General features: G+C 53.3%; 2 protein-coding genes and 1 pseudogene across 9 annotated transcripts in view; 1 reads left to right on the forward strand and 2 right to left on the reverse strand.

Moving 5' to 3' along the window:
- The window catches only part of KIAA1217 (KIAA1217 ortholog), a 240,016-nt gene extending 228,861 nt beyond the window's left edge, over positions 1-11,155 (reverse strand). For 5 of the 8 annotated variants that reach the window (XM_062211186.1, XM_062211184.1, XM_062211182.1 and 2 more), the window contains exon 1: positions 10,876-11,155. In XM_062211186.1, coding sequence (XP_062067170.1) covers positions 10,876-10,989 — 114 coding nt within the window. In that variant the 5' untranslated portion in view covers positions 10,990-11,155. The remainder of the gene's footprint in view (positions 1-10,875) is intronic. The other 3 variants (XM_062211179.1, XM_062211189.1, XM_062211188.1) reach the window with 1 other exon arrangement.
- Positions 11,156-18,908: 7,753 nt separating this feature from the next.
- On the forward strand, positions 18,909-113,624 carry LOC133773519 (microtubule-associated protein 6-like). The gene is made up of 2 exons (XM_062210826.1): positions 18,909-19,665; positions 112,984-113,624. The coding sequence occupies exons 1-2, from the start codon at positions 18,909-18,911 to the stop codon at positions 113,622-113,624; spliced, it is 1,398 nt and encodes a 465-aa protein (XP_062066810.1).
- A 15,787-nt stretch (positions 113,625-129,411) lies between these two features.
- Positions 129,412-143,490, reverse strand: part of LOC133773521 (nucleoplasmin-2-like) — an 18,181-nt pseudogene continuing 4,102 nt past the window's right edge.

Consider the following 143,490-nt stretch of genomic DNA (forward strand, 5'->3'; position numbering starts at 1 on the left):
CTGGAGCCCCAAACACCGCGTGCCTCACTGCCCACTGGGTACTCATGGGTCAGCTACAGTGGCTGTCCTTGGCGGTACCAGAATCACTCGACTGCACCATGCTGGAAGGGTTCACAGAGCAGACTAGCCTACCAGCCCAGCATTCAAAGGCTGGCGAAGAGGGAAGTGCAGGCCTTCTCAGGTTCTTTCTAGATACCCCGGGAGACTGGTGGGGCGGAGCACGACACGCTGTGTGAGGGTCTATAAGGACATTCATCTTGTCCGTCAAGAGCCTGTTACGGGGCGGACGAGAGACGTGGCAGGCAAGAACGCCCCTGGGGATGCCTGCATTCCCTAGCCCAGAGCCTGGGCTCCCGGCCTGCCCAGGCACACCCTGGGAGGCAGCGGGTGACAGTTCCAGCGCCTGGGTTCCTGCCATGCACGTAACAACACCCACATGGCGTTCTGGGCTCCCAGCCCTGGCCACTGTGCATTTGGGGAGTGAGCCAACAGATGGGAGCGCTCTCCTGCATTTCCCAAACTAATCAATCGATCAATCAATCAATCATCCTTTGAAAAGAACTAATCAGAAGTATCGCCAAAACAAGAATGGCCCGCGGATTTCGGAGTGGACGAAGGCACCCATCAGCGGTAACTCTCTCTACGAGAAACTGTTCTTTCTCATTTTGTCCGTGGTTGCTGTGTGAGGGTGCTGGCTGGGGTCCCACGTCCACCTGGCTGGGTCAGGCGCCCAGGTGTCTGGTCATACACCGGCACAGACGTCTCCGTGAGTTCACTTCTGTGGACTTGCAGCAAAGACCCCCTCCCGCCCCCCAGAGAGGAGAACTTGGCTGGGTGAGGACAGCCCCCACGGCACTGCGTATCCGTGACCTGGGTCCGAGTCCTTGCCACCTCCAAGGTCTAATGGCCACTCAGGACCTAACCGACACGGCTGGTATTTACAGATCACGAGTTGTATTGGACTGCACAGGTGCGTTTGCGGCCAGACTCAGATGGAGAAGGACTGTCGTACCCACGAGCCGTTGCCCTCCAGGTGAAGGGGCTGAAGGCTCTCGGGAAAAGGCACACCCACGGCCTGGGCTGGAACAGCAAACCCCGTTCCCTGCAGCATCAATAAACAGGCACATTGGTGGGGCTGGCGCTGTGGCGCAATGGGTTAACGCCCTGGCCTGAAATGCCAACATCCCTCAGGGGTGCCGGTTCGAGACCCAGCTGCTCCTCTTCCAATCCAGCTCCCTGCTATGGCCTGGGGAAGTGGTAGAAGATGGTCCAAGTCCTTGGGCCCCTGCACCCACGGGGGAGACCTGGAAGAAGCTCCTGGCTCCGCACTTCAGATCGGCATAGCTCCGGCCATTGCAGCCATCTGGGGAGTGAACCAGCGGATGGAAGACCTGTCTCTCTGTCTCTACCTCTCTCTGTAACTCTGTCTTTCAAATAAATAAAATAAATCTTAAAAAAATTAAGTATTTCATTATCTTCCAAAATGTTTTTAAACAAATTCTTAAGCGAAATTTAAAGGTAGCAAAATGGCAGATGAAAAACGACAACCTCAACTATTGGAAATAAAAGTGAGAAATCAGAGCCAGCGCCGTGGCTCACTAGGCTAATCCTCCACCTTGTGGCGCCGGCACACCGGGTTCTAGTCCCGGTCGGGGCACCGATCCTGTCCTGGTTGCCCCTCTTCCAGGCCAGCTCTCTGCTGTGGCCTGGGAGTGCAGTGGAGGATGGCCCAAGTGCTTGGGCCCTGCACCCCATGGGAGAGCAGGAGAAGCACCTGGCTCCTGGCTTCGGATCAGCGCGGCGCGCCTACCACGGCGGCCATTGGAGGGTGAACCAACGGCAAAAGGAAGACCTTTCTCTCTGTCTCTCTCTCACTGTCCACTCTGCCTGTCAAAAATAAAAAAAAAATAAAAGTGAGAAATCAGAACCCCCTTGCAAGCCATAAAACAGAAAATATTCCCTACGAAACGGTAGGACACCGGCCAGGCAGGTCAGGAAACACCTGCTTAGAGACCCTCCCTTCTGTGCTAAAGGAGAAACACAGGAGTCTTTCAGACGCTCACAGGAAATGCGTTTTATTAAAGAGATACGCACAGGTTCTGAACATTCTTCCTCACCAAAACAAACTTATCTTTTAATTCCAGGTTTTTCCACAAACTTTTTGAAGCGCTCTTGTCCTTAAATGAACCTGCACTCATCAAAGACAACAAAGATCCTTTTTTTAAAGAGTAGGAAAAGGAAATTAATGAACAGTTGAAAAGAGTGACGCAGCTGACAATAACCTGGGAAGAAACACACAAAGCTGGTTCTTTGGGGGAAAAAATGAATAAGCAGATACAGCTGCGATGGATGCCACGCTCTAAGGGCTTCTCTCGAGAGCTCCTATGGGCAGCAGAGTCTTAGTTAAAGAGAACAGGTGTGGCGTGGAACACCTGGACAAGGCACCGCGCAGGTGGGAGAAGTCCAAGCTAGGACCTGGTGCAGCGGTTCTTTGGCATTTTATGGTCAGCACGCCTTCGTACAGGAAAATGCTTTGGGCGGCTGCCACGTTTAGACACAATGAGGAAAGAAGGAAGAGACGATGAAGTGGAAGAGGAAGGGCAGCGGGAGGATGAAGGAGCCCAAAGTTGGAGTGAGCCAGCCGCCAGCACCGTGCACACCTCCCCCACGCAACCCCGATCCACGACTGACGGTCTCAGGTACAACGTCCTCGTAAACCAAACTCGTGGCACACACACGCAAAAGCGCTGTGTGGTGTGCGTGACACAAGGCCAAGCTCCTTAGTTCTCACGGCAGCAAACTGCCATCTCCTCGCCCCGTGTCACAGGACCAAGCACCACCTGCAAGCCCCACGCCACGAAACGCCATTCACAACTCACGTTTGCACCTGAGCGCGGCTGGCTGGCATCCCACACCCTGAAAGCTAAGGGCTGGGACAAAAGACGGGCCACGGGAGTCCCTGCAGATCTGGAAGCGACAGGACAGTTTTTTTCTGTTAGAGCCACTGAGCTGCAGACCAGGTCCTGTGGTCCAGATTCCACCCCGGTCAGCAGATCTCAAGAGTTAACATGACAGCGGCTGTGTCCACACCCGTGGTTATTACCAACGGTGCTGCACAGTCTCCTTCTCACTGTCTCCACGCATCGTAGGCAGGTGGCACAGACACCCTAGGGCTTGCTCACGGCCCCGGCACAGGCGGAAGGCAGGGTGAGGCCAGAACCCAGGTGTCAGAGTGCCCTGTAGGCTACACCTGTCCCAGTCCTCGCCACACCTCAGCCTGCCCAGTCAGTCATCAAATCACTTCCACTGGTTGCAAAATACCTGGGGTGCCCTGTTGTAATTGGCAATGCTGGCTGTGCCTCTTCCACAACCCCCAGACCCTGCGCCTGGGCATGGCAGCCAGACATGCTTCAGCACCAGGCTTTTCTTGCCACCCCTCCTCCATCACGCTGACCGTGCCACACCCTTGACTGTTACCCCACTTCCCAACTCGGCGACCACGGTGCCCTGCATCTGCTGGTGCCACACCACCTGGCTTCCTCTGCTCACTCACCCTGACTTCCTGCTTATCCCAGGCCAGCGTGGGTCTCAGATGGGTGCTCCTGCCCCTGGTGCTGCACCTGCTGTGGTACCACAAGGGAAGCGTAGCCATGCACTGTCCCGCCCCGCTCCTCCCTGACCAAGATGCAGCCTGCTATGCACTGGGCATTGGGGAAATACAGACAACAGGACACAGACCCGCCTCAGTCATTCCAGGAGCCTCTGTCCACATCTCCCCCTCCGGTGAGACAGCCCCCTGCACTGCTCTGAACTCCAGCAAGTTTCTGGGGTCCACACCGTTTCCCATTGCACTCCCCATAGACAGGAGTCCAGCCCAGACAATCGTGGGGATCCAAGGGGCTTGGGAACCAATGCCTCTTTCAATCCTCACTCAGCAGCCCTCCAAAACCCTCACAACGCCTATTAGCACACTCAGAGATCTGACCAGCCCCGCACCGGAGAAACTCAATTCGTCTGGGTTAACCAAGCATTTTCTCCCTGACCGGAAACGCTCTACCCAGTCCCCAGACTGCCATCAGAACATATTTGCAGGCAATGCTGGGCTGGATGAGCCCTCGCTGTCTCAGGATGTGTGGGTGACACAACAGCCCGCCCCACAACTTCAAAAATCTACAGCGACGATGGATTGCCACATAGAGCTGCCTCAGGCCACGCTTAAGGAGAGCCTCGGAGAAACAGACCAGCTCCCCTCCCGTCATGCAGCTAAGAGGGGTCCACAAATACAAACCTCGGTTCCATCAGACCGCCCAAAGCCCGTCAAGTTCCTACCCTCCACTCAAGCGAAACCACCTTGGCCAGGCAGGCTCGTGGGATTGGTGCTTTTTCCGTAATGCCAGAAGCCCAGCCAAGAGCGTTAAGGACATGATCAATAACCACTTGACGGGATTAACCCTGGAGCGCAGTTGGAGGAGGAAGGGGAGCCCACAGCCAAGAAGCCAGCTTGTCTAACACGAGCAGGGTGAGTTCTGCAGCTGTGTGCCGGACTGACCCACAGCCATCAGACGCCTCGACACTGAGCACCCACGTTGGCTTTGTGGGCCACCTGCCAGGTATCAGCTTTTGCTCATGGCCACCTGCCAGGTATCAGCTGCCCCTGGACAGGTCTGCTCCCGTTCCTGCCTTCCCCAGGCACTCTTTAAACAAGTTTCCTGGTAGAATCTCATGGAGTTGGTTTTTTTTTTGTTTTTTTTTTTTTTTTTTTTTTTTTTTTTTGAGTTCATCTTAATATAGCGCTGTTCTGAAGATGTGTTCTCTTGCTTTTCTGTAACACTAATTAAAATGAAAACTAACGGCGAGGTTGGTGATGCCCAATTAAGTGCGGATCAAAAGGCATGTGTTATCCTTGGATCCACGTCGGATTCTTCTTCTCTGTCGGCACCCTCTATGATTAATGTCAACACAGTTCTGCAAGTGAGCTGCAACCCCTCACATTAGACTTTGCGAACCCCAAGTCTCCATCGCAAGGTGTACTGCGATGGAATGTTCTAGATCTTCTGGACTCACCAAAGCAGTAGTCCTTGGCGTGCAGCTCTCCCAGCCTAGTCCCTCTGTTTCTTGCTAGCATGAGACCGCTCCCCCTGCTGAAGGGTTTACTGATCATTGACCCCACGCTCACTCCCGAGACAAGATTTTCTAGAGCCTCTGAACAGGAAATGTGTCCACACCGATCTTTCAATTCCATCCCATCCTCTACTCACAGGCCTCTAGTACTTTTTTTTTTAAGAGATTTATTTATTTATTTGAAAGTCAGAGTTACAGAGAAGGAGAGGCAGAGAGAGAGAGAGAGAGAGAGAGAGAGAGAGAGAGAGAATCTTCCATCCAGTGGTTCACTCCCCAAATGGCAGCAAAGGTCAGGCCTGGGCCAGGCCAAAGCCAGGAACCAGGAGCTCCATCTGGGTCTCCCATGTGGGTGGTAGGGGCCCGAGGACTTAGGCCGTCTTCTGCTGTTTTCCCAGGTGCATTAGAACTAAGGAGCTGGGCAGAAGAGGAGCAGCCAGGACTTGAACTGGCATCCATATGGGATGCCAGCACTGCAGGCAGCAGCTTTACCCTCTGTGCCACAGCGCCGGCCCCAGGCCTCTGGTATTTCGTAAGCACAAAGTCACACACACACCACTGACTCCGTGGTGACACGGTGCACCTTGCGTTGCAGGCAATGCTCTCATAAAGGCTGCATCTTTAACCTGGAACTTGCCCGGCTACTCGCTACCACTCACGCTGCTGCTCCCCTTGAACCCAGCTTTTTTCTCCTCTAACCACCTTAGCCATGTCAAGGTCACCACCAACCCTACCGGTGCTGACACTGCACAGATTGGGCCCCGGGCCAGGCCTTACTCGCTTCCCCTTGAAGTCTGGTGGACAACAGAGGGACGGCGTGATCTGAGGGTTCAGTGCACAGCCCCCATATCCCGTCCTGGGTGTGCCTGGGTTCCGGTCCCAATTCCAGCTTCCTGCTAATACAGACACTGGGAGGTAGCAGGTGTCTTGGTTCAAACACTTGGATCCCTGCTACCCACATGGGACTCCTGGACCGAGTTCTTTAAGCATGGCCCAGCCTTGGCCACTGTGAGTGGACATTTGGAGAGGGAGCCAACAGATGGGAGATCTCTCTTTATTTCTCTCTCTTGCTCATTCTCTCTTGCTCTCTCTCTCGCTCTGTCTCTGCCTTTCAAACCAGAACACAAAAACCCTAGCACTGCCACTGATCCGCTATGTGACCTTGGACAAGAGCAAAGGGCTCTGTCCCTACAAGTCAACAGCCATGTCCCCTCTGGGGCTGTCGGGAGGGTGTGGACAGGGCAATGGTGCCCGATTTCAGCACAGCGTGGCTGTCTTTCCCACCTCTCCGTCACGACAGTCGGCAGCAGGAGGCAGGCCGAAAGAAGTGCCGAGCGTGGAACTAGAGGTCTCGTCCTCTTGGCAGCATGGATCGGGTGTTTTCCCCTCTTCCCACCGTGGTTTGTCATCTCTGTGTGCCCCGCACATGTTAAGTTCGATTCCTGAACCGCCAAGCTCCTTGCTTGCCCTTGGAGATTTCGGTAAGCAGTGGACGTCCAAACCCACACTCGGTCACGGGTTCAAATGTTTCAGGGCTGTCGGCCGCTACACGTGGCTCTTGTCATCGTCTCCCCTGTGTTAGATGAATAGCCCCAGAGAGGAAACTCTTATCTGGCTCTGTTTCCTTTGCTGTAAGGGTGAACTTTTCACGTGTCTATTTATTTAGGGGAGCACGTGTCCGGGGACAGGTATTTGGCCTGAAACTGCCGTAGACACTTCCTTTCCCGATCGAAGTGCCTGCGTCTGAGCCTCAGCTCTGCTCCCGCCTCCTGCTGGTGAGCACCCCAGGGGGCGGCAGGTGATGGCTCAAGGACTCGGGTCCGTGCCACCCACGTGAAGACCCAGATGGTGTTCTTGGATGTTCTGGGAATTTGGGGAGTAAACCAGAAGGTGGAAAAACCTCTCGTCTGCCTCTCAAACAGGAATAAGTAAATAAGAGCCTCTCTGGAGAGCTGCCCAGGTAGCCACAGAGGGCGTGTGTGTACAAAGAGCTCCACGTTTTCATGTCAGACCACAAACAGAGCACAGGTGTGTTGCACGGTGTAATCGAGACATCAGGTGCTGGCGATGGTGTGTGTATGGCTTCCGTCTCCTACCAGCTCCTTACTTCTTGTAGCTGCTTACTGCACAGGGCTGGGTGCTGTGGCCCAGCAGGCTCAACCACAGGCCAGGATCCCTGGATCCCATACCAGAGTACCTAGGATCGAGTCCCACCTCCACTTCCAATCCAGCTCCCTGCTAATGCACCTGGGAGACAGCAGACGATGGCCCAAGTGCTTGGGCCCCTGCCGCCCACATGGGAGACCTGGATGGAGCTCCTGGATCCTGGCTTCAGCCTGGCCCCGCCCTGGCTGTTGTGGGCATTCTGGGAGTGAACCAGTGGCGGGAAGAGCTCCCATTCACTCCCTGTCTGCCTCTGTTTCTGTCTCTCTGCCTTTCAAATAAACAAATAAATCTTAGGCTAACTTTTAAAAGTGTTTACGGGGCATAGTGGGTAAAGCTGCTGCCTGCAACACCAGCATCCCTTATGGGCACCGGCTGAAGTCCCGGCTGCTCCACTGATGCAACTCCTGATGACGGCCTGGGAAAGCAGCAGCAGATGGCCAAGTTCTTGGGCCCCTGCACCCATGTGGGAGACCTGGGGGAAGCTCCTGGCTCCTGGATTTGGCCTGGCCCAGCTCCAGCTGTTGCAGCCATCTGGGGAGTGAACCAGCAGATGGAAGATCTCTCTTTCTCCTTCTGTCTGACTTTCAAATAAATATTAAAAAAAAAAAAAGAGTGTTTTGAGACCCACATGGACAGTTGGTTTCTGCTTTGTTAGTGAGGACCTGAGAGAGAGCGTTTCCAGACTGAACAGGGACCCGGTGACCACGCCTGGGAGGCACTGGGCACCGCACACCTCTCTGACCTCAGAGCTACTCGAAAGAAACAAGTCCCCTGCGCTGTAAGACACACACACGGGAATATTCCCAACGATGCTTCCTGCGCCCTGGGACTGGCTAAGGTGAGCGGAAGTCACGCTTCCGCCTCTGCTCTTGATCCACTGGGACCTGCACCTGCCGGTGCCAGATGTCAGAAAGCTCGACGAGACAAGAACAAGGTCGGCCTTGCCCGGGAAGGCCACAGACGCTGGGATTTGTGGCCTTGGCCGAGAACTGGGCAAAGCGACGTCGCCTCCCCTCTTTGTCAGCCGCGGTCTCGGCAGCTGCTCCCACGGCAGTGACTCACCCCCGTCTCTGACTGCCCACCGCCTATCTCGTTCCAGTTCAGACAGCGGATCAGCCCCTCACCGACACATACCACGATCTGCGGAGGTTGAGACAAGAGGTCTGCCCTCTGAGAGCCTACTCCAGGAAGCTGACGTCACATACAGTGACCTGGAAGAGCAGCTGCCTCAGGGGCCGGCGTGGCGGCACCGTGGACTAAGCCGCAGCCTGTGATGCCGGTGCACCAACCCACATGGCCAGTTCTCTCCCCAGCTGCTCGGCTGCTGATCCGGCTCCCTGCTGGTACACCTGGGAGAACAGCAGCAGATGGCCCCGTCCTCAGGCTCCTGGCACCCATATGGGAGACCCAGACGGAGTTTCTGGCTCCCAGCTATGGACTGGCCACGGGTGCCATCTGGGAAGTGAACCAGTGGAGGGAAGAGCTTTCTGTCACTCTGGCTTCCAAAGACATCAACAGATCTTAGCAGCAACAAGATTAGATGCGACACAAGAATTACAAGGCCATGAGCCGCTCAGCAGGCCACGTCTGGGCTGTGCCTCCCCAGATTCTTGTACAAAGAGTACAGAATCCTAAATGCTTCCACTGGCATCGCTGGCATCCCTCACGACGCCTGTCCCCACCCAGGCAGGTACCAACCAGATACGTACGGGAAAGAGAGAGGAATCGAATTCGATCCCACACCAGAGGATCAGGGCTCGAGCCCCTGCTCTGCTTCTGATCCAGCTTCCTAACAAGGCACACCTGGCAGGCAACAGGTGTCGGTTCACGGAGCTGGGTCCCTGTCCTCCACCTGGGAGACCTGGACAGAGATCTGGGCTCCTGGCTGTAGCCTGGTCCAGCTCGGGCAGTTGTAGGCTATTTGGGGAGTGAACCAGTGGATGGAAGGTGTGTGTGTGAGTGTGTGTGCATCTATGTGTGTGTGCATGTGTTTATGTGTGTCTTGCTCTGCCTTTCACATAAATAAAAATAAATAAACATTTAAAAAGTAGCTAGACAAAAACTCTTGAATGACGTATTTTTAAAGACTTGTGTGTGAGGAGCCGGCGCTGTGGCACAGCAGGTTAACACCCTGGCCCGAAGCACTGGCGTCCCGTATGGACGCTGGTTTGAGTCCTGCCTGTTCCTCTTCTGATCCAGCTCTCTGCTGTGGCCTGGGATAGCAGTAGAAGATGGCCCAAGTCCTTGGGCCCCTGCAGCCATGTGGAAGACTGGAAGAAGCTCCTGGCTCCTGGCTTTGGATCGGCGCAGCCATCTGGGAAGTGAACCAGTGGATGGAAGATCTCTCTCTCTCTCTCTGGCTCCCACCTTTCTCTGTTAACTCTGCCTTTCTAGTAAAATAAAGAAATCTTAAAAAAACAGAGAGAGACAGAATATGGCATCTATTCATGTCACACCACCCAGAGAAGGGACAGCAGGCAGGGAGGGTGAAACAACCAAGGATGCTACATTCAGACAATCCAGGTTCAAATCCCCACTTGTCCATAGCAGACTGTGTCGGCTGTAACTTCTCCAACTGAACAGCTTTGGACAAAACATGATGCGGCAGACACCTGCCTGAAGTGCACAGCGATCCTACCACCGCAGAAAAACAGGGTATCTTCTACCCACACTTGCAAAGACAAGAAAGCGACCCTTTATTAATTACCAAAGAATGAATCCTCAGCCCACATTCCCATCACCCATGATCCCTGGTTCTCTCCTCCTCCATTGGGTCCAACCACCTGCTGTCCGTGTGAACAAAAAGCAAGCATCAACTCCATGAAACACATATTTCCCATGTTTGCTATGGTAAAGAGAAGGCCGCATTTAAGGGAGGAGAGATGAGCCTGAGGACCAAGGATAGATTCATACTACGGAGGCCGGTGCCAGTCTCCACTTCCATGGCGTCCCCCACGCTGCATTATTTAGACAGAAAACAGAGCTCGGAGGAAGAGCACTGGGCTGGCGCGGCCTCGCTCCCTCCCTCCCCGGCATTTGCACAGCAAAATGCTGGCTGCTGCTTCCCCTGCCTTCCGCGTCCTCAGAGGTCTATCTGATAACAGGAGGATGAGGACCTCAGAGCAGGCCTCCCGTCTCCCGTGACCCTGTGCCACCAAGAAACAAAAACATCCTGGCCGCCCGGGGCTGTTATCAGCAGACAAAGACAGCAGAAGGCAGGGCACCGGGAAGAACGCCTGTGTGATGGAAAGGGAGAGGAAGAGAAGAGCAGAAGGGCCCTCTGTGGTCAGCTCTGTGGCCCTCTGTGGCCCACCGGGGTCTACCTCTGCACACGCCCTGATGCATCTGTCAATCGGCAGGTGCATCCCCTCGGAAAACGCTCTATTGAAGACCCCTGCCCGCCTTGAACCCTCCTTGGTGGTCCAGCCTCCTGATCTTTTGCCATACTGTTTTGTTTCATTTTTTTTTTAAAGCTCCAACCTTTGGGGTCGAACATTTCCACCAGCTAAGCCGAGAGACCTGGAAGAACCACAAGGCAGGCACGGTGCCCCCAGCCACGGTCGGGCGCCGGGCTCGCTCTCCCGCCCCTACCTGGTCTCGCAGCCTCTCCTGGTGGCCCATGATGGCCGTGGCATGGTGTGGGTACTTCTGCTTCAGATGCTCCAGGAAGGCCTCCCTCTTCCGGTCCATCTCCGAGGTTTGCATCCCCAGGATTTCCCTGGAACTCCGGGCCCCGCCTAGCGTGTGCCTCCTGGGGACGTTGCGGGAACACTTGGACGCGGACTGCCGGCTGCTCCCGTTAGACAGACGCTCCTTGGTTCGGCGGCATTCCGCATCTTCCGCCGCCGTCACGTGCAGGCCGCTGCTCTTTCCTGGCTCTGAAAGAGGCAGAGCAAACGCACTCAGGACTGGGAATCGCGCCCCGGACGTCGCGCCTGCAGATGGCCAGGACGACCTGTGGGGGGCGCTACCGCGGCGTGGAACCTGCCAAACATTGTGCCTTTCTTCTCTTTTTGGAGAACATCCCTGATCCAAACAAATGGGGAAAATTATTCTTTCATAATGAAGATGGAGCAGCAAAAACTCTGACTGGGACCGGCAGGGTGGCACAGCTGGTTAAGCTGCCGCCTGCAATGCCAGAAGCCAGTATTGGAGCAGGAGTTCGAGTCCTGGTTGCTCCACTTCTTTCTTTTCTTTCTTTCTTCCTTCCCCCTCCCCTCCTCCCCCCCCCCCCGCCCTCCCCTTTTTCCCTCCTCCCTCCCTTCCTATTTCTCTTTGAAAGCCTGAGTTATAACCTGCTAGTTCACTCCCCAGACCAAAGCTAGGAGCAGGGAGCTTCATCCAGGTCTCCCATGTACACGTCAAGGACTCAAACACTTGGGCCACCTTCCCCTGCTTTTCCCAGGCCACAAGCAGGGAACTGGATCGGAAGTGGAACAGCCGGGAATCATACGGGTTGCCGGCACTGCAGGCGGCAACTTAACCCGTTGTGCTGCAGTACCGGCCCAGTCCTGGCTGCTGCGCTTCTGATCCGGCCTCCTGATAACGCCCTTGGAAATGCAGAGGGAGCTGTCCCAAGTCCTTGGGCGCCTGCCTCCCATGTGGGAGCCCCAGATGGCGCTCTAGGCTCCTGGTTGCACCCTGGCTCAGCCCTGGCTTTTGTAGCCATCTGGGGAGTGACCCAGAGGGTGGAAGAGTTCTCTGTTTTTCTTTCTCTCTGTAGCTCTGCCTTTCAAATAAATAAATGAATAAATCTTAAAAACAAAAACAACTCTGTAACTTCTGACACCTACCCCGAGGTTATTCAAAACAAGAGCACTTGGCCAGACTGGTTTTGGGCAAGAAATGGGGTTACTCTTTACGCTCACCTATAATTACAACAACATTAACTCGAGTGATTCTGATTGTGTCTATACTTTTAATTACAGTTTCATTCCAGTAACCAGATTTTAATGTTCCTATCACCCGAAACAAGTGTCTCATCATCAAGAAGTATCAGCAGCCGTCATCCTGCGCGGACGGCAGCTCACTGGCAGGTGAACACCCAGCAAGGCGGGTGCCCTGGGGGGGCAGAAGCCAGGCAAACACACCAACAACAGCAGCGCTCACGGGCAGGGTCATGGGTCCAAGGCAGAGACACCCCTCACCCACGGTGGACTCCACCCGGGCAGCACGGTGAAGCCGAGAGCTGTGTGGGGGTTGGACAGCCTTGACCCAGAGCAACTGCCTCTGAGCAGCCTTGCAGAGCCGAGAACGGATCAGTGAAGGTGCACGGTGTCAGTGTCCAGAGTGCATAGCGTGCTTCCGGGATCCCGGACCCGTGGGAGGGCTACACCTCAAGGAGAAATGACAGCCACATGCCTAAAAGGCCGAATTGGCTAAGGAGAGCGTTTGGTGTGACGGTCAGGCTGCACCCACATCAGAACGCCCAGGTTCAAGTCCTGGCTCTGCCCCTGACTCCAGCTCCCTGCTCATGCACACCCTGGGGGGCAGCAGGTGATGGTTCGAGTACTTGGGTCCCTGACCCCATTGTGGGAGACCTGGATGGAGTTCCAGGCTCCCGGCTTTGGACTAGCCCAGCCCCGGCTCTTTGGGGACATTTGGGGAGTGAACCAGTAGATGGACAACAACTCTCTCTCTTTCTCTCTCTCTCTCTCTCTCTTTCTCTCTCTCTCTGTTGCAGCCTTGCCCACTGGATTCCCCAGAAAAAGCACGCAGCCAGGCCGAGGGACTCCTACCTCAATTCTAGCCTCAGAACACACAGGTTGTGTCTCTCGGCCTCATTTTCTTCACAAAGAGATCGAGGGCGGCTGGAACCGCATCAGAGATACAAACAGCCTTCTATCTCTAAATCATTTCACTGGATTCTAACATTTTTTAATGACGGTATATTTGCCAATTATTTATCTTTAGACATGCAGAGAGGAGTGAGTGTTTGGCTTGGTGGATAAGAGGCCTCCTGGGATGCTCCCGCCCTATGGCAGAGTGCACGGGTTCAAGGCCTGGCTCTGCCCCTGATCCTGCTTCTTGCTCATGTGCACCCGGGGAGGCAGCAGCAATGGGGCACATCTTTGGGTCGCTGACCCCTACAGGGGAGACCAGACCTGGGCTGGCCCTGGCCATGGAGAGCCTTTCAGAATGGGAGACCTCTTTGTCCCTCTGTCACTCTGCATCTCACATTTTTAAAATGTATGCAGAAAAATACGATTCAAGGTTTGCCAGTTCTGCTCATTTGCAGCCAGATAAACACAGAAGCAAACGTCTATCTCCCAACATAAAACAACAGGTGTCCAGAGCTCCGCTAAGAGCCCGGTCCCTGAAAGCAATGCCCCCAGGCAGTTTCCCACTCCTTTGCCTAGAAGCCTCTGAGTCCAGAACTCCAGGCACAGACACCCCGGACAGCGCAGGCACAGGAAATGGTTTCTCCAACCCTGGATCAGTGATTTGGGAATAATTCCTGCTTACCCTTCACTTCTCATTAGGCTGCTAATTCTAGCATCTCCATCAGGCCCCAAAGAGCAAAAACATCGCCGACTCGGTCAATTCTACTTTTCGGGAGCTTCCGCAATTCATTTAGAAGGGGAAGAAGGCAGAAATATCGGCTAAAGCAATGCTGGGGACTGACTGTAGCTTCTCCATCGACACGGCCTTTCTAATACACAGGCTGTCTTTTTCCAGGGTCTCTGCCTTAGTCACACGGAAGTAACAGGATCTGTGGACCAAAGCTAGAAGCAGAAAATACCACACCCCAGGCAGATATAATGCAATCTAAAGAGGCTTACCTTCATCCTCAGAAAGAGTTGTGCATGCATTTCATAGAAGCCCAAACTGTTGTATATTGGATTTCACACTGCTAATTAAGTGGCATTTTTTAAGATGACTTTTAACACCCATAATATTTTTTTTCATTGCCCTGGCCAGGCCGGCATTGGGGCGCAGAGGTTTAAGCTGCTACCTGCAGCGCCAGCATCCCACGTGAGTGCCGGTTCAATTCCTGGCTGCTCCACTTTTGATCCAGCTCCCTGCTGATGTGCCTGGGAAAGCAGGGGAAGAAGGCCCCAGTGCCTGGGCCCCTGTCACTCATGCAGAAGACCCAGATGGAACTCCAGGCTCTGGTTTGGGCCATTGCAGCTATTTGAGATGTAAACCACAGTGGGGGAGGGTGACCCCACGCATGGCCCCCCTGCGCCCTGTCCTGCCTGCCTCCAGTCCCAGCCCCAGGAGGTCCGGCGCCCCTTGCACAAGACCTCCTCACAGGCAGCCTGGTCACCTGAGCCTTCTCCCCAGTGAGGGTCAGCTCCTCCCATGGCCCAGGCACAAGTGACAACTCCCTGGTACCCTGGTCTTCCAGCAGGACAGCCAAGGACAACCAAGCAGGGGCACAGTGGAGACCAGAGCGAGGGCCGGCGGAAGATGCCAAGGCAGAATCCCACAGGAGTGGAGCCCCGGAGCCCAGGCCCGCCGGCCCCTCCCTAAGCACACCAACAGCGGCACGATGACCCGGGGTGCAGGAGCCCCGCCACATGCAGACACACACAAGCCTGCTCCTTGTTTGTAACGCGCTTTGGGGCTAGGACTCCATCCTGGGTGTGTGCACTGCTGGCTATTATGGGAGCCCTTGGAGGCTGGAGCACCAAGGCCAGGCTCCTGCCACACCGACCGGGGAAGGGGGGCCCTGTTTCCTCTTCCTGCCCCTCCCAGCCGCTGCACGGGCTGGGCTGCAGGGCAAAGAGCAAACAGGAGCTCAAAGCTAGGAACAGAGCTTCAAACATCCCCCCGGGGAAGATGCCTGGGGCTGGCCGAGGCAGGAAGGCCAGGGACACGTCTCTCTGTCCCAGAGGGCTCCCCCGCTGGAGGGCAAAAGTAGGAGACAGACAGGTGGGGCACCCTGCCGGCCCGGGAGCTGCCAGGGCCAGCTTCTACGCCTGGCCCTGGCGACTCTGCCTGGGTAAGCTGAGCCCTGGCATCCCACGCTGCTGGCCGCCGAGGCCCGGCCATGGTGCTGACCTCAGGTGCCTTGACATTTCATTCCTAGGTCAAGAGTCCCTGGGCATAGACTCTCAGGGAAGGCAGCCTCACTTTGTTCCTTTTTTTAGGATTTATTTATTTATCTGAAAGGCAGAGTGACAGAGAGAGGGAGAGACAGAAAGAAGACAGAGAGATCTTCCATCCGAGGGGTCACTCCTCCAAATGGCCCGGGCTGGGCCAGGCCTAAACCAGGAGCCTAAACACGCCCCCCCTATACTAGGACCCCCAGTGTGGTGCTGGAGCCCAAGCACTTGGGCCACCGTCACCTGTTTTCCTAGGCACAGCTGCTGGATCGGAACTGGGGCAGCCAGGACTCAAACCAGCACCCATAGGGGAAGCCGGCGACACAGGCGGTGGTTCAGCCCACCAGGCCTTACTCTCGATGGTGCTCCTGGGGAGCTGCTCGGAGACCCAGCCCGGGTCGTCCGACCTCTCTGGACCTTCCACGGCAGAACCTGTCTGTGTGTTTGAACCAGAACTCCCTGTGGCGGCACACACGAACAAGGTGCGTGCTCCAGCCCCCTCCATCTATCTGGGCATCTATCTGGTCATTGCAGCCAGCGCAAGGCCGGCAGAAACCACAGGGGTCACCTTCACTCCTGGCCGCTGGACTTCCCAAATGACCTCCCATGCTCTCTGTCTTCTCTCTGTCCGGGATGAACACAAAGGACCCAGGAGAAGCCTGTGGCATGCTGGGCACAGCACAGCGACTGGATGGGGAGCCCCAGTGAGCCCCCCAGGGGACACAGCTGGCCCAAAACCTCCCCTTGCTCTCCAGGAAAGGTTAACCTTGATGAAGCAAGGCACCGAGGTTAGGGGATTGTCACAGTGATGAACCTGACTATATACATGTTCTGTTGGGGGTCTTCCATTGATATCATAAAATCACCATGGTGTGCAAATTGGCACAGAAATTACTGCTGACCCAAGGTCATTACATTCCTTACGGAATTCAAATGCCGGTGTTGTAGCACAGTGGGTTAAGCCACCACCTTTGAGGCCAGTATCCTGTGCCATCGCTGGTTCTTCGAGTCCTGGCTGCTCTACTTTTTCTTTTTCTTTCTTTTTTTTTTAATGTTTATTTGACAGGTAGAGTTACAGACAGTAAGAGAGAGAGAGACAGAGAGAAAGGTCTTCCCTCCACTGGTTCACCCCCCAAACAGCCACTACGGCTGGCATGCTGCACCGATTCGAAGCCAGGAGCCAGGTGCTTCTCCTGGTCTCCCATGCGGGGGCAGGCCCCAAGCACTTGGGCCATCCTCCACTGCCTTCCCGGGCCATAGCAGAGAGCTGGCCTGGAAGAGGGGCAACCGGAACAGAATCCGGCACCCCAACCAGGACTAGAACCTGGGGTGCTGGCACCGCAAGGCGGAGGATTAGCCTAGCGAGCCGCGGCACCGGCCTCACATGCATTTTCAATGAACTTTCTTCCTACACTACAAATGTCACCTAGTGGTAAGCACGCTGATGGACAAACACAGCAAGGAGATGGATACCAACAGGGCTATTTTAATTTATTTTTACACTTTTATTATTTATTCAAAAGGCAGGATGAGACAGAAGGAGAGACAGAGAGAGAGCTTCCATGTGCAGGTTCACTTCGCAAATGCCCACCACAGTGAGGCTGGGCCAGGCTGAAGCCAGGGGGCCTGGAACTCCAGCTGAGTCTCCCTCTTGGGTGACAGGGACCCAAGCGCTTAGGCCATCTTCCACTGCCTCCCAGGCGCTTCAGCAGAGAGCTAGGGCAGAAGTGGAGCAGGCGGGACCCGCACCAGGCACTCCAACATGGGATGTGTGCGTCCCGGGTAGCGCTTCACCTACAGGGCTATCTTAGGGCAGATTTCCAGCACAGCCCTGTGCGTCTGCGATTCCCCAGGGGTGGGGAGGCAGACAGGTGGGTGGACACCGGTCACCCGTATAGAGTTCAGAGGTAAGGCAGACCTCCGGGGGCGCCTGTGGGCAGACACATCCATCCCAGGGACACAGGCACAGCCTACGCTCCAGGACTATGCTGAGTGGCTCCCGCCCACTAGGGGCACGGGACACAGGTTCAAATTCCACTGACAGGTAAGAGACCCACCGTGCAAGGTGCACTACGTGGCCGCGCTCTTCCGCACGCGTTTACTGCTGGCCTGGCTCTGCGGCCCTGGAGCCCCACTCCAAACCACCAGCGCCCTCTCGTCGACCCCTTTTTATTTGAAAGGCTGAGTGGCGGGGGACAGTTCTGTGGCACAGCAGGTTAAGCCAGCTGCCGGCATCCCATATGGGTGCCACTTCTTATCCCAGCTGCTCCAACTTCCAATCCAGCTCCCTGCTAATGCACCTGGGAAAGCAGCAGAAGATGAGCCAGGTGCTTGGGCCCCTGTACCCACGTGGGAGACCCAGAAGAAGCTCCTGGCTCCAGGCTTTGGACTGACCCAGCTCCGGCCATTATGGCCATCTGGGGAGTGAACCAGCAGATGGAAGACCTCTACCCTGGTTCTCCCTTAGTCTCTGTAACTTTTTCAAAAATAAACAAATACTAATAAGTAATCCAAGTTCATGAAGCCTCATATCTTTGGTTCAGTGCGCTCAGGGCAGCTACCAGTGAGGACCCCACACAGATGCTCCCCATTCCTGGAAGGGAGCAGCGAGCCCAGGCTGGCCCCTCCCGGCCTCACCTGGGAACCCCTCGGAGCCAGGCTGGCCCCTCTGGGCCTCACCTGTGATCAGCTGTGACTGTCTACAAGCTGTTTCCCAGGCTGGCCTCATCCCAGCTGGCCCCTCTGGGCCTCACCTGTGACCCCTGGGAGCCAGGCTGGCCCCTCCCGGCCTCACCTGGGAACCCCTGGGAGCCCAGGCTGGCCTCGACCCAGCTGGCCCCTCTGGGTTGCGACTTGCCAGGCAGACCAGACCTGGAGTCCCTGCAGCAGGACCCTGGCCTGACCTAGGGGGATGGAGTCTTATCTCTCCCAGGTCCTCTCTGGACCCCAGCCCCCCGCCGCCCCACCTCCTACCCGGAGTGCCCTGCTCTGGACACACAGGCTGACCCCTCCCTCGCTGGCGCGGGTGTGTCTGGCTTCTGTCTGCATTTGCAGTGTGGGTGACTCACGGCTCACTTCCCTTCCCATCTTACACACACACACACACACACACACCCCTCTCTTCCCCTGTGCACAGCCCCTGCTCCCACGCACAGCCCAGCACCCGAGCACGCACCCCCACCGCCTTTTGTTCCCCGCTGTCCCCTGGATGAACCTGGGGTGGTTTCTGATGCTGCTGACTCAGGGCGGGGGCGGGGGCCGCATCATGGACCCTGGAGGAGTCCCGCGCCCGCCCTGGGAGCCCCACTGGCTAAATGTCCTGGGCACAACACAAAGCTGTTGGAAATCCCCCCGGGAAGCCCAGACGACCAATAATAACGCAGAGGAAAGGAGAAACCACCTACCAGAAGTGGCCCCAAACAACTCCCAACTTTTCAAAGACAGCCCCAAGTCACGGGCAGGGTTCTGTCCATCACACAGAGGACCCACAGATAGCACAAAACCCGCCCTGGACGCGGCGACCTCGCCTGGTGGCAAAGCTCCCTGCTCCCCAGGGCTGGGGCTCGCGAGAACATGGTGCCACGCCTGCTGCCCGATGGATGTGGAGTCGTCTGGGGGCAGAGATACAGGTCCTCACCGACCACTTCCCCAGGCGCCAACCGCGCCACCCCCGCCGCTGGCGCCGGAGGAAAAGTCAAGCCCCGGAGACCCCCGGCGCTCCGCCCGCTCCGCGGAACGCACAGCCGCCGCCAAGCCCCGGCCCGGGAGGCGCGGGAGGCGCGGGCGCCCCGGCGGCACGGCACAGCCACAGCCAGGGCGCTGCGCCCCGGAACGCGCCGGCCACTCACCCTGCGGCGCAGGCGGCGCGCGGTGCGCCCAGCGAGGAGGGCGCGGCTCGCCGCCCCGGCTCTCGGGCTCTGCCATTGTCCCTGGCCCGCGCGCGGCGGCGCAGGATCCGCGCGCCTCCTTGCAACCCGAGCGGCGCAGTCCCGAATGCTCCCGGAAAGCGCTGGAAGCCGGCCCGGGCTGGGGGAGGAGGGGACGGGGCGAAACCCCACCCCGAACAGGCTCCCGCGCCCAGGGAAGCTGCATTCCAGGCCTGACGCCGCGGCGGCGGCTGCTGCTGCTGCGCCGGGTGCCCCGGGGCCGTCCCCGCCCCTGCGCACAGGCCCCCGGGGACCTAGCTCCGGAGGCGGAGGCGGCGCCCGCTGCGCGCCCACGGGCGGGGACGGCCCGGCAGGTGAGGCCCGGCCCGGCCCCGCGCCCCTCTCCAGTGCCTGCGCAGGCCAGGCGCGGGGCTCCCCGGCGGCCCGCCGCGAACCCTCCGGAGGTGAGCCAGCACAGCCGAAGTTTGGGCGCATGGTCTGCGGGGAGGTGGCGCGAAGTGCCCGGCCCGGGAAGCCGCGATTCCAAGTTTTCCCTGCTCGCCTGCGCCTTCGCTACTCCCCTTCCCCCAGTACAGGGACGCACGCACACCGTGCGCACCACACACTCGTGCACACACGGACCCCCACGCGCGCACTTACGCACACACCGCACACACACACACACAAACATGCCCCCTAGCCCCGGATCTGAAACGCGAAGCAGTCAATCCACCGCCGCATGGCTCTGGTTAACGACTTCAAAAAGTTCTCAAAGGCGGTTAAAATGCCGTCCCCTGAATGGCCGGCGACCCGTGCCTCACTCTCTCCTTCTAAACCACCTACAAATATTTATCCTGCTCTCTACCCTGGCCTTGACCAACAGGCGAATTTCCCAGAAAGTGAAATGAGGAGGCGCGACTTCCACAAAAGAAGTGGATAATAAATAAATAAATAAATAAATAAATAAATAACATGAGCTCTGTTGCAGATAGAAAAGAACTCCGGACACAACGAGTAACACGCGTGTGGCTTTTAAAAAAGATTTATTTATTGGAATGGCAGAGCGAGTGAGTGAGAGAGAGAGAGATCTTCTGTTGGTTCACTCACCAAAAGCCTGTCAAATGTGGACCAGGCTGGTCTCCAGACACCTGAGCCATCACCCGCTGCCTGCCCAGGTGTGGATCCTTAGCAGAGACGTGGGATTGAGACTGGGCACTCTGATGGAGGAGGCAGGTTCACCTGCTACTCCCCAAGCAGTGGCCCCATTATTTAAGGGAAGAAAGGCCGGTTGTGAGCTTGCCGACCACGCCCTGACCAGCTGGCCGGCCACTCGGGCAAGGGAGCTGCCAGGTTATGACCACAAGTCCCCTGAGTGTTTGGGCCACGGCCAATTAAGACACACACATGCAGGAGCGCCTACAGGACAGAGCCTACAGACCCAAAGCAAAGCAGTCTCGTCCAGGGGGTGAGCTACAGTCCTCGACTGACCAGACTGTCTTGAAAGCCAAGCAGGTTGGTGGAGAATCTTCCAGAAGATTGCGGCAGGGCACCACAGGGAGCTGGGGATCCAGGGGCAGAGGGCTCAAGGTCTCTGTGACTTTGGAACACTGTCAGCTGGTAATCTCGCTTACAGAAGGAAGTAAACTTGCACAGCTTTGGTGCCGGGCGCCTGCAGGCAAACACAGCAGGAGCCTCAGCCATACGGAAGGTTCCAGAAGATTCCAGAAGGAACTGTCAGCGGTGTCCAGGCCCTCGGGTGTGTTCGGAGGATCCTGAGTCAGATTTTTGTACAGCTGTTGTGTGGTTGTCTACACAGGCAGAGGGGGAGGGGCTGGAAGGGGAAGAGAAAGAGGGGGATTGCAGGTCCTGAGCCTACAGCAGCTCCTGTCACCTAACAGGGTATAGAGCAAACTCTTCTCCCAGCATGAAGCAGTGAAGGAGCCGGCAAAGGCCGGGCAGGGCGATGGCAGCAGCACCCTGCTTGGGGCCCTCCCGGCTGGCTCAAGGCAGGCAGAAGAGCCCACCCTTGGTGCAAAGACAGGCTGCATTCCCAGAGCTGTTTGGAAAGTGTCAGAGAAGAGCCTCAAGCCTCTCTCGCCCAGGTCTGGGACTCCCAGTGTCCAGACAGCCCAAGCTCCTCGGCTGACCCCGGGCCCAAGCTTCCGGGATGCTCACCTCCCGCTGGGGCCATGCAGCCTAGAATGCTCCAACCATGGTACACATGTTGTCTGAAAAGCTCCAACTTTTGGGCCATTCTGCAGGGAGACACTCCTAGGAACCTGGTTCCCAGGGCCCAGGAGCTGAAAACAGTTGGAGGCTCCCATGGTGGCAATGGTCCCTCCCCCAAGAGAGCCCTTCCTAGCAACCTCGGGTCAATCACCAGTTCCTTGGAAAACTGTAGCTGTCTCTGCCATCCACGTGAACCGAGGGATCCAGAGCGCTGTGAATACGACTTTTGCCGGTGCTGTCACCGTGCAAACACTATTGGAACTCGAAGGACATGGTGGTTTGGGGTGTACTTTAATTTCTGGCTTTACAAATTACTATGACGACTCCATCTGCCTTCAATGCCACCCTCTGCGAGTTGCTGTGGAAGGCACAAGGACAGCAGGAGGAACTTGGACTTTGATTTGCTTCCCATCACATGAAGAGCTGCAGTAGTGACACCAGGGAGCTGCAGGGCCAACTGGCTTCTGTTAGCTGAGACAGGTGCAGGGCTATTTCCTGGTCAGTGGTCCCGCAGGTTACAACTCAAGGTTTAAATTGAGCTCACACCCAAAGAATGTGTCATCGAAAAGGAAATAAGGAATGAGAAAAACAAGTGCTAGAAGGCAAAGGTGATGTTTCCCTCACGGGCAACCTATTACACTGCTGGGGTATTTCAAGATGCATTTGAAAGGAAGTTACAGAAAAAATGGGGAGGGAGAGAGAGAGGGAGTAAGATTTCATTCTACCAACTGGTTCACTCCCAAAAATGATTGCAACAACCAGGGCTGGTCCATGCTGAAGCCAGAAGCCAGGAACTCCATCCTGGTCTCCCAGTTGGGTGGCAGGGGTCCAGGCACTTGGTCCATCCTCTGCTGCCTTTCCCAGGTACATCAGCAGGGAGCTGGACCAGAAGTGGAGCAGCCGGGACTCAAGTCAGAGCTCAAATAGGATGCTGGTGGCATCACAGGCAGTGGCTTACCCCCACCCCACCACAACACCAGCCCCCGTCCTTGGTTTTGGTAACGCAACTTAAGTGATCTCACCGTGACACCCGAGAGTCATAAACAACTGGCGATGACGCTTTAATTACAGGGCTGTGGGACACATGCCCCCTCCTTTGTGCGAGTCTGTGCAGAGAGGAGACGTCGCTAGAAGCCAGCCAAGTGAAAATAACAGGACGCAGGTCTCACGTGTCCTTTCAAGCCTTACATTCTGTCGAGAACAAGATGGCTTCCAACGGGTCACCATTAGGGCACACACACACATGCTTCACGTTTGCCGAAATGCTCAACATGCACACTGCTCAAAACCAAACCAAAACGGAGGGGAAACCCAACAAGTCCACCCAGCGGGGCCTCGGGCTGGCTGGGCGCCTCACCCCTGTTTCTGAGGTGGTGGCTGCCACACGTCCGTCACAGAGGACGGACTCCCAGCAGATGGGAGGCGTTTTCTCCAAGGTTGCTGCTGACGGCGACGCGTCAGGTGGCGGGGTGACATGATCCTTAAAAATAAACCAGGCCGCTTGGCAGGGAGAAAGGGGACACTATTAATAATTACAGCTGGGCGACACGGAACCAGGACTGTCCCCGGGAAGGCAGCCCAGATGGCCACTTCTGTGCAATCCCAGATATGCAGCCCCCACCCCCCATCTGCCCCGCCATACTCCTCGGGTTTCCAAGTGCACAGAGAACATCCACACTGAGCGTCCCCGGCAAAGATCCCGTAAGAACTTCAAGCATTAATGAACACCAAGCTGTGAGGCTCACCACAGCCGGGCTGCGAGTCCACCAACAATTGCACATCAAAGCAAGAAGTCTGGACTACAAGTGTGATGCACTTCGGGACGGTTCATCCATCAGAAACAGAACTGTCCCGGCCATGCTAGGATGCCGGGTCTCCCCACCAGATAGCCATGAGCGGCTCTGCCACTCCCTCCCTCCAATTGCCCCTTCCCTGGCTCCTCTGGCTTGGTGGTTAAGACACCATCGCCGGCACAGGAGAACTTGAGCTTCATCTCTGGCTCCAGCTCTTGAGCACAGCTTCCTACTGATATGACGCTGGAAGGCGGCGGTGACGGCTCAAGTAACTGGGTCCCTGTTACCATGTGGGAGACCCAGGTTGAGCTCTAAGCTTTGGTCTCTCAGCCAGAGGTCACTGCAGGCGTATAGGGGAGTGAACCAGCACATGGGCGAGGTCTCGCTCTAAGTAAAAATAATAATAATAATGATAATAATCCCAGTGGCTCCAAGCAGAGCCTGCCGATCCAGAAGTGAGGTGGCCAAGGGCCAGTCACGTGTCCCCACTCGGAGATCTGGGGAGCCCCCCGCACCCTGCCCTGTGGATGCAGACATAAAGCGGCCCTCAGATCCAGCGTGTGAGCACTGTAGGCACATTTGCCTGCCTGTCAAGGCGGCCCATTGATGCGCTGGGCGCTGCTTTGATTTCCCAGCTGTGGGAAGACACGGTGCTGGCGCTGCCGAGGGAGCCGCCATCTGTCCCGGCACACCGCCTGGGCAGCCGCCTTCCGCTCAGCTCCCTGCTCGCCACAGACCCGGGCTGGCTTCCGGGGGGCGGCTTGAAGCCCGCCCTCTCGTCCCAGACCCAGTGAAGGCACGGCTTGTTCCACAGAGGTGCTTGGAGCCCGGTGGGACCCCCACGAGGGTGGGGACTCCTGCAGGTGCTACCTTTCTCACGGGACCCACTGGTGCCATTGCCAACCCTTTCAGGGCAGGGTGGCTGGGGGTGGGCGTCTGGTGCATTGGTTAAGACACTGTGTGGTGTGGGGCTGGCCTCGTGGTGCAGCGCCAGTTCATACCCAGCAGCTCCACTTCCAATCCAGCTCCCTGCTTGTGGCCTGGGAAAGCCGTTGAAGATGGCCCAGCTGTTGGTCCCTGGACACCCACATGGGTGAACTGGATGGAACTGTGGAGAAGGGAGGGATTAAGGAGAACCAATCACACTGCCAGAACACAGGTGCCCTTGTATTTCATGTCCCCCTAGCGCCTCCCTTGCCCCATTTTTCAGATAAACAAACTGAGTCCCAGAGAGCTGATGAGTCAGGCTCCCTCCTGCCTCTGGGCTCCTCCCCATCCTTCCCTGCCATATGGGTGCTGTAGACATTAGGATCCTTTAGCCTTCTGCCCACCATGGAAGTCAGGCCCTGCTGTGCTAGGTCACCCCTCAGTTCTTCCTGTGTCACAATCAGGGGTGGGAGGGGCTAGGTTCTGAAAGCCCCGCCCCCACAACAGTAGAACCAGAGCTGCTGGTGGGTGGGTGGCGCTGGCAGCTCAGCCACAGGTGTCTCCCAGGAGCCCTGGAGGAGACTGGGGCTGGGTGCAGGCTGAGCACAGCCCGGGTCTCCTGGAGAAGGTGGAGGTCACCTTGTAGGACTTCTCCCTTCCCTGAGGCCTGGGAAATGCCACATCTCTGGTCTCCTCCACCAAGGCTGGGCAACTGGGCTGGTCACTCGCTCCCCTCCCCCACCTAAAAACACCAAACACGCCGGTGAAAGAGTGGACTGCAGGTACATGTACCTGGTGCAGGCATTTCTGACGTCTGTGCTTCCAAAAGAGGCCTTCAGGAAGGTCGCCCAGGGGCTGGTGCTGGGGGGAAGCCTCCGCCCCCAGTGCCGGCACACACATGGGCACCCGGCCGCATCACCTCCCATCCAGCTCTCTGCTATGGCCTGGGAAAGCAGTAGAAGATGGCCCAAGTCCTTGGGCCCCTGCACCCACGTGGGAGACTCGGAAGAAGCTCCTGGCTCCTGGCTTGGGATCAGCACAGCTCTGGCCGTTGCAGCCATTTGGGGATGCACCAGTGGATGGAAGACCTCTCTCTCTGCCTCTCCCTCTCTCTGTGACTCTGCCTCTCAAATAAATAAATAAATAATAAATAAATCGGTCACACCGGATGCATCTGATGCAAAGACTATGCATGGATGTCACGGTGTTTGTTTTTCCAGCAAAACAGACTGGTGTTTTGATTCCGTTTTCCCACCAACGTTTTGCAGATCCCTGGCCCTGAGACGCACAGGCCCAGCCTTGGTGGCAGGTGGACAGTTTTGTGTGGGAGCCCTGGTCCCAGCTCCCTACCTCACGCCCTTTCTTTAGTTCTCGGCAGCAGGGGACAGACAGGTGCACGTGCAGAGCGGACGACGCAGCTGCAGAGACCAGAGCGCTGGGGTCGCTGGGGGGCCGCAGTGCCTTTAGGGGGTCAGAGAGCTCAGGGTCCCTGGAGTCCCCGGGGGCTTGGGGATTGGGCAGGGTGGGGCTGGGGGCTCTGCAGCGCTGCGCCTCCTGGGTCCACACCCTCAGCTTCCTCCAAGCCCTACACCCTCAGGTTTCCTGAAACTCTTGACCACCAATCACAAGTTCGGTATCTTTACCAGATTCTGTCTCCCTATGCACATCCACTGAATTTAAGGCGGGGAGGAAGCAGGCTAGGGGAACGGGGACACGTTTCCATAATGGACTAATTTCTGGAACCAAGTAGAGCCCCGGGCACTGCCCCCGGGGAGGTAGAAGGCCCTGCAGTGTTCACAGAGGGCCCTGTGGCTGGCCCCTCCACATGCGTGTTGTCCGCACACGTGTGACGTGATTTGGTGAAAAGGCTGAGGGGCGGGTGCTGTGGCTCAGAAGGCTAAGCTGCAGCTTAGGAAACCCACATCCTAGATCAGAGTGCCTGGATTCGAGTCCTGCCAGTGGATGGAAGAGCACTCGTGTTCTCTCTCTCTCTTTCTCTCTTTCTCTGCCTTTCAAACACATAAAAATAAACAAATTAAAAAGTCATTTCTACCTGCCGCTGCCACCCGCTACACACTCCCACCCATCCCTATCACCACGTGGTCTCAGCTGACAAGAGTGTGGTCAAGTGGCCCAGAGAGGGACCAGTGATGTTCCCAGGTTGCTCTGGTCACGGCCCCTCCTTGGAAGATAGCTGGGGACACTTCTGGCCAGCACTGTCACAATGACCTGGGTCTGTCCACAGGGCTCTGCTCCGGGAGGTCTTGGTGGGAGAGCCGGAAGGCTCTAGATGTTCCCACGATGCAGGACGATGGGTGCTGAGGTCGCCACAGTTCCAGCAACGTCAGGTTGGGCTGGCCACCACAGAGGTCGCCAGGATGGCCCAACAGGGACAGCGAGCAAAAGGCACGGCCACGGAAGCCCGAGGGACAGAGGCAAAGAAGAGAGCTCACAGCAGCAGCAGGTGCAGCAATGCCAGGACCCGGGGGCTCAGTCAGGGCCAGGCCCCACTCCCACGGTTTCCCACCAGGGCCCTGTCCACTTGAGCTACCGCTGCACCAGGCCAGAAGCCCTGGGAAGGCCATTTCCTCCTCTTGGCTACCTCTGCGGACAACAGCAACCCAGCCCACCAGAAGGTTTGCTCCGGTCACGCGAACCTGTGACAGTCAGAAACTCCCCTGGGGAAACGCACAGAATCGCAGCCAAAATAAGTAACGAATCTGTGTCGGTCATCTTCAGAACACAGACTCACACATACACACACTCACATACACATTCACACTCTCACACACTTGCACACTCACACACGTACACACTCAAATATACACACTAACACATTCATACACACTCATACACACACATTCTCACACACACTCATACACACTCATATATACACACTAATACACACTCACACACATTCACACTTTCACACACTCATCCACACTCATATATACACACTCACATGCACTCATACACACACGTGTACTCAACACATTCACACTCTCACAGTCACACTCACTCATACACACTCATATAAACACAGTAACACACATTCATACACACACATTCTCACACACCCTTACTCATACACTCACACACTCAGTCACTCACAGTCATATACACACTAACACACACATACACTCACACACAATTTCACTCTCACACACAATTTCACACTCACACACTCACACATTTACATACACACTCACACACACTCATACATTTTCACCCACACATATTCATATACACATACTCATACACACACTGACACACTTCCACACACTTTCACACACACTCACACACTCTCACACATACATTCACTCTCTCACATACCCATTCACACTCACACACACTCATACATTCACACGCTCACATACACATACTCACACACTCACATACACATTCACTCTCTCACATACACATTCACACTCACACACACTCACACACATTTATACACACATGCACACTCATATTTTCACACTCACACACACTCACACACACCGACACACTTCCACACACTCTCACACACACTCACAAGGCTCCTTGTCCCACCTTTGCCAAGATGTCAGCTTCACAGCTCAGAACTGTCTTCGGGTGCTGATTTCTACAGGTGATTTCTGACGAGTCGCCCCACACTGCGAAGGTGAACCCGTGTCGGGGAACTCTGGGAAAGGATGGACCGCCTGGCCCAGGGCGCCGCTCCCCACCTGCCCACGGTCCGTCTTCTCTCGCCACACCGTCACCATTTCCACGCACACCCACCCACGGGAAAGCGCGGGTCTGTCCTGGTTAGGGTGCTGCTAAGCATGGCTTTATGTCGCAGTCACCCTTCTCCCACGTCCAGTGTGGTCAGCGCACAGCTACTAGCAGAGTGGAGCGGGGTGAGCGTGAGGCACCGGGGTTCCGTGCCACGTGGGCCCTGCATCCCGTCTGAGTGCCTGGTGGCCCTGACCTGCCCGAGTCCAGCTTCCTGCTCACGCACACCCTGGGAGGCCACAGCTGACGGCACAGGAGCTCGGGTCCCCGCCACCCATGGTGGAGACCTGGGTTGAGCTCCTGACTCCTGGCCTTGGCCTGGGCCGGCCCCGGCTGTTGTGGGCATTTGGGGAGTGACCCCGCAGGCGTGAGCTTTGTCTGAATGCCTCTGCAGGCCGGCGCCGCCGCTCAATAGGCTAATCCTCCGCCTTGCAGCGCCGGCCCACCAGGTTCTAGTCCCGGTAGGGGCGCCGGATTCTGTCCCGGTTGCCCCTCTTCCAGGCCAGCTCTCTGCTGTGGCCGGGAATGCAGTGGAGGATGGCCCAAGTGCTTGGGCCCTGCACCCCATGGGAGACCAGGAGAAGCACCTGGCTCCTGACATCGGATCAGCGCGGTGCGCCGGTCTCAGTGCGCTGGCCGCGGCGGCCATTGGAGGGTGAACCAACGGCAAAAAGGAAGACTTTCTCTCTGTCTCTCACTGTCCACTCTGCCTGTAAAAAAAAAAAAAGAAGAAGAAGAAGAAAAGAAAAAAAATGCCTCTGCCTTTCAAATCAATGAAGATACAGAAGTAAGTAATTTCAAAACGGGATGAGGAGCAAGGTAGTGTGGTCGAAGGAAAAGGAGCTGTGGAAACAAGCGGAAAGTTGTTCGTTCGCAGAAGCTTCTACGGCCTCCTAGGACACTGGCGTTTGGGGAGCCCTGGGTGGAAAGGAGGGTGGCCATGTCGTCTCCCCATGCTCTCGCACCTCCACGCACCCATCCGCTCACACATGACCGGGCACTCCTTGGCCATGGTGGATACCCGGATGCTGCAGTTGATGAAGGGAGCCATAGACGGGGCAACTCCAGTTCCTACACCGCCTGGAATGCGTCTGCCTGTGTGTGCGCCTCTCCCCCGAGGCCGCGTGGTTTCTCGGGAAGAGCAACAGCGTCCATTCGTCAGCTCTTGGCACACACAGCTGCTGAGTCAGTGCTCGGCAGAGACGGGGTTAATGCAGGAATACCGACACAGAGACCAAGAGACCAGGATCAGGACAGCAAGGGAAGGTGGCGTGCTCAGAGAGAATGCGCAGAATTTCGCAAGGCCAATCACATGGAAACCAGCCCGTGCGTTGTGTGGGCGGTGCGAGGCCTGGGGAGCAGTGGCAAAGGTGGCAGCAGGGGAGAGATGGCAGAGATGGAGAGCGGGTGGCAGCGACAGGGCACGCACGTAAGAGCCACCGTGGAAGGGTCTTGTGCTTCCCATGGGCAGGATGCACGGACCAACTAGTGCTTGGACAAGTGGCTCTGCACACGGGAGGCCGTGTTGGGAGTGGTGAGTCGGGGCCAGCACTGTGGGCCAAGCCGCTGCCTGGGAGGCCAGCATCCCAGGTGAGTGCCGGTTCGAGTCCCGGCTGCTCCACTTCTAATCCAGTCCATCGCTAATGGACTGGGAAAGCAGTGGAAGATGGCCCAAGTGCTTGGGCTCCTGCACGCATGTGGGAGACCTGAATGGAGTTCTTGGATCCTGGCTTCAGCCTGGCACAGCCTGGTCATTACCGTCAATTGGAGAGTGAGCTAGTAGATGGAAGATCTCTCTCTCTCTCTCTCTCTCTAACTCTACTTTAAATAAATAAATAAGTCATAAAGTGATGAGGTGGGGAGCAGGGACCTTGGGAGCTTTGGTAAAAGTTACCCATTCCACACGTGTGCGTCCAGTGGGAGTCACGGACGAGGTCCCACTGGGCCCCCTCCCCCTCCCCCTCTCCATGCATTTGTGGGACTGGCCGGGGGAGACCCGGGCAGCCAGAGGCAGCGAATGCTACTCATCAACCAAGCGCTGTTTCCTCAAGTCCTTGGTCAGGCACAGGCTGTCTCTGCAGCACGAGGCCAGGCGGGGGTCTGGGAGTCGTCACTTAACCCAGTGCTGAGCCCTGGGGGTTCTCCCCTGTCCCCTGCGGGCTGTGGGCTGGGCGAGAGAGCCCAGGTGCCTGTCAGTGGGGATGCTGAACTGCAGTTCTCCTCCTGCGGCTTTTCCGGAGCAGGGCAGTTCCCATCAGGAAGACCAGCCAGCTTCCCGGCCCTGCTTCCACGGCGTCCACAGCGAACCAAGACTCCTGATGGAGCCACGGTGTGACAAAAGCTGTTGATGAGTCAGGGTGGAAATGGCATCGCCAGACGTCACGGCAAGATCGCTTAGGCCTCGCAAGCTCGTTCCGCCACGGCGAGACGGGCAGCTGCTCCCTCCCGCCCCTCAGGGAACTCACACAGGTGCACGGCCCCGATACCCACAGTGCTCGAAGGAACACAAGACGCAGGAGCTCAGATCTGCACACCTTTCTTAATGTAGAAAGGATTTTTAAACATTTATTTATTTGAAAGAGTTAGAGAAGAGAGAGAGAGAGAAAGAGAGAGAGAGAGATCTTCTATCTGCTGGTTCACTCCCCCAAATGGCTACAATAGTCAGGGTTGGGCAAGGCTCAAGCCAGGAGCTTCTTCTGGGTCTCCCACATGGGTGCAGGGGCCCAAGCACCTGGCCCATCTTCTGCTGGTTCTCCTAGGCCAGCAGCAGGGAGCTGGATCTGAAGCGGAGCAGCCTGGGTACACACAAGTACAGGGCCCGAGTTCAACTCTGGGCTCCCGCTCCTGACCGCAGCTGTGACGGCCCAAGAGGGTGGGTTCCTGCCGCCCACACCTGGACTGAGTGCCCAGCCCCAGCCACTGGAGGCATTTAGGGAGTGAACCAACAGATGGAGCTCGCTCGCTCTCTTTCTTGCTCTCTCTCTCCCTCCTTCTCTCTCTCCCTCTTTTCAAATAAAAACAAAGAAAATTTTCAGAAATAGCTTAGGAGCCGGGGTCACAAACAAACATGAGGGTCTGAAGGAAGGGGGCAGACAGGCTAAGAAGAGCACAGAGCTCTGAGAAAAAGCTGGGAAGGGTAACTAGCAGGGCATGGAGCTAACGGCCGGGGGCAGGGAGCCATGGGAAGGGGACCCACATGGACATGCAGGCTCAGGGCACAGTCAACATCCCACTGCGCCTCCACACAGGCCCCTTGGCCAGCATGCCCACAAACAGACCCCACTATTTCCCCGCCGACCTCATTGCTCTGCAGAGCTCCCAAGGGCTGCAAATCAGCACCGTGTGTTCCAACTGTTGCCCGGGACCCTCCCTTTCCCCAAGTTGGGAATGGCCCTACGCACACCCCATGGCCTAGCTCTGTACTGTATGCAATTTTGACTGATGACTGCAAGTCAAATCATAAGTACTTGTCAAGAAATCTAATAGGCCGGTGCTGTGGCTCACTAGGCTAATCCTCCGCCTGCGGCGCCGGTACCCTGGGTTCTAGTCCCGGTTGCTCCTCTTCCAGTCCAGCTCTCTTCTGTGGCCTGGGAAGGCAGTGGAGGATGGCCCAAGTGCTTGGGCCCTACACCCCATGGGAGACCGGGAAGAAGTACCCGGCTCCTGGCTTCAGATCGGTGCAGTGCCGGCTGTAGCGGCCATTAGGGGAGTGAACCAAGGGAAGGAAGACCTCTCTCTCTGTCTCTCACTGTCTATAATTCTCTCTCTGTCTCTCTCTCTCTCACTGTCAAACTCTGCCTGGCCAAAAAAAAAAGTCTAATGGCCATTTATGAAGACGACGCTGAAACCCAGTGCGGATGAGTTACAAAGCAAGCCCGTGCCTGGGAACTGACAGCTACCTAAACAGGCATCGCTTACGTAGATCCCTTCACAAATCTCAAATCCATGCCCACGCAAGGCCCTGTGTGCTACCCGTCCTGCGTGCAATGCGTCAGGTGTTACACCCAGCACCGGCACGGTGCCTGGCAGGTAGCAGGAATGTGTCTGGGTAAGTGGACCAAGATCAAGCAACCAGCTGCCGGCGGATGCAGTCCCAGGGCTGGAGGAGGCTGCAAGGGAGCAGCCCCCCACTCTGCTCTCACCCCGGGGGTCTGTAGCTTCCTCTGCTTTCCTAGGAGCAGGAGCCAGGCAGGAGTCCGGGCAGGGGAAGAACTGGAGGGGGAACTCCGGCCCCTGTTTGGGCGCTGACCACTAGAGGGCGAGCGAGTCCAGCCTGCCCCCAGCCCTCCCCGGGGAGCTACCACCCTCCCAGGCAGCACCCTCAGATTTGGGCTCACAAAGTCTCCGCTGCATGGGGTGACAGGAATCAGGGGTCACAGCGCGAGCGCACCCCGGGGCAGCCTCAGATCCCCCCCTTTGCCAATGCTCTCCCTTCTATTGTTCCCTGATAACCATTTCATGCTGAAATCACAAAACATTCCCAAGAGTGGCTGGGCCGGGGGTGGCCTCCTGAGCCACGGTGCAGAGGTTGGGTGACCGGCTCCATGCCTCAGTTAGGGCTGCCAGGGAAGATCCAGGGGCCAGGCAGTCCCCCAGTTTCAGGTAAGCAGGAGCACTGGGACTTGGGGGACGATGGCTCGCCCTGGCAGCCCCAATGTGTGGACCTTGGCTGTTTGCAGTGTGCCCGGTGCTCTGGCTCCCTGGCTTGGCATGCACCATCCCCGCCCCTGTACCTACCTGGACCTTACTCCCCAGTCCAGGTCAGGTCCAAGTGCCACCTCCCTGTTGGCTCTTCTGTGCCCCCAGGGTGACACACATACAGCCCGTCACAGGCAGCCTGGCGTTCCGGGGACGTGCCTATGTGCTGAGAGAATGGCGATTCCTAGCAGGGCCAAGAGGAAGAGGCCCAGGACGGGCAGCTGGCAGGAGCGACCGTCCGATACGTCTACAGCTTGGGGACCCCTGCATGGATCCTGCGCCCCTGGAGGGCCCTGGCACTCACCCTGTGTGCTCTCTGCCCTGCACAGACACCTGCTCCTGGTAGACACTCAACAGATATCTTCTTATAAACAGAATGGAACCAGCCCAGCCCTAGCCCTTTGTAAGCACAAATAAACAGAAAAAAATAAAATAAAATAAACACCTCCCCTTTGTTCCCTTCCTGAGCCATCTGATCTCAGAGCCTGGCCCCTCTCCACCGCCCCTAGGGACAGAGGAAAACACAACATTGGATGACGCTGCCTTCGTCAGATCTCAGGACTTTCCCACGTCATGGGAGCGTGTGCACGCATGCCTCTGTGCCCTCTGACCCCAGCCCCTGGGTTTCTGGAAACAGAACTGCCCACGCCCCATCCCCTAATAGTGAGGACCCTGGGGGCACGTCCATGGCCACCTCCCCCACAGCAGCCCTGTGCCCCGGGGGCTTGGATGGAGCAGGCAGCGTCCGAGCTGTCACTGCAGGCTTGTGTGGTCAGTGCTAGGGGTGGGGACAGCCACGAGGGCCGGTACTGTGGTACGGTGGTTAAGCCATGGCTGGTAACATCGGCATTCCTTGTCGGGGGGCTGGTCCAGATCACAGCTGCTCTGCTTCTGACGTATCGTCCAGCTAATGCATCCTGAGGGGCAGCAGGTGGTGGGTGCTGCCACCCCTGCGGGAGACCCGGATGGAGTTCCAGGCTTCTGGCTTCAGCCTGGTCCAGTCCAAGATGTTGTGAGTATTTGGGGAGTGAACCAGCAGATCTCTCTCGTTCTTTTTTTCTCTATCATTCTCCCTTTCAAATACATAAATCTAAAAGAAAATCTAAAAAAGTAAGAAGGAGTGGAGGAGGACAAGGAAGAAGAGGGAAAGGGAGAAGAAGGGGGAGGAGGGGAGAGGGAGGAGGTGTAGGGGGAGGGGGGAGGAGGAAGGAGGAGGAGGACAAAGCATCAGCAGCAGAGGCCAGTGCTGTGGCATAGTGGCTAAAGCTGCCGCCTGCAGTGCCAGCATCCCATATGGGCACCGGTTCGAGTCCCGGCTGCTCCTTTTTCGATCCAGCTCTCTGCTGTGGCCTGGGAAAGCAGTGGAAGATGGCCCAAGTCCTTGGGCCCCTGCACCTGTGTGGGAGACCTGGAAGAAGCTCCTGGCTCCTGGCTTCGTACCGGCACAGCTCCGGCCATTGCGACCAATTGGGGAGTGAACCAGTGGATGGAAGACTTCTCTCTCTGTCTCTACCTCTCTTCCTCTCCTTTTCTCTCTGTGTGACTCTGACTTTCAGATAAATAAATAAATATTTTTTTAAAAAAGCAGCAGAAGACAGGGCACCTGAGGCTGGCCCTAGGGGAAACTGAGGGAGGGGACTGCAGGATTTTCCCGGGGGTGCACGGGGTTCAGAACGTGCTACAGGGGTGCTGGTGCAGTGCAGGTGCAGGGGGCCCATCTTTCTCAGGGCCTGAATGAGCTGAGAACGCATCTTCCCCACTTAGGGCGCCCCAGGAGGCTGCCTGGGGCAGGAAGCTGCCGGCCCCCTTCTCCTCTTGGCCTCCTGGTTGGACCCCATGAAACAGGGAAGTCCCGCACTGGGGAGGAGCGACATCCCAGAAGCCCTTGGATCAACACCCACTTCCGCTCTGAGATGCACCCCTGGCTCCCCTGTGCCTTCCCGGGTGGGAGATGTCACAGAACCTGGGAGGGCACGTGAGGCCCATCCAGCATGGGCTGTCATGGCCGGGGGCTTGGGATCCACGTGGCGAGAAGGAGTTGAGCCGACCAGAAAGAGAAGCGCATAGCAAGGACCCGGGTTTGGGAGCCCAGCTGAGTGTGGGCAGAAAGGGCCGAGCGGCCGGGGCAGACTTCGTAGGAGGCTCCATGAGTTAGTTACGGTCCCCTCTGCGTGACAAGCGTCAAGACACTGATGGCGCCTCCAGGCAGCCCGCGCACCAGGTCCGAGACACACCATGGGGGTTCAGCACGAGAGGCCCACAGCTTAGTAACTGCCACACCCATCGATCCCCAGGCCAGCGACACACGGCTCACACCTCGAGTCTCAAGAAGGAAGAACCTTTCTCCCAACCCTGTGGCCTTTATCCTGGGGATCGGGGCAGGGCCAGCCCACCTCCTCTCTCTGTCATCCTGCTCCCCCCAGCCCACACTGGGGGCCTGCGGTGGGTCAGCTGGATCTGGGGTTAAGCCTGATTCTGGGGTGTAGTCCACTGTTGCCCTCAACTATTTCTTTTTAGCACCAGCGCTATCAGTAGCCACGCTGGTATTTCAGTTCCTTTCTCAATGTTTCTTTTGTGTTTCCCTCTTATGTGTTCAGACCTTGGGTAGGGAACGTGGTATTACAGATGGGCCCTTCTCGCCTTTCTTTTTAAAAAATATTTATTTATTTATTTGAAAGAGTTACAAAGCCAGGAGCCAGGAGCTTCTTCCAGGTCTCCCACATGGGTGCAAGGGCCCAGGGACTTGGCCCATCTTCTACTGCTTTCCCAGGCCATAGCAGAGAGCTGGACAGGAAGTGGAGCAGCCGGGACTTGAACTGGTGGCCATATGGGATGCCAGCATCACAGAGAGCAGATTAACTTGCTGCACAACACCGGCCTCTATTTTAAATTATTTTTCAATCAACACACCGAAGCCCATGAGTGTGACGATTCTTTTTTATGAAGAAGCTGAAGAGGGAGAAACAGCCAAGCAACACGACACCCTGGAGAGCTGAGGTCTGCTCTCCCAGACGTGATGCGGAGACCGAGCGCGTGGCTCATCCATGGTGACACAGACAGGGCTACGTGGGTTAGCAGCCAGCAGGCCACTTAGTTCCTCAGGGAGAAACAATTCAAGCTATTGCTCTCGTTCAGGTTAAAGAGCGACAATTTAGAGAATTCCTAGGGCTGGCATTGTGGCCTAGCAGGTAAAGCTGCCACCAGGACGCCAGCATCCCACATGGGCGCTGGTTCGAGTCCTGGCTGCTCCACTTCCCATCCAGCTCCCTGCTAATGCACCTGGGAAAGCAGCAGAAGACGGCCCCAGTGCTTGGTTCCCTGCACCCGTGTGGGAGACCCAGAAGGAGCTCCTGGCTCCTGGCTTCCAATTGGCCATTTGAAGAGTGAACCAATGGATTTAAGATCTCTCTCTCCTCTCTCCTCTCTCTCCTCTCTCTCCTCTCTCTCCTCTCTCTCCTCTCTCCTCTCTCTCCTCTCTCTCCTCTCTCTCCTCTCTCTCCTCTCTCCCCTCTCTCTCCTCTCTCCTCTCTCTCCTCTCTCTCCTCTCTCTCCTCTCTCCTCTCTCTCCTCTCTCTCCTCTCTCTCCTCTCTCTCCTCTCTCTCCTCTCTCCTCTCTCTCCTCTCCAAAAGCTACGCCATTGGTACAGGAAGATAAGCATGATGGGACCTGGTCACGAGGAAGACGGTGTGTGTAACACGGCTGGACAGACGGCCCCTATTATCCACACAGACGGCAGCATGCACTCTTGCACCAAACATCTGCTTCTTCCCAGCAAACCTCTGCAGAGAAGTCCCCAGACTGAGCAAACCAGAGCTGCAAGCTCTGTTCAAGTTGAGTCAAAAGCTCCCCGAGGGGCTCAGCAAAACTTCTCAGTTAAATCAAGCAAGCAGCATCCCAACCACGGAAAACACCACCTGTGGCAGCAGCGAGGGAGGAAGGAATTGGGCGCTGTGTGTTTCTCCAGGCCGCTGGGAGTCTTGCATGTGCTGGTCCTGGGGTCACTCAGGAGACAGAGCCCTCACCCGGCCTTGTGTCCTCGGCTCCACACGACCCTCCCCAGGAAGCCCGGGGCATGAGCAGGTGGGATGTGAGGTGTTGACTTCACGGGGACTGTGTTGGGAAAGTCACAGCCATGGACATGATGGAGTTCAGGACGCACTCCCCCCAAACGCGAACCTGTGTCATCTGTGACAATGGCAGAAGCAGAGGTCACTTCCCTCCCCACTGGTCACAGGTCCTGCATCTGAGGGAGGAAGCTGTCACCGCTGGAGACACAGGGGCCAGAGGTCAGTGGGAATCACGGGTATTGCTAAGTCCCCAGCTCAGTAGCTGGGGATCCCAGCCTCTGTGCCCCCATTAGGCTCCGATGGCTGTGCACTCTTCAGGACATCCAAGAACCCACAGCTCCCCTACCTCTCCGGGTCTTCATTTCTGAGGGCTCTCATGTCATGTGACACGTTAAATACATGTTTTTAAAGATTTTTATTTGCTTGAAAGGCAGAGAGAGTGAGAAAAAAAAAAAAAGAGAGGGAGGGGGGGTATGAATGAGATCTTCCATTCACTGGTTCACTCCCCAGATGGTTCTAACAGCCTGGGTTGTGCCAGGCCAAAGCCAGGAGCTCCATCTGGGGCCCCCACATGGGTGCGGGGGCCCACGCACATGGGCCATCCTCTGCTGCTTTCCTAGGCGCATTAGGGAGCTGGATCAGAAGCGGAGCAGCCGGGAGTGGAACCAGTGCAAGCCAGGAGGTGACTTAACCGCACTGCACACGCAAGCCCTCACCGGTGCATCTGCATGACTTCTGTTAGTCCGTCTCTGGTTACCGACGCCTCGGCCAAGAGCCCAAGTCCAGTGGGAAAAGAAGCCTTCCCTCCCCATAGCCTCACGGCCTCCGTCCTTGACCTTCGCCGGGGTTTCCTCTGCGGGGATTTCTGCACCGTCAATAGCTCTCACACACGGGCAATTTCCCCGTTCTTCCCACAAAAGGTTTCCTGTAGTTATGCTTTGTTTCCCTGACCAGATTAGTAGGGGGAAATCCAGGTCTTTAAATCCCATTACGTGACTACACTGTGTTGGAAAGACAGCAGACTCTGATGCACAAGGTGCCTGGTCATGGGAGCAAACCAGAGGCCTCCTGGTCCCCTCTCCCCACTGACGCACCTGCTCACCAGAGCACGCCACTGATTCAGGCTCTAGATGTGTCTCCTTCCAGAGTCTACCATTGGGGAATTCTGACAGGCAGTTCTTGGGGTAGGAAGGTATGAAGAACATATCCCCTGAGCAGCCTGTCTGCTCCAACACGAGCTCTTCAGTGGCTCGTTCTATTTCTGGAATATTCCTAGATAGCAGTGGGCTCTCCCAGGACAGATGGGGGAATCTGTGGGTGGCAGAAATTTCTGGACTCCTCGTGCCTGGTAACCAGGGCAGTCCTGCTACGAGAAAGCCCGACGCTAACTTCTAAAGCCTGGTGGAGTCCAGGGCTGCTTACTGTTTTACCATGAGGCAGCTCCGGGCTTCAGGAGGTCCGGGGTTAGCTCTCCACGCACACCAAGGGCAGGCTTCAGCCGTGAGGAGAAGTGGCTGCCACAGGGACCTGCAGACAAAGCTTCCCCTGCTCGCCCTTTTACTCTGAGTATCAAGACTTCGAGCTTACTACCCCAAATCTGTCACCATACAGGCTGCTCTCTGTCTCCTCTCTTTTATTTTAAATTTTATTTATTTATTTGAAAGGCCAGGTGAGAGACAGGGAGAGAAAGAGGGAGGGAGCATGATCTTCTATCTACTGGTTCACCCCCCAGGTCGCTGCAACAGATGGGGTTGGCCAGGAGCCTGGAACTCCATCCAGGTCCCCCATGTGGGTGGCAGGGCCCCAAGCACTTGAGCCATCCCTGCTGCTTCCCAGGCACGTCAGCAGGGAGCTGGCTTGGAAGGAGAGCAGCCATGACCTGAACCAGTGTGCCCACGTGGGATGCAGGTGTTGAAAGTGGTGGCTCAACCCGCAGTGCCACAACGCTGGCCCCAGGATGGAGATTTGGTCTAATTATGCAGCCAGTAGGAGGTCTTGGGAGTCCCAAGAAGCGGCCCTGGGAAGGCAGTTCTCATAAAGACTTGCTTATTAGGGCTGGCGCTGTGGCAGAGCGGGTAAAGCCGCTGCCTGCAACACCAGCATCCCATATGGGTGCAGCTGCTCTGCTTCCAATCCAGCTCCCTGCTCATGCACCTGGGAAAGCAGGGGAAGATGACCCAAGTGTCTGGGCCCCTGCACTCAGGGGGAGACACAGATGAAGCTCCTGGCTTTGGCCTGGCCCAGCCCCAGCCATTTGGGCAGTGAACCAGCAGATGGAAGACCCCTCCTCTCTCTGCCTCTCCCTCCCTCCACACTTTCCCTCCTTCCCCATCTCTCTCTCTGTTTGTCACTTGGCCTTTCAAATGCCTAAGTCTGAAAACAGCTAAGCTGAGCTCAACTCAGATTCTCTGCTCACTAGGAGACCCTGCCCCTGCACCCCTCACCGGACGCCTGTGTAACAGCTGCCTTGGGCATCAGCGTCACCCAGCAATGCTGTGCTCCACAGAAGGGACTTGAGCCCGAGGGCTTTGCTCTGCACAGGACAACTGCCCTCGAGGCTGTGAGGTCCAACTCAGCACCAAGGACAACTCCATCCTAGTTAGCATAGCACCAAGAACCAAGGGAAACATTGTAGCCAAGGAGAAAGTTCGCCCCTTTGATTCCTACCAGTTCTCCAAAGGGCAGCGTGCACCTGCTCTGTGCTGGTGGCCAGAGTCAAAGAAGCAAGGGAGCGGCGCTCCTAACACACAGCTTGTTCACCGCTGTGATCCTCAGACCTCCGAGGACCCCTGAATGCAACCCCTTTACTCAACCCCCCGCCCAGGGCCCCTGACAGCACCCTAGAAAGTACTGGAGACCTTGCTCTTACGCTGGCTTCTCTCTTGGTGGCTTCAAAGGTTAGAGGAGCGTTAGGGCAATGAATTACTGGCTACGTATTTTAAAGCACCTCACACACATTCGAAACGCACACAGATATTCTGAAGTCGAATAAAAATATTGCCTTATCGTTTAAGCTAAAAATGTTCACAGACTTTGTGTGCATAAGGTCGCCCGCTCCGGACAGCACTGTTGAACTGTCAAGGCTACTCTTTCCTCCACGGACACCTTGTGAGGGCCCACAATCAGGTGGAGATGGTTTGGAAGCATAGAACATACTAAGCGATTCTCAACAATGAATTTATTTTCATTTATCTGAGAGGAAGAGAGACAGAGACAAGCAGAGACGATCCATTGGCTGGCTTACCCCTCTAAATGCCCCCAATAGCCGGGGCTGTGGTAGGCAGAAGCCAGGAGCCTGGAACTCCATCCAGGTCTCCTGTGTGGGTGGCAGGACCCAAGCACCTGAGGCATTGCCTGCTGTCTTGCAGGATGTGTGCTAGCAGGAAGCTGGAATCAGCAGAGACAGAACTCAAACCCAGGCACTGAGGCCTGGGATATGGATGTCCCAACCACTGCCCCTAACGCCACGCCCACCCCTAGAATGCATTAATGAGTAGGGGGAGATGGAGAGGTACAGGCCAGAGCACTCTGGGAGCTGAGCAGGAAGCAGACAGCCTGTGCTGTGGTGTGGACATTAGAGGGGGTGTCCCCCAAGGCCACGTGTCAAAGGCATGGTCCCCAGGGCGGCACTATCGGCAGAGAGCAACCCAACCGTGGTATCCAGGAAGGGGCTGTTGGGAGGTCACCGAGTCGCTGGGGGCATGTACTCGGAAGGCAATTCTTGCAGAAGCATGGGCGGTAACAGCTGGCCTGGGTTGGTGCTCCTCTCTGGCTCGCCACGGGTTCAGTGCCCCCTGTGGCTCGCCGCGTGGCACTTCCTCCAATCTCATTTCCTATCAGATGCCCACCGATAGGAGGCACGCTCTCCCATCTCTGTGTCTGCTGGCATGGGCCAGCCTCCACCAGCAGGGCTCCTCCTGGCACCAGGAAATTGGCTCTGCTGGACGCCTGGGCCTGCCACAGTCCATGTGCTCAGCCAGAGCGCGATGGGATCTGGGACTCCTGCGCCACACAGCCGGACAGTGTTTGCAGCCAAGACACCTTTGGGATGGCTGAGAGTGAGCACCTGTGCCTGGGCGTGGCTGGATTTCCTCTGTGTCCCTCCACTCCATGACACAGCATCCCCATTAACAGACTCCAGTGCGGCTGCCCATCTGGCTGCCCGTGAATTCCTCTGGTTTCTTTATGGGGTCCCCATCTGCATTCTTGCAGGTTCTCCATTCTCCCAGGAGCAAAGGGAAACCAGGGCTGCCCAAGCTTGGACCACGAGCTTCTAAAACCACGAGCCTAGATAAACCTTCGTCATTCGTCAGTAGCTACTCTCAAACCTGCTCTAGGGACCCAAGGCTGACGAACACAACCCAGGAGGCAGGAAAGGGGAGAAATTGCAGGGAGCTTATCTCCTGTAGCTCAGTCAGCTGCAAAGCTCGGGTGAGCAAATACAAAAGAGAAAGAACGGGGTTGGCACGGTGGTGCAGCGGGTTAAGCCACCGGCTAGTGTCGGCATCCCACGTGGGTGCAGGCTGCTCCACTTCCGATCCAGCTCCCTGCTAATGCACTGGGGAGGCGGTAGCAGAGGAGCCAAGTACCTGGAGTCCCTGCCACCCACGTGGGAGACAGGGAGGAAGCTCCTGGCTCCTGGCTTCAGATCGGCACAGCTCCAGCTGTTGTAGCCAATTGGGGAGTGAACCAGCAGATGGAAGACCTCTCTCTCTGTCTCTTTCTGCCTCTCCTCTCTCTGTCACTCTGACCTTCAAATAAATAAATAAATCTTAAAAAAAAAGATAAGTACATTTTGATGCAAAAAAGGTTGAGATTCACGCACAGTTTCTTCATAAGGTGTACTGTCCATGAACTGGTAGAAAATGACTCATCCTACTGCCCCCAGCCCCACCCTGCTGACCAGTGATCCCCGCACCTTAGCTGCCTCTGTGCCACAGACCAGGAGTCAGTGCACTGGCAACTCCTGGAGGGGAGGACGGGCTTTGGCTTGAAGAGGAATCGTCCGTAACCCGAAACTGAGACCCGTGTCCTTGGCAGGTGCTAGTGCGGGTGACAGCCTGCGGGTGGTGGGCAGGTGGTCGCTCATTTGCATTAGAGGAAAGTTCTGGGCTTTCAAAACCTCTCGCCACGGGAAGGATTTTGCCAGGTGTGCTAAAAAAGACAACAAATGGCCCCCTCTAAAACCTCCTTCTGTTCCCACAGCTAGCTCCAGAGAGCAGACGCGGGGACGCTTGTCACGTTGCAAGTAAGAGAGGGAAGATTCTTCCCTTTTTAATTTGATGCCATCAGCCTCTCTCTGCCCCGCCATGTATTTCCTGGTCATCCCACTGGGGATCAGCGTGTTTCATGTCCTGCCGATGGAAAACCCACTCCTGTAGAAACCAGCCCTAAACATCCCACCTCCCGAGAGCGTCTCAGAGCCTCGGAAATGACTCTTCCCCAGGCATTTAAGTGTTTGCCATAAAAAACAAACACGAGGGCAGTGGGCGTGTGGCTGTGTGCCCAATGGCTAAGTCACACATGGGGCAACACATCGCATCACCAGAGCGCCTGGCTCGAGCCCCTGCTCCAATTCGGCTCCAGCTGCCTGCTAACATGCACCCTGGGAGGCACCAGTGATGGCTCAAGTCCTTGGGTCCCTGACGCCCATGTGAGGGACCCAGATGGAGTCCTGGCCCTGCCCTGCCCTGGCTGTTGTGGGCTTTTAGGGAGCAACCCAGTGGATGGAAAGTTTCCTTTTCTTTTTTCTCCCGGTTTTTTCTTTTTCTTTTGCTCTCCATCTTGCTCCCTGCCTTTCAGATACATTGAAAATCGACCAACAAAAATTAACGCAACCCAGGAGGACAGCCAAGAGGCAGTGGTCCTGCTGTACGTGGTGCTGGTCAGAGCGGCGTCCCTCAGAGAGGAGGGAGAGCCACAGGGAGTGACGGGTGCTGAGACCACCGACTCTCAGGGAAGCACTCAGTCTGCAGAGAAGGCTCGGAGGACCACGGCTGTCTGCACGCGCCTGGGAGGCTGCCACGCAGAGCGCGGAGCCCATTCCTGCTGTCGTGCTGTGAGGGGCAGACGCCGCGCTGGTGCCCCGGCTCCCTGCTGTGCTCAGGGTGCCGTCCCTCTGCCGGGCACTGGGACAACCCAAGGATCGGCTGCCGCTCCCTGGTGACTCCTGGCTCGCCGAGAACTGACTGGTGGGATTCTGTGTTCACTACAGACCGCAGCCCAGCCACTGCCTTTTTATTCGTGTTTCTCTTTCCTGAAGACAAATCAGACACAGATGCTGAGCGGAAGGCGAGAGCAAGGGGGCTCAGGGGGAGTTGCGGTGATCCGTTATCCTCTCCCTCTCTCTCAGATCAGCCTGCGTCTGAGCCGTTCTCTGAAGTGCCCTCACCTGCGTAGCCAGAGTCCCCTTTCATCCAAAACCAAGTGATCGCCGCAGATCCCTGCCAGACGTGGCCGCTCAGCAGCAGCAGTACGATTTTACTACAAAGCATGTAATTCTCGCATCTACTCGCTCTCCTCCCACAACTTCCCCCCAACTTCAGCTCTGTCTGAGCTCATCTGTAACCCACCCACACACGACACAGAGAACACACAAGTTGGGCTGACAGATTACAGGATACACACCTACCCTTGGGATACCCTCCCAAAGGAACTATCAAAAATTCACGCTAAGAACTCTGAGCCCACCCCTTCCCAAACAAGACCCAAGTACTGGGGTCCCTGCCACCCAGGTGGGAGACCAGGGAGGAGTTCCTGGCTCCTGGTTTCAGCCTGGCCCAGTCCTGGCTATTGCAGGCATCTGGGGAGCGAGCCAGTAGGTTGCAAATCTCTCTCTCTCTGGCTCACCACTTAGAGAGCAAAACTCCAGGATCCAGAGAGCAGCGAGGAGGCAGAATTGAAGTTGAAGTGACAGCAGGGAGCCACAGGGGAGAAGTTGGACAAAGGGTTCAGAAAGTGCCTCCCAGAGGACAACCCCCAAACCCCCCACCCCCGCAGGAAGGTGACCTTGAGCTGACAGCCATGGAGAAGCAGCAGGTGCAAGGGGAGATAGCTCTCTGGCCTCCCGTTTCTCCCTGGGGGAGGGGGGACCCCCACGTTGCCCCCACACCAGGAAGGCGCCCGATTCTCGCCCCTGGAGGCGGCAGATGGAGCCTCACCCAGAGCTCTGTCTTCTGTGGGTTTGCTCCGTGTCACTGTTACCTGCCCACCCCTGTGCTGTCCTGCCGCTTTGTTAAAACGCGGCTCCCTGGAGGGCTTTCCCTTCCTTTCTGCCTCCTTCCCTTCCTTTCTCCTGTTACTGTTGTCCCTTGCAGGTTTAATTCCTGGGACCCTGGCACCGAACCTAAGGGGGCAGAGGAAGTTTTTTGTTTCATTTTTCCCTTTCTAAGTGAAGCAAAGGATGACGGGAAGAAACAGAAGTGACACTGACCCAGGATTGAAATAAAGCGATGACATGGTGCCGATTTACCAGAAAAGACTGCATTATTATTATTAATTATTATTATTATTAGGCCATAAGCTCCATTACCTTGAATCAGGAAAAGAGTTTGTACATAACAGCCTGCCGGGTGTTGTAAAAATAGAGAACACAAAATCCAGGCTAAGGCAGGTGACCGCAAGTCATATCGATGAGTGCTGAGAAATTTCAAAGCCCACGGAGCTGAAACGCACGTCTGTCTTTGAGCTCAGTGAAGGCAAGGGGAGCCCCCTCTTCCCTCCCGCTCATTTCCTGTCTGCTCTGATGAGCCCTGGAAAGGGGTCTTCTCGCCAAAGTTGAACACCACAGTCCACTAGGGGGCGTCTGGCAGTGAGCAGGGTGGGCTGCCGGTGGGGGTGTCCAAAGACACCAAGGAAAGTTCTGGAACCCCACCCTGAGTGGATCCCATCACAGCTCCTGAACGTCCCCAGATGGGATCTGCAGGGGGCGCTCAGAAGACAAGGAGTTATTTTTAATTTTTATTTTACTTGAAAAGCCAAGAGACAGAAATGTCCCAATTGCTGGTTCATTCCCCAAATAATACCAACAATAGCCGGGGCGGGGCCAGACTGCAGCCAGAAGCCCAGGTCTCCCACGTGAGTGGCAGGGACCCAAGCACCTGAGCCCATTCCTGCTGCCTCCGGGGTGCATATGAGCAGGAAGCCAGGCTATGAACCCAGGCACTCATTATGGGATGCAGGTGTCCCGACTGTGGCTTAACTCTCACAGGGGACCTGGCTGTAGGTCCCGGCCCCAGCTCCACCACGGTCAAGTTGTCTGGAGTTACCTTGGCTCAGTGGCAGACGCTTCCTCAGTGGGGAGGGACCAGGAGACCCTGCCAGCCTCACGAGGTTGGGAGCCGGGAACGTGAAAGCATTCATAAACTGTCAGTTGCTTTATCAATATCGGGCACTATTCAGTTCCATCACAGATCAGGTGATAAACATCTCTAGAAGGGATTTCTCGATTGCTGTACAGGTGACATTCAGCAGGAGTGGCGGGAGACGGGGCCAGGTCATCTGTGTGAGCCTGCGAAGGCAGGGCACCGCTGGACTCTACCTCTGACATTGAGGACAAGTGCCGATCCTGGTGATGTCTGCCCACACGTTAGCCGGGACTCTGCCAACAGATGATCCTTCCCATAATCAGCCAAGAACATCTAATACCCTGACAACTTGCTAATCAGCCAACATACGGCATCGCTTTCCTAAACATAACCCTCGGATTTTTGCTTTCTGCGGAGTATTCTCTGAGCGATGGGATGGTCCTGGCTCATCAACACTATTCACTGGAAATCAAGGGAAGCCAGCCTCTCCCACCACCTTAGAGTTAATTGCTTGGGAGGAAGACATAAAATAAAATATAGGCGCTGATTTGGATTTTGTACACATTTCTCTCCTGAGTGAGGCTTTTCAAATGCATCTTGTAGACTCTTGGAGAAGCTGTGGAGCATAGTTGTAGATTACAGACATCACAGGTCAAAAAGTGTACAGTTCCCTGCACTGCTGGAAGAGAGCACCAGACACCGGGCAACTCAAAATAAGTGAGGTTGTTCTCTCCCAGTTCGAGAAGCTTCAAGTCTGGAACCAGGTCGCCAGCCGTGCCATGCTCCCCGTGAAGGCTCCGGGGAAGTTCCCATCTCTTCTCTTCTGTTTCCAGCCATTCCTGACCTGCGGCATCAAAACTCCAATTGCGGGCTGGGTGTTGTGGCCCGGTGGACTGAGCTGCCACTCGGGGTTCCTGCAGAGCGCCTGCTGCCTGGAGTCCTGAATACTTTGTGCTTCCAGTCCAGCTCCCTGCTGACGTGCCCTGGGAAGCAGCAGGTGACGGCTCAAGTGCTGTGGTCTCTGCACCCACACGGGAGACCCAGATGGAGTCCTAGGCTCCTGGCTTTGGCTTGGTCCAGCCCTGGCTCTTGGGGGCATTTGGGAACTGAACTAGTGGACAGAAGGGCTCTCTCTCTCTCTCTCTCCTCTCTCTCTGCCTTTCAAACAGATGAGAATAAACGAACATTTAAAAACCCTCCCATCTGTACCACATCTCCACACGGCCACGCTCCCTCTGTGTCTCCATGTGTCCAGAGGTTCTCACCCTAAGAACCCCAGTCTGTGCTGCCTGCTGGAAGAACCCACCGCACCCCTGTGTGAGCCCCACTCCATCTACAAAGACGCCCTTTCCAAACAGGGTCACGTTCAAAGGCACTGGGGATGGGGGTGTCACGGTCAACTCTAACGCACCTGACCCTAGGAGTAGGGACACCAGGCCCAGCTGGAGCAGAGCTTCGCTGGGAATGGGGATGGGCATTTCTGGGTGCTCCGTACCCCCCAAGACAGCACCGCAGTTCCAAGCAGCCCAGGTTGCACGGGGTGATCTGTAAAGCGTGCATGAGCTCCCCCTCCCTGCTCCGTGCAGGTGGCTGCTCTCGGGGCCCCTAAGCAGGCTGTGGACAGGACTCTGCAGCTCCTCCATCACAGCTCTCCCTGTCTCAGAAACCCCCTCTCACCATCTCCCATGCTGCCCTGCCTCCTCTGATCTGGTCTCTCCTGGGCCACCTTCGGGCTTCACATTTGCGTCCTTGATCCTAAACTCTGCGTTCTACCCCGAATATGTCTTTATGTTCATCCTCTGGCTCTAGTGGCCGGGCAGCAGATCAGCTGTGCAGTCAGTTCTCAGATCAGGGACCCCCAGGGCCACCCTCAGTGCACCACGCCACACCGGCCCCTCTAAGCAACGCAAAAACTCAGCTCCTTCCTAGGCAAAGTGAACCAGTCAGCCCTACCCAAGGGAGGGAGCAGAGCGAGGAGACCCTTTGTGGGGGCTTCCCCCACCAGCTGACACCCCAGTGGTTGTGCACAGTGGGGCATGAGGTAACAGCCAACCTCAGACTCTTACTCTCAACTCCAGCCACAAGGTGCACACCCACTCTTTCAATCCCACAGTTGGTGTAGCGTAGTGGTAGAGACGGCCTCCACCAGCAGCTGTTCACACGGTATGCCTGCAAAGTCCCTAAGGTTGGGGGGGAGGGGGACTCTGCATCTGAGCCCTCAGAGGAAACCCCGCTGAGCAGGAGGCGGGAGCCCCCTCTGAGCCACTGTCTGAGGTCCCTCCTTGGACTTTCATCTCTGCGTCCCCCTCTATCACAACCCCTCCTTGTCATGGTGGGAGTGACCTCACCTGGGGATGCCAGGGGTTGGCAGTCAGTGCGGATCCCACCCGGGGCCCCTGGTTCTGGCTTCAGCCCCTGCTCCGCTGGGCTGTGGAGCAGTGCCCTGTGCTGCTCGCACTTGGCGGGAGCCCTCCCCCCACCTCCTCTGCTTGGTGCCCCTGCACATCTGCCTCCCCGGGGACCCAGCTGGTCCCTCAGACGGAACAAGCAAAGAACGAAACTCACATTCACCCCTCCCAGCCTTGCGCTTCCTCCAGGGAGCGCCCCCTGGTCCACAGCTCCCCACCTCATGAGGCAGCTCGGGCCAGGCAGGGTTCTGCTCTGTCTGCCCCACATCCGATTTACAGTGAGATCTTTAGACCAGATCTAAAGAGAGAGGAGGGAGGGAGGGAGGGAGGGAGGGAGGGAAGAAGCTGAGGATCATTATCACTAACTCTGTCCTCTTTGTATTAATTAAAATGTAAATAAAATGGGAAAACATATACAAGTGACAGAAAGGCTTCTTAGAGACCAGAACTTAACCTTGAGACAGCAACTGGGCTTTGGACTTGCAGCCATGTGAGCAAGAGAAGGGACCAATGGGCTCCAAGGGCACACACAGCGCTGGGCCAACTTCCCACAAAGAGGGGCAGCTGGAGCTCTGTGATGGGCAGGTGCAAAGGGCGGGATGAGGGTTTTGTAGCCACAGGCTTGGGACGCAGGGCGTCGAGGCTGCACAGTCTCCTCCCAGGGAACCCGAGAACTCTAGAAGTCCAGTGTTCAGATTCTGTGACTTTCATGGGATCATTCAGTTAGCCTTGGTAGCTTATAAGACATCTTTTGAGATTTGAAAAATTCCAGTCATTCAGAATAGAATTGGATGATGCCAACGAACATCTCTTGTTCCATGAGGGGCAGGGTGATGGTGCTGGGGTGGGAGTCTGGTGTAGCTGTTACGCCACTGCTTGGGACACCCACCTCCCACATCAGGGTGCCTGGGTTCAAGTCCCAACTCTGCTTCAGATCCGGCTTCCTGCTAAAGCACACCTTGGGAGGCAGCAGGTGATGGCTCAAGTACTTGGGTCCCTCCCTCCCACCCCTACAGGAGACCCGGCTTGAAGAATTCCTGGCTTCTGACTTCTGTCTGAGCCAGCCCCAGCTATTGTAGGCATTTGAGGATTGACCCAGCTGACTAGAGTTCTCTCTCTCTCTCTGCGCTTCAAATACATAAAATAAGTGTGATAAAAAGCAATGCATCTCCGGGCCTTTGTCCTCTGTGTCACGAACCTGATCTGGCACCCTGGGCTCAGTCCCCAGGCTGCCGTAGCAGGCAGGTTGCCACTGAAGACGCCTCTCCTGGGAATTATCCTTCAAAACCCACTGACTGCACACCCCACAGCCAGGAACACGCGGGGGCCGCCCCACGAGGCACCTGCCGCAGACAGAGAGGATAGTGTCTCTGTTTCCTACACAAACTGTGCTGGAAAAGTCTCGTTCATATACACACAGGCCAGTTTCCCCCACCCTCCCCTCCTCGCCTCCGGCCCAGTCTTTTTATTTCCTGGCTTGGAGGCCCCGAGTTGTCACCAGGCAAGGAGCAGCAAGTGCTTCGAAAATACTGGACGCCAGATAGAGTCTTCTCTGCACTCAGGCTGGAAGCAGCCCTGCACGGGATTAATTCCTAATGAAAGCAGGGATGGGTGTGGATAATCACCAGTAGTCTCTGAACCAGCATAGACTGAGCATTCTTCATGGCTAGAGAGACACGCTTGCAGGACACGGACAAGCACCGCCATTCAACACAGTCTGGGCTTGAAGGGAAAAAAACGCCTTCAAGTTTGGGGAGTATTAATAAGTTATCTTCCTAAACAGCAATTTGGGGATCTTGGTGGTTTTTTTTTTTTTTTTTTGACAGGCAGAGTGGATAGTGAGAGAGAGAAACAGAGAGAAAGGTCTTCCTTTTTTCCGTTGGTTCACGCCCCAATGGCCGCTGCGGCCGGCGCACCACACTGATCCAAAGCCAGGAGCCAGGTGCTTCTCCTGGTCTCCCATGCAGGTGCAGGGCCCAAGCACTTGGGCCATCCTCCACTGCCTTCCCAGGCCATAGCAGAGAGCTGGCCTGGAAGAGGGGCAACCGGGACAGAATCCGGCGCCCCGACCGGGACTAGAACCCGGTGTGCCGGCGCCGCAGGCGGAGGATTAGCCTAGTGAGCCGTGGCGCCGGCCTGGGATCTTGGTGTTTTTTACATCATCATTTCTCTGAATGATTCGCGAGTGTCAGGTGCGCTCTCCCCATCCGTTGCTCAGGTCAGAGGTGCCTTGTCCTGGCTGCCGTGGAAGCGAGATGGTGACTGAGACAGGAAGAGGCGCATCCCCGTCTCTCGAAGGGAAGCTTCCTTGCCCTCAGAACGCAGCAGAGTGACCTCAAGACGGGTCAGCACCGGAAAAAGTCCAGCGGGCTTGCTGAGCGCACGGCCCCGCCTTGCCCAGGTTGATCGTTCATGCATTCGTTGGACATGATGGCTGTGGTCTTGGTGGATCCTCAAAGGCTCACACACTGGAGGCGGCCGGAGGCAACTTTCTATATGAGGTCAGGAGGGCAGGGTCCCCACAGTGCCTTTCGGCTGGAGCTCACTGCCCCAGCACCATGTGCTGCCCGAGCCACGTGTCCCATGGCAGGATGTGTGCGGACGCCCCCGGTTCCAGACTTGGGAGCTCAATATGCCTCTGCTGTTTACAGATCACCCAGTCTCAGGAGTGTTGTAATAGCAGCAGGAAACAGGTGAAGGGGGCTGGCATCAAGGCACTGCAGGGTTAAGCTGCCACCTGTGATGTCGGCATCCCATAGGAGCGCTGGTTCAAGTCCCAGCTGCTCCACTTCTGATCCAGCTCCCTCCTAATGGCCTGGGAAAGTGGCAGAAGATGGCCCAAGTCCTTGGGCCCTTGCCACCCACGTAGGAGACCCAGATGGAGCACCAGGCTCCTGGTTTTGGCCTGGCCCAGCCTTGGCCACTGTGGCCATTTGGGGAGTGAACCAGTGGATGGAAGATTCTCTTTCTCTGTGTGTGTGTGTCTGTCTCTCTTTTTCTTTCTCTGTAACTCTTTCATGTAAATAAATGTTTACAAAATTGTGACAATGGGCAGCTAATAGATTTGTCATTGTCCATGCCGGGAAAAGGTGAGAAAGCCTTGTCTTCAGTAGTGAGAGGGCCTGGGTCTGGCGCTTTATGAGAGAATTCCCCCAGCCTGCTGGTGAGGGCCGGGGCTCTGCCGTCCTGGGTTAGGGCCAACACAGGTTGCAAAGAATGGCAGGATAATGAAGACATGGGGAAGGCGAGGGGCTGGAGTTTAGCCTAGTGGTGAAAACGCTGCATCCCACACTGGAGGGCCTGGGTTTGCACCTGCTGGTGCCGACCCTGGGAGGCAGTGGTCATGGGGCTCCTGCCACCCACATGGAGGGAGACACAGGCTGAGTTCCAGTGCCCTGGCCGGCATCTGGGGAATGAACCAATGGACAGAAGAGCTCTGTACCAGTCTGTCTCTCTGCCTCTCAAAGAAACTAAGAGGAAAAATGAAAAGAAAGGCTAAAATCCCAGTGATTTTTTTTTTTTTTTTTTTTTAGATTTTAAAAAAAATTAGCACCCTGAGCGTAGGCTGGGAACCAGCAAATGACTTCACAAACGTTGTGACAAAGGTTTTGGATTCCACAAAATGAAAGGACCAATGCAGGGCACTGGAGTGCTCCATCCAAAGGCAGACGCACGCTCGCACGGTGTGCGGCTGCTATCCAGAGCTTTTTACCAACAGGACGGAAGGATGTGCGGGAGCAACTCGCCTCAAAGACGACGGACAGAACGCTGCCCACTGACTGGCATCATGTTATCTACAGAGGGTCTGTTTTCCAGTTTTTTTCTCTGCCGTTCAAGAAATGCATTTTATTTATTTTTTAAGGATGTGTTTATTTATTTGAAAGGCAGAGTGACAAAGACAGGGAAAGACAGAGAGAGATTTTGCATCCCCTGGTTCAGTCCCCAAATGGCTGTCTCAACCAGGAGCCAAGCACTGGGGCCATCCTCTGCTGCCTCCCCAGGGGCATTAGCAGGGAGCTGGATTGGAGGTGGAGCAGCCGGGACTCCAGTCAGTGCTCCAATATGGGATACTGGCACTGCAGGCGGTGGCTCAATCCACTGAGCTACAACGCCCACCCATATTTTTTTCTTTTAACATTGGATTATGTGAAACCCACAGCTATATGCCTAACTTCTAACATAATGAAACTACTGAAACTATCATTTCTTTCCAAAAAAGGTTTCCTCCTTAGCCATCAGTGTGCACAAGGGGGTCCTGGTCAGTAGAAGTCAGCTCTTCCCTTATCCCAGCTTTCCAGAGCCACAGCAGACGACTCCCCGACTCCCTGACTCCCCGGGGGTGTTCACCTGCTCAGGGTCAACTCTCAGGTACCTGTGGCGACCTTGTTATCCAGGGGGCAGGAGAAGCAGGTGATATTTTCTTTCAATCTAGCCACTCACTCGATTGTAGTCAAAAGTGTCTTTGAAAATTTTTTTGAAAGATTTATTTGAAAGTCAGAGTCAGAGAGAGAGAGAGAGAGAGAGAAGGCGAGAGAAAAGGAGAGAAAAGAAGAGAAAAGGAGAGGGGAGAGGAAGGGGAGGGAGCCAGCAGCTTCTTCCAGGTCTCCCATTCAGATACAGGCATCCAAGGACCTGGGCCATCTTCTGCTGCTTTCCCAGGTGCATGAGCAGGGAGCTGGATTGGAAGTGGAGCAGCCGAGAAAGGAACTGGAACCCATATGGGAAGCCCATGTTGCATGGATTGGCTTTACTTGCTACGCCACAAAGCCAGCCTGAAATTTTTACAATGATTTGCCCAAAGGACTAAAAACTCCCACAGAAAAAAATGATTTTTGGGGCTGGCACTGTGGCGCAGTGGGTTAATGCCCTGGCCTGAAGCGCCGGCATCCCATATGGTCACTGGTTTGAGACCCGGCTACTCCACTTCCGATCCAGCTCTCTGCTGTGGCCTGGGGAAGCAGTAGAAGATGGCCCAGGTCCTTGGGCCCCTGCACCCACATGGAAGACCCGGAAGAAGCTCCTGTCTCCTGGCTTCAGATTGGCGCAACTCCGGTCGTTGCAGCCATCTGGGGAGTGAACCATCGAATGGAAGATCTCTCTCTCTCTCTTTCTCTCTCTCTCTCTCTCCTCTGTGTAACTCTGGCTTTCAAATAAATAAATAAATCTTTAAAAAATGAGTTTCACAAAATCAGTTGTTAGACTTTTCCTCTCGACACAGGAACTAAAGGAGGACTTGGGCTGGGAGCAGAGCAAGGGAGGAATCCACAATGCTAACGTGTCTTGAATCTTCCAGTTCTTAAGAAATTCACTTATTGCCCGGCGTCGCGGCTCACTAGGCTAATCCTCCGCCTTGCGGCGCCGGCACACCAGGTTTTAGTCCCGGTCGGGGCGCCGGATTCTGTCCCAGTTGCCCCTCTTCCAGGCCAGTTCTTTGCTATGCCCCGGAAGTGCAGTGGAGGATGGCCCAAGTGCTTGGGCCCTGCACCCCATGGGAGACCAGGAGAAGCACCTGGCTCCTGGCTTCGGATCAGCGCGGTGTGCCGGCCGCAGTGCGCTACCGCAGTGGCCATTGGAGGGTGAACCAACGGCAAAAGGAAGACCTTTCTCTCTGTTTCTCTCTCACTTTACACTCTGCCTGTCAAAAAAAAAGAAAAAAAAAAAAAGAAAGAAATTCACTTACTGACTTGGAAGGCAGAGAGAGAGAGAGTCTCCCACCCCTCAGCTGCTTTACGCCTCAAATGCCAGTAACAGCCAGGAGCTCGACGGAGTCTCCCACACAGGAGCCAGGGCCCCCTCGAGCCATCACGGCTGCCTCCCAGGGTGTGCATCAGCCGGGATCAGGAGCAGGAAGCGGAGCCAGGACTTGAACCGGGGCACTCTGCCCAGCAGCCCAGGTGGCATCCTGACCACGGACCCAAACGCCTGCTCTGAATCTTGGGTTTTCTAAATTCTCGTCACCTTGTCCTCTGACACAAACCAGCAACAATTTACCCGAAGACAAATCAAATTCCCTGAAAAACTCAGGAAAATTCCACCACACTGCCCTTTTCCTGCTGTAACTGCGTGACCAGGTAGTGTGAACTCACTGTCAGAAACATGAAGTTTATGGGGCCGGTGCTGTGGCACACTGGATTAAGCTTTGCCTGCAGCACCTCCATGCCATGTGGGCACCAGTTTGAGTCTCGGCTGCTCCATTTCTGACCCAGCTCTCTGCTGTGGCCTGGGAAAGCAGTGGAGGATGGCCCAAGTCCTCAGGCCCCTGCACCCGCATGGGAGACCTGGGAGAAGCTCCTGGCTCTTGGCTTTGCTTGACCCAGCTCTGGCCGTTGGCAGCCATGTGAGGTTTGAACCAGTGAATGGAAGACTTCTTTCTCTCTCTCTCTCTCTCTCTTGCTATAACTCTGCCTTTCAAATAATTAACATAAATCTTTATGAAACACATGCAGTTTTTGTTTACTTATATTTCTAGTCAATGCCTTCAACCACACTCCACCAATCACTTTTCCTCTGTCCATTAATGATGTTTGTAATGCAGCCTGCAAACTTACGGTAACTTTCAACTATAAAAACATAGACTGAATGGGGTGAGCACGTGGCCCAGTGCCCGGCTTTGATACCCAGCTCCCACAGCTCCCTGCCAAGGCAGACCTGAGGGGCAGCAGTGATGGCTCAAGTACTGGGGTCCCGGCCACCCATGTAGGAGACCTGGATGGAGCTCCTGGCTCCTGGCTTCCACCTGTCCCGGTTCTGACCTACACAGACACTGGGGAGTGACCCAGAGGATGGGGACTCTATATTCATGTCTCTGTTTCTTGCCTCTGAAGTCAGGAAGAATGTAAATAAAGATAAAGCAATGTTTGAAAAAAGCTCAGGTTTAAAAGCCCAACCTCATATTGGATTTAAATCCAGTCTCCTTCCTTCCCCAGCTCGGACAAGTGTGGTTCAGGGGCTCCCGTGGGACAGGGCGTGGTCGGGCTGTGGAACCCCCTCCCTCACTCCTGTCCCAGGTCTCTCTCCTCTACCGACCTGGGACAGCGAGGAAGGAGCAGGTGAATCCTCTCTGGGTGGTTTTCTCTGCTTCTTGGGTTGGTACTGGTGGGTTCTGGGCACCTGCTGGGTACAGGAATGCAAGGGCGGCTCCGGGCTGCCCGGCTCCAGAGGCTACGCAGTTCCCGGATGCTGTGGTTTGAACGTGTGCCCCTAAACCACATGTGCCGGAAGCTTCATCCCGGGATTTGCATGCTGATGGGCTTTGGAGGCGGGGCCTTTGAGAGGCAGTTAGGGCTGGATGAAGTCATGGGGGCAGCACCCTCCTCTTCAACAACATTTCCTCTGTCCCTAGGAGGCGTTCACATGAGCAAGGCGTGTGTGCAATGGTCCCAAACTCTCCGGGAATGCCCCCTCTCTCCCTCTCTTCCCTTTCTGGGGTCCCCTGTTGGCTCAGTGCCTAGAATCCTGCTCCCAGCCACTGGGGGAAGGTCTGGGAGACACAGGCGTTCTCTGCTCTCTGATGTATCTGTATGCTCTCTGATGGATCTGCCGATTCCAAGGGAACAGAAAATAGGTCCACTTAGTGTTTTTGAGGCTCCCATCTAAATGTCCCCCAAAACTCACTTCCACCAGACCGCAGCCGTTCCAGACTGACCACTTCCCACGTCCTATCTGAGCGTTCACTCTGCACCAGCAACTCTTGCAGGGCCCAGGGGCCCGGGCACCGCGGCAGGGAGGGCTCCCTCGCCCACAGAGCTGACCCTGCACTGCAGGTGAGCACTCTGAACAGGTGCACTGTGAGGCCACTGGAGATGGAGCTAAGTGCTGCTCGGCGGTCAGAGGAGCGGTGGGGACAGAGCGGCTCCGGGGGAGGGGCCAGCCACGATCCGTGGCCGCCTGACGCTCACCTAGGGAGCAGCTGTAGAACTGGACCCCACTACTTTCATGCTGAGCAGACACAAAGGTCCTGAGGTAGGAGCCTGCTCGGCACGTTCAAGGAATTGAGCGAGAGGCAACGCAGCGGTTTCCCCACTGTTATATTAGAAGTGAAACTTCCAAGGGGGTTCTGCCCTGTCCTTGGCTCGCTCATGGCGAGCCCATGAGATGAAAGAGCGCCATGGTTCCTGCCATGGAGAGGCCACCCTGTGTGTGCACTGCCCCAAGCCCGGCACCTCTGCACTGCCACTGAGTCACGTGGCCAGAGCTGGACCAATCCAAAGCCAGGAGCCAGGAGCTTCCTCTGGGTCTCCCACGTGGGTGCAGGACCCAAGCACTTGGGCCATCTTTTTCTGCTTTCCCAGGCCATAGCAGAGCATTGGATCGGAAGAGGAGCAGCCGGGACTAGAACCGGCGCCCATATGGGATGCCAGTGCTGCAGGCCAGGGCTTTAACCCACTGCGCCACAGCGCCAGCCCCAACATACTTTCAATTTACTTGCTAGTCACGCGCTTAGCCCTCCACTAAGCAAGAAGTCCATGAGGAGTAAGCAGAACCAGCACTGCTCCTCTATGGCCATCAGCAAGAATCAGATCTGAAAGTGCCCGCTGGGCTCATCCACATGTTCGTACCTGTATGTCAGGTACCACACACCAGGGGAGACGCAGGTGTCTGTCTTTATGGGACTGGCTTATTCCACTAAGCTCAATGACCTCCAGTGGCATCCGTGTTGTTGGGGAAGGCAGGATTTCTTTCTTGTTTGTGTGGCTGGGGAGTAGACATGGAACTCCTCTTGGGTTGTGCTGCACACCCTCAGCAACACAAATCCACAACTCTCCGTCGCGCACTTCGGAGCGCAGACAATCTTGTGTGTGTGACATATGTCACGAGGCAGGGGCCTTCCTTCGCATGGACGGGGCAAAAGTTGGACCAGGGCTTCCAAAGGGCACAGCGGAGGTCAGGATTGGAGGGGACAAGGAAGGCTCTTTTCCCTCGTACATGGCTGGAAATCCCATGGTCTTTTGAAAGGCAAATCGTCTTAGAAGTGTTAAGGGACTCACTGTTTTAAGATATTTTATGCCCAGGGAGTTTGCCAGGATTGTATGGAGCAGCGTGAGATCTGCCCCAGCTGATTTAGAGCAAGGAGGGGTGGGGACACTCGGCGCATCCACTCCTCACTGTTCCAGGTGAGCTCACGCACAGGGTGCTCAGAAGGTGCACATAGGCCAGCTGCATTTTCAGATAAGAGCTGAGGGGCTTGGCAATCAAATCCGCCACCTTTGGGGAATGCTACTTTGGTATTTCAGTGGTGGCCACAGCAAAGTCAGGAGGTGCAAATGTTGGCGTGTGCATGGCAGGGGCCACTCAGCCTGTCACACACTCCTGATGGAGTCCTCAGCAGCGCCAGGCATTTCTGGACCTGACGCACACAGCGTGCTGGGCCGCTCTGGCTAAAGAGAAAAGAGGCACGGTGATGCCTCACGGGCGCATGGCTGCGCTTCCACCTCCTTGCAGGACTCTCGGTGTTGAGGTTGGAAAGCTGGGAGGAAAATCCATTTGCAGACCTCTGGGGAAAAAGAGAGAGGCCAAAACAGAACAGCAAAACCCTGCACTACCTCTCTCTATGGGAACCCAGCACTCGTGGTTAAATACCCACTTTCCAACTGGAAATCGAAATTAGGAGAAGAATACCACTTGCATGAACATCAACATTTGGAAATACTGGGTGCAGGCACCCGCCCTAGTGGTTAGGACAGTCACGTTCCACATCCGAGGAACCAGGTTTGATTCCTGGCTCCGGCTCCTGACTCCAGCTTCCTGCTAATGCTAACCCCCAAGGCAGCCGGCAAAGGCTCAAAGCACTTAGGTTCCTGCCACTCACGTGGGAGACTGGGCTCCAGGCTTGCCCAGTGCTGGCTCTTGTAGCACTTGGGGAGTAAACCAGCAGATGGGGTTACTATAATTAATAGTAACAATAAATTAGTTTTTTAAAAATCAGCAAGTTTTGGGCCAAGGCTGTGGTGTAGTAGGCTAAGCCTTTGCCTTCAATGCCAGCAGCACAGTGGGCACCGTTTTCAGTCCCAGCTGCTCCACTTCCGATCCAGCTCCCTGCTAATGCGCCTGGGAAAGCAGTGGAAGACGGCCCAAGTGCTTGGGCCCTGCATCCAGTGGGCAACCTGGGTGAAGCTCCTGGCTCCTGGCTTCAGCCTGGCCCAGCCCTGGCCATTGTGGCCATTTGGGGAGTGAACCAGCGAATGGAAGTCCTCTCCATTTCTCTCTCTCTCTGTCTGTGACTCTGCCTCTCAAATAAAAACATCTTTTAAAAAATCAGCAAAACTGAAAAAAATTGAGAAGTTTTAAAATACTTAAGAATAAATTTCACAAATGATGTGCAGTAGATACACTCTGAAAACTATAAAACACTACTTAAGGAAGTTAAATATCTAAATAAATGGAATGATCTAGACCACGTTCTGAAGTTGGAAGAGTTAATATTGTTAAGATCTCAGCTGTATGAGGGTACTTTAAAAAGATTGTGGAAAATGGAATGCAAAGCTATGCTTGCTTTGGGGCAAAATATTTGTAACTCTTTGCACAGAACCTTCAAAAAGTTCATGGAAAAACATATATTGTGAATATACATGGTTCTCAACTTTTCTTAAAATAAAGTTTTATTTATTTATTTGAAAGATGGAATGACAGAGAGAAGGAGAGACACTGAGACAGATTGTCTACCTGTTGATTGTCCACAACAAATAGAGCAGGGCCAGGCTGAAGCCACAGAGCCAGGAACTCCATCCAGGCCTCCCTTGTAGGTGGCAGGGACCCAGGTACTTGGGTCATCATCGCTGCCTCCCAGTGCATTAACAGGAACCTGATCAGAAACTGAGTAGCTTGGGGCTGGCGCCATGGCTCACTAGGCTAATCCTCTGCCTGCGGCGCTGGCATCCCATATGGGTTCTGGTCCCGGTTGCCCCTCTTCCAGTCCAGCTCTCTGCTATGGCCCGGGAAGGCAGTGGAGGATGGCCCAAGTCCTTGGGCCCTGCACCTGCATGGGAGACCAGGAGGAAGCACCTGGCTCCTGGCTCTAGATTGGTGTAGCTCTGGCCATTGCTGCCACTTGGGGGGTGAACCATCAGATGGAAGAACTTTCTCTCTGTCTCTGTCTGTAACTCTACCTGTCAAAAAAAAAAAAAAAACCTGAGTAGCTGGGACTTGAACCAGAGCTCAAGGTGGGGTTGTGCGTCCCCAGGTGCAGTTTAACGCACTGAACCACAGCATCCACCCTGACCTCAAAGTGCCTTGTCCCAAAACAGGCATCTGTTAGTTCCAATTGCCAACAAGGAAAGTTGCCTTTATTCTACCAACCCTCCACAACGTGTCATCGTAGAAACAGACAAGATGATTTTAAAAGACTTGCTAAATGGAAAAGACCTAGAATAGCAACTTTGACAAAAAACACACACACACAAAACAGAAGACTGATTCCCTGACCTCCTGGAACTAGCAGAAAGATAGATCGATGGATCAATCAACAACCTCCTGGAACTAGCAGAAAGATATCAAGAGATCAATAACCAGAACAGAGAGTCTAATGGACTCACACTGACTTACAACAAGGCACAAAGGCAATTCTCCGGGAAGCACTGGAGTTTTCAACAAGTGGTTGTGGACCAGATATCCATAGGCAAAAAAAAAAAAAGCAAATAAACAAACTTCAGCTGGAATCCTGTACTGGATTAGGGACGCTAACAGGGTTGGTGTGGGGCATTGGGGAAAGCCACCACGTGTGCTGCCCGCATCCCACATCAGAGTGCTGGTTCACGGCCCAGCTGCTCTGCCTCTGATCCAGCCGCGAATGTGCCTGGGAAAGCAGCAGATGACGGCCAAGTACACGGGACCCTGGCACCCACCGGGGAGCCCTGGATGGAGCTCCAGCCTGGCACAGAGCTGGCTACTGTGGGCATTTGGGGAACAGACCAGTAGAGGGGAGAAAGCTCTGTCTCTCTACATTGCTCAGCTTTTGAAAGAGAGAGAGAGAGAGAGAGAGAGAGAGAGAGGAGAGGAGAGGAGAGGAGAGGAGAGGAGAGGAGAGGAGAGGAGAGGAGAGGAAAGGAGAGGAGAGAGAGGAGAGGAGAGGGAGGGAGGGAGGGAGGGAGGGAGAGAGAGAGAGAGAGAGAGAGAAATCAACATAATAAAAACACTAATCTATATGTACCATCATCCCAATGTAAAATCTAGAACTATAGAACTTCTAGAAGGACAGACAAAGGGAAACCTTTCTGCTTTGGGGTCACACAAAGCTTTCTCAGAACCAAAACCGAAACCAAAATGCATAAGGGCCTCGTTGCTGGTCTCCATGCTATTGCTTATGGGACCATGACAAGGGGAAAATGTTTAGTACTCATGCAATTTTCCTCTGTCATCAGATAACAATGCGTTTCACGAAAAGCTGGTGATCCGGCCCGGAGACGGCAGAATTCCAATGTGCAGTGCTTCCTTCCGCTCCCAGCGTTGTTGGGAATAAAATCAGCCCTGGGAACCAGAGTGGCTCAGGCGCCATGTGGCCATCGTGGCTCAGGCGCCATGTCACCGTCGTGGCTCAGGCGCCATGTGACCACAGTGGCTCAGGCGCCATGTCGCCATCGTGGCTCAGGCGCCATGTGGCCACCGTGGCTCAGGCGCCATGTGCCCATCATGGCTCAGGTGCCATGTGCCCATCGTGGCTCAGGTGCCATGTCACCGTCGTGGCTCAGGTGCCATGTGGCCATCGTGGCTCAGGTGCCATGTGACCACTGTGGCTCAGGCGCCATGTGGCCATTGTAGCTCAGGCGCCATATCACCATCGTGGCTCAGGCACCATGTCACCATCGTGGCTCAGGCGCCATGCGGCCATTGTGGCTCAGGTGCCATGTGACCACCGTGGCTCAGGTGCCATGTGACCACTGTGGCTCAGGCACCATGTGGCCATCGTGGCTCAGGCGCCATGTGGCCATCGTGGCTCAGGCGCCATGTGACCACCGTGGCTCAGGCACCATGTCACCATCGTGGCTCAGGCGCCATGTGACCACCGTGGCTCAGGTGCCAGGTGACCACTGTGGCTCAGGCGCCATGTCACCATCGTGGCTCAGGCGCCATGTCACCGTCGTGGCTCAGGCGCCATGTCACCATCGTGGCTCAGGCGCCACGTGGCCATCGTGGCTCAGGTGCCATGTCACCGTCGTGGCTCAGGCGCCATGTGACCACCATGGCTCAGGCACCATGTGCCCACCGTGGCTCAGGTGCCATGTCACCATCGTGGCTCAGCTCTGTAAACCAGCTATGCACACGCCGTGTGCATTATTTTGTCCCTAAGTCCAGGGTGAGATAAAAACGAGCTCGCGGAGTTAGATGACACGCATCCGGCGCCAAGCAGCCCGTGTCACCGCAGACGTTTTTACGACTTTCTGGGGCGAGAGTCACAGAGCTCCGGAAAGCCCAGGCCGAGACTCCACACAGACACAACCACAGACGACGTTCTTCCGTCCGGGAGCGCGACCCCACCCTCCGCCGGCTCTGGCTCTCCTGCTGCGGGACCCTGGGAGCAGGCACGTACAGCCCCACTGCTCCAGGAAGGGAGGCTTCTCAGAGCAGCTGTAGCCCATCAGCCCCAGAGCGCCCAGACAGCCCCACGGCCAGAGCGCCCGTGTGGGAGGAGGGATGGAGCTGAGCACGGCTCACCGATCGGAATCTGACAGCTGCTCCTAGGGCCCGGGGTCTGTGGTTACTGCCCCCAGAAGGCACCATTCTGGATAACTCAGAAACAGCCCGTAGCTGTCCAAGGATTTTTTTTTTTTTTTTAATACGAAACTGGACTTGGGTTTGTTAAGACCAGAATGAGGGACTCTGGTACCTTCCTATAGCAGTCACTGGAGACTTCCTTGCTCATTACTGAGAGTTTTGCGAGCATGCACAGTTTCTAAAAACAGGTTGTTTTGAGTGAAAAAAAAAAATCCAAACTTCTTGTTGAAAGATTGAGCACTGCTTTGAAAACCAATCCCTCCAACGTCTCTTTTCAAAGAGAACCGTTTTCAAAAGAGAGAATAGAACGTTCCAGATAGTGGAATGTATTTGAGCGCTAGACAATAGATGGAGAAGGGCACGGAGTGTTCTGCCTCACTTTGTCCAGAGAGAGAACCGCACACTGGATGGAGACGGAGCTTTAGGAATCTCACAGAAGTCACAGACACCTGCTTTGTAAAGACGGGCATCGCACGGAAGCCACGGCTCCCTTAGGCGCGCTTCAGGCATAAACAGACAGAAAATGCTGTTTCCCCAAAGAAAAGTTTCATAACATTTTGTAATTCATTAACCCTCAGGGCACTTAACATTGGGACAGGCAGGGAGAGGTTTCGAAAAGGCAGGTGCACCTGCAGTGACTGGGGAGGAGTGGGTGCAGTGGTGGGGAGGGGTGCTGGGTCCCCATCTGGGGATGCTTGCTACCCTGTGACAGCAGGTACCGGGCAGCTGGACCAGGCATAAAGACATCGCCCCACCTCAGCAAGGAATCGCTCGCGCCTCGCTTGATACACGAAACGCAGAGAGGGACACGGGGTGGGGAAGCCCAGCACTATTGAGACGGCTCCAGCCTTGGGGCCACGCTTGGCCTAGGGCCACCAAACTCAGCCACGCGTGGTTGGCGGCAAGGAACTTCTGTCTGGGTATTTGAAGATGAAACTTCTACGGTGACAGTAAGGGGCTCTGAGGGCCAGGGCTGCCACGGAGCAGGGGTGTGACCCCGAGTGAGCTGCGCTGGAACCCCGCACGTGCTCAGATGTGCAGTCCTTCCTGTGCGTCTGTGCGCACCTGCCACGCCCTGACTTTGCTCAGGCCACGCGGAGCACCTGCCCTGTGTCTGGTCAGGGTCTCGACACCGCACTGGCAAAGCTCAGGGAGGACCCCATGCGGGCGGGAGGCTGCCATGAGCACTCTCTCCCGACCGGGCCTCGGCTCTTGCAGGGTGCACAGAACAGCCCCCGAAGCCCATGGCTCCCTCCAGCTCTGTGTGCCTCCCTCTCTCCCTGCCTCCCTCCTGCATCCGTGCGAGGTCCTTGACCCACGCTGGTGCATGCTGGGGGCCCCATGAAGGGACTCCGGGCAGACCTCTCCTCCGGCCAGATCTGAGCCACCTGAGGCCGGCTTCTCTCAGATACTCAAGTCTCCGTAACCTGCACACGGCACTGACGGCTGCCAACGCCAAGCTTTACCCAACGACACTGGAATGTGCAGCGCTCAGCCCGAACGGCCCAGGCTGCCCCGCGGTCAAGGCCAGGGTGTGACGGCTGCCTCTCTACAACCAGAAAGGAAACGGATGACAGCTACGAGAACGGGCCACGCCTGTAGGTTTTCCCAGCTGTGGCTCCCTCCTTCTGACCTGAAAGTCAGAGAGAGAGAGAGAGACAGGGAGATAGAGAGAGAGAGAAAGAGAGAGAGAGAGAGAGAGGAGAGAGAAACAGAGAGAGAGAGAGAAGCGAGACAGAGAGAGAGGAGAGAGTGAGAGCTAGAGAGACAGACAGAGAGAGGAGAGAGAGTGAGAGAGACAGAGAGAGAGCAAGAGAGAGAAACACAGAGAGGGAGAGAGAGCTCGAGAGAGATAGAGACAGAGAGAGCGAGAGACAGGGACAGAGAGAGGAGAGAGCAAGAGAGAGAGAGCTAGAGAGACAGACAGAGAGAGGAGGGGGGAGAGAGAGCAGAGAGAGTGAGACAGAGACAGAGAGAGGAGAGAGCGAGAGAGAGAGAGCTAGAGAGACAGACGGGGGGGAGAGAGAGACAGAGAGAGAGACAGAGAGAGCTAGAGAGACATAGAGAGGAGAGAGTGAGAGCTAGAGAGACAGACAGAGAGAGAGAGGAGGGGGGAGAGAGAGAGACAGACAGAGAGACAGAGACAGAGAGGTTCTGACCTTCCAACCACCCCTGCTGGGCCCTGGCGCACCGTGGCCAGGCCGTGGAGAACTGGAACCTGCCCTCAGCTTCCGTAACCTGCCCGCGGGCCGCGCCCAGGCTCACCTCGCTCCTGGCCACTTTGGAGCACAAGCCTCCACGTCTCAGGTGTGCACCACCTCCGTGTACCCCCAGGAGAAGGGAGGCCCCTCTCCCTCTTCACGTCCTGAGACCCCGTGGGGAGGCAGGCCCTCTGATGGGCGCCGGCTCTGCCAGATCACTGAGCTCCTGGGAAGGAAGCGAGGAGACGCGTGCAGGGTCGAGGGGCGGAGCCTGGCGGGGAGACTCCTGGTGAGGGCTCCAGGGACCCTGGATGCAGCCTTGCCTGATGCCAACATCTCCACGGCTGTTTTATGGCCTTCCTAACCGCTGATCTCTAACCCCCTCTCCCAAACGGACTTGTTTTGGTTTCTGGCCTGGCCAGAGGGAGCCCCTGCAGCTGACCTCCAAGTGGACAAGAAGTGGAAGGGTTGAAGGAGGGCCGGAGGCAGTGACAGGCTGGGAGCCAGCAGGGCCTCTGCGATGGTCCCCAAGCCCTTGTCCCCCCACGAATCAGAGACATGAAGACAGGGCCCGACCATTCCTTTAAGCAAACTCTCCAGGCCGACGCTCTTAAACAGACACGTGGATTCACGAGATCTTACAGCCTTCTAAAAACTGAGTGTTCTGGACTGAAGAGCCCCTGTGGCTTCAGACAGGAACGCGCCCTGAGCTCTCTTCTTATCTGAACAACCTCAGGTGCACGCACACAAACCCACGATCTGTTTGCAAACAAGAGCCTCGATCTTCTTGCAGGAAAAAGACAACGGTGTTGCCCAGGAGGAAGAAAGGATGGCAACCATACCCCTTTGTGAACCGAAATTGATCCCAAACCGTCCAGACTGGATTTCTGCAAAATCAGGGAAACAAAGGACGATTCCTGGAGGGAGCGCGATGCCAGGCCAAGAGCAGGCAGCCAGCAGAGCCCCGGGACGCTCCCTTCGGCTCAGAGCGAGGTTCTCTGTCATCAACAGAAACAGCAAACTCACAAAACCCCGAATTCTTTTAAGAGACACAAAACGGATGAAGTCGGAGGGTCAGGAGAGAACATTTTTATAGAAACAAAAATGCATTTCAGATTAAAAAAAAGTATACATTTCTTCCCAAAATGATGAAATATAAGTAAATGGGAAAAAAAACCCTAAGTTTAATTTTAGTCTTTTTTCTTTAGACATTGTGTCTATTTGCAGGTAGGAAAATCGCATCAGAAGAAGCAATTGTGCGTAACACCACACAAACAGCTATATATAAAACAGCTCAAATCTGTGCGAGAAAAATGTTAACTCTATTCATAGTCATGAATGCCGTCGTTAAGAATGCAAAACAGTTCTAGTGATTTAAAGCCAAGAAGGGGAAAAAAAACCCGCACTAGGGGCAAATATTCCATATATGGTTTTTATTCAAAAGCAGCATAAATTTAGCAAACAGAAGGAAAAAAACTTGGAGGGCTTTTGGGCTTTCAAAAGTGATTATTTACATTTAAAACAATGTGAAACCCTGTATTTTAAAAATGTCCGGGTGACGTGTGTATTCATTTGAGCAGGTTTGTTTTGTATTTCCTAAAAGACACCAGGGAACACGTAAGTCCACAGAGTGGGACGTTCACTCCCGAATGACCAGGCAGGGGCAGGTGATCGGTGTGTGGCCGCACACGGCGAGGGAGGCTACAACCCGGGTCAGGGAGCCTGGTTCGACGCCCGGCTCTGGCTCTGATTCCAGACTCCAGCCAACGTGCATGGCTCCGGTGCCTGGCTCCCTGCTCCCCACAGGGAGGGTCCAGCCCTGGCCGCTGTGGGCCTTTGGGGAGTGACTCAGGGATGGGAGGGAGCTCTCTCTTTGTCCCTCTGCCTTTCAAATAAAAAAAAAATTTAAAATTTAAGTACCTAAATGGTTTTACTCCACACACATCTCTGACATCATGGCTAGTTTACAGCCGTTTGGCACATCTGTTGGACAACCTGCTCCCTCCAGTGCACAGACATTAAATGAACCTCTCCCGGAAGTCCCCGTGGGCTGCTGAGAACAGACAGAATGGACGAGTTTAAAGAGTTTTCCTTTTCCTACAAGACAAAGTACACTCAGGGAGCGTGGACGTGACCATGACTCAGCATGTGCCTGGCCATGACTCAGCATGCACCTGACCATGACTCAGCATGTAACTGACCAGGACTCAGCATGTACCTGACCAGGACTCAGGGAGTGTGGACGTGATCATGACTCAGCATGTACCTGACCATGACTCAGGGAGTGTGGACGTGATCATGACTCAGCATGTACCTGACCATGACTCAGGGAGTGTGCACCTGACCAGGACTCAGCATGTAACTGACTATGACTCAGCATGCACCTGACCATGACTCAGGGAGCGTGGACGTGACCATGACTCAGCATGTACCTGGCCATGACTCAGCATGCACCTGACCATGACTCAGGGAGTATGTACCTGACCATGACTCAGCATGTACCTGGCCAGGACTCAGGGAGCGTGGACGTGACCATGACTCAGCATGTACCTGACCATGATTCAGCATGTATTTGACCATGACTCAGCATGTACCTGACCATGACTCAGGGAGTATGTATCTGACCATGACTCAGCATGTACCTGACCATGACTCAGGGAGCCTGGACGTGACCATGACTCAGCATGTACTTGACCATGACTCATCATGTACCTGACCATGACTCAGGGAGCGTGGACGTGACCATGACTCAGGGAGCCTGGACGTGACCATGACTCAGCATGTACCTGGCCATGACTCAGCATGCACCTGACCATGACTCAGCATGTACCTGGCCATGACTCAGCATGCACCTGACCATGACTCAGCATGTACCTGGCCATGACTCAGCATGCACCTGACCATGACTCAGCATGTACCTGGCCATGACTCAGCATGTAACTGACCAGGACTCAGCATGTACCTGACCAGGACTCAGGGAGCGTGGACGTGACCATGACTCAGGGAGCCTGGACGTGACCATGACTCAGCATGTACCTGGCCATGACTCAGCATGCACCTGACCATGACTCAGCATGTACCTGGCCATGACTCAGCATGTACCTGACCATGACTCAGCATGCACCTGACCATGACTCAGCATGTAACTGACCAGGACTCAGCATGTACCTGACCAGGACTCAGGGAGTGTGGACGTGATCATGACTCAGCATGTACCTGACCATGACTCAGGGAGTGTGCACCTGACCAGGACTCAGCATGTAACTGACTATGACTCAGCATGCACCTGACCATGACTCAGGGAGCGTGGACGTGACCATGACTCAGCATGTACCTGGCCATGACTCAGCATGCACCTGACCATGACTCAGGGAGCGTGGGCGTGACCATGACTCAGCATGTACCTGGCCAGGACTCAGGGAGCGTGGACGTGACCATGACTCAGCATGTACCTGACCATGATTCAGCATGTATCTGACCATGACTCAGCATGTACCTGACCATGACTCAGGGAGTATGTATCTGACCATGACTCAGCATGTACCTGACCATGACTCAGGGAGCCTGGACGTGACCATGACTCAGCATGTACTTGACCATGACTCATCATGTACCTGACCATGACTCAGGGAGCGTGGACGTGACCATGACTCAGGGAGCCTGGACGTGACCATGACTCAGCATGTACCTGGCCATGACTCAGCATGCACCTGACCATGACTCAGCATGTACCTGGCCATGACTCAGCATGCACCTGACCATGACTCAGCATGTACCTGGCCATGACTCAGCATGCACCTGACCATGACTCAGGGAATGTGCACCTGACCATGACTCAGCATGTAACTGACCATGACTCAGGGAGCCTGGACGTGACCATGACTCAGCATGTACCTGGCCATGACTCAGCATGTACCTGACCATGACTCAGGGAGCGTGGACGTGACCATGACTCAGCATGTACCTGGCCATGACTCAGCATGCACCTGACCATGACTCAGGGAGTGTGCAGCTGACCAGGACTCAGCATGTACCTGACCAGGACTCAGGGAGTGTGCACCTGACCATGACTCAGCATGTAACTGACTATGACTCAGCATGTACCTGACCATGACTCAGGGAGCCTGGATGTGACCATGACTCAGCATGTACCTGACCATGACTCAGCATGTAACTGACCAGGACTCAGCATGTACCTGACCATGACTCAGGGAGTATGTATCTGACCATGACTCAGCATGTACCTGACCATGACTCAGGGAGCCTGGACGTGACCATGACTCAGCATGTACTTGACCATGACTCATCATGTACCTGACCATGACTCAGGGAGCGTGGACGTGACCATGACTCAGGGAATGTGCACCTGACCATGACTCAGCATGTACCTGACCATGACTCAGGGAGTGTGCACCTGACCATGACTCAGCATGTACCTGACCATGACTCAGGGAGTATGTACCTGACCATGACTCAGCATGTACCTGACCATGACTCAGGGAGCCTGGACGTGACCATGACTCAGCATGTACCTGACCATGACTCAGGGAGTGTGCACCTGACCAGGACTCAGCATGTACCTGACCATGACTCAGGGAGTATGTACCTGACCATGACTCAGCATGTACCTGACCATGACTCAGGGAGCCTGGATGTGACCATGACTCAGCATGTACCTGACCATGACTCAGCATGTAACTGACCAGGACTCAGCATGTACCTGACCATGACTCAGGGAGTATGTATCTGACCATGACTCAGCATGTACCTGACCATGACTTAGGGAGCCTGGACGTGACCATGACTCAGCATGTACTTGACCATGACTCATCATGTACCTGACCATGACTCAGGGAGCGTGGACGTGACCATGACTCAGGGAGCCTGGACGTGACCATGACTCAGCATGTACCTGACCATGACTCAGGGAGTGTGCACCTGACCATGACTCAGCATGTACCTGGCCATGACTCAGGGAGCATGGACGTGACCATGACTCAGCATGTCTCTGACCAGGACTCAGCATGTACCTGACCAGGACTCAGGGAGTGTGCACCTGACCATGACTCAGCATGCACCTGACCATGACTCAGGGAGTGTGCACCTGACCATGACTCAGCATGTACCTGACCATGACTCAGGGTCATACCCACTGGATTCAAAACACAAAATATATCAGATTTCAGTCTGTCAGAAGAAAACAGTGTGTTTGATCCGAGACAGAAAACCCTGGTGGATAAAGAGAAGGGACTGGGCGCTGTCCAGGCCGGGCCAGAACAACAGGGAAGCAGTGGTTAGAGCCGCAAATCCGGCAGCCTTGCCCGGTCATGCGCGTCTTGAACTGGGACCAGGGTCTCTGGGTTCTTTTCTTTTTTAAAAAAGATTTATTTTATTTATTTGAAAGACAGAGTTACAGAGAGAGATAGAGACAGAGAGAGAGAGAGAGAGAGAGAGAGAGAGAGAGAGAGAGAGAGAGAGGTCTTCCATCAGCTGGTTCACTCCCCAGTGGCCGCAACAGCTGAAGCTGCATCGATCCAAAGCCAGGAGCCAGGAGCTTCTTCCAGGTCTCCCACGTGGGCGCAGGGACCCAAGCACTTGGGCCATCTTCTACTGCTTTCCCAGGCCACAGCAGAGAGCTGGATTGGATGAGGAGCAGCCAGGACTAGAACCGGCACCTATATGGGATGCCAGCACTTCAGGCCAGGGTGTTAACCTGCTGCGCCACAGCACCGGCCCACTGGGATGTTGTCAGACACGCTCCCTGAGTCATGGTCAGGTGCATGCTGAGTCATGGTCAGGTCCATGCTCCCTGAGTCATGGTCAGGTCCACGCTCCCTGAGTGACGGTCAGGTTCATACTCCCTGAGTGATGGTCAGGTCCATATTCCCTGAGTCATGGTCAGATACATGCTGAATCATGGTCAGGTACATGCTGAGTCATGGTCACGTCCACGCTCCCTGAGTCATGGTCAGGTACATGCTGAGTCATGGTCACGTCCACGCTCCCTGAGTCATGGTCAGGTGCATGCTGAGTCATGGTCAGGTCCATGCTCCCTGAGTCATGGTCAGGTCCACGCTCCCTGAGTGACGGTCAGGTTCATACTCCCTGAGTGATGGTCAGGTCCATGCTCCCTGAGTGACGGTCAGGTCCATATTCCCTGAGTCATGGTCAGATACATGCTGAATCATGCTCAGGTACATGCTGAGTCATGGTCATGTCCACGCTCCCTGAGTCATGGTCAGGTGCATGCTGAGTCATGGTCAGGTCCACGCTCCCTGAGTGACGGTCAGGTTCATACTCCCTGAGTGATGGTCAGGTCCATACTCCCTGAGTCATGGTCAGGTACATGCTGAATCATGGTCAGGTACATGCTGAGTCATGGTCATGTGCACGCCCCCTGAGTCATGGTCAGGTCCACAGAGTGGCAAGCACCAGCACACAACACTGAAGATAGCGACAGCCCTCGGCCCCTTCTAGAAACACCCACGATTTTCCCGGCAGCTCTCTCTTGGACGCTTTTCTGTCTTGGAACTTCTTGCCCCTTCCACTTTTGGGAAAGAATTCTCCAAAGACAGAATGCCTTCATCTACCTCGTAAAATTTAATAAGAATCTTAAAAAATCATTTCTGTTTGCTTGAAAGGCAGAGAGACAATCAGGGGTCTCCCACCCATGGGTCCATTCTCCAAATGTCTGCAACATCTGGGGTGGGCTGTGCTGAAGCCAGGAGCCCGGAACTCCATCTGGGTCTCCCCGGTGGGGGGCAGGGGCCCAAGCACTGGAGCTGTCAGTGCTGCCTCCCAGGTGTGCATTAGCAGGGAGCTGGAACTGGGAGCGGAGCTGGGACTTGAACCCACGCACTGTGATATGGGATGCAGGCGTCCCAGTAACCCCTGCACCAAATGCCCGCCCCTTAGAAACTTAATCTGTGGAGGGAGGGTGGGCAGCTTCTGAATTTTCTTCCAACTTCCAAATACCTCGAGAGATGTGAAAAATGAAAACCAGGGTGGGCACGGGGCTGTGTCCAACCCTTTGTATCTTTACTCTCCAAGGGCTATAAACCCAACATATAAGGCTCGCAACCTACTACAAGGAGCCCCTGCACGCTCTTGTGATGCAAACAAGATGTGTCTCACAGAGACAGCAAAAAGCAGCTCAACCCTATGTCCTGTCTTTGCCGTTCTTCAAGTCTTGTTTGTGTGATTTTTTTCTACCAGTGGCCAGACTAGAGCTTGTAGGAGGTGCCCGCTCGCCTCTGATCACCAACACCTCAACCTGTGTGTGCAGAAGGCGCAAGGTCACAGCGAGTGCAGAAAGACGAGAGCAGATGGACCCGGGTTACGGTTTATCAAGGCCTTGGACCAGCAGTGGGACGCGGTTGTCCTGACTTTTCACCGGTTCAAGACCCGCTTGTGTGACTGCTGGAGACGGCGCAGGGATACGAGCTGCAGAGTTCGGCCCTGGGAACCAGCGTCGGCTCCTGTGCAGGAAGACTTTGCTTTTCTCCGTGCAACCCCAAAATAGAACCTCTAAACATTTCCATCCCATCCTGGATCAGATCCCAAGGACTTTGATCGGCGAAGAAAGCCCGGATCAGAGGATCATCGTGAACTTGCATCCCCTGTTTACAGAACCATTGTGAGCGTCTGACAGCTGCAAACGAGCCTTTGTCTCTGGGACTGGAACACTGGGCAGAGGAGCAGGATCTGGAAATCGCAAAGGTCACGAGAGGGGAAGGAGCGAGGGGGAAGAGTGGGCGCACGGAGGGGCATGGAGCACACTGGAGGGGCCGGCTGGGCAGGCCCGAGGAAGCGGGAAGCAGCAAACATCTAAAAATAGCAGGGCCGTAGGAAGCCATCGTCCAGATACTCAGTGTGCCATTGTGCTCCAGATCCTGCCATGTCAAGTCCGGATCTATAAAAAGGCATCTTCTAAGAATGCATCATTTCCTATCTATCCAATCAAGGGGACTGACGGCAGCCCTGGTCGGGATTCCTTAATGTCTCGCTTTAACAAGCCGGCCACGGGTGCCAAGGCTTTTTCTTTGGGAATGTACCCGGATCCTCTCGTCTTTGCACCCCGACACGTAGGACAGAGCAGGTTCGTGACTTGTAGACTCGCTGCACGATACGCGTCTCTCCCAGCCTCAGCGGGGCTCCCTCGCATTCATTTTTCCTTCCAATCCTGTCTTAGGTCTTTTGCTTTACCACAGATGTTGTGTAAATAGTCTTTCGCTTGGTTTGCCTGACAACCAATTACAGACTTCTGAATTATTGATGTGTCTTAGCGGATGGATGCAATGGGAATCAAACGCCGACATTTTAGATCTTCATTGAATACCGAAGAACACGTGGAGATAGGGAGGGACGTGTGACTAAAGACAGAATCCTGTAGGTAATAAAACTGTGTCCATTTTATTTATCTTTTTACCACTGAGACCTTTTCCCCCTCCTGTGTCTGGGCAGAGTCTATGGATCTAAGCTCAGTCTAATTCTGCACGATCCTGTACATTACAGACTTGATCCCACCGAGAAGCTCACGACTCCCTTAACATCTGCCTTGCCCCGAGCTCCCTTCTGATTGAACCACTGGTCCTCCAGGACCGAGGGAGGGCGCCCTAGGGCCCTGCTGTCCTGGCCAGGAATCAGCTCCTGACTCCACGGCTTGCGGCCGGCCTGGGAGCAGGCTAGGTACGTCCAGGCTGCTCCATCCCAGGGCTGGTTGGCCGAACCAATCCAACCCTGACTCTTGGAGGAGACTGAATTCAATACACACGGGAGGGTTCATTAGCAACAACATTCCAACAACAAGGTAAGTAGAGGCAGAACCAGAACACTGCTGAGTCTTTGAGACGCTGGGGGTGGGGGGTGGGGGAGGGGCTGGCTTTCGCTGCTGGGGCCGTGGCTCACGGCAGCCGTGGAGTCCAGAGGGTCCCCAGTACCACAGCTGCATCCCGAGTGACCTTCCTGTTGCACGAGCTTTCTCTGCTGCCTGGACATGCTTCCTTCCTTGGCTCTCTGCGGAACTTGCCTCATCCAAGGTCAAGTTCACAGCTCCCACTCCCACCGACCACCCAGAGCAGCCCTGACAGGACACCCATCCTCCTGAGCGGTCCCCCTCTGTCCTCCTGCTTCCGAGGGTGTAAAACAACCTCAGTAGGGTGTGGAGTAATGGGCTCTCCCTGCTGTACGCTACTGTGGTTTTCGTCTTTGAAACTCCTCTTCCGGCAAAATGAGGATACTTCACAGAGACCATGGGAAATGGAATCAAAAGTATATTTTGGTGCAGAAATTTATGAAATCGTGCATAGTTTTTTTTTTTTCATTACATGCATTGGCCATGAACTTTTTGGAGAGTCCTTGAATGCAAGAGTAACAAATTCTTTTTTTGCATCAATATAACTTTTAAAAATTCTATTTCCCATGAACTGTTGGAATTATCATCCCATATCATCTTTTTTCCTAATCATAGACACTACTCACTTTTGATGTTAACCCCACAGGGACCACAGGACGCTTCTCCGGGACGGTCCTAGGTCACGCGACACCAAGGTCAGCTCTGTTTATCTGCTCCAATCCCCGCTGCATCGGGACCAGTAAGCCCCGAATTTTCAACCCTGCGACTATTTCTGGGACAGAGAACTTATGTCGCAGTCTATCAGTGGTGTTTCTTGCTCAGGGCGAGCTGTCACAGACGCCCTGTAGATAGGACCATGGGCTACAATGGGTGAAGATCGGTAGCCACACTGTGTCTCCTGCCTGTCTTTGTACCTCTAGCACCCTCTTCTTTTCATTTTTCCCCAGCCCTTCCGTGTTTCCTGTTCTTGCTCTCACATTTCTGTTTCCTGTTCTTGCTCTCACATTTCTGTTTCCTGTTCTTGCTCTCACATTTCTAGACACGCAGACTGCCTCATGTCCACCCCATCTTATCTGTGTGGAGGCCACACCTAAGCGTGGTCCACCACGAGTTCACAAAAAGTGGAGCCAGTGACTCCTAGGCTGCAACAAGGGCATTGAGTCCAGGTCCTCTATCTAGAAACTCAATTAAAAACCCACCACAAACACTGAGGTCTGGTGGGAACTATGCGAACCCACTTTGGTCAGTCATAGATTTTACCAGAACTACACATGCACACACCATTTCTGTTGGAAATGTAACATGTGGCTTGACCTGTAAGTATCCAATACACATTGCACTCTGAAGACTTAGTAGAAAGAAAAGAAGGGGGAATGTTAACATTTTTTATATTGATTACCTGCTGGGATGACATTTGGGGTATATGGGCGTCTTAGTTTATTTGGGCTGCTTCAACAAAATGCCATCGACTTGGTGGCTCGTGAACACCAGAAATTTATTTCCCACAGTGTTGGAGGCTGGGAGTTCTGCACCCAGGCACGTGCAGATTGGGTGTTTGGAGCCTCCTCGCCGTGTCCTCAGGCAGAGAAAGGGACAGGCCAGCTCGTGTCCCTCCTCGGGCCCCCACGTCCATGACCTAGTGACCGCCCAACTGCCTTCCCTCACCTTGGCGACTTGATTCCAGCACATGAAGCTGGGGCAGCATGGACTTGCAGACCACAGTAACGGGGTTAGAAACTGTACCCAGCCGGCGCCATGGCTCACTAGGCTAATCCTCCGCCTGCAGCGCCGGCACCCCGGGTTCTAGTCCCGGTTGTAGTCCCGGTTGGGGTGCCGGATTCTGTCCCAGTTGCTTCTCTTCCCATCCAGTTCCCTGCTGTGGCCTGGGAAAGCAGTGGAAGATGGCCCAAGACCTTGGGCCCCTGTACCCACATGGGAGACCCGGAGGAAGCTCCTGGCTCCTGGCTTCGGATCAGCATAGCTCCGGCCATTGTGGCCATTTGGGGAGTGAACCAGCAGCTGGGAAGAACCTCTCTCTCTGTCTCTCCTTCTAACTGTCTGTAACTCTACCTCTCAAATAAACAAAATCTTTCAAAAAAGAAATTCCAATCCCTGCCCCTTTTTAAGATCACCGACATCTGGTCTCTTTCTCCACCATTGGGCCTTCCATCCGCTTGTTATTTCTCCTTTTAGAATAACCTCCATCAGTGCGAAACACACAGTGGTAACACGAGAGTTCACACACTCCTACCCTCTGCAACGCCCCCAAGAGCCTGGAGAACATGATGGACGTCACGTTGAAGAGGACGAGACCCGACTACCAAACAACGCATGCTCAGGAAGAGGTGGCCGGGCCCTACTGGCACTGCTGCCCTGGGAATCCCCCCAAGTACACAGGGCTGAGACCACCATTGCAGATATAACCATCCCCCGCTCTGCCACTCGGTTACAACGCTCACCCTGCCCTGGCCCTCAACACTTGGCGCAGCCCCTGGGGAAAGCAGCCCCAGGCGTTCGATTCCACGGCTGGGGCTAACGTTGTGAGAATGGAGCTGGTGGTAGAGAGGGGAGCAGGTCGGCAAAGGCCTGGGGAAGAACGTCACAAGTTCTAGTGACGTCTACGTATGAGTCAGTCTAAAAGCGATCCTAACCTCAGTTAACGTTGTTCAGTGCACTCTAATTTTTCCCACCAGTGCCTTCGATATTCATATCAAATATAAATATGCGTATCAAATATTTAAATCCATGGTACAGGGGTGTGTTCACTATGCTAGGTTCACACACAGCTAATGATAAACAACCATGGTACAGGATGTGTGTTCATTATGCTACAGTCACGCATAGGTAATGATGATAAACAACCATGGTACCAGGAACGTGTTCACTAAGCTACACTCATACACAGATAATGATGATAAGCAACCATAGTACAGAGTGTGTGTTCACTATGCTACAGTCATGCACAGGTAATGATGATAACTGTGGTACAGGGGGTGTGTTCACTATGCTACATACACCCCTGGCTAATGCTAAACAACCATGGTACACGGGGTGTGTTCACCATGCTACAGTCACACACAGGTAATGATGATAACAGTGGTACAGGGGGTGTGTTCACCGTGCTACAGCCACACACAGGTAATGATGATAACCGTGGCACAGGGGGTGTGTTCACCGTGCTACAGTCACACACAGGTAATGATGATAACAGTGGTACAGGGGGTGTGTTCACCGTGCTACAATTTTTATTGCTACTTCAAAGAATGTGCCAGATATCTACACTGGTCGTAGCCTCATACTCCCACTCTTGATGACATCATTTTCTCTTGTGTTTGATTTAATCCTGCTCTCTTATTCAGCATGGTCCTAGAGGCATTAGGCTCCACCATCTACACACACGCACATTCACACACAAACACATACACATATACACACATATGATTACACACATAAACACATATATACATATACACTACAAGGACACACACATACACACATGCACACAGTACCTTCACATACACACATATATACTCACACACATACACACATGCACATACACTCCAATATGTACACACATGCACATAATAATTTACATATACATATACACTCACATAAAATACATTCACATATACACACATGTATATACCCATGTACACACATATACTCTCATAGATACACACAAACTCACACATACATTTACATGCATGTCTATACACATACACTTAAACATATGCATACACAAATATGCACACTCATACACATGTACACACATACACATGTAGACACACATACACTTACACACACACTCACACATGTACACTGACATATACACATACATTCACACACGCACAATTATACACACATATATACAGACACACACATACGTATATGCACACATTCACATAGGCATATGCACTCACACATGTAAATTATACACACATATGTACACACACATATATTCACACAAACTCACACATACACTCACATGCATGTCTATACACATACAACTTAAACATACATACACAAATATGCACACTCATACACATGTACACACATACACATGTACACACATACACTCACACACATACACTAACACATATACACATACATTCACACATGTATAATTATACACATATATACAGACACACATGTATATGCACACACTCACATAAACATATGCACTCACACATGTAAATTATACACACATACGTACACACATACATATATTCACACACATGTAAATTATACACACATGTGTACACACACATATATTCACACACATGCACACACATCTCCATATGGCCTAGCACGGAGGGCTGCACCACGCGGGCTTGCACATGTGCATTCTACGACGTTTGCAGAGCCACACGCAGCAGAGGCCTTTCTCAGCCCCCATCTCCCACTGTGAGTGCCGTGTGCCTGTCCTCAGACCACAGCAGTTCCACCAGCACCTGGACTCAGAACCCAGCGGGACTCGTCACGCGTTGAGACTGCCCGGTCCACCTGCAGTGCCTGAGGGCGCAGAGCAGGTCTGCTCAGTGAGCTGACCACCAGCTGAGGGCCGAGACCCTGCGCAAGGCCCGCGTCCTCCGTCCAGCAGAGGTCCTTCGAGGCTGCAGCCAGAGCCACGCCAGCCCTGACCCTCTTCTGCCCACTTTGTCTCGGAGAAGGGACATTTCTATTCTGTGTCTGCTGTCCACCAAAGGGTTTGATTGAGATATTAAAATTTTGCCCGATACCCATACACAAGGTTCAAGGTCCCTTCAGAAAAATCAGCCAGCTCACCTCTCAGAGCAGCTGCCGCCAAGTCCACAAAGCTCCTAGGGACCCATGGCCCGTCCCAGAGGTCTCTCTGGCCGTTCTGTCAGATGCTGCCTACCCCACCTCCAGCCGAGCCACGCCTCCCCGCTGCCGCACTCCTCAGCAGACCTGGGGCCCCTCCTTCCCTAAGGGCCAGGTGCTTAAGTCCCTCACACGGTGGAAACCCACGTTCTTGCAATGCAAGGTTTTGAATCTCCCTAGGCCCCGAGCTGAGCCTCCCTCCCTCCAAAATACTTTTCTCTACGCAGTTGTGTACCAAGCAGGCAGGGTTATTCCTCAACACAAGGGGACTCTTGGACTCGAGTGGGCTACTCTGTGACCCAGGGGTCACGCCTTGTCCCCAGCCTCTGCTTCCAAGATCCTCTGCACTGCCTCTTCTGCTCTCTCTGTGGTCCACTGATGACCTGGGAAGGCAGGGGTGTCGCCTGCTTGTGGATGGCATTGTTTTGCTCATATCCCTGTAGGAATACCCAGCATACCCTTGAACAAGGACACAAATTCTTAATTAAATCAAATAACTCTTTCTTAAGCAAATAACTATTAGCATTATCAAATTGTATGTGCTGGCACTCCTGCCTGTGTGAATATCATTAGTACGGGTGACTAGATAAATTCTGTGATCCCCTGAATACTGCCAAATAAGGATTCCTACACAGAAAAAAAGGGCAAAAAAGACAATTGATTTTTCCTGCCAAAATGTGGCTCTTGCTTCCAAAAACTTTGTAACCTATATTATGAAGACAATTAAAATTGTGGACATATTTTAAAAGTCATTTACGCTGGGGCCGGTGCTGTGGCATAGCGGGTAAGGCCTCCGCCTGCATTGCCGGCATCCCATGCGGGTGCCAGTTCTAGTCCCGGCTGCTCCTCTTCTTATCCAGCTCTCTCCTATGGCTGGGAAAGCAGTAGAAGATGGCCCAAGTGCTTGGGCCCCTGCACCTACATGGGAGACCTGGAGGAAGCTTGCAGCTTTGGCCTGGCCCAGGCCTGTGTAGCCACTTGGGGAGTGAACCAGTGGATGAAAGATCTCTCTCTCCTCTTTTCCTTCTGTATTTCTGACTTTCAAATAAATAAAATAAATTTATTTGAAAGACAGAGTTACAGAGAGAGGTAGAGTTAGCGAGAGAGGTCTTCCCTCTGCTGGTCCACTCCCCAGATGGCCACAACAGCCGGACTGTGCCGATCTGAAGCCAGGAGCCAGGAGCTTCTTCCCGGTCTCCCACATGGGTGCAGGGGCCCAAGCACTTGGGCCATCTTATACTGCTTTCCCAAGCATAGGAGAGAGCTGGATAAGAAGAGGAGCAGCTGGGACTAGAGCCGGCGCCCATATGGGATGCCAGCACTTCAGGCCAGAGCATTAACCCACTATGCCACAGTGCCGGCCCCAATAAATAAAATCTTTAAAAAAAGGGTTCTCTCCTCAGCCCCAGAGAGGTCCTTGAGGGCCTAGATTTTCCCTTGCAGGATAGAGTAAAAGAAAAATTAAAAAGAAAACCTTTCCCTAACCCTGAACTATAATTTTTTCTTATAGTTTTATTATTACATTTTCCATTTACATCTATGATGTACCTTGAGTTAATTTTGGTATGAGGTGTGAGGTTTAGGCTGAGTTGTGTGTGTGTGTGTGTGTGTGTGTTGGTCTTTATTTCTACTTGTTCCATGACCATTTGTTGAAAAGGTGATTCTGTCTCCATTGGATGACCTTGGTGTCTATTTTTAAAGATTAAGTGACCTTTTACATAATGTAGGTCTATTTTAAGTTCTATTCTGTTTATATATTTCTCAGTAAATTGTCTTGAAACAAAGCAATATGATTCTTTCAACTTTATTCTTCTTTTGCAAAACTGATTTGGGCAATTTGTTTCCTTTGCTTTTCCATATACACTTTGGAGCCAGGATGTTGACATCTTCACAGATCTCTGCGAGATTCTCATGGGAATTTTCTCAGACTTGGGAGTCCATGAACATGGTATTCCATGTGTTCCACATCTTTAGGATCTCTTTGATTAAACCATTCAGGTTATTGTGGTTTTTGGCATAGTGATCCTGTAGATGTTTTGTTTTTTAGTCATCCACATAAGAAGTTCATCTTTTTTTGGAGCAACTAAAATGGTATTTTTAAGACATTTTATTTACTGTCACTGATTGCAGATATAGAAACAACTGATGAGGGGCTGGCGTCGTGGCTCACTTGGCTAATCCTCCACCTGTGGCACCGGCATACCATATGGGTGCTGGGTTCTAGTCCCGGTTGCTCCTCTTCCAGTCCAGCTCTCTGCTGTGGCCCAGGAAGGCAGTGGAGGATGGCCCAAGTGCTTGGGCCCTGTACCCACATGGGAGACCAGGAGAAGCACCTGGCTCCTGGCTTTGGATCGGCACAGCGCAATGGCTGTAGCAGCCATTTGAGGGGTGAACCAACAGAAAGAAGACCTTTCTCTCTGTCTCTCTCTCTCACTGTCTAGCTCTGCCTGTCAAAAAAAAAAAAAAAAAAAAAAAAAAAGACTGTTGAGTGCTGACTTTGTATTCTGCAACCTTGCTAAACTTGCCTAGGTCTAGGAGTTGGTCTGTAGATTTGTCAGGATTTTCTGTGCATGCAATCCTGTCACCAGTGAATCGGGCAAGTTTTACTTCTTTGTAGTTGAATTCATTTTCTTTCTTTTCTTGCCCTTCCACACTGTCCGGGGCTTCTAGTACTCCATAGAACAGGATGAGGACACCTTTGCCTTGGTCTCTCACCATCACGTGCATGAGCTGTAGATCCTCACGGACACTGTTCGTCAGGCTGAGGAAGCTCCCCTCCACTGCTCCTTTGTGATTCTACTGGGAATTGATATTGAGGTTCTTTCCAAATGCTTTTGCTGCATTAAAATTGAATCAATCATATGATTCTTCTTCTTTGGATCATCAACAATATGTAACAATCTCACCGATTGTCAAACACTGATCCAGAGCGCCATTCCCAGGATAAACGTGACTTTGCTATGGTGGCTACTCTTTCATATGCATTGGAGCTTCCAGTATTTTATTGAGTATTTTTATGTCTGTGTTCATGACAGACAGGATCTGTAAATTTCTTTCCTTATCATATATTTGGCTTTGATGTTAAAATAACGCTAGCCCTGCTAAGTAAGTAGTAAATGATCTTTCATTTTCTGGGAGAGGACGTGAAGAATGAGTGATGGTTCTTCTTAAAATATTTGGTAGGATTGCCATTGAAACCATCTGGGCCTTAAGTTTTATTTGGGAAGTTTAAAGCAACAAATTCAACAAATTATTTTGTTCATATTTAAAGCAACAAATTGTTTTGAATAAAGTACCAGTAAGCTTCTTTTTACCTTCTTGGGTGAGTTTGGGCAATTTTTGTGGATTTTTTTGAGCAGTTGGTCCATTTCCTCATTTCATCTAAATCATCAAATTTGCAAGAATAGAGTGGTTGTCCCATTACTTCATCAGCCTTATAACATGTGTGGGGTCTGTGGTGACATCCTTGAATTCTTGACGCTTGTAACTCACATCTTCTCTATTTTTAAAATATGTTATTTACTGAGTTGGGGGAGGGAAAGAGGGGGAGGGGGAGGGCGAGGGCGAGGGAGAGGGAGAGAGAATATCTGCTACTCGGCCTCCAAGTGCCCGCAAGTCTGGGATCTGGGGATTAAGGGAGATCTCCCCACATGGGTGCCAGGGATTAAGCCACTGGAGCCAGGATCTCCTACTGCCCAGGGTGTGCGTTAGCCAGCCACTGACCTGGCAGCAGAGCTGGGACGCGAACACAGTTCTCTGATATAGAAGCAGGCTTCGTAACTGACGTCCTAACTTCCAGGCCAAACACACAGCTCCCTTTTTAGTTGTTATTCTTGATAGACTATCATCAGTTGTATTTGTTTTTAGACCAAGAGACCTAGATTTCTGTTACACTTATTTTTAAAATTTTTAATTGTGATGTTAATTAGTTTTTAACAGATTCACCGTGATCTGTGGATAACAATCCTAAGAACATAAGGGCACTGCCTTCCTCCCTCCTTCTCTCCCTCCCCTTTGCTCCCTCCCACCCAAAGGCCTTTTCGTTACTCTTATTTACTACGTTGCTTTTCTGTTTTTAATTTGATTGATTTCTGCTCTTTGTGATTTCCTCCTTTTTCCTTTTATTGGATTTATTTTTGTTCTTATAGTTTGTTGAGGCAAAAGTTTAGATTATTGTTTTAAATTATTTTTTAGTTATTTGATAAGTATATATATATTTGGGAAGGAGAGAGGGGAGAGAGAAAGGAGAGAGAGGGGGAGGAGGGAGAGAAGAGGGAGGGGGGGAGAAGGGAGGGGGAGAGAGAGAGAGCGAGAGATGTTCCGTATCCAGCCACTGGTTCACTCCCCAAATGGCTGCACCAGCTGAGGCTATGCTGGGACCAGAGCCCAGAGGCAGAAATGTGGTTCCAGTCTCCCGCGTGGGCTGTAGGAGCCCAGTTAACCAGGCCCATCATCAAGCTTCCAGGGTTTGCATTAGTAGAGCAGTGGAGTCGGGAGCTGGGGCCAGGAATGAGACCCCAGGCACTTGGATACGGAAGCAGGTGACTTAACTGGTGGATACGCACCCGATCCCTGGAAGTTTAGGTCGATCCAGACCTTCCATCCTTTCTGACATGAACACACAGTGCCACGAACTTCATTCTCATTACTCTTTTAACTGCATCGGGAACATTTAGGCTTCCTTTCACTTTCGTCCAGTTCAAAGCATTTTAAAAATATCGTAGACGCTCTCTTTAATGTGGTGAAATTATTGTTGGATTCTCTAGCGTTTGGAGGTTTCCCTATGATGTTTTTTTCTGTGAGTTTTACGAGTTCGCACTTCCTTGGAGCATTTTATAATAAGCTCTTTCAACTCTTCACCACATAATTCCAGCCCACGTCACTGCATTTTACTGTTTGTTGACTGTCTTCTGCCTGGTAAGTTAAGACTTCCTTAGGTGTTTATATGCTAAGGAATTCTGTGCGATATCTGATGCCCTGAGGTTATGCCAGAGGTCCTGGTCCTTCTATAACTGCTAGCAAGACCCCAACTCACTGCCCTCCCAGACAAGTGATCTGGTTGGACTCAGACCCTGGGCTCTGAGCGCTCTGAGCGCTCTGCTCCCCTGGACTCTGCCCCCCCCCCCCCCCCGCAGTGCCACTGAGCTCTCTCACATCTGTGCACCGTCCTGTGTGCAGGGGGTGGCCCGTGCACGTTGTCATCCCACAATTCAGTTCCCAGACACTGCTGTGTGCTATTTAGGGTCAGGACCACCCACGTCCAGCATGGGGGAACTTCCTTCCCAAGTTCCCGCCCCCTCCCTCTTCGGTGTCTCTATGACACAGCACATTGGCTTCCTGAGACTTCCCAATTGATCTGAAATGGATCTATTCTCCTTCTCTGGAGAATTTCCCATGACTAAGCTGTGAGATGCCCAGGTAGCAGGAGGACGGAGAGACAGAGGCAAAGCAACGGGGACTTGGGCCAGGCTCTCAAGCCTCATTTCCTGGATAGGAAAGTTCTCTGTCAGGGTTGTATGTGGTGTCCTGCTGCATTCTGTTGCTGTAGCTGTCACTGTCACCATGAGACGCTCTGGGCGCTCAGACGCAAGGGACGTGAGATTGCGAAGGGAAAGGAGAGAAATGGGGGCTTTTCCACATTTTCTTCGAGCACTAAGACTTCCTTCTTAATCTTTGAGTCAGAAATAAAGGGGTTTTTTGCACGGGGAGGGGGGTCCTACTTCCAAGGTTGTGATCTCAAGACGGGGGCTGCTGGCGCAAACAAAGCAGGTAAACCCACTACCACATCATCAACCGTCTACACCCTGGTCTGCCAGCCCAGGGGAGCCACGCGTGGATTCTGTCCAAGCTGTACAGCTAGCTCCACTCACGGGGACAGACGGGATGTCTCTACTTTAACTAGCTGGGGCAGGGGTTGCACTGCTGTTATCTGATACCATTTAGAAGTTCTGGACAACGCAACAAGATGTGATAGAGAAATGAGACACAGCAAGTGGAAAGCAGACAAAATGAGCGCTATCAGGGGACATCAGAGTTCACAGGAGATAGGCATTATGGAAACACTATGCATGGGGGCCGGCACTGTGGCGTAGCCGGTAAAGCTGCCGCCTATGGTGCCGACATCACATATGGGCGCCGGTTCAAGTCCTGGATGCTTTCTTTCTGATCCGGCTCTCTGCTGTGGCCTGGGAAAGCGATAGAAGATGGCCCAAGTCCTTGGGCCCCTGCACCTGCGTGGGAGACCCGGAAGAAGCTCCTGGCTCCTGGCTTCAGATCAGCCCAGCTCCGGCCATTGCAGCCCTTTGGGAAATTAACCAGTGGATGGAAGACATTATCTCTCTCTGTGTGTGTCTCTCTCTCTGTAACTTTGACTTTCAAATAAATAAATAAATAAATATTTAAAAACAAAAACACTAGGCATGGATTTAAAAATGTTTCTGCACCACAGTAAACTTATCTTTTAATTTCATTTTCCACAAGCTTTTTGAAAAGCCCACCCATTTACAAATTATAATAAGAGCCAATGCTCATTGCTTATTGCGAGTAAGGTCTTATCTATAGTATCTTTTATATACATTACCTCACGTGGTCTTCATAACAAACCTATGACCTGGGTATTTTTATTTTACAGTAGGGAAACTGAGGCCCACACAGATCCTATAAATCACTCCAGATCACACAGCCTAGTAGTGCAGTGGCCAGTGTATTAGCCTAGGCAGATAGAACCGTGAGCCCTGTGCTCTTAACCAAAGGTGATCAATTGAAAAATTACTGAAAAAGCTCAAGAATGAGACGTGGTAACAGGTACAATAATTAAACTATTCAGGCCGTGACACTGAAACAAACAGATGATCAACACAGCGTAAGAAATCTAAAATAGAATAAGATATGAGAAATCAACATATCATAAGGGAACAGGGACAGAGGAGTTGCTTTGGGATCATTGCTTAACCAGGTGGAAAACAGGAACGTACACAGGTCCGAGTGTCCCTTACCTGAAACGTTTGGGGATGCTTAACTATGATTGCACATTAGAATGTATACCTAAAGTACATTCCAAGCAGGTAAGTATTTGACATAGAAACCCCGGGGACGAGCAGGTAACCCGGCAGTAAAACGGCTCACGGACACCTGTGCCCTGCTGGGGGCCTGGGTGTGACCCCGGACCCAGCTCCTGACTCGTTTCCTGCCAGTGCCGACCCTGGGAGCAGTAGAGATGCTTCGAGTCCTTGGGTTCCTGTCACCCACGTGGGAGACCTGGATGGAGCTGCTGACCCAGTCTAGGTAAGATCCTGTTAAAAAGCGATCAGAACAAATTTCTGGGAATGTATCCCAAGGGAAAACTTCCAGATATGAAGAGGTGGTGATAGGTAAATGTCCGTTGAAGGATTTTTCTTATTTAAATGGAAGAAATGAGAATATAAAACCACAGGAAGTTAACTGAGTCGATTCTGAACATTTGTTTTATGGTGGACTGTACATACAGACATTAAAATCATTTCTGTAAATAGCTTATGTAACTAGAAAGCATTTAATATTAACATAAAAAAGAACTAAAATATTCTGATCGTATATGTACATAATAATAGCAAATACATTAAAAACTGGAAACAGCTAAAAGCTGGGAGCCCAGAAGACACCACACATCACACTAAAGATGGAAGAATCTTTAACTTTGCTCAATTCCTTTCTACTTTTCTACATCAAGATTACATTATTTTGATAATTCCAAATATGTTATTTAAAGCAAAGCAAAATCCTCTGAAAGTAAATAAATCCCAACAGAATTCATTTGTGTTTCTGAAAGAACTGAATACGTCCTGACAGGTCCCCCCAAACCCCTGTTTACGGTGGCGATGTCTAAGAAGGGAGTGCTTCTTACAGGCTGGCAAGACGCCAGGATGGCAGTTTAAGAAGGCGATCGCCTGTGCTGTGGCTCACTAGGCTAATCTTCTGCGTGCGGTGCCAGCACCCCAAGTTCTAGTCCTGGTTGCTCCTCTTTCAGGCCAGCTCTCTCCTGTGGCCCGGGAGTGCAGTGGAGGATGACCCAAGTGCTTGGGCCCTGCACCCGCATGGGAGACCAGGAGGAAGTACCTGGCTCCTGGCTTCGGATCGGCACAGCACTGGCCATAGTGGTCATTTGGGGGGTGAACCAACAGAAGGAAGACCTTTCTCTCTCTCACTGTCTAACTCTGCCTGTTAAAAAAAAAAAAGAAGAAGGCAATCAACACACAGGCGAGTCATCACCGTCCTCAGGAGGAACGGGCTAGCTGACACAGGAACTTCCCAAAGACAACCCACGGCCTCTGATTCTCAAGTTCAGGCTTGGCACGCCCCGGCTTATCACACTTTATGTAATGATTCAATTTGGCTTTTTAAAATGTACACTTATTAGAGAAACGAATTCGGCTCCTAAGGCACAATGGGCAAAGCCTGTTGGCTCCTGGCACAACTTCCTGGTGCTGGGAATCTCAAGGAGAGCTTGCCCAGGCAACGTGTGCGCCTCCACGGTAGGTGCCTGTGTGTGTAGAAGATGCAGATTGCGAAACGCCATCCCCCACTCTGAATTACCCCTGGGGGAGGGCTCTCCTGAGGGCCCAGGGTGCACCTGCCCAGGTGTTGGGCTTGGCGCAGGTGACACACCTACAGGAAGTCCTGCAGGCTCAGCTGCGTCAGGGAACCCCCAGCAGCACAATAAGCAAACCTGCCAACGCAGCCTCCCACGTGGGGCACCTATGTAGACTACATGATGACGAGGATGATAACGACGATTTACTTTTCAAAGGGAATGAATACTTGTCATGGCTCTCACAGATAGGAATTTTTAAAAACAAAACTGCCAAAAAGTATCAATGAAATAAGCATTACCCCTTTATTAGGAATTACGTTATTTTCATAACTTTTATTGAAACTGCCTTTGATGTTTCACTTTGGACCCAGACATTAGGGATTATGGAATGGTTAGGATGCCTGTGTTCCTCGTGGAGCACTCGGGTCAACACCTCACTGCTGACCCCGGCTCCTTGCTAAGCAGACCCTGGGAGGCAGCAGACATGGCTCCAGCAGTCGGCCTCCTATCGCCCACACGGGAGACCTGGATGGAGTTCCCGGCTCCCAGCTTCAGCCCCAGCCTGGGGGCCACTGTAGGGATTTGGGGGCTGCTCTCAATCTCTCCCCACATCCCCCTCTCCTTCTCTCTCTCCCTCACTCTCTCCCTCCCTCCCTCTCTCATTCTCCCTCTCTCTCCCTCTCCCTCCCTCCCCCTCTCCCTCTCTCTCTTCCTCTCCCTTTCTCCCCCTCTCCCTCTCTCTCCTCCTCTCCCTTTCTCCCCCTCTCCCTCTCTCCCCCTCTACCCCTCTCCCCCTCTCTCCCTCTCTCTCCTTCTCACCCTCTCCCCCTCTATCTCCCTCTCCCCCTCTCCCCCTCTCCCCCACCCCCAGCTCGCTCTCTCTCTCCAACCAGGAGTGAGGACACTTCTTCTTTTGCCAAGGGCCATTTGTGTATTTAGAACACCATTCACGGCCCACACAAAGTGATCAACTTAAAACTGAGCCTGCAACAGACTCACCAAATCTCAGGTCCCTCCCGAGGCTGGCTTGGCAGGGCCCTCACACGGCCTGCAGGCCCGATGCCCCTCACCCCTGCAGAAGGGAGTTACTCAGTGAAAGCATCTTTGGGGCGTTTCTGACCTTGTGGACCACAGCGTAGCTGAATGTTTTCATCACAAAGGACAAGCCTAAGGACCACTAGGGTCTGTTTAGCCACACTCCCGGCCACCTTCCAGGGCCACTCAGGGTGCATTTCTCACTGTTACACACGAGATGGCTAAATGCTCGACCCACGCTTCTTCGAGAAACCAGGCCCAGAATACGTCGCTACTGTCGCTGGCAGTCTCTTTTGCAAATAATCGGGTGAGTCTGAAGCCTTGTAGTATTAGAAACGCCCTAAAAAGGCCAAATAGATAATCTTTTTGAAAGATTTATTTTATTTGAATGTCAGAGTTATAGAGAAAGCAGGGGGAGGAGAGGAAGAGAGAGAGAGAGAGAGAGAGAGAGAGAGAGAGAGAGAGAGAGAGAAAGAGAGAGAAATATCTTCCATCTGCTTATTTACTTTCCAAAAGCTTACTACAGGCAGGGCGAGGCCAGACCAAAGCCAGGAGGCTGGAGCTCCACCTGAGTCTCCCCTGTGGGTGCAGGGGCCCGTGCACTTGGGGTATCAGCTGGCATCTCCCAGGATGAGCATCAGCTAGGAGCTAGATTGGAGGCCGGCCTTGATCCCAGCAGTTCGACATGGGACATGGGTGTTTTAGTGGTGGCTTGGCTACTGAGCCACAGCACCTGGCCCCATATAGACAATTAGCACAAATTAGAGAAATCTTCTCAGCAGAGGTAGGATCACCAGTGTGAAGTTCATGGCCTTCAAGATGACCATTCCTTTGACTAAACTCTGCTACATCTATGCCCTCCCCCCTTCTTTTTTCAAAGCTGTCTTCACCTTCTTGAATCTCAGCATTATAGTACTCATCAAGGGACCTAACAAGGGTTACGTGGAGGGCCAGCCCCGTGGCACAGTGAGCCAAGCTGCTGCCTGCAATGAAGCCATCCCATACTGGAGTTCCGGTCCGAGTCCCGCTGCTCTGCTTCCAATCCAGCTCCCTGCTAACGTGCCTTGGAAAGCAGCAGAAGATGGCCCAAGTGCCTGGGCCCCTGCCACCCACATGGGAGACCTGGGTGGAGTTCCAGGTTCCTGACTTCAGCCTGACCCAGCCCTGACCATTGTGGCCATTTGGGGAGTGAACCAGTGGACGGAAGATCTCTCTCTGCATTTCAAATATATAAATAAAACTTTTTTAAAAAAGACAAACATTGGATAAATGAATGCTTGTATAACAACAACTCGCTCCCTGGAAAAGCCCAATTTTTAAAAACCTGAAGAGCACTTAGCATTGTGCCCTCCTGCCCTCCTCCTTCCAAGAGACTCTGGGCCTAATCTGTGCGTTTCGTGTTGACCCAGAATTACCTTGTAAACATCAATTATTCATGGTGTTTGGAGACTCCAGGAGCTACAGTGCCCAACCGAGAGATCCCCAAGGCCTGAATGGGTGAGGGGAGCCCCTGGCCCTACCTGAAATGGACCCATTTGGTTTGTCCTGGCCCCCAGATATGTGCCAGGAAAGCTGCTGGGTGACCTGAGCACAGATGATTTCATTATTTATTGTTGTGACCCCTTCACAGAGGAGAAAGCCGAGGTCCAGAGGTCACAGGACATCTGTGTGAAAAGAAGCTATTCCTGTGCCGAGAGCTGACCCCAGACCTGGGCCAAGGGGAGAGGACCACCTCCCAGCACCGCTTACTGTGTCTGTCGTCCCACCGCCTGCACACCTGCTCAACACAGGAGCTCCCCTTCAATGTCCACTTGGATTAAAAAAGAAAAAACACACCCCAGACCCCACTGCACACTGGAAGGCAGACATCGGGCTACAACCTGGGGGGCTCAGCCCAGCTCCAAGGGTCCCACATGCCCTCATGTCCTGCCTGGTCCCCAGTGCCCTTTTGCAGACCCTCCCTGGGGTTTTAAGCAAGCCTGGGGCCTCACGCCCACACTGGAAGCCAACGCTTTCCCATTGCTGCCCCATGCCTGTCTCCAGCCACGTGGAACTGATTGCTGTTCTCTGTGCACCTGCTGCAGTTTCCTGTCCCCTTGCCTTCTTAGGCTGTGTGCTCTGCTAGAGAGGCCGTGGACGGTGCTCCTCAGCCAGCTGTCCAGCCCCAGCCCAGCCCGAGTCTCAGTGCTCCCAGGCCCCTTCATCTGGAAGGTCAGGTGTGTGTGCCACCTTCTCTGTGACGCCTTTCCTTAGGCGTGCCTCTGCTCCAGCAGAAGCCAGCATTGACCTTCCAGAACCTTTGGCTTGTACCTCTCCACGGACAATTCACCATAATGCATGCAAACGGCACAGGATCAGCCACGGTCGTGCCCATCACTGCTCCTCTGTGCCTATCAGCAAGCAGGGTTTACTCTTCCCCTGTCCCCGATGCACCCCAGGGAAGCCCAGTATTCATACCACTTGAGTCCTCCCTCCACCTTGCTGGCTGCCTGGAAGTGAGCCACTCTCTCGGGCACAGAGAGCTTGCTGGCTTCCTCTGCCTCTCTCACTTCCATGCTGCGCTTTCTGATCAACTTCCAATTCCAGGGAGAAGTAAGACTGGGAAGATCCTTGTTGACCAATGGGATCCCAGGAGAGCTTGGCCAACAGGTAAAAGCTGATGGTTCCTGGGCCGGCGCAGTGGGTTAAAGCCCTGGCCTGAAGTGCCGGCATCCCATATGGGCACTGGTTCGAGACCCGGCTGCTTTACTTCCTGTCCAGCTCTCTGCTGTGGCCTGGGAAAGCAGTAGAAGATGGCCCAAGTCCTTGGGCCCCTGCACCCATGTGGGAGACTGGGAAGAGGCTCCTGGCTTCAGATCGGCGCAGCTCTGGCCATTGCAGCCATCTGGGGAATGAATCATCAGATAAAAAACCTCTCTCTGCCTCTCCTCTGTCTGTGTAACTCTGACTTTCAAATAAATAAATAAATCTTTAAAAAAAGCTGATGGCTCCTAAGATCACTCTTCGGGGTTTTTCAAAGATTCTCCACCCCTCTTGTGCATGGACTTGAGCAGTCCTGGCCCAGCTCCTCTCTGCTGAGGTCTCCCTGTCCCTCCAGGCGCCATGGCAAATGGACTGTCATTGTTCCTGGAGTGAACACATGAGGGGCTGATTTCAACCCGGCCCCCACTTTCCTGTGCTCTCCCGACTGGAACGATCAGCCCTGCACGGTGTCCCCTTCTCCACGCTTCTCAGGTTTGAGTCACAGCCACACCTCCCCTCTGCCAACCCCAGGCGCGTGTGTCAGGGTGCCAGGATGGCACTGTGGAAGCCAGGGTGGTACCGTTGAAGTCAGTCTTGCTACAGCTTAGACGAGGCAGCAGACAGCCGTCCAGCCCTGAAGTCTTCAGACAGGCATGGAAAACACAGTGCTTCTTTCTTTATTTATTTTTTAAATTTTTTAATTTTTGACAGGCAGAGTGGATAGTGAGAGAGAGACAGAGAGAAAGGTCTTTCTTTTTGCCGTTGGTTCACCCTCCAATGGCCGCTGTGGCCGGCGCATCGCACTGATCAGAAGGCAGGAGCCAGGTGCTTCTCCTGGTCTCCCATGGGGTGCAGGGCCCAAGCACTTGGGCCATCCTCCACTGCACTCCCGGGCCATAGCAGAGAGCTGGGCTGGAAGAGGGGCAACCGGGACAGAATCCGGCGCCCCGACCGGGACTAGAACCCGGGGTGCCGGCGCCGCAAGCGGAGGACACAGTGCTTCTTTAAAAACGGACATCTTCCTCATAAAGCCTCTTGAATCCTCTTTATGGCTGAGAAATGTTTAATTTCTCACTGTGGCTTAGTGGGTTAAGCTGCTGCCTGTGGTGCTAACATCCCATATGGGTGTCGGTTCGAGTCCCAGGTGCTCCACTTCCGATCCAGCTCCCTGTTAATGCACCTGGGAAAGCAGTGGACGATGGCCCAAGTGCTTGGGCCTCTGCACCCACGTGGGAAACCTGGAAGAAGCTCCTGGCTTCGGCTTGGCCCAGCCCCCATCTGTTGTGGCCATTTGGGGAGTGAACCAGTGGGTGGAAGACTTCTCTCTCTCTCTGCATCTCTCTCTTTCTCTGTGCCATTCTGCCTTTCATATAAATAAAGATCTTTAAAAAAATTTCATTGTTGATTTTCCTTTGAAAATTGGCGCCTCCATCTGGTATCTCACTTTGGAATTTCATATCTATTAGAATTAGGTGTCTGGGTGGAAATTTCCGATTTAACATCTTATTACACAGCTAGAAAATACTTAAACTGAGAATCTCCTCCTTTCTGGGACTCATTTTCCATCTCACACAACATCAAGAGTGAGGATGGCCCCTAACAGGTAACACAGTTGCAGTTCTCTCACTGGGCGTGTCTGGTCCTGTATTTCCGTATAGCTACAAGCATTCAGAATCAACCACGGGGCTATTGGCACACATCCTATTCACGAACCTCAGCACAAAACTATTGATGGCGGGACAGGTGTCTTGCTGTTCATCAAGTCCTATTTCTGCTTCCTCTGACAACCAGCTAGGTTGTATTTCCCAGCCTCCCTTGCAGTTTGGAGGGGTGATCTGATTGGGTGGTATGATTGAGCTCCAGCCAATGGGAAGAGGGCAGAAGGGAAGTAAGTTCTCCATCTCCCATTGGTGAGCTGAAGGCAGAGAAGCTGGGGTCTATAGAAGCAGCAAAGCCACACGTGGGAGGCAGCCTGGGTCCCTGGATGAGTGCTTGGATCACAGCCTCCCACTGGACTCACCCTCACACCCTTGGACCACGTCGTGAGTAATAAACACACCTGTCGAGTGAGCAGCCACTGGGATGTGAAGCTGGTTTATAACAGGCGTGCCCACCAACAGAGAGAGCTGGAGCCCAGGACTCTTACAAGCAAGCTGACCGGCCAGTGTAGTGGGTAAGGCCACCATCTGCAGTGCTAGCATCCCGTATGGGCGCCGGTTCGAGTCTTGGCTGCTCCACTTCCAACCTGGCTCTCTGCTGTGGCCTGGGAAGGCAGTAGAAGATGGCCCAAGTGCTTGGGCCCTTGCACCCGCGTGGGAGACCCAGAGGAAGCTCCTGGCTCCTGGCTTCAGCTTGGTCCAGCTCTGGCTGTTGAGGTCATTTGGAGAGTGAGCCAGTGGACGGAAGACTGGAAGACCGACTGACCTCCCTCTCTCTCTCTCTCTCTCCCTCTGCCCTCTGCCTCTGCCTCTCTGTAACTCTGCCTTTCAAATAAATAAATAATTCAAAAAAAAAAAAAAAAAGCAAGCTGAGGACATCCCCCTAGAACCTTGCTCTCAGCTCCCCTGAGAAAATGTGCCAAGCCTTTTTCCTTCCATTCCGGGCAACACGATCCGTTCCTCCTGGTGACAGTCCACCAGCTCCCACCTCACGCACTGCGCTGCTTTTTGTAGGTGAAGTGACTCTATTTTTAGTTAAGGGACACACAGAACAAGCCTTCTTCCTCCATCGTGTCTGTCAGGCCTCTGGGCTAAGGAAAAGTCAGCGCTGGGTCTGAAAGCACAGAGCAGGACGATTCCGGAGCGCGGACACAGGGCCTGGCTGCTCGTCGAGGGCTCCGGTCAGGATGTGGCAGGCCGTATTTTTGGAGTAGGAGAAAAACATCCTCGTTCAACCACGTAAATTAAATTACAATGCTGGAATCATGATTTCTGTGAAGAGGTGTTCTCCACAGATAATAATCTTTTCCAGATTTTTCTACCGTCACAGTTCCCTTTGGCCTCGCTGGCGAAAGAGATGACGCATGACGTTCCAAGGCTGGACGTGAACATGTCCGCGTCAATGTTCCAGTACTCCAAGAGCCAAGTACTCTAGAGTACTCCATCAGTGGAAAATCCCGAGCCTACAGAACTTACACTGGGTCTAAGTGAATCTTCTTTTCAATAAAACAGAAGGAAGGCAGTGTGTAGCTTCTGCTATTCTCTGTTTCAATATCCAGTAATACTACACTATAATAATCCACCGTTTTAACTATACCATTCATGCAATCAAAGAATGTGACTCCTCCATGTGGAAGAAGTGTTCCCACTGTATCCCCAGCCTTGACATTTTTAAACTTCTATATATTTTAGGTATCAAGGGAACACAGAGAGTTATACTACTACATTTCAAAACTTCGTTTACTTATTTTAAATGTATTTATTTGCATCATTTGAGAGACAGAGAGAGACACAGAGAGACAAGGAGCTCTCCCATCTGCAGGTGCACTCTCTAAATGCCCACAGTGGCCGGGCCTGGGCTGGGAGCCAGGAACTCAATCCAGGTGCACTATGTGGATGGCACAGGGCGGTTACCCGAGCCACCACTTACTGCCTCCCGGGATATGCGCCAGCAGGAGAGCAGAGTGAGGACACGGAGCCAGGACTGGAGCCCCGCAGTCCAAGCCGGGTCACAGGCATCACGGCCAGGTCTATCTGCCACGACATGGCCGCACACTCCACAGAGCAGGGTTGGAAAGCTGTGCTGGAAACTAATTGTACGGGATGAGAAACAGTCCTGGGGCCGGCGCTGTGGTGTAAGAGGCCACGTCTCCACATCCCATGTGGGCACTGGTTCAAGTCCCAGCTGCTCCACTTCCTATCCAGCTCTCTGCTATGGTCTGGGAAAGCAGTGGAAGATGGCCCAAGTGCTTGGCTCCCTTCACCTGTGTGGGAGGCCGGGAGGAAGCTCCTGGCTCCTGGCTTTGGCTGTGGCCATTGTGGCCATCTGTGGAGTGAACTAGCGGTTGGAAGACCTCTCTCTCTGTCTTTCTGTCTCTCTGCCTGTAACCACAAATTGGAGAAAATATGTGATAGTTTTCTTTTAGGGACTGGTTTATTTCACTAAGCATAATGGTCTCCAATTGCATCTATTTTGTTGTGAAAGACAAGATTTCATTCTTTTTATGGACGAGTACTATTAATGTTATATATATATAACACATATATATGATATATATGATATATATATATATATATATCATATATTTCGCATTGTCATTATCCAGTCATCAGTTGATGGACAAAAAAGAAAAAACATTCCGAATCCAGTGAAGTTAATGTTACTGAGAACTTACTCTATGCCAGTCATTAGACACATGAAAAGTAATCGCAATAGGCAGTATTTCCAACATTATGAGTAGCTAAGCCATGTGTATGTTTGGAGTGGTTCTCGGATATTTATTTCTGTGTAATTTTCAGTGCTTGAAGTACGGTTCTCTGGCAATGTTCCAGGTATACATTTGCTAAAGTTCACTTTACGGGTGGGAGACGGAGCTCACTGCCGTCACCAGCCGCTGTGACATGGATCACGCCAAGGTCTTGACACCTGACATCTGCCTGGAAGTAGCTGTCAAGTGTTGCTAGGAAAGCCAGGGAGCCCAGGCTGCCCGGAGCCTGCCACCGACACACGTTCAAGGGACGGTGTATCCGTGAAGGCAGTACCACTTCAAGTACCCAAGAACCCCAGACTAGGAGGCGTTCATTGAATGGCTGACTTGTAACTTACACAATGGCTAGGAGGATTTTTCTGTGAGCACTGTTTCCGGGACGATCTACAGATGCTACGAATGCAAATTTTATTGGAAGAGGGGAAGAAGCAGGAAGACTCGGGGGTCACAAGGACAGACGCACGGGCAGAGGCGCATGTGGCCTGCGGGCGTGAGTCTGAACCTTGATCGTGAAAGACCCTCGCGTTGTCAGATCCTGCTGCTGGCCAGTGCAATGCCACAAAAGCACAGAGACCAACGGCCACGTGGGGCCACTCTACGCAGGACAAGAGCGAGTTCCGTACAGAGCCTGAGACGGGTAAGTCGAGATGGCTGGATGCAGCCGGATAGGAGGACAGATGACACGGTCACGTGGTTGAGAGACCACAAAACAACAAAGAGGGAGGGCGAGGAGCCCTCCGGGTCATGGAGCAGGATGTTCTGGGACTGTGGGCCTTGGAGGCATCTGAAGCGTTTTTATTGACCGTGGTCATCGTCACCCCCGCTGGAAGGATGACATCTGTCCTCTACCAGTGTTCAGACGAGATCTGCGTGTGAGATCCAACATGTGATCTCAGGGAACGGACGCGACCCCTTCCCCGCCCCCACCCCCCCCCCCCCGATGTTAACGACCTTATTTATCCGATGTCCGTGACCCCGGTAATGACTCTGGATTCTTCCCCCTCCACCCCCTCGAATCCACTTACTCCTCCATTGCACAACAGCGCAGCAGCACGCATCCTGGAGAGTATAAATAAAAAGCTCCAACCCTAGAGCCGAACCTTTGGCATCAGCGTTTTCTGTACATCCCACATGGCCTCGGGCAGAACAGGATCCCTACCCTCACACAAACCGCCAGGAGCTTTCTCTGGCTGGGGACGTGTTCTCAGACCGAACTGGAGCCAGAGTAGCCAGGGTCTCTGGAACAAAAGGCGGGTGGCCCGAGCTAGGATGGTTCCAGTAATAACTCTCGCAGTGAGGTGTAACTTAGCTACAAACTGCCGGTGCCCGAGTGTGCAGGTGGATACTGAAGCTCTCCACCCAGGTCTCTGGCCCTGGCTCTTCAGGTTCAAGTTGGATCAACTCCAGGCTCCCTCTCCGGGGACGTCTGGCTCATTAGTCCCAGGCGCCAATTAAGAGCTTTGTGGGAGAACGAGAGGAATGCGCCCCGGCACAGGGAGAGGCCACAGGCCCCTTTCAAGTCGGCCATGGATGGATGAGTCTCCGCGCCCGGCCAAGCCACACATCAGCAGGTCGCGAGCATGGGCAGACAGAATCAACAAAACCAGAGAAAAATGTGGAAGTCAGCACTTTCCGGAACCAGCCGGTTTCATTCCAACTGATAAGGGCTGCAAGCATTTGCATCAGCCTTGCCCATCCCAGGGATGCAAGATGACCAACAGGCTGGTTTTTAAAGCCGGTTACATAATCCAGGGGGCAGCGCCCGCTTGTCATTTTTTTAGAAGTACTTACTGACCCTGGGACCCCTCCCCACCGCCTGTAGCCAGCCGGGGTCAAGTGGAGGTGAGTGTTCTGGCAAACCACTTAGATCTGGAGTAACAATTGTGTGGGGAGGGATTATAGCTTTTGTGAACCACTGACCGGGGTTTGAAGCGGTAATTCTTAATTAAGAAAACACAAAGACTCAGCGTTTGCGCGCTGATCACGCTGCTAGTAACCGCCCCGCCCCGGGCCAAGCAGAATGCGACTCAGCACACGGAGCATTTATTTTGTTCATATTTTTTCAACATGTGTTGAGCTTTTATTTAGATTTATATTACATTCATTTAGTATTTGCATTTTTCTATCATTTTATAGTATAGAGTTGCTGTGTTTTGTTAAGATTTATACCTAAATATCCCTTCATTTTATTTTTGTAATAATTTGTTTCAGGGGCCAGCGCTGTGGCACAGTGGGTTAACGCCCTGGCCTGAAGTGCCGGCATCCCATATGGGTGCCGGTTCTAGTCCCGGCTGCTCCTGTTCCAATCCAGCGCACTGCTATGGCCTGGAAAAGCCGTGGAAGATGGCCCAAGTCCTTGGGCCCCTGCACCCATGTGGGAGACTCGGAGGAGGCTCCTGGCTCCTGGCTTCAGATCAGCTCAGCTCCGGCTGTTGCAGCCATCTGGGGAGTGAATCAGCGGATGGAAGACCTCTCTCTGTCTCTACCTCTCTCTGTAATTCTGACTTTCAAATAAATAAAAATAAATCTTTAAAATTTTTTTTTCATATATTTAAGCTAAAATATTACATGGAGGCTTCAGAAATAACTTTGGGTATCGAGTGTTGCTCTTTCTTCTAAAACTAAATTCTTTAGTTTTACGTCAATGGTGTCTTATTTCTGATTTGTTATAAGCTTGTTGCTTCCGGAGAGAATTTTAGGGCAAAATGTCTCAAAATTAGAGGCTGTCTAATGGAAGGCATAAAAGTTTCTCATAACATTGTTTTCTAATAGCAAAAATCAAATGTGCTGGATTAACAATCTTGCCACTTCATACATATTGTATGTAGACCATCAGGTAGAGCAGTGCTACTGGCAGAGACCATAGATGAATGCAGTTCCCTTCGTGTCCTTGGACTTGCTGGGGTGCACGGTGAGTGGTGGGACCTGAGCCTGCTTATGAGAAAATGGGACAGCTGCTGTAGGATTTGGTTCCAACGCTGTACACGATTCTGTAAGATCTGGCAGGACAGGGTCCCAAGGTAGTAGAAAAATCATAGTATTCTGTGGCTAGAAAGGACTTTGGGGTTTTCATTACACGCCTTTAAAAAGAACATCCTAAGGGGGCCGGTGTTGTGGAGCAGCGGGTAAAGCCAACATCTGCAATGCCAGCTTCCCCTATAGGCGCTGGTTCAAGTCCCAGCTGCTCTACGTCCAATCCAGCTCCCTGCTAATGCACCTGGAAAAGCAGTGGAAGATGGCCCAAGTGCTTGGGCCCCTGCACTTGGGAGACCCAGATGGAGGTTCACACTCGTACATGCACACATATACACTCACACACACACATTCACATATATACACACACATAGACACTCATTCACACACACACACTCAGATATACACACTCATAAACATACACACACTCACACATTCATACATACACACACTCACACACATATATATACACATTCACACTCATACACACAAGTGCTCTCACACCCACGTATATACACTTACACTTACAGATACACGCGCACATACACACACATACATGCACACCTGCATATATACACATTCACACAAGTGCACTCACACCCACATATATACACTTACACTTACAGATACACGCGCACATACACACACATACATACACACATATATACACATTCATACATACACTCACACACATATATGCACACTCACACATTTACTCAATTCACACTCACACACTCATATGCACACACATACTCTCATACATACACACATCTACACACTCATACACACATATGTACACATTCACACACACTCACTCACATATATACACTTACATATACACACTCAAATATATACACATAGACTCATGCTCACATATTTACACACTCACACACACTCACATATAGGCACACTCACACATACACTCATGCCCACACACACTCACATGTATACACATTCACACATACACACTCATACGTACACACGCACATATATGTACATCCACACATCCACACACTCACACACACTTGGAGAACCTACCAGAATAAAGACTTTCGGACAAAGTATGTCAAATTTCAGTAAAATCGTCCCTTAGTAAAGTGTGACCTGGATCTCTGTCCTAGTTCATTTTCTGATGTCAGGCACACTTCGCATGAAATAAATAAGAAAAATTACAGGCCCATCTCACTTATGAATGAAACTCCTACGTAAAATGCTAGCAAACCAAATGTAACGAACAGTCTACACATTGTGATCCAGTAGCACTCACCCTAGAATTTAAGGATGGTCTAGATTTTTAAATTTTGCTATTGTAGTGCAATGATTGACACATTGAAGAGAAAATCACAAATTCACTCCAAGGACTATTTGATAAAGTCGAAAACACTTTTCTGATAGAACGTTCCAGCAAACAAGGATTTGAAGGAAGCTTTCTTAACCCGTAAAAGCTCTCACTAAGGTCACAGAATTCCACATCTAAGGAGCCAGGACCTGTCTCAGTGCTTCTATTCAGCATTGGACAAGAGAAGCTAATTGTGATAATGAGGAGAAAAATAAAAACATATAAACATTATCAAGGAATAAGTAAAATTCCCATTATTTGCAGGCATAGCGTTTACTTAGATAATCTAAAATAATCCAGATTTTAGAAACTAATAAAAATTCACCATGGTTAGAAACAACACACACTAGATAATAAGAAGTACTAGGAACAACTGCTTAGTCATACACAAATACAGAAATTCCAATTCTAGGTAGATTAAGGATCTCATTGGGAAAAACTAATTGTAAAACTTCTTAAAGAAAATACAACAAAAACTTTCTTGAATCATGTGATAAAATACTTTTTAAGATTTCCCAAAATAAGAAAAATATTAATTGACATATTAATGCTTAAACTTCTCTATGATGGAAGATAAAAGACATCACAAATAAAGTGAAAAGTCATTGGCTGAGGATAGAGTTTTTAAAAAGATTTATTTATTTGAAAGGCAGAGTGAGAGAGAGAGAGAGAGAGACAGAGAGAGAGAGAGACAGAGACTGATTTTTTCATCTGCTAGTTCACTCCACAAATGGCCCCAATGGCTGGGACTGGGCCAGGCTGAAGTCAGGAGCCAGGAGTTTCTTCCAGGTCTCCCACACAAGTGCAGGGGCCCAAGCATTTGGGCCATCCTCCACTGCTTTCCCAGGCGCATTAGCAGGGAGCTGGATCGGAAGTGGAGCAGCCTGGACTCCACATGGGATGCCACCATTGCAGGTGGTAGCTTTACCCACTACACCTCAGTGCCAGCCCTGACAGGAGCCATATTTGGAAGTCACATACTGTTCCTCGATATTACTGCACAGAATATTATTGATCAGAAAGTCATTACACCAATGAGATTAGCACACAAAAAAAAAATGTCCAGTAATAGTAAGTACTGGGAAAGACACCAGGAGACAGAAACGCCACATCAGCGGATCTGGGCTCTGTGACACACTTGGACCACTGGGGAAGCTCTAGATCACATCCCATACTGGGTCCCATCCCCAGAGATTAGGGTTTAACTGTCCTGGGGTGGGACTTGGGCACTGGTGACTTTAAGCACGCCTTAGGTGAGCATCCTCTGCGGCCAGAGCTCAGAACGACTGCTCGACACCATGGGGAGTCCAGGAAAACACCCTAGTTTGTAACCTAACAACAGCTAGCCAAACATAGAGACACCTGCTCTGTGACCCAGCACTTGAACTTCTAGCTGCCTCCCTTCGAGAAATTCTAGCTCGTGTACAAAACAGACATGGCAGCATCGCTGTTGTGGCAAAGACACAAGCACAGAGCCAATTTCCCTAAGAAAATGGAGAAACCGACGCTGCCTTATGTACGTCCTGGGATTCCATCCTGCAGCTACGAGGCATGGACTCAAAGCCCACGCAGGAATGTTGAGGCGTCCCCAGTCAGAGTTCCTAAAGAACAGGTGCTTTAGATATTTGAAAACTCGAACACAAGGCTATGGCATACCCACAGATACTACTGCTAACTGCAAAGACATATCCACGCCTCTATCTCACACACACAGAGTGAAAACATCAACACGTACGTGGGCATGATATACGGTAATTTGGGGATAATAATTATTTTCGGAGGTGTATTTGTAAGGTGCTCTACTTTATTTTACAGGTTACCTGAATAAAAATGAGAAAATGACATAGATTTCACCTTGGTGGTGGGTTTGCAGCTAACGTATATTTTGTTATGCTTGAGTTTATACTAAAGCATTTAACACGCATTTATTTTTTAATCATTATAAAAAAAGCAGTGTGTTTAAAAAATAAAAACCAATAAGTCAACAAAATGATTAGATTTGGCATTTGGGATTGGATTTGGCATTTGGAGGATAAGATCCCATCCTCACTCAGCAGGTGCTGTTGAAACTGTTTGATGGCATCAACTTTATTTTCCCGTACAAGAAGTCAGGGAGTTGGATACACCATCTATGTTCAGGTTTCTATGACTCTACCGTGACCGGGGCTGGCGTAGTGGTACAGCAGGTTAAGCCAGAGCCTGCAACATTGCCATCCCAAATCCAACTCTGGCTTGGGTCCTGGCAGCTTCGCTCCCAACCTGGCGGCCTGCTGACGCGCCTGGGAAGCCAACAGAAGACAGCCCAGTGCCTGGACCCCTGGCACCCATACAGGAGATCCAAACAGAATTCCTGGCTCCTGGTGCAGCCTGGACCAGCCTTGGTCATTGTGGCATCTGGGGAGTGGATCAGTGGAGAGAAGACCTCTCTCCTTCTCTCTCTCCATAGCTCTGGCTTTCAAATAAAATAGATCATTTTAAAACCTCACGTTGTGATAGTATTTCTGAGTTTGAGTTTTCTCTCTCCTTGGACGCCGTCTAGCGGGCATGGGTCCAGCGACCCTGTGGCAGTGCGCGTGTTCCCAGTGCTACCCTCCACAGCCCGAGAAAGGGTCGCCCACAGGCACTGAACCCATGATGCCACAAGGCAGGAAAACAGCCTGAACACGCTCCCATTACTCAGATTACCAACAACACAGACAAGGGAAACAGCTGGTGACTTCCGTTCCCAAGCGTCTCGGCTCACCCCTTCACTGAGCATTCCCTAGGCCTTTGTCTTGAATGACTGTTCACAGACTAGTGTTGTTTGTTATGTATTAACACATTTTGCTTATAGTAGATGACACAGTAACTTTTGTTTACAACATGCTTTAGGACAGCAAAAATTCTATTCCTCTCCTCATCTTCAGATTATTTGAAAGACTTCACTCCATCTTTTTTTAAGGATTAAATTATTTGAAAGAGCTACAGAGAAGGGGGGAGAGGGAAAAGGAGAGGGAGAGGGAGAGGGAGAGGGAGAGGGAGAGGGAGAGAGGGAGAGAGGGAGGGAGGGAGGGAGAGAGGGGGAGAGGGAGAGAGAGAGGGAGAGGGAGGGAGGGGGAGAGGGAGAGGGAGGGAGAGAGGGATTGGGAGAGAGAGGGAGAGGGAGGGAGGGGGAGAGGGAGAGGGAGAGAGGGAGAGAGGGAGAGAGGGAGAGAGGGAGGGAGGGAGGGAGAGAGGGGGAGAGGGATGGAGGGAGAGAAGGAGGGAGAGAGGGAGGGAGAGAGGGAGGGAGAGAGGGAGGGAGAGGGAGAGAGAAAGGGAGAGGGAGAGGGAGAGGGAGAGGGAGGGAGGGGGAGAGGGAGAGGGAGGGAGGGAGAGGGGGAGAGGGAGAGAGAGAGGGATTGGGAGAGAGAGGGAGAGGGAGGGAGGGGGAGAGGGAGAGGGAGGGAGGTAGAGAGGGAGAGGGAGAGAGAAAGGGAGAGGGAGAGGGAGGGAGGGGAGGGAGAGGTATCCTCAATCCGCTGCTTCACTCCCCAGATGGCTGCAATGGCCAGGGCTGGGCCAAACTGAAGCCAGGAACCAGGAGCTTCATCTAGGTCTCCCACATGGGTGAAGGGGCCCAAGCACTAGGGCCATCTTCCACTGCTTCCCCAGGCCATTAGCAGAGAGCTGGATGGGAAGTGGAGCAGCCGGGACAAGAACCCATATGGGATGCTGGCCTTGCAGGCTGCAGCTCTACCTACTATGCCTAAATGCTGGCCCCTCATTCCATCTTCTAAATGCTTTATTTGATCCCAAAGAGAAGCTGGCTCAACATACACAATTCAAATATATTTGCCTATTGGGGGTTAAGCCACTGCCTGCAGTGCCAGCATCCTATATGGGCATCAGTTCAACTTCTGGCTGCTCCACTTCCAATCCAGCTCTCTGCTATGGCCTGGGAAAGCAGTGGAAGATGGCCCAAGTGCTTAGGTTCCTGCCACCCACGTATGAGACCCTGATGAAGTTCTGGGCTCCTGGCTTCTGCCTGGCCCAGCCCTGGCCATTGTGGTCATCCAGAGAGTGAAACATCTCTTTTTCCCCCTTTCTCTCTAACTCTGCCTTTAAATAAACAAATCTTAAAAAGCAAAGTAAAATGTATTTGCCTATTAAAGTGCTATTTTCTCCCAAGAACTATGAGTGTGATTCTTTAACCCATGAGGTCTAATTATCTCCTAATTAATCGTAATCCCAAAGAAACTGAAGTACATGGAGCAGGCACTGTGGCACAGTGGGTAAAGCCACCACCTGTGACATCAACGTCCCATGTGAGCACTGGTTTGTCTCCAGGCTGCTCCACTTCTGATCCAGTTCCCTGCTGATGGTCTGGGAACACAGCAGAAGATGGCCCATGTACTGGGGCCTCTGCCACCCACTTGGGAGACCCAGATGAAGCTCCTGGCTTCTGTCTGGCCCAGTTCCGGCCAGTGCATTTACTGCCTTTCCCGTACATGGCACTCACTGCTCCTGTCCCCATTTCTCCTCCCACTCCACCCTGAGCCCAGCTTGCTACCTCTTCCCAGCTACCTGTTTCCTGGCAGAAATTCTCGGGACAAAAGGAAGCAACACACGAAGGAGCCTGGACAAGGCTTGGTGGTTACACAGTGAATAAATGGACCAACAATCGCAGCAAACACAGAAAAGTGACGGGGAGGTTGGCTGACAGGAACAGTCCTGGATCTTTTTGTCCGCATCCACAATTATGAAGGAGGCTGCCTACATTGTCTGCGTTACAGGTAAGGGAGGGCCAGAGAATACCTCGTATCACATGACGGCTGACAGTGCTGGGAGCTGTCGTCACCATTGTCACCATTGTCACCAGCGGACTGTGGTCCAGCGCACAGGTTTACGGAAGAGCTGCCCAGTGCAACCACGCTCCGCCCACAGGAAAGCAGCGCAAGGTTCAAAGTCAGCGACATATTCCCCACTGGGAGAAAAAGACGTCATAGACTCATTCTCACTTAACACGTAGGGAGCAGGCCCCTTAAAGAAGCCAAAGTCTACTTAGCACTTCTTGAGTGGGGAAGATAGGGCATAGCCATGGGAACACTCAAGGTTCTTCTTTATAGGGGTCGCGCGCCAGGCTCACCCTAGCAACCACGGGCAGTCGGCACACCCGGGCAACACCATGGCCCATAAGAAGAGAAGCACAAAGCCTTAAACCCAACTGAACCAGAAAGCAGCCGCCACCCTGCGTGGCAAAGGCCACACTCTCATCCCTTCTCGCACTTCTCCGATCAGCTCGTCTCCTCCCCTGAGCGTGGGTTTGTGACTTTCAAGATGACACCATGGCCTCGGGCGCTTCCCAAAGTGGGACACAGCCTCCCGGCGTGCACAAGGGCACTTTGCCCTTGGACTGCACCTAGCTACTATGGGACACGTAGGGGAACGTTGACAGGACACCTATAGGCCTGAAAGAATGTGGTCTCCTAAGGGAAGGAACAGATGGGCTGGCACAGAACCACCTTTAACTGAAGGGCTGCTCGTGGGAGCACTTGACTTTGACCATGGAACATCAACAGGGCTCATGTTCCCCGGGGGAGGAGGTGGACTGTATCTAAAGACCAAGGGACGCTGGGGGCACAGGCAGCGTCCTGCAGCCATGGACGTGGCTCTGCTGTTGCCTTTCTTTGGGACACACTTTTCAGATGAGCTGCCCTGGAGACACCATGGCTCAGATCATTACGGCTTTGGCGGTGAAGTGGGAGACCTGACAAGTGGAGGAAGCACAGTTCTCGCCTAGACATCGAGCAGACGGCACGCGGAAGCGGACTCTCTTCCCTCCCCAGTAAACACCTGCAGGAAAAGGCGGCCCAGCCTCCCCCAGAGCGAGGTCTCAGGACTCACTGCTACACCGCGAGAAGGGACAGAGGGTGGCAGCTGGGACCCTCTGTCACTTCTAGGTTCCCACCCATCCCCTGTAAATGCTTAACTCCGCCCAGCGAGTCAGGTTTTCGGAGTCTGCAGGGGGCACCAGCACGTGCACAGATTGGGGCTCACGGTCACGGTCACGGTGCTACCAAAGACCACGGTGCAGAAATAGTTCTGATGTTCTGATGCCTTTCTCTGCCGGGAAGCGCCATCCCCACCACCACCATGCACACACATTTCTAATATGAGTTCGCGATGTTTTCAAAAGGTCGTTGGGGTCATGGTGTTGGTTCATCATGAACCCTAGATGCATGGGGTCTTCAGCAAACCTAAATATCCCAGTCACTTTTCTTACCAGGCCAGCAAAGCTCTTTCTAGAAGAGTCTCAGACGCTTCGTCTCAATGTACAGTGCAGCTTACAGGACAATGAGGTACCAGAAAGACCGACCCAAGCTCCCGGCACAAACATACACGCTACTGTAACCACCGCCTGCTCCCTGCTACACAGCACCAAGCGGAACACCCACATCTTACCTCACCATTAATTCATGCACGGTGGTCCTTAGTCTTATGGTAATCCTCAGTACTTAGTCCTTGGGTTTATGGCTCAGCTCATAACTTCAATGAGATCACAACTTGCAAAATACTGCAACGTTAGGGGATGAGGAAGGGAGGAAGAGATATGAAAAAGTAACTTACTTGCAGAGATATTTTTAAGGCAATCCTGAATTTCAAAGTAAACTTTGCTGTTTCAAAGGAAAGACGCACGGAGCTACAGTCATTTAGTCCTCGATGTGTGGATGTGTGTCCCTCCACGGGATAGATCTTGGCGAAATCTGTCTTATAAATTTACATCTCCAAACAGACAAGCACAACCAGGAAGTAGTTAAAAAAAAAAAAAAAGACTGCCCTTAAATAATAAACAAATCCGGAATGTAAGCAGGAAAGGAAAAATAAAAATAAACCCTCTCTCAGACTGGAGGCTACCTCGGGGTAGGGAGGCTGCCCCGCTCCCTCCGTGTCACCTTAAGCTCCTGGTGACACTGCTCACCTCTGCCCAGCGCTGCCTCCATGTTATGGCAACATGCGACATCTGAAGAGAGAGGAACTCATTCCCCCAAGTCCCTTAGAGTAAAGGAAGACAGATGGAGGATTTCCTGCCGAGGCACAGGGGCGAGGGGGTGTGGAAGTGACCTGAGTAGGCGCTGGGTTTTCTAGGCTCAGCAGTTTTGCTCAGCAAGGAGCCCACACGTGCTGCCTGGGCCCCAGGGAGCCGGTGCCTCTGTGATAACCCCAGCGGCCCCTTGGACTCCGGCAAGCCGGCCCGCAGAGCCTCGGGGCCTGGGTTCTCCCTGTCCCTGAACCTCCTACGCCTTTGTGATTAAGGCGGACCAGGAAAACGCACGTAGGACATTTTGCTACATTGGAGACGTCTTTTCCCAGGTTTTAAACACTTTTTTATTTATTTGGGAGACAAAGACACACACACACACACACACACAGAGCGTGCTCCCATTCACTGATTCATTTCTCTGATGCCAGGAGCTGGGAACTCCATCCAGGTCTCCCACATGAGTGTCAGAAACCCAAGAACTGCTGCCTCCTGGGCTCTGAATTATAGAAGGGAGCTGGGGCTGGACAATGAACACAAGTACTCCAGCAAGAGGTGCGGGGGTCTTTTATTTTACTTATTTGAAAGACAGAGTTACAGAGAGAGAGAGAGAAAGAAAGCACGCGCACGCGAGAGCGAGTGCCTCCATTTGCTGGTTCACTCTCCAAATGGCTGCAATGGCTGGAGCAGAGACGATCTGAAGCCAGGAGCTTCCTCCGGGTCTCCCACGTGCATTCAGGGGCCCAAGCACTTGGGTCATCCTCCTCTGCCCTCCCAGGTGACCAGCAGGGAGCTGGATCGGAAGTAGAGCAGCTGAGACCCGAACCAGCACCCATATGGGATGCAGGTGCTGCAGGCCAAGGCTTTAACCCGCTGAGCCACAGCACCGGCCCCAGCAGGTGTCTTAACCACTGGGTCCAGTGCTCACCCCATTTCCTTCTCCCTTGTCTCTTCATGTTCAGCTCCTGGGTTTCGTCTCTGATACAGGCATCAGGCAGGTCATCAGACGTGAACAAATAGGGAGGGGCCACAGAAACCAAAGACCCTGCTCTCTGCCCAGGCCACCCTACACCACACGCTTTGTGGTTTAACTTGTGGTTAAAGAATCCTGCTGAAATGGGGGCTCAGCCAAACCAGAAAAGTGTCGCTTGTAGCATGTGCACAGAGTCCAAAGTATACAACTCCTAGTTGTCAATCAGAAGTGGCACAGCTACATGCCCACTCAGCACCCTTACGGCTTAGGGATAAAAGCCCCAAACCAGGGAGAAGGGGCCACGTTTTCCTCTGGACTAGGCCATCGCTCCCTTGGAGCCCACGTTCATGAACTTGGCTTTCCATCGCTGTTTCGTCCCTCTGAACTGTGATTCAGCACCGCATGGGTGCACAGGAGTTGGGGCACGAGGCCGGCGCAAGGGTGCAGTGGGCTAAGCTGCCACCTGCAACACCGGCATCCCATCTGGGCACCGGTTCTAGTCCCAGCTCCTCCTCTTCCCATCCAGCTCTCTGCTGTGGCCTGGGAAAGCAGTAGAAGATGGCCCAAGTCCTTGGGCCCCTGCACCCACGTGGGAGACCAAGAAGAAGCTCCTGGCTCCTGGCTTCAGATCGGTGCAGCTCTGGCCATTGCGGCCATCAGGGGAGTGAACCAGCAGATGGAAGATCTCTCTCTGTCTCTTTCTCTGTCTGTAACTCTACCTCTCAAATAACTAAATAAAATCTTTTTTAAAAAACAGAGTTGAGGCAAGCTGGCCAGCACCGGTGACACCAGCACGTCTCCAACTATGTGAACGTCAGCAAGAGCGATCGGGAACATTCATTAGAGGTGTTCTCAGTGTTCTGTTTCTCCTTCCTCCCCTCCCCACGCGGACACACTGCTCGGCTCCGGGTGATGAAAGGCACGGATGTGGCCAGCGAGACTCTACACAGACCTCTCCCAGGCCCCACTGACCCCACTAACTGATGGGCTGGAGTTTGCAAAGCCAAACAGAAACTGCAGATGGCCCCGAACTTCCTTCCAAAGCACAACTTGGGGGTCACTTCCTTCCCCATCGCCAAGCCCAAGCACACCACTGCCCGAGACAGAAGCCGTTTCCCTGTAAATCCAACAACCCATTGTAGAAGCACTGACCACACAGCAACCCCAAGTCCCCAGGCTCCCCATGCCGCCTTTCCAATCTCCGACTTGCGTTCAGCATCTCTCCAAAGTGAGCACCATGGGAGCTTTCTTTCTGTGTCCACGTCCTGGGGCAAGAACTCACTCTTGCGTGGCCAAGGTTCTGGTCAGCTCAGCTGAGTGAGGAGGGAATGACTACAATGCAAGCAGGTGCTGGGCTGTGGGCAGCTGTGGCCTCTCAGACACTGACGACCGAGAAAACTTCGTGGGCTTCCTAAGAACTTTCCGAAATTACCTGGAGCACTGTTCCACGTCAGGGGTCCCCAAGCTATGGCCCCTGGTTCCCATGAGGGCTGCCGCCTGCATTTGTAGATCATGTTTTCACAGAACACAGTTGCACCTGCTTGTGGCCGTGTCACCCACAGCTGCTCCCAAGCTGTCCCAGCAGAGTGGAACCATCATAGAAGGAACGCAGGGTCTCTGTCTGGATCTTCTTACAAAAAAGCATGCACACCCCTTTCTGTATGGCAGAGGGTCAGCTGACAGCTACTGTGGCCTTGACCTTCACGTCTGAGCCGAGAGGTCAGAGCTGCATTGACGGACGATGCTTCTGTCTCAAACGTCCTCCCAATGAAGTCTAGGGGGAGGGGACCCCAAGCACCAGGGGGCACAGAGGGGTGTTGGAGGGATTCAGGCAGTGCCACGGAGGCGAGCCAGGGAATCGGGGCTGTGTGAGAGCTCTGAGCTGTGCACACAGGCAAATGAGCACTGGCTATGAGTCTGGAAGGGAGATAGGTCAAAGCAAGCTGGGGGGGGGGGGGTGGGGGGGCTGAGTGGGGCAAGGACCAGAAGGAGAGCAACTTCCTCCCAGGGGCCCTAAGAAGGCGAGGGGGACCACATGGCTTATCAATCTTAAAAAGAAAAAACAAACAACAGGGAGCCAACAGGGAAGGGCATTTGGGGACCTCTGCACTCTGTAACCCAGAGTGCCTGGGTTGGAGTCCCTGCTCCGCTTCTGAGCCAGCTCCCTGCTAATGTGTGCCCTGGGAGGCAGCAGGTGATGGCTCAAAGACTCAGGTCCCTGCCACTCTCATGGGAGACCCCATTAGAGCTCCCGGCTCCTAGCTTCAGCCTGGCCCAGGTCCTGGGCCTCTGATGAACCAGAGGCTGGGCCATCTCCCTGCCTGTGTGTGTGTCTGTGTGTGTCTCTGCCTTTCAAATAAATTACAAATAAACTTTGAAAAGGAAGCCGGGAGCCACTCTGGGTGCTGCTGGGGGCTCTTGGGTCAGTGCAGGAAGCAGGGTCCCAGCTGGCAGTAAGGGACCCCGCGGGGGTGCACGCAGTGTGACCGGAAGTGAACAACCCTGAAGCAGCCTGTGAACAGGGTGACGTCACGTGTGTGCTGCCCAGCTTTGGCCCTGGCCTCTTCACCCAAAGCCGGCCTGCAGGTTTTTTTTTTTGTTGTTTTTTTTTTTTTCTAGAATAGCTGACCTGCCTGATTTCATGATTGACGGTTGCCTTCCACTCACGGCTTTAATTCCCGTAGCCACCCCACACAATGCTTGCTTTGTATATCTAATTCCTTTAAGCCAGACCCTGAATGCTGACCGGACTTTGGACGCCTCACGGACGCGGCTGTTTCCTGGTTCCCCCAGCTGTCCAGAGGTCAGCTCTTCAGGGCCGCTGCTACGGGCAGGCACTGCCCTGAGCTGGGGGTGAATCTGGCCTCCTGGACAGGAAGGAGCCACACACACACACACACACACACGCACACATGCATGGCACCTTCTGTGCTGTGAGAGCAGCTCTGGAGAGGCAGGCCAAGTTCACGAGTGAAGGAGCAGGGAGGGTGGCCCCAGAGAAGCATCCAAGGCCGGAAGCCAAGGAGCAGGGAGCTGTGTGATGAGCCATGACAGCTTAAGGTCACTGACAGAGGTGAAGGGACCCGGAGAGGACCCTGGTGTAGCCTGGAAGGTGCACGGGTGAGAGTTAGCCACAGACGGCGGGGGGGCACCAGCAGCAATGAGGGCCCTGGAAGGTACGTGATGGGGTGGGGGATGGAATTTCCGCAGCCCCCGGCTGCAGAGGCTTGGCTGGGCAGCTCTGCTGAGCGATGGGCCTTGGCAGGGACCACAGCACTGGGGAAGCAGAACAGAGGCTTTGAGAGGTGTTTCGGGGATGGGGCAACTCTGACCCCGCCGTGGGCAACTCTGACCCCGCCGTGGGCAACCTGAAGCCGTCATGGCCAGGTGCTGGCTAGAGAATTCTTAATTTCCACCCCCTGGAAGGAGACTCACGGGCCAGGGGCCTCATCGTCCTTGGTCAGCACCATATCCCGAGCACTCTGGTGCAGAGAAGGGGTGCACGGCTCTGTGAGCTGCGTGCCGGGCGCTGTGCGGGGCTGGTCTCTGGGTGGCAGGGCGGCAGGCGGCTCTGTACACATGAGCCCCAGCCTCTGCAGCCTGAACCCACGGGTGGACATGGGTCAGCCTGGGGGCAAGCTTCTTCCTTTTAATTTTTTTTTTTATTTGAAAGGTAGAGTGAGAGTGCGGGAGAGAGAGACACACAGAGAGAGCTTCCATTTGCTGGTTCAATTCCCAAATGTCCCAACAGCCAGGGGTGGGCCAGGCTGAGACTAGGAGCCAGGACCTGAATCTGGGTCTCCCATGTGGGTGGGAGGAGCCCAAGTACTTGAGCCCTCACCTGCTGCCTCCCAGGGTGCACCAGCAAGAAGCTGGCAATGCAAACAGTCAGGACTCAAACCCAAGCACTCAAATATGGGACGTAGGCATTCCAAGCGGCACCCCAGCCACCGTGCCAAACGCCTGCCCTGAGTGGCACATTTGTGTTTCCACGTCCTGGGTGTCTCCCTACGAGGTGAGCGGCTTGCCCTGCTGCCTCCCAGGAATGAGTGTGGGCGTGTCACGTCCACCCTGGAATTGTAAAGATGCATTTTTCCTTTGCTGGTGACGTCCTGCTTAGTCTGGGAGGTCCGCGTGGCAGGTGCGGTGTGACCGAGCCGCCTATCTAGGTGTGTCGGTTACCGGCAGCGGCCATAACCAGCCACCACGAGCCGAGCGACTTGAAAACACAGGAATTAATTTCCCTGAAGGTCTGAAGGCCAGAAGTCCAGAACCCAGGTGTGGCAGGGCCCCTTCCTTGTGGGCTGCTGGTGGCTACCGCAGCCCGGCCTTCCTGGTCCCATCCAGGCTGCTCTCTGGCCTCTCTGTGTGTCCTGTGCTCTTCTTAGGAAGATACCAGTTGTGGGGTGGGGGGCCAACCCTATCTCAGTATGACCTCAGCTTCGCTTAGTTATGTCTGCAAAGACCCAATTTCTGGAAGGTCTAGGTGGACATAATTTGTTGTTGTTGGGGGATATCATTACAAAACAAAGCCATCTGTTCCACACAGAGGTCCAACATCTCTTCCCCTGGACTGTGGTCCGACCAGGGGCAGACAAGGACAACGAGAAGGATTTGGAGGTAAACGTTGCTATGGGAGCGAGGGAAGCCACTTGTAATGTGTTGTACCTTCTGACAACCCCACATGTCCCATCGCTACCTAGGTGGGGACTGCCACTTTTATCCCACACACGTCTTCTCAAAACATCTCAAAGGCACAGGAAAACGTCCACAATGAACTCACACAAAGCCACGGGAAAGAACAAACCTCACTTAAAACTGTTTCTCTACGGCTACAGCCCTCCCACGGCTACAGCCCTCGGAGTCCGTTCGGCCTGCGGAAGCTCACCCTGCACCAACGGCTGTGTGTGCGGAGGAGAGCAAGGGGACACAAGGTCACAGCCTCCGACGTGGCCTCACGCATGTGTGGGGAGGATCTTGCACACTTCACAGATCAAAAAAACAATCTCATCCCGGGTAGACACTTCTTTTTCTGGTTCAATGAGATCTAACTCCTAAAAGCTGAAAAAGCATTTTTCTCCCAAAAATGAATTCTTAAAATGACACTACAAAATACAGCCTGAGGATGAAGATCTCTCTTTTTACGGGCACAGAAGACTGCATTATCCGAGCAGATAACAAGCCGACTCCATCAGAATTTTTGTGTCGTTTTTCACTGCATGTATTTCGCCCCAGAGAGTTACATCTCTTAGGCAGCATCAAAGCTATTCATTCCCTTTTTATTCCAATAATTAAAGTATAGCACAATCAGTAGGGTTACCCACAGCAAATCTTTAGGAGATTAATACGCTATGTTATTCTTTCGTTCATAAATGGCTCCTGCATAGCAATGAGATGGCAATAAAGTTTATGTTCCCGTTACATGTAAGAATTGTATTTTGTTGTACCAAATAGCTAACATCAAAAATAACTACTGGTACAGACAAAACACACAACGCCATCATTCTTGGCATACATTAATATGTCACTGAAGATATTAATACAATGCCCACTGTAGCGAAGATCTGAAAATATTAATACAATGCCCATTGTAGCTAAGATCTGAATATTTGTTATAAGACTGCAAGAAGAAAAAATGATGAAGAATAGGTCATCTGTGGAAAAATAATTTGAACACAGATTTTGGTGGTTATCGTTCAAATTACTTCATTTTTAGGATGGCTTTGAGGAAACTAAAACCTGCATTGCTCTAACCTAAATGGCTGTCTCCTTATAATGTATCGGGTTTTTGGGAAATATTTATTTACCTGAAAGTCTGAGGGGGAGGGGGAGAGATTGAGAGAGATGGATGGATCTCCATCGGCTGGTTCACTCCCCACATGGCCACAGTGGCCAGGCCAGGAGCTCCCTCTGGGTCTTCCGTGCAGGTGCGGGGGCCCACGCGCTGGGACCACCCTGTGCTGCTTCCTCGGCCCCGTAGCAGGGGGCTGGATCGAAGTGGAGCAGCCAGGGCCCGAGCCGGTGCCCGTGTGTGGCGCTGGTGGCACAGGGGCGGCTTGGCCCACCACACCACAGGGCACCATCCCACACCCCCATTAACTCCCAAACCACACCTTCACGTGACCACAATCCACGGGCAGCAATGAATTATCTCTCACGACCCCCCCCCCCCCCAAATTAACAGTCCAGTTGCCTTAGGCGAGGAAGCTAAGACAAGAAAGGGTTTGAGATTTATTTCTTGATTGATTGATTGATTGATTTTTAAGGTTCACAGGAAGACAGGGAGAAAGGGATCAGTCGGGACTGCGTATGAACATGGTTCCGTCTACACACATTTTTCGTGCGTCACAAAGTCTCAGGTTCAATTCCCCACGAAGGGGAAGCCAAGTTCCCCACGTGCGCACGCTTTAGCGGTGTAACCAGAGCTGTCACTCACGGCGACTTCCCGCCTCTGGACGGTTTAGTCCCGCCCCTGCGTGCACGGCCTCTGCGGCGTTCTCTTTAACGGACAGGGGAACGCTCCAATCACCTGTAGCGACAGGCCATCTTCCCGCCCCGCTGAGGGACCCGCAGGGAGGCGTCAGCGTTCTCTTTAACGGACAGGGGAACGCTCCAATCACCTGTAGCGACAGGCCATCTTCCCGCCCATCCGAGGGACCCGGCTTATGGTCGGGGCCTGCGTCCTTCCGCAGGCCCGGGCAGGCTGCCCTCATGGCCGGTGATAGCTGACCGGCCCTGTGCTGGGCACGCCCGGGGAAAAGTGTGACCGGAAGAAGGCAAAGCCGGCCGAGAGTATCAGTGACATGTGATCGGAATTTTGATTTCCAGGGTCACCGTGGTCCTGGGCCATCGGCCCTCAGCACGCGGCACCTTGTGCCTCCGGTTCCCCCCATGGACCCCGCCTGCATCTCCCCTCGCCACCCCCGGCCCTCACAGCCCTCATCCCGCCCCCTGGACGCATCCGGCCGTTCTGGACCGCGCTGACTTGTGTCTGCCGCAGCCTGCAGCCCGCTCTCCCGCCATCACAGCTCGTCCGCACGGAGGAGCACGGGCAGATGGCGGCCGCGAGAACACAGGCTGGATCCGGGTCAGCCTTGCCCGCGAGAGCCACGGACTGGATCACTGTCAGCCTTGCCCACGAGAGACAGACTGGATCCCTGTCAGCCCGCGAGAGCCACAGACTGGATCCCCGTCAGCCCACGAGAGACAGACTGGATACCTGTCAGCCCGCGAGAGCCACAGGCTGGATCCCCGTCAGCCCGCGAGAGCCACAGGCTGGATCCCCGTCAGCCCGCGAGAGCCACAGACTGGATCCCCGTCAGCCCGCTAGAGCACAGACTGGATCCCCGTCAGCCCGCGAGAGCACAGACTGGATCCCCGTCAGCCCGCGAGAGCACAGACTGGATCCCCGTCAGCCCGCGAGAGCACAGACTGGATCCCCGTCAGCCCGCGAGAGCACAGGCTGGATCCCCGTCAGCCCGCGAGAGCACAGGCTGGATCCCCGTCAGCCCGCGAGAGCACAGGCTGGATCCCCGTCAGCCCGCGAGAGCACAGGCTGGATCCCCGTCAGCCCGTGAGAGCACAGGCTGGATCCCCGTCAGCCTTGCCCGTGCGAGCCACAGACTGGATCCCTGTCAGCCCACGAGAGCCACAGGCTGGATCCCCATCAGCCCACGAGAGCCACAAACTGGATCCCCGTCAGCCCGCGAGAGCCACAGGCTGGATCCCCGTCAGCCTTGCCCGCGAGAGACAGACTGGATCCCTGTCAGCCCGCCAGAGCCACAGGCTGGATCCCCATCAGCCCACGAGAGCCACAAACTGGATCCCCGTCAGCCTTGCCCGCGTGAGCCACAGACTGGATCCCCGTCAGCCTTGCCCGCGAGAGCCACAGACTAGATCCCCGTCAGCCCACGAGAGCCACAAACTGGATCCCCGTCAGCCTTGCCCGCGTGAGCCACAGACTGGATCCCCGTCAGCCTTGCCCGCGAGAGCCACAGACTAGATCCCCGTCAGCCTTGCCCATGAGAGCCACAGACTGGATCCCCGTCAGCCTTGACCGCGTGAGCCACAGACTGGATCCCTGTCAGCCTTGCCCACGTGAGCCAAAGACTGGATCCCCGTCAGCCTTGCCCACATGAGCCACAGACTGGATCCCTGTGAGCCTTGCCCATGAGAGCCACAGACTGGATCCCTGTCAGCCTTGACCGTGTGAGCCACAGACTGGATCCACGCCAGTCTTGCCCACGTGAGCCACAGACTGGATCCCCGTCAGCCTTGCCCACGTGAGCGACAGACTGGATCCCTGTGAGCCTTGCCCAGCGAGAGCACAGACTGGATCCCCGTCAGCCTGCGAGAGCACAGGCTGGATCCCCGTCAGCCCGCGAGAGCACAGGCTGGATCCCCGTCAGCCCGCGAGAGCACAGGCTGGATCCCCGTCAGCCCGCGAGAGCACAGGCTGGATCCCCGTCAGCCTTGCCCATGAGAGCCACAGACTGGATCCCTGTCAGCCTTGACCGCGTGAGCCACAGACTGGATCCACGCCAGCCTTGCCCACGTGAGCCAAAGACTGGATCCCTGTGAGCCTTGCCCAGCGAGAGCCACAGGCTGGATCCCTGTCAGCCTTGCCCGTGTGAGCCACAGGCTGGATCCCTGTCAGCCTTGACCGCGTGAGCCACAGACTTGATCCCCGTCAGCCCATGAGAGCCACAGACTGGATCCATGCCAGCCTTGCCCATGTGAGCCACAGGCTGGATCCCTGTCAGCCTTGCCTGCAAGAGCCACAGGCTGGACCCCTGTGAGCCTTGCCCATGCGAGCCACAGACTGGATCCCTGTCAGCCTTCCCTGCGAGAGCCACAGGCTGGATCCCTGTCAGCCTTGCCTGTGTGAGCCACAGGCTGGATCCCCGTCAGCCCACGAGAGCCACAAACTGGATCCCTATCAGCCTTGCCCACGTGAGCCACAGACTAGATCCCCATCAGCCTTGCCCATGAGAGCCACAGACTGGATCCCTGTCAGCCTTGACCGCATGAGCCACAGATTGGATCCACGCCAGCCTTGCCCACGTGAGCCAAAGACTGGATCCCCGTCAGCCTTGCCCACATGAGCCACAGGCTGGATCCCTGTCAGCCTTGCCCACGCGAGCCACAGACTGGATCCTTGTCAGCCTTGACCACGTGAGCCACAGGCTGGATCCCTGTCAGTCTTGCCCGCGTGAGCCACAGACTGGATCCCTGTCAGCCTTGCCAGTTGTCCACCAGCAGACTCAGGCTGGTGACAAAGGAGAGAGGCACCCAGCAGAGAAGTTAACTCAACCAATTACACACAGACAAACACACACACACACACACAAGACGGCCACCCAGCTGAGAAGTTAAACTCACCAGGCACACAGACACACACACTGGGAAGACAGACAGACAGACACACACACACACACACGAGATGGCAACCCAGCAGAGAAATTAACCAGCTACACACAGACACTCTGGGAAGACAGACACACACACAACACAAGAGATGGCAACCCAGTGTAGAAGTTAACTCAACCAACTACATACACACACACACACACGGAATACACACACACAAGAGATATATTTGAAAATGAATCTTGATGTGAATGGAAGGGGAGAGGGAACAGGAAAGGGGAGGGTTGCGGGTGGGAGGGAAGTTATGGGGGGGGGGAAGCCATTGTAATCCATAAGCTCTACTTTGGAAATTTATATTCATTAAATAAAAGTTTAAAAAAATTAAAAAAAAAAGAGATGGCAAACCAGCTGAGAAGTTAAACTCAACCAGCCACACACACACACTGGGAAGACAGACAGACAGACACACACACACACACAAACACACACTGGGAAGACAGAAGTCACTAGCAGCCCTTCCATCTGTGACCGTGAAGAACGCCAGCATGCTCAGTGGCGTTGGGTTGTTGCTGTCACTCACAGCCTTGACCTGGTTTCTCTGATCAGCCGTGACGAACTGCACTTCCCATGAGTGATGGGAATTTGGGGAGCATTTGCTTGCTGTCAGTCTCCCCCCTCATTTATCAATCAGCGTGGCTCAGATTCCTGTCTCGCTTCTAATCTATGGGCCAGACGCGCCTCTCGATGAGTCTGAACTGACCGATCACGTAGATTTGATGACATGGCAACAACCACTTCTGGAACGTTCCAGTCTCCTTATCCATTACAGGGTTCATCAACAAGCAACCAAGTTGCCAAAGCAGGGTGTCTACCCCAGATTTTTCTGGATCCTTTGTTGGTTTGAAGGTTTCTTTCCTCCTGATACTCATCAACTCTTTCATACGGCATTTCAGCTAGACTCTCTGGGCTGTAAAACCCAAGTTGTGTTGTGCTAACGTCTTTGAAAACTAAAAGCACCAGTTTTTCCCTTCTTTTCCCTCCAGCTCCCTCCACCACATAAGCTACTACGTCGTTTTGCATTCTGCTTAATCACGTGGATATCACGCATAATTTGCCACTGAAATATCTTTTCTGTAGGAGAAGCCTAGTGTTTCTGTCCCAGCCTAAATCAAAGTTAGTGTTTCTGAAGACATGCGAGTTCCTTTTGTCATAAACCATCCCTCCAGTGACACTGTGGCTCACACGGAGTTGATAGAACAGCTGCCTTAGGACAAGAGGTCAAATCCGACACATCAGGGTTTCCAGAACCTTCCCTCTTGGCAGCCTTGAAAAATGGCCCCTGTTGGGTGCTATGGACCCCCCTGCAGATGAACCCGTAGGTGTACCGTGGCTTGGGCAACCCATCCCCACGCCTGCTATGTTGAGATGAATGTGGTCAAACCATGCAGCTCTCATGCACTGTTCTCGTCTTCACTTGCTAGTACCCAGCCATAACTCATAGACAGCAACCCAGCCAGCGCCTGGCCCGAGCCGTTCTTCCCCTTGGCAACAATAAAAGCTCTCCATCCCTGTGTGAGTACGAGGTCTTCAAGGGGAGAAAGATTCCAAGGGGCTGTCAACAATTGTCAGGAGATTTGTTGATGCCTTTCATCCATTTTTAAAACAGATTTTCTTTTTAAAGATTTACTTCATTTATTTGAAAGGGAGAGAGAGAGAAAGAGATAGAGAGGAACAGAAAGATCTTCCATCTGCTGGTTCACTTCCCCAAACAGCCACAATGGCTGGAGCTGGGCCAGGCTGAAGCCAGGAGACTGGAAGTCCGTGCAGGTCTCCCCCATGGGTGCAGGGGCCCACATACTTGAGCCACCTTCTGCTGCTTTCTCAGGATCATTAGCAGGGAGCTGGATTGGAAGTGGAGCAGCCGGGACTTGAACCGGCGCCCATATGGGATGCCGATGTCACAGGTGGTGGTTTAAACCTACTGGGCCACCGGACCAGCCCCAGAGTGGTTTGGTTTCCGACTGCTGAGTTTTAAGAGCTTGGTATGTTTCAAGGAACAGTCCTGTATCCCACGTCTTTTGCAAACACTGTCTACCGGTCACTACCTTCGCATCTCGGTCTCCCGGCACGTCCCCGGCAAGGCAGGAGTTTTTAAGGAAGTCCAATGCATCCACCATTTCTCTCCCAACTGTGCCTTTCATGATCACTTCTCGCAGCTGACAGGTGGTCACTTACCCCCGGCACCTAGGCTCTCGCCTATGTCGGCTTGTGGTTTTCATTTGTGTAGGTCGGTGCTGCACTTCGAGCTCGGGTTTGCGAAGCTCCTCCTGTGAGATGCGATCTTGCCTCCTCCCTCCGTCCCTTCCTCCTCCTGCAGGGTCTCTCCAGCACTGTTCCATGAAGACGCCGTCTTTCCCACAGCATGCATGCCCTGCGCCGCTTTACCAAAGACGAGTCGGCAGTACTCGTGTTGGCCCACTCCGGCGTCCCTGCTGTTCCTGCCCCTCCAAGGCCACACTGCACTGGGCCGAGCCGGTTCTCCTACCTGGGCTTCCCGGTCACCATCGTGGGGCTGCTCAGTTTGTTGATGTCCACACGTTATCCTGCTGGGGCTAGGCTGGGGCCATAGATCGAGCCGGGAAGGACCGACGGGCATCTGGGCAACACCAGGTCTTCCTGCCCCCGACATGGGACAGCTCTGCACCCTGAGATCTTTGACTTCCTTCATGCAATCTTAGCAGACGGACACCTAAGTTTTTCTATTTGTTGGTAGCTAACACAAATGGCATTGTGTCTTTCGTTTCTTGTTTGCAGCTGGCATGTAGAACTGCAGTTTCCGTGTGTTAACCTTGTGTCCTGCACCCTTGCTCGAGCCGTGTCTTAGTTCCTGGATTTGCTTGCTGGTTCTTTCAGACCATGCTCACAGAACATCACGTCATCTGTGAACGGGGACAGTTCTATGTTTTCCTTTGCAATCTGCATACTTTTCGCTAATTTTTTTTTATTGACAGATAATTCAGGTACCACAGAACTGACTCTTTCAAACATGTAAGTCGGTGGTTTTTAGGATATTCACAAACCTGTGAAGCCATAACCACCAATTCCAGGCAGCTTTCATCACCCTATAAAGAAGGCTCACGCCCACTAATCATCACTTTTCATTCCACCGCCCCTGGATGAAGCACATTTTACACCAAGAATCCAATATCCAATGTGAACGAACGTCTGCCACGAGATCTCAAAGTACAAAAGCAGAAAATCAAAGCCAAACACAACTGAAGGCGCAGCACTACTGGATTCCCAGTGGGAAGGCGCAGCTAAACGTGTAGAAATGGTCACCCATGCGTGCCGGGACCTACCGTCTGCATCAGTACAGCCAACCCCCGAATTTCTCTAAATACCTCGACGACCACAACCTTCACGTTAACACAAGATCGGCTTCCAAGAAGGGTCACCAACACGTGCAAACAAAACACGAGCAGACACAGACGTCAGAGAAACCACACACAAATCCTGGCTGGGAGCATCCACCAGGGCTGCTGCGTCTCCACACACAAAGACACCCCAGAGGGCTGCTCGGCCTGCACGGAAGGCGGAGCCAAACACTTCAAAGCTCCTAATCTTAAAGATCTCACAGTATTTGGGGCTGGCACTCTGGTAGTGGGTAAAGCCGCTGCCTGCGGTGCTGGCAGCCTATATGGGTGCTGGTTCATGTCTCGGCTGCTCTGCTTCCGATCCAGCTCCCTGCTAATGCACCTGGGTAAGCAGCAGAGGATGGCCCCAGATCTTGGGCCCCTACACCCACATGGGAGACCTGGATGGAGTTCCGGGCTCCTGACTTTGGCCTGGCCCAGCCCTGACCCTTGCAGTCATTTGAGGAATAAACCAGAGGATGAAATATATCTTATTCTCTCTCTATGCCTCTTCCTCTCTCTCTGTCCCACTGCCATTCAAATAAATAAAATAAATAAAAAAAAATGCTAGGCTGATTTTACTTTCTCTAGCCCCTCTGAATCAGAAAAATGTAAACAAAATCAATCTTTCTAAAACTGACACAAAAAGGAAGAAAACGGAGTGGCAAAACATCTGGGATAATTTTGGTTTAATAAAAAGTGCACTACACCTAGGAGAAATCCTTCATATTGAGAATCGGCATCCTTACAAAAAGAGTTCAGACAGGGAAGAGTTAACAATACTTCCTTCCTCAAAGGCAACTGTGGTGGAATGAGAACTCTCTCTGAACTGGGCCAGGACACAGACTCAATGACAGCCCTGCTGGAAGCAATGTTCGCTGTCTGTGCTAAGTGCTCGCATTACATAAGACTGAGCGGGCAAGCATCCTGTTCAGGGCGTGCAGACAGCCTGGACAGAGAGCCCAGTGCCATCCAGGCCAGGAGGATGGTGCTGTCTGTCCCTCTGCTGGGACCATTCTCGCACCCAAGGCACTGACCGCACTGGCAAAGGGCAGGTTACTCCCCTGCACGTCACAGGTGCACCAACCTCTCTGGGAAGCCTTGCAGCCTGGTGAGACAGGTGCACACTATTGTGCCCAGACCTTAGCGTCGACATAGAGGAAGAACTGCTGGCCTTCTAGCGGCCTCTCGACCAGCACAGTGGGCTCACCACCCTGTGCCCTAGCACCCCAAAAGACCAAATCCCGGAGAGCAATGATCCGGTGGCCACAGGGGCCCAGTCCGTACCTTCTTTCTCCCAGAGCTGGAAATGGGTTTTTTGCATACAGAGCTGGACTGCTGGGCAGGGCCGAGGAGGGAGGCCTGCAGCTGTCCTGCTGTGCTTGCTCTGCTGTGGTTGAAATAAAGCGCACTGGGACCGCACTGGGGCACAGCAGGTTAAGCTGCTGCCTGTGACACCAGCATCCCCTATGAGTTCTGGTTCAAGTCCCAGCGGCTCCACTTCTGATCCAGCTCCCTGCTAATGGACCTGGGGAAGCAGCACCTGGGGAGTTACTTGGGCCCCTGCCACCCACATGAGAGACCCGGATGGAGTTCCAGGCTCCTGGCTTCAGCCTGGCCCCGCCCTGAATGTTGCAGCCATTTGGGGAGTGAACCGGCGGATGGAACATTTCTTTCTCTGTGTCTCTCTGTCTTCAATCCTGCCTTTCAAATAAATTCGAAAGAAACAAGAAATGAAGGGTACACCCCACACACGCACACACATGAGAAGGCACGTGCTCCGAGGTCTGAACGAAGACCGTGACCCCGTGGAGCCCACTGTGAGAGTCCTGAATCCACTCGGGTCCGAGACGTCTCCCCCACTCCTTCCTGGCATCAGGAAACAAGGACACAGAGGTGCCGGGCACCTGGAGAGCCTCACTGCACCCACAGTTTGTCCCAGCTGCAGATCAGGGAGACATTCCGTGCCTCCCGGTGCCTATCACTGCCCCAGCTACAGGCAGCCCCGGAGACTCCCTGTGTCGGGGACACCCTGTCTCACCGTATCTGGGATCCTCCCCAGCTGCTCCAGATCTGGGCATATCCTCCTCCACCCACAGGTCAGGGGCAAACCTCCGTGGAGCCTCCGGGGGCTGTGTGCAGAACGTCTGGCTTTCTTCCTTGCTCGGGAGCTGCACACGTCCGTCCCACGATCCAGACCCCTCCACTTCCCCGCCACGCGAAGCAAGTCATCAGCCTCCCCTGCATCTCGGGCTTCCACTGCGAGTTTCTGCTCAGCCCCACACCCCCAGAGGCCCCTCAGAAGCCTGTGTGCTCACTCACAGCCACTCTTCTCTCCTGGCCTCTGAAACCAGAGTGTTCCGGGTCCCCCTACCCCCGGACCCCACTGCCACAGCCCTGCGTGGCCCTCTGAAGGCTAACCGCCTTGCTTCTGGGTCTGCAGGAGGATGGCGTACACACGGAGGGGGAAGTCCCGGGACTGGGGGACAAGGGACAGGCAGCTGCCCTGGACACATGCAAGGTCCTCCGCAAGGGTGTCAGGGCCAGGACCTCCCAGGCAACGCCACCTGTCCTCTATACCAAGAGCAGGGAATTCCACTCGCCCTGGGAGAGGTAGGTTTCACTGCTATGGGACAATTCATCTGGAATTGTTACCTTCCCTGAAACTCCGCTCTCTGGTCATCGTCTTGTGGTCTTTAAAAAGTAGAAGTCCCCAACCTCTGACTCATTCTCCCTTCTACTTGCCAAATACAATTAGTCAGCAAATCCTACAGACTGGGGCCGGAGCTGTGGCATAGCAAGTTAAACCACTGCCTGCAGCTCTCGCATCCCACATGGGCGCCGGTTCTTGTCCCAGCTGCTCCACTTCCAATCCAGCTCCCTGCTAACGTGCTTGGGAAAGCAGTAGATGGCCCAAGTGCTTGGGCCTCTGCACCCACATGGGGGACCTGGGAGAAGCTCTGGGCAAATAAATAAAAAATCCCATAGATATTTTTTTTCCACTGTTCCAACTATCACCATTCAAATCCAGGCCCATCTTACTCCATGCCTGGCCCATTATATGACGATCTCCATGACTGCCAAGTCAATGCCAATTCACTCATTTCTCTCTTGTCTATTTTTTCTTTTTTTTTTTTTTAAGATTTATTTATTTATTTGAAAGGCAGGGTTACAGAGAGAGAGGGAGAGATAGAGAAAGAATCTTCCACCTGCTGGTTCACTCCCCAGATGGCTACAGAGGCCAAAGTGGAGCAGGCTGAAGCCATAGCCTGGAACTTCACGCGGGTCCCCCATGTGGGTGCAGGGGCCCAAGCACTTGGACCATCTTCTGTTGCTTTCCCAGGTGCATTAGCCGGGAGCTGGACCAGAAGAGAAGCAGCCAGGACTGGAAGCAGCACTCTGGTGGTGCGGCGTAACCCACTGTGCCACACACCGGCCCCTCCTCATCTTTCCAAGCAGGATGTCTTCAGGGCTCAGTCTGACCCCTACACAAAGTGCTGAGCTGGGCGTAACTCAGCTCAGGACTCAGCTTGTGCTTCCCTCCCATAGATGTGTGTGGAGTACCGGCTTTGACAGCAGGGAGGCAGACTTCTCTCCGCCCAGCCACTGGGAGAATGGAGCTGCAATTGAAGACCAGGGCTCAGAACGAGAAATTGCAAAAGCTTGTGATGCGGGGACGCGGGAGGCTTCTGCTGCTTCTCTCTGGGGACTTCCCAGTGGATAAGGATGAACCAGGGAGGAGCAGGTGAAAGGGACAGCACAGCGTGTGGTGTGGGCAGAGCCCTGCGGGTGCAGGGGCAGAAGGTGAGGGGGCCGCCTGGGGCAGGACAGCCAGGTGTTGAGGAATTTGGGCTTCATTATAAAAGCAATGGGAAGCCACAGCAGGTTCAAGGCACAGGAATGCAAGCATTTATTTTGTTTCCAAATGATCAGCCCAAGGGCACAGTGAAGGATCCTGTGCTGTGTCCAAGGAGAAGGGGAGAGGGCAAAGCTAGGGCATGGCCTGGACCAGGGTCCTGCCTTCAGCTGGAGTGGAGGAGACACAGGGCTGCCAGACGGCTGAGAGCTGGGGAGCAGCCCTGGGAGAGGCAGGCGGCGGCAAGGGTCAGACAGCGGTGCTCAGGGTGAGGTGCTGGGGGCTGGTGTTGTGGAGCTGTGGGTTAAACCTCCACCTGTGACCCTGGCATCCCATACGAGCACGGGTTCAAGTCCTGGCTGCTCCACGTCCAATCCAGCTCCCTGCAAATGGCCCAGGAAAGCAGGGGAAGATGGTCCAAGTGCTTGGGCCCCTGCCACCCATGTGGGAGACCCAGAAGAAGCTCCTGGCTCCTGGCCTCACTCTGGTCCAGCCCCAGCCATTGTGAGCCTTTGGAGAGTGAAGCAGTGGATGGGAGATCCCCCCTCCCACTTCTCTGTTTCTTTCTCTTTCTCTCATTGTAACTATGTCTTTCAAATAAACAAATTTTTCTTTTTTTTTAAGGATAAGGTCCTAATTTTCAGCATGAGCAGTGAGTTTTATGAGCTGGGAGCTCAGGGGAAGACAGGCAGAGGTGTGTAAGGGGCTGGATGCCAACCAAGCTTAGATTTGGATGTTTTCGCCTGAAGCGGTCACCTCCAGCAGGTAGCCCTGTCCATCAGTCTGGAGTTCCAATGGGAGGTTGCAGGTGCACGAGCTACTTCTGAGCAGGGTGGTGCGTTTGTAACGCAGCCTCTGGGAGCAGGGGAAATTGCCCAGACACCTCGCCGTGTGAAAGGAGGATGGCCCAGGCCGCAGGCTCAGGGAACATGGTGAGATTTTTATCCCATTGTCACAAAAGCCACCCGCATCACCCGAGTCCCCCAGGCCACGGGACCTGGGTATGGACAGTCTGTGACACGGTCATGAAACTTCCCCTAACTTTGTGTGCAGTGTTCGCGAACTTCCTACAAGACAGAAACATGTGAACCCGACATAAAGCCGTGGAGGCTTCCCCTATTGAATACCACAGGCTGTAGACTCCTCCTTTGTTCCAACCGTCAGAAACCAGCGCAAGAGAAATGACATAACAAGGCAACCCGCAAAAACAGTGAGCACAGGGTGAGGACGGGTCAGGTGGCATCAGCGCCCTGCTAATAACACAGCTCATTGCTGGGTATCGGATTCTCTACCTTAAACAGTTTTAGGAGCCAACAGGTGGTTTTGTGGAACCATCTGTAGGCATCCCATCAGTATATACCTAAAAACTCCAGGGGTTTTTGGTCCGGCTCAGAGAGGGTCACCCGTGGAACAGGATCATGGGAGAATCTTTCAGATGGAGGCTGTGCCGTGAGTCCAGAAATAATTGACACAAGCGACCAGCGATTTAACGACGTCGCCTATTGTTTCCACATCCTCTGCCGCTGTGTTAAAAACAGCAGGCTGCCTCCTGTAAACAGAATCCTTGCACCTTTAGAAACTCCGACCACTCAGAGCGGAGTGAGGATGGGAGGAGGGAGCTTTGTAAAGCCAGGGGGCCCTGGGGACAGGATCCGCGAGGCCAAGTGGTCCAGCTGCACGGGTCACATGGCTGTGGGAGTGGGAGTCCCTGGGCTCCACCCCCGGCTCTGGCTCCTGACCCCAGCTTTGGCCAGTGCACACTCCGCGAGACAGCAGTGGCGGCTCAAGTAGTTGGACTCCCACCATCCACAGGGGGGCGTGGATTGAGCTTCTGGCTTCTGCCTTGGTCCTGGACTAGCCCTGGCTGCGGTGGGCATTTGAGGAGCAAACCAGTGAGTGGCAGCTCTCTCCATCCCTCTGACTCTCAAATAAAATAATAATAAAAACCTGGGACCTTCTGAAAGATGTGTCCATGGAGTTTCGCTGCCATCAGGTCACTGCCCTCAGCCTTTCAAAGTACGGAAGCTGCACTCTGCACACCTTTCTGGGATGTCAGAATTCCCACCAAACCCGACAGCGGAGTCGCCGTGTGCTCACCTCTCTCCTGAGAGCGGCTTGCATTTCAGGAGGAGGTATCTGATGAATTTGGAAGACAAGTGAGACCCCCGGCCCTGTCTCAGCACTGTGACCCTGTCTGCCCCCAGCCCCCACTGAGCACGGGCAGGAGTTGGCAGAATTCCAGGCAGCTGGGAGCAGGGACCAGAAGATTCTAACATCTGTGAGCAGCACCTCCATCCCTTTGCTGGCGATACGGATCTCCCATCTTTATGCCCAACGTTGACATTCTTGAACTTGAGAAGGCGTTGCTCAGTCATTCTCTGCTTATAGTTGGTCTGTCTCTTCCAAACACACAGGTGTATCCGTAGTCAACAGCACACGATGACACACAGGGAACATGGCCAGAAAATCCAAAACTCAGGGTTGATACTGAGTTCACTTAGCATCCTTGATAAAATGCAGGCATCTTACCACAGCAATGAAACTAACAAACCCCAATCTGGACACGCTCCTTATTTAAGTTCCTGTCCAAGGTGGGTGTAAGAAAGGATCAGGCCAACAACTATCACATGTTTCTGTTGACATTGAACTGCCCTGGCGAACATCATCCGGATCACAGGAGCATCTGTTCTGAGACCAGGACAGAGGCTGCCCTACTTGGAGACATGATCAGAAGCCAGGGGGATGTTCCATTTGCTCAAACACCCCAGGCAGAGTGATGCTGGAGGCAGCGTCCCTTTGTGGATGGACCTGGTCACACTCACAGCCATCCTGATTTCAGTAATCACCTTGTAAGGTCTTACTCCATGCCCCAGATCACACGGATGCCCACCTGCCCAGCCTGTATTACATGGATGCCCACCTGCCCAGCCAGTATCACAGACGCCCACCTGTCCAGGACGTACCACAGGATGCCCATCTGCCCAGCCTGCATCACAGATGCCCACCTGCCCAGCCTCTATCACAGATGCCCACCTGCCCAGGCTGTATCACAGACCCCCACCTGCCCAGCCTGTATCACAGACCCCCACCTGCCCAGCCTGTATCACAGGGACACTCACCTGCCCAGCCTCTATCACAGATGCCCACCTGCCCAGCCTGCATCACAGACGCCCACCTGCCCAGCCTGTACCACATTAATGCTCACCTGCCCAGGCTGATTTGGAAATAATTTTGATAAGCGTTAAGTTAAAATCATAGTGTTTTCTGCAGGAAGAAAGCACTTGCTGAACTACTAACATGGTAGGAGTCTAAGCGAAGGTTTAAGTTGCCTGCCCTAAAGATCAAGCTGTTCTTTAAAGTTCTTTAAGGAGCCGGGGCACAGCGGCTTGGGCTGCTGCCTACAGCTCCGGTTCGAGACCCAGCTGCTCCACTTCTAATCCAGCTCCCCGCTTTCCCTGGGAAAGCAGAGGAAGACAGCCTGAGTGCTTGGACCCCTGAACCCATGTGGGAGACCTGGATGAAGCTCCTGGCTTCAGTCTGGTGTTGCACTCATTTGGAGAGTGAACCAGCAGATGGAAGCTCTCTCTCTCTCTCCCTCTCTCTGTAACTCTCTCAATAAATAAATAAATTTTTAAAAAGTCATTTACATATCCAAAAACTGTATAAATTAAATGGGTGTGCCTTTTCTAATTACTTTTTATTTACACATCAAGTAATATATTTGGTTACTAAATTTAAATCACTGTGCAAAGTTGGAAGAAATTAAAATGTTGCTTCTGGCTGGCACTGTGGCTCACTAGGCTAATCCTCTGCCTGCGGCGCCAGCACCCCAGGTTCTAGTCCTGGTCAGGGCACCGGATTCTGTCCCCGTTGCTCCTCTTCCAGTCCAGCTCTCTGCTGTGGCCCGGGAGTGCAGTGGAGGATGGCCCAAGTGCTTGGGCCCTGTATCTGCATGGGAGATCAGGAGAAGCACCTGGCTCCTGGCTTTGGATCAGCGCAGCGCGCCGGCCAGAGCGGCCATTTGGGGGGTGAACCAACAGAAAAAAGGAAGACCTTTCTCTCTGACTCTCTCTCACTGTCCACTCTGCCTGTCAAAAAAAAAAGTCGCTTCTTCGGGAACCTTATAGTGGAGACAGGCTTTCCCTCCTAAGTATGGCTCGTTAGTGAGGGTTCCCTGTGATAATGCACAGGGGACATTTCTAATTTCCTAGGTGCTGGATCGCCCTGGTGCCCGAGAAGGCATGGGCTGCTTCTACAAAGATCCATGAATGCCTTAGGAAAACAGACACTGAGCAACAGGACGGGTGCCAAGGACACAGTGTCTGTCCTCCTTCCTCCGGCCCCTAAAATAAGACCAAGGACAAACACGGAGCGCTGCGTAAACATCGGAGCGGCCGGCAGCATCACCAGACTGGAGGCCCTGCCCGGCCAGCAGCTCCTTCCCGCAGAACCTGCTTCCACGGCTCTCACGGCGGCGGCTACACCACATCCCACACACCTGCCAGACGCCCTCAACAAAACGAGAATGACAGAGGGGCGGACATCGGATGCAATGGATAAACCTCAGCTTGGGCACTGTATATGCCACATTAGAGGACGTGGGTTCAGGCCCCAGGACTGGTTCCACTCCAGCTTCCTGCTAATGCACACCCTCGGGATAGGCAGGTGATGGCTCAAGTGCTTGGGCCCCTGGCACCTGTTTGGGAGACGCAGATGGAGCTCCAGGCTCCTGGCTTCAGCCTGGCCCAGCCCTGGCTATTGTGGGCATTTGGGAAGTGAAGCAGTGGATGGCAGCACACTTGGCACGTTCTCTGTCTGTCTCTCTCTCTCTCTCTCTCTCTCTCTCTCTCTCTCTCTCTTTCTGCTATTCAAATACATAAAACAAAGAAATCTCAAAAAGAAGTCAGAGTGTTTTCACTCAGGATCCTTGGGTTAGAGACAAATATCAGAAAGCTACTCACATCGGCTTGAACCAAAAGCAGGTGTGCAGGCCACGGGAGCTTGGTATCTAAGACACGGGCAGGAAGCAGCGAGGCCCCAGAGCCGTCTGCACGCTGCCACCCGGTCTGTCTCCGACCCCCTGCATGTCTGCATCTCTCTCTAGTTTCATCTCCCTCCTTTCGGAATTTCTCTGATTATCCGTGCACAGGGAGAAGCTTGGATGTGCCAGGGTGTGGTACCGAGTCCACCACATCAGCACCCTCCCTGCGGCACCCGGGTGAGACCTGTCTGCCCTACCAGTGCTGTGACCCAGCTGTAGGCAGTGCTGTGTGCCGCGGGGAGGGGCCCTGCGCTGGCCTACCTTCCCCACAATTCCCTGCGACCTCTGTCGGGGACTGGGGGGCTCCTCAAGGGACAACCACTCTTCTGGGTACCAAAAAAACTGCTGTGTCCTGGAATGGGCAATTTCTTATGCGAGAGGGCCCGTAGGTCCTGGGCAGGAAGCTTGCGCCAGCATTGCCAAGGACTGGAGGCGATGAGACTCCCTTCTCAGATGTAAGTAGGCTCGTGTCCTTTATAACTCGTGACCCCTTAAGAAGCACAGGGTCTCAGCCCGGTGCTTTCCTGGGGGAGAAATCTCCATTTGGAGATTCCTCTGCTCACACGCAGAGAGCATGCTGGGAGGTGGCCCCGGGAGATCGCGGTGGGTGGTGTGGACGGAGGTGCCAGCGGGAGCCGTGGGGGCTACAGCGGCTGCCCCTTGCCCTTGGGCTGCAGGTGCTCCCCAGAGCCCGAGACGGAACCTCAACCTCCATTGCAATCTCACCATCATACAGCACGAGGCGCTAATCTTCGAGCTCGGTGTTTCTTTTCTTGTAAACTATTTATTTTTATCCACTTAAAAGGCAGAGTGACAGAGACAGAGAGGCATCTCCTGGCTCATTACTCAAATGGACACATCAGTCTGGGCTGGGACAGGCCAACACCAGAAGCCTGGAGCTCCATCTGGGTCTCCCACGTGGGTGCAGGGGCCCAAGCACTTGGGCCATCTTCCACTGCTTTCCCAGGTGCATTAGCAGGGAGCTGGATCAGAAGGGAGCAGCCGGGACACAAACCAGTGCCTATAAGGGATGCTGGCGTCACAGGCTGAACTTGCTCTCTTTTTTTTGACAGGCAGAGTGGACAGTGAGAGAGTGAGAGAGTGAAAGAGAGAGAGAGACAGAGAGAAAGGTCTTCCTTTTTTCTGTTGGTTCACCCCCCAATGGCTGCTGCGGCCGGTGCACCACGCTGATCCGAAACCAGGAGCCAGGTGCTTCTCCTGATCTCCCATGCAGGTGCAGGGCCCAAGCACTTGGGCCATCCTCCACTGCACTCCTGGGCCACAGCAGAGAGCTGGCCTGTAAGAGGAGCAACCGGGACAGAATCCGGCGCCCCAACCAGGACTAGAACCCGGCGTGCCGGCGCCGCAGGTGGAGGATTAGCCTAGTGAGCCGTGGCGCCAACCATGAACCTGCTCTTAAAATGGAGCCTCTTTGGGTCCAGTGCTGTGGCATAGTGGGTAAAGCTGCAGCCTGCAGTGCCGGCATCCCACGTAGGCGCTCTTTGAAGTCCCAGACTGGTGAAGTTTTCTGGGCCTGGGGGCAGAACCAGCGATTCTGGTTTTTTTTTTTTTTTTTTTTGTGGAGGGCCAGACAAAGCAAAACTTTATTGTGCCCCCTCCTCTCCAGGGGCCCCTGAACCTGTGGCACCCCGACACAGGCACTGGCACTGGCCGCTGCAGGCTCCTCACATCTTGGGTCGCTGCGTGGACTTGGCCTTGTGCCCAGGGCTCTTGTCCCTGAGGCTGGGCCTCACTGCCTCCTCCTTTCGCCAGCTTTTTCTTCTTAGCAGCACTCGACTGCTCCAGAGGCGCCTGCCTTGTGGCTGGTTTGGCATCTCTAGGGAGATGTCCGCCTCCTCCTCTTTGTCGTCATAGTCCTCGTCTTCCTCCTCCTCCACCTCCTCCTCCTCTCCCTCCTCTTCCTCTTCCCAGGCTGGGTCTGAAGTTTCACTGATGAACACGGGGCCTGAGCCAGCCGGCAGCTGGAACGTGATGGGAGGAGACATCTCGCTCCAGATCCGCCCTGGCGACCATGGGCAGGACGGAGTTCTGCAGGGAGGCGATGGTAACAGGCAACGCCTTCCTGTCCTCCTGGCCGGCTCCGGGCACCACCTCCACCCGGTTCACCTCCTCCTTGGCTTTCTCCCCCAGGCAGATCGTGTTGACCCACAGCTCTCTTTCCCCTCCACCTGGGGCTTCCAGGTCCAAGTTCGCTTCTCCTGATTGAGCTCACGGCCCCAGAGCAGCGTCCTCACTGCCTTCTCAGCTGTGTTGCTGATGCTGCTACAGTCCACAGCGCCGGGCAGGTGGGGGCGCTAGGCTACTGCACGGCCACCTTCAGCCATCACTGGCTCCTCCCCTCCGCCAAAGGAAGCGATTCCAGATCGCTAGGGGAGTCAAGGCAGACGATACCAACCAATCACGGAATGAGGCCCCACGTCACTCAGTCGTCATAAATAATACATCGCTGACACGAATCTGCAATGTCGCAATTGAGGAGACGGAGAGGAACTTAACAGAGAACTCGATCTGTGTGCTAAGGAGTGGGCATTTGGGGCAGGGGCTGCACCCCGTACCCAAGGGCTTGGTTGGTCTCAGTCCCAGCTGCTCCGGTTCCAACCCAGGTTCCTGCTGATGCACACCCCGGGAGGCAGCAGGTGATGGCTCAAGTGCTTGGGTCCCCTTTCTCGGGGCAGCCCAGCGCTTTCTGTTACAGGGAATTCTGCTGCATTTCCTGCCTCAGACGGACACAGTCTACCCCGGATCTGAAAGCAAAGCCCACCCTGTTCTGCTCCGCCTGGAGCCCCCACCCAGCAGTGACCAGAGGTTCCCTCTGCCCAGGGCCACTCGCTCCTGGGGGGCTGGAGCTCTTGGAAGTCTCCCACGGGAAGCTCAGTGGGTCCAGCTGAGTCCGAAGCCCTCTGCACAGTCACCTCCCACTTCTCGCTCATTGCCACCCCGTGAGCCTGCTCCTGTCGGTCACTCCCTGTCCCTGCAGACATCTCGCAGCCAGAGAGAGAGCCTCCTGACCCCTGCCTCCCGATCTGAGCCCTGGACGTGTTCCCTGAGCCATTCTACACCGACCCAGGGCTCAAACCCACTGGTAACTCTTCCACGTGTGCGCACGGTCCAGAGTCCTTGGGTCTCAGCTCCCCGTATCCAGTAGGTTCCTGGACATCTGCTAGAACCCTCTGACAGCTCCAAGTCAGAAGGCCTCTGACCATTCCTGGCACCTCCTGTCCCACAGGGCTGCCCAGGTCCCCCAGGAAATCATGGCCTCACTCCTCCTCTCACCCCCTCACTCTCTGCTCCATCCTGCTTCTCTCTTTCAGCCACAGAGCCTAAGGTCTATAAAGTGTGTGCACCTGCTGCACCTGCCCAAGGCTGCCCTACTAAGATGCTGGCAGCATTGAGCTTCCTGTCTGACTCTGTCCCTTTTTGGCTAGAGCAAGCGAGTGAGCGAGCGAGCAAGAGAGAGATCTTCCATCTGCAGGTTCCCTCCCCAAATGCTGGCAACAGCTAGCGTTCTGCAGACTGATGCCAGGAACTCCTTCCAGGTCTCCCTCGTGGCTGCCACCTGCTGCCTCCCAGGTGCATTCGCGGGGAGCTGGATTGGAGGTTCAGACAGGCCCACGACTCTATCCCAGGCACGGGATGTGGGATGCAGGTGTCCCAGGTGGCTGCAGACTCCACTGCACCCCGACACCTGCCCCATCCCTACACGCTTAATTTCCACACCCAGGCCTTCACACTGCCCCCACAGCCACCCGGAGAGTGTGCGTGTGCTCCTGCCCCTGGGCCCTTCTTCAACCATCTGCCCCATGATCAGCATTCGGACTGCAGCAAAGGCTTCTTGGGGGTGATTGCCCAAGAGTGACCTTTGTCCTTTGACCCTGGTAGGACCTAATGATCCTTGAAGCTGTGAGACCTCACTCGGCGGGCAGCACGCACCAGCCCGGCTGGATGCCACAGAGGCAGGGCAGAGTGACAGCCCAAGTTCAAGCGCCTGAAACAGTAGCCCGAGGGCGATCCTGCTGACCAGTGCCTGTGCTCCCGTCTCTCACATGGTTAGGAAAGCACACACCGTGTCTCTTTCTCCTTCTCTGATTCACCCATCACCCTGAGTTGCCGATGTCCGCCCACGATCGGTGCTTTAAAAGATCTCTCTCCTCTGGAACTGAGTTTGTGCTAAACAAACAGAACACATATTTCCCCTTGCACTTTTCTGAAACATACACGCAAAATAAGGCCGGGCGGTAGATTGTTTGTCTCTTTTTATGTTTCAAAATAAAATTCTATTAAATTAAAAAAAAAAGTATATAAGGGGAACAAATGTCACGTATTTCATTTGTACGGGTTTAAGAGCATAGTGACCGGCCCACCCTAGCCTCCCTCCCTCTTCCTTCCCTTCTTATTTTTAAGTTTTACGGTGACATGCTTCCAAGCAGCTTTGTAATCACAAGCTTAATCCTCCACTAAGTAAAGAATTCAACAAGTACGAAGTAGAAAAACCACCGTTAGGATCACTTCTCAATCAGGGATTCTGTGTGCTAAGAGACGGTGAGATAATGAGAAAACCGATATTGTATTATTTTTTCCCCTTTCCCGACATGCTGTGTCTGGTCTCTCCTCGCGCCTGGGCGCCGTCCCTCCCTGTCCCGTCTCAGCACCCACTCAGCCTCTACTTCCCAATGGTGACAGCAGTAACACATCCCAGGGTCATGGCTGCTGACATGGTTCACATTTCCTGTGATCTGGTAAACACAGTAGGCAGCACACACCGCTCGGCTGGTGCACCTGCACAGTGGGCTGCACTGGGTCATTTCCTCACCACGTGTCGTCCTGAGACCACCAGAGCAGGGCGGGGTGCTGGGCGTGGCTGGCTAAGCCACTGCCTGGGACTCCTGCATCCCATATCATCATGTGGGTTCGAGTCCCAGTTTCTCTGCTTCTGATGCAACTTCCTGGGAGGTAGCAGGTGATGGCTCAAGTGCTCTGGCCCTTGCCACCTTGTGGGAGATGGAGCTCCTGGCTCCTGGCTTTGGCCTGGCCCAGCCCTGGCTGCTGCAGCCTTCTGGGGAGTGAGCCAGGAACGATGCCCCCTCCTTTATTCTGTGTCTCTCAGCCTTGCAAATGAATTCATACATGTGACTTCCTAAAACATGCCTTCAAATTAAGAAATCATTAAGCACAGTGCCTACTTAATGAAGTATTGGGTAGTAAAGAAAGATTCAAAAATGCGAATTTTCTTCTACAAATTTCAAGGAGCCATGAAGACTCAGATCGGCAGAACTAGTGAGACGCGCGAGTCCAAGCAGAAGGAGGAGCGCTGGGGTCAGGTTGCCCAAAGCCGCGTGCGTTCCCTGCAGCGGGATGAAGCTTCTGTCCTACCCACCAACCAGCAAGTCCAAGGCCACGCCTTTCCTAATGACAGTCTCAGGCACAAACAAGCCGAGCAGTATTTGTCCACTCTGGCCCACTCCGAGAGAAGAGACCGACATAAGTATCTACACAGTTTGGGGGAATTTCTAGCTGTGGAGATGGGTAATCCAAGAAGAAGGAAGCCTTGTATTATCTTCAGCGACTGGAAAGTACCCAACAAGGAAGTTCTAACCCCCGTGATGGCGACACAGTGGTCCTTGCCCTGGTCTCAGGACGTGTACTGACAGATACAGGGGCTTAAATAACTGATCTGGCACACGCACCGTCTGGTTTCGGGAATACTCTAGAAGCGATGATGACTACAGAAATACTCTTAGAACTATGAACACGGCTCCGAAGTTAACACAGTGAGCCATGTGGATGCTCACTGAATCCCACAGAGAGGGGCTCTACATGGTTCTCCCCTCTTTCCAGCCTTTCTTTCAACTGATACTATGCAAAGAAAGTGAGGTGGAAACATTGTCAGCGCAAAGTACACCCATGACTCTTACATTGTTCCCTCTTCCCTTCACAACGGGGAAACAGGTTTCAGCGATCAGACTTGACCTTGAGAGTCTAAACTATCCCGCTGCTGGCTGGGCCAAGAAAACTCCCCTCAAATGAAGTTGGCTCAATTATAACAGAACCACTAACTGCTTTCTGTTTGAGGGGACTTCAAAAAGTTTGTGGGAAATGGGATTAAAATAGTTTATTTTAGTGCAAAAAAAAAAATCTGAAGTTCTGGCAGTTTTTTTCTTTAAAGATTTATTTCTTCTGTTTTTGAAAATCAGAGTTACAGAGAGGGACAGACAGAGACAGATAAAGATCTCTCAGTCACTGGTTCACTCCCAAAATGACCTCAATGATCAGAGCTGGGCTGGCTCAGATTGAAACCAGGAGCCAGGAGCTTCCTCCAGGTCTCCCACATGGGTGCAGGGGTCCAGGCACTTGGGCCGTCTTCTACCGCTTTCCCAGGCCACAGCAGAGAGCTGGATCAGAAGAGGAGCAGCCGGGACTTGAACCGGCGCCCATATGGGATGCCAGAGCTGCAGGCCAGGGCTTGGCACTTGGGCCATTCTCTGCTGTTTTCCCAGGTGCATTAGGAGGGAGCAGGATTCGAAGTGGAGCAGCCGGGACTGGAACCGGCGCCCATATGGGATGCTGGCACTGCAGGCAGAGGCTTAACCTGCTGTACCACAGCGCTGGCCCCTCACTCATTTTTTCCAAAGTGTTTTGCTTGGGAATTGTCAGGCTTCCTGGTTTCAGAGAGGAATGTATTTTTATCAGTTCTGGAATGTTCTTGTTCAACAAATCCCTCTTTCTTAGACTCTGTATGGTCTTTTTCTGGACATCCAGTTAGACTCATGTTGGGTATGCACACTCCACTGTTAAACCTTCTAACCTCTTTTTCATACTCCCCATTAGTTCACCTCTAAGTCTTACATTACCAGGAACTGTAAAAGTCCATCTCGGAGGGACATCGGCAAGGCAGTGAGGCAGGAGGCTCCGGACTCCCTTCCCTGACACGGACACGTTGATTCCACAGCAGTCAATAGGTTAATGTACTTTGTGAAATAAACAGAAACTGATTTTGAGGCTCCTTCACTCTGTGAAAGCAGGACTCTAGCCAAACTGAGACCAACAGGCAAGCTGGAAATGTCTTCTAACCTAACCCTTACACCAGGACAACACTATGTGACTGGGGGAGACCCATCTTCCACTCGAGAGAGGCACACGTGCAATGTCTCAGCTTTTGCAGGTCCTGCCCAAGGACTGGCCTCTGTCTTGCCTTCTTCACAGAGCTGATGCGACTCAACACACACTAGGTCCCAGGGAGTGAAGCAGAACACGGGTGGCCATTTCAACCCGTGTGTGCACTCGCTACAGCGCCCCCTCTGGCTCAACACAGAGTAAGCAGGCAAAACCCAGCCTCTCCTTGGAGACAGAGTTGCAACGTGCAATAAACATGACAACCTGATGTTGCGTGTGTTCTACTTGAGGGACTGGCTCTTGTCCCACCGGGACTGTGATGTGAATGGGGCCCAGCAAATTCTCCACCGCTGGGGGCTCCAGAGAACAAGGCAGTGGCTTCCACCAGCCCACAGGCACTTACCGCGGCTCCTCCAGCTCTGTGCGAGCTAGTGGGGAGAAATACCCCCCAAAACAAACAAAGCACAAAACTCCCACTGGAGCTGTGCAAAGGGAAAGAGTTAGCAATCAAATGTTCCAACTGTTTTGCGGACTTCCCGAGGGACTGGCTTCTGACTCATCTGTATCTGGGTGCTGATGGTGTCGTGGGGTTCAGCATAAGCAGGTGGTTGGGGAAAATGAACTGGGAGATTTTCCACAGGTTCTGTCTCTCGTCTTGTACCTTGACTCCTCCCCCTTACATGCCAATCCAGTACGGCCACTTTCCCATGATGCACCCGTGCCTTCTACACAGGAAGGAGGGGACGCGTGTATACGCTGAATTCCATGTGGAGGTGCCATGAGACTCCCAGAAAGCGTCCTGCACGCTAAATCCCGTGCAAACGCCACTCCATCTGTGTATTCAGCCAGGGTGCCACCCCAACCCCACGAAGGGGGCTGCAGGCTCAGGGGCACCTTCTCTTGCCTTCTCCTGTGCTCTCCCTGGTAGGCAGCTCTCTGGCCCTCGGGGGCCGCCTGCGCTCATGCCTGAACGTATTCTCACTCTCTCTCACTTTAAACAAATCAGGATGCCATCTGTGCACCTTACCTGTGCCTCTGCTTTGTATTCTTATCTCACATGGAGCAAGGACTGGGAAACAAGGGGCCCAGCAGATTCCAAGCGCCCAGGGAGCACTGGGAACAAAGATGGTGCTTTGAGCTAGTGTGCACGAATTCCCCCACAGCCCAGCACAGAGTCAGCAGGGAAACTCTCCCCCTCCCTCCTATAACCGGGGGAAGGAAGCAGTAGTACAGGCAATGATGCAACAGCTCCCTTTGTACCCAAGGCACTGGCTTCTAGCAGCACTGACAGGATCTGGCAAGCTCCTGAGGGCCATAGGAGCAGAGAAGGAAGTGTGGAACAGCACAGAGGCTGACAGGCCAGCAGAAGCAGCTCTGGCCAGGTGGTGTGAGGTCGTCTCCTCTGCGCGTGTTGTCCATGAAGACTGGGACAGGCAGGGGTCCTTTGTGGTGTGCAGATACCAACACAGAGTCAGGGAAAAAGAAGGAACAGGAAAACACGACCGACACACAGGAGCGAGAGGAGACTCCAGAAATCACATCCTACTGAATTATCTTAGAGGATTCAGAATCCCCATCATGAGGGTACTCCATGAGCCAGGTAGAGCTTGGTGAGAATCTCAACCAAGATACAGAGAATCTTAAAAAGAAGAAACCAGATCTTGGAGCTGAACTGCAAATAGGGGATGTCAACAACAGAGAAGCACTAACAGAAAAAAGGGTCAGTGACCTCAAAGCCCAGTCACTGGAAATGACCCAGTCAAATGGACCACAACGTGATTGATGGAAGTTTCCGGATAGGGAAGAGAAAGGACCTGAGAGCGTATCCAAATAATTGGTGGACAGCGTCTCATATCTGGGGAAGCAAATGATGTCCAGAACCGGGAAGTCCAAGGGATTTCACATATGGTGAACCCAAAGGAGCACACACCCAGATGGATTATAATCAAGCTGTCTGACTTCAAAGGAAAAGAGAATTTTAACAACAGCAGCAGAAGAATGACTTGTCTATACACAGGAACTTCCTTAAGGCTATCAGGAGAAATCCTGCCAGTCAGTGGGAATGGGAAGCAGACAAAGAAACTTCTGACCAAAGATATCAGGGCTGAACAAAACTGTTCTTCAAGAATGTAGGAGAGGGGCCAGCATCCTGACGCACTGAGTGATACCACTGCCTGGGATGCTGGCATCCCCTATGGGCACCAGTTTGTGTCCTTGCTGCTCCACTTCCAACCCAGATCCCTGCTAATGGCCTGAGAAAAGCAGAAGGGTAGCCCAAATGTTTGGATCCCTGCCACTCATGTGGGCGACCTGGATGAAGCCCCTGGCTCCTGTCTCTCTCTCTTCCTTCTCTCTCTCTCTTCTCTCTCTTCTTTCTCTTCTCCTCTCCTCTCCTCTCCTCTCCTCTCCTCTTCTCTTCTCTCTCTCTCTCTTTCTTTCTCTCTCTTCCTTCTCTCTCTCTCTCTCTCTTCTCTCTCTTTTCTTCTTCTTCTTCTTCTTCTTCTTCTTCTTCTTCTTCTTCTTCTTCTTCTTCTTCTCCTCTCTCTCTCTCTCTCTCTCTCTCTCTCTCTCTCTCTCTCTCTCTCTCTCTCTCCTTCTCTCTCTGTAACTCTAACTTCCAAATAAATAAATCTTTAAAAACCTGCAGGAGGGACAAAGACTTTTCAGGACCCTAAGACTTGCTTTATTAAAATACCATAGAGAGGTCTTTGGCTTGAAACACAAGCACACTACACAGTGACATAAAAACAAAAGGAAAATAACAGTAGCAATAATAAATCATTGGCAAAGGCAAATATTCAACACCGCCTTTGTGAGTTTCATAGACAAAGAGTAAGCCAAGTGAAGAGAGAAATTATATTTTAGGAACTGCATCTCTCTTGAACATGTATAGATTTTTCCTTGTCATTGTAATCTAAACAATAGAATAGAACAACTATTTCTATACTACTTTGCATTAGGTAGTGCTAGTAATCTAGAGACAAGAGGATGAGTGTGGCTTCTAGGTAAAAGCTACACCAGCCTACAGAGGGCACTTGTCATCCACGGAGTTTTGCATGTGTACAAAACTGACCCAACAAATTGGTTGGGTCCTGGAACCAACCCCCACCAGACACCAAGGGATGACTGCTTTTCTCACTCTGGTGGATAAATCACTTTTATTTTTAGTAAAAGAGCTAAAATATAAAGTATAAAATACCTATATCTAAAATATGTTAATGGATACATAATATAAATAGGTGTAACTTGTAACATCAATAGCATACCTGTGGGGAGAGAAGTTACAGTGTAGAGTTTTGTATGTGATTGAGGTTAAGCTGTCATCAGCTTAGACTGCTAGAACTATGATAAAATAAATGAAACATAAAGGAAGACAAAAAGAGAGAAAAATGCGACAAAAGAACAGAAAACAATGAGCAAAATGGCAGCAGTAAATCCTTTTCCATCAACAACTGCTTTACATATAAACAGGTTAAACTCCCAGTCGAAACACACAGAGCGGCTGAATGGATGGAAACCATAACCCAAGCATATGCTGTCAGTACGGGAGTCACTTCAGATTTAAGAACACTCACAGGCAGAGAATGAAGAGGAAAAAAGTTCTGCACACAAATGGCAACCATAAGAGAGCAGAAGAAGTGGCTCTGTAGCAGGCAAAATAGACTTCAGGTCAAAGAAGGAAATCATCCAGTGGTCAAAGGGGCCGTCCACCAGCAAGATAAAATGATGGTAAATACAGGCACCCCGCATAGGAGCACCTGAATATATACAGGAAACATCAACACAGCTGAAGGGAGAGAGAACAACACAGTCATCATAGGCACCTTCAATACCCAAGGACAGAACACCCAGACACAAAGCCAACAGAGAGTGGACCTGGGTAGCACCATGGGCCGACAGCCCTGACGTGACAGCTGCACAGCACACCTTCTCAGGACGGGCATGTGGCTCAATGGTTAAGACACCACTGGGGAGGCCGGAATCCCACATCCGAGTGCCTGGGTTCGAGTCCTGGCTCGGGTCCTGATTCCAGCTTCCTGCTGATGCGCACCTTGGGAGGCAGCAGGTGATGCTGCAAGAGGTTTGTCCCTGCCACTCCATGGAAGACCAGGATGGAATTCCTGGCTCCTGGCTCCTGGCTTTGGCTTGGCCCAGTCTCAGCTATTGCAGGCATAGGGGAGCCAAGGATTGGATGGGAGATTTCTCTCTTTCTGCCTTGGAAATAAATAATAAACTAAAAAAATTTAAAAGAATACACATTCTTCTGCAGCCCACAAAGAACATTTTCCAGGGCAGATCCCATGTTAGGTCACCAAACAAGCCTGCACAAACTTAAGAAAATGGAAATCGTGCCAAGCACCTTTTCCAAGCACAATGAAATGAACTAGATATCAACAAAAATGAAACTGGAAAATTAAAAAATAAGTGGAGATTAAGTAACACATTTGAACAATGAGCAGGTAGAAGAAATCAGAAGAGAAACTAGACAGTGTCTCAAGACAAAAAAAAAGCCAATGCACTAAGACATGAGATCAGCAAAAGCAGTACTATGAGGAAAATGTACAGCTATGAGCGCCTACATTAAAAAAGAAGCAAGATTTCAAATAAGCAACCTAATTTCATACCTCCAGGAAGTGGTAAAAGAATAATAAACTAAGTCCAAAGTTAGCAGAAGGAAGAAAATAATAAAAGTAGAGCAGACATAAATGAGTTAGAGAACAGCAAAATAGAAAAGTCGCCAAAACTACGAGTCTGTTTTCTGAAACAGAATAGACAAAACTTCAGCTGGACAGAGAGAGAAGACACAAACGCATGGAGAAAGCAATCAAGAAGACAACTACGCACGGTTCTGTAACTCAAACTGGACAGCCCCGTAGATATGGGTGAGTTCCTAGAAACACGGTCCGGGAACACCCAGTCATGAAGGCACAGGAAGTCTGAGTGGGCTAATCAGCTAAGGAGAGGGGATCAGTAGACTAAAACCATCCAGCCAGGAGAAGCCCAGAGCAGGTGTGTTCACTGCTGAATTCCACCAAACGTGCAAAGAAGAAAAAATTGTCAGCTCTCTTAAACTCTTAGAAATTATGCTGTGGAGGGAACACTTCCAGATATAAGGCCAGAAATACCTTTGTATCAAGGCCAGATAAGGACAACACCAGAAAATTACATCTTGATTGATACTGATGCAAAATTCCTCAACAAAACACCAGCCAACCAAACCCAACAGGACACCCAGAGTGTCATGTACCATATCATAGATGTATCCCTTGGATACAAGGATGGCTGGACAAATGAAAATCAATTAATGCGATACCACATTAAGAGAACAACGGATAAAAATCACATCATCACTTCAACAGACAGAGAAACAGCATCTCATAGAACTCAACCCCATCGTGATAAAAACCTCAGCCGACCAGGGGTACAGGGACATTGTGTCACCATCACAGAAGCCAGGTATGAGAAGTTCACCAATCATAAAATACTGACAGCTTTCTCTCTAAGACCAGGAACAAGACAGAGGCGTCCACTCTCACGACTTCTAGTTAACATGGTACTAGAAGCTCAGGCCAGAGCAATGAGACAAGAAGAAAGCACTGTAGATCAGATAGGAACAAGTAAAATCGTCTCTGATTATAGAAGTCATGATTTTATATACAGAAAATCCCAAAGACTCCTGCAAAAAACTGTTAGAATAAATGCATTCAGTAACTTTAGAGGAAGTAACACCCACATTAAAAAAATTAAGGGTTTTGTTTAAAGAACTCTCTCAAAAGTAAATTAGAAAAAATTAGAAAAAAAATCCCATTTAGAAGAAAGTGCCAAAATGAACAACATAGTTAGGAATAAATATAGGTGAGGTGGTAAGAGACTTGTGTAGTGAAAGCTACCAAAGGTCAGGAAAGAAAAGACAAAAGACACAAGCAAACAGAAAGACCTGTCATGTTCGTGACCTGGGAGACTGAATATTGCTAAAATATCCATAACACTCCAAGTGATCTACGGCTCCCATAGGAGCCCATCAACATTCCCACCGGAGCGTTTAAGACATAGGAAACACATTCGTAAAATTTACATGAGCCCACAAAAGGCCCTGCACAGCCAAAAACATCTTCAGAATGAAGAACAAAGCTGAAGGTACAACACCTCTTGATAGCAAAGTATACCACAAAGCCACAGTGATTAAAACAGAACGAGACTGGTATAATGGCAGACACAGAGACCAGTGGAGCAGAACCGGGAGCCCATTTATGATCAACCAGTCTTTGACAGGACAAGACACAATCACTTCCACGAGTGATGAAAATCAGATGTCCACATGCGAGAGCGGAATTAGACCAATAACTTACACTGTGCACATCTCAAATGGATTACGACTTCAACCTACAACTCTAAAACTTCTAGAAGAAAATCAGGAGAACCTTCGTGACATTGGCCCCACCGATCATTCCGTGGATATGACGATAACAGCTCAGGCCACCAAAGCAGAAACAGACAAGTTGGACCCCGTCAAACTCAAGGCTCTGCACAGCAAAGGAAGCAGCCGATACAGCCTGTGGAGTGGCAGCAAAGATTCACAACTCACAAATAGGAAAAGGAGCTTACTTCCAAAGTACGCAAGAAGCTCCCGCAGCCAGAAGGCGAAACCCCTAACAGTGTGATTAACCGAAGGGTAGGAACGGGAACAGGTGTGACGCATAGATGACACGCAGATGGAGAACCGGCAGATGGCGTCTCTGTAACTGGGAGCCCACGAATAGAAACTGCCCGGAGGAGACACCACCCCCCTGTCGTACGCCATGACCTGGGCCAACCCTGAGGACATGCCAGCCACGGAAGGACACACCCCATACAGTTCCACCGACAGAAGGAGTGCAAAATCATCAAACTCAAGAAGCAGAGAGCACAGGAGTGGTTGCCTGGGCTAAACAAGGGATACACGGTGACTTGCTACGTACTATGGGGAGCATTTCAGTTATACCACACTGGGGACCGCTAGAGACCTGCTTTCCACTGCTGCCCAACTCTCTGTTGTACACTGAAAGACTTGTGAAGGGGTAGATCTGCATTACCACAATGTTTTAGACAAAGTCTACCTTCTACTTCATCAAGTCTGCATTTTATCTAGTCTGTCGTTTAACAAATTCTCGAGTTTCTACCCATAGTATTTCTTTTAAAAAGATTCATCTACTATTTATTTGAAAGGCAGAGCTGCATAGAAAGAGGGAGGGAGGGAGGAAGGGAGGGAGGGAGGAAGGGAGGGAGGGAGGGAGAGAGAGAGAGAGAGAGAGATTTCCATCTTCTGGTTCACTTCCCAGATGGCTGCAACAGCTGGGGAGGAGATTTATTTTCTTTATTTTCATGTTTATATTTTTGAAACATTTTTAATTTTTTTCTACAGTTTTTTTAATGTGTTTGAAAGGCAGAGGAAGGTGGGGGGAGGGATGGAAGGAAGGGAGAGTGAGAGAGAGAGAGAAAAAAGAAAGAGAAAGAGAAGGAGAAAGAGAAAGAGAAAGAGAGAGAGAAATCTTCCACCTGCTGGATCCCTCCCCAGATGGTGGTAACAACCAGGGCCAGGAGCTTCTTCCAGGTCTCCCACGTGGGTGCAGGGGCCCAAGCACTTGTACCATCCTCCACTGCTTTCCCAGGAGCATCAGCAGAGAGCTGGATCAGAAGTGGAGCAGCCGGGACTCAAAAAGGCACCCATATGGGATGCTGGCACTGCACACAACGGCCTAACCCACTGGGCCACAACACCAGCCCCGAGATTCATTTTGAAAATCCAACAGATCCACAGTGTAGAGCCTGTTCTTGCAGTGTGTGCCACACGTGGGTGTCGCACTCCGCATCTGAGAGTCCCAGCAGTGGTCTGGGCAGCTGGGACTCCTTTTTCTCTGTGTGTTGCCCCTGGGAGTTGCTTCCTGAGCCCCCTGAGCTGTCTGGGCTCAGCTCCTGGATCTCCCCCTGGGGGAACCTCAGGTGCCCGAGCACAAAGCCCAAATAGCTGGGGATGCTGCCGACCAGGGACGGTTAAATAGCACTTCTGGCTTTTGGCTTTTTCTTTTTCCTGTTTTCCCTGGCGTATGACGGTGTAACTTTAGGTCCCAAAACCCGGGGCATAAGACACGCTCTGTCAATTCCTTTCTTCCGTCCTTTTAGAGCCCGCGCTGGGTCTAGGGCTCCGAGGTCTCCCTCCGTAGGGCTGATCTTTCTTCTTATTCAGCCCCTGATGGTGTCACTGCTTTGTGGGGACTCGGGCTGACTTATTGTCCACCGAGTGCATCTATTCAAAGTCTCTAACCACGGGGGACTGGCAGAGAGCACAGCAGCCGGTGATGGCTCCGCCGCTCCCTCGGCCCTGGGCACTGAGGGTTCATTTGCCCCCGAGGGATTCCTTTACTCTCTGGACAGATCAGGAGGCCTTACAAAATACACTGTATATTGTTTGGTTGTTAATTCAGTGTTTTTGCTTTTCTGGGACGGCATGCTCTGAACATCGATTAGCCCCATGCCCATCACTGTTTGTTGATGATTCTTCTAGTTACAACTGTTCACAAAACCTGGTGGGGGACTTCAGTAAGTAGGGTACAAGCAGAACAGATCTGAGAAGCTCCTAGTGCGTTATCCTTAAA

This window comes from Lepus europaeus, chromosome 14 (genome assembly GCF_033115175.1).
Source record: "Lepus europaeus isolate LE1 chromosome 14, mLepTim1.pri, whole genome shotgun sequence".
NCBI classification, from domain to species: Eukaryota; Metazoa; Chordata; class Mammalia; order Lagomorpha; family Leporidae; genus Lepus; species Lepus europaeus.

What these genes read in the sequence shown, in the direction of transcription:
- LOC133773519 (XM_062210826.1), top strand. Translation starts at nt 18,909, where the DNA reads ATGGTGCCACGCCTGCTGCCCGATGGATGTGGAGTCGTCTGGGGGCAG. An exon ending in CCGCCGCGAACCCTCCGGAG is followed by an intron (nt 19,666 to 112,983) that starts GTGAGCCAGCAC and finishes CGGCCCTCACAG; the next exon opens with CCCTCATCCCGCCCCCTGGA.